At 41.9% G+C, this 111,956-nt stretch overlaps 1 protein-coding gene across 3 annotated transcripts; it reads right to left on the bottom strand.

Moving 5' to 3' along the window:
* Positions 1-8,658: 8,658 nt before the first annotated feature.
* On the bottom strand, positions 8,659-82,143 carry LOC119010536 (netrin-G1-like). Of its 3 annotated transcripts, XM_037082728.1 has the most exons (8): positions 81,261-82,143; positions 75,867-75,923; positions 73,227-73,890; positions 47,359-48,002; positions 25,246-25,418; positions 20,472-20,498; positions 18,901-18,945; positions 8,659-11,229 (listed from the first exon to the last, which is right to left on the bottom strand). In XM_037082728.1, exons 3-8 carry the CDS (start codon positions 73,470-73,472, stop codon positions 10,991-10,993), a joined length of 1,374 nt encoding a protein of 457 aa, XP_036938623.1. In that variant the 5' UTR covers positions 73,473-73,890; positions 75,867-75,923; positions 81,261-82,143; the 3' UTR covers positions 8,659-10,990. The 3 variants fall into 3 exon arrangements, with proteins under 3 accessions (XP_036938623.1, XP_036938624.1, XP_036938622.1); XM_037082729.1 differs by lacking the exon at positions 75,867-75,923; XM_037082727.1 differs by lacking the exons at positions 75,867-75,923; positions 81,261-82,143 and adding an exon at positions 79,795-80,355.
* Positions 82,144-111,956: the final 29,813 nt, after the last annotated feature.

The following is a 111,956-nucleotide window of genomic DNA, read 5'->3' as shown; positions in this document are numbered from 1 at the left end:
TTTGACCCTGACCACAAGCAAATTCTCAATGAGGGAATTTAATGACTTGTTAAAGGCTAAGGGCTTCCATTTGATGCACGGGTGCCCAAACTACTTTACTGGGAAGACCAAAACCATAACTTTAAGTTGGGCCATGGGCCAAAACACATGCTGGTGTTATTAAAATGCAAAATTATTAATTGACTGACTTCCTGTCCAAAGTGTCACTCTGCCTGCTGCTCAGATTATGAAATATAATGAACAGGTAGACGTCCTTTATATTTAAAGAGTATTTTTTTGGTCAAGAAAAAAATAAAACAAAATAAGAAGAGAACTGTTATTTCATAATAATCATAATTCATAATCTGTTGGGCCAAACTGAACCATATGACAGGCCAACGTTGGCCTGCAATCAGGAGGTCAAGATCATCACGTGTCCAGTGAAATCCACATCTGTAGATGGATATGCGCGTACATTTTCCTTTTCCTTCATCAACAGGTCAAAATTTAATTTCCTCAGTAAAGCATTTAGTTTAATTAATAAATAAGTGAATAAATAAAAAATTAGACCACCAGTGATGGGGAGTCTGGCTCTTTGTAGTGAGCCAGATCATTTGGCTCAGCTCAGCATCAACAACCGGCTCAGCAAACATTCAGACATTATTATGTGTACTGCACGTTTTACTATCCTTTGTATGTTGGCAACCAGCACAGTGTACAAAGTCTCATCATGTTGAGTCGTAAGTCATAATGATCTAATTGCATTCTGTTTTATTTATGTATTGTATTGATCTCCCAATGTCTTTTGGAACAAGGGTTCGCAAATGAAGATGATGAACACGGTCAATATCACCTGCTTAATATCAGCAGAGGTGTCATGCTGATTTTAGTGTTTCACTGTGCCAAAGAGCAGACACCCCTCCCACCCCTCCACCAGACAGGTTGAGAACGCTTACTCTTTCTAATTTATTAATAGAAACATCATTACACAAAAAATGTCTAGGAATTGAGATGAATTTATCCGGAGAAAGAAGGAAAGAGGAAAAAAGAAGGTAAAGGCGACGACCACCCTCCTCCCTCCACCCTCCTCGCCTCGGTGGTGTTGCTAAGTCTCTGTGAGGACTCTATCAGTGCTACCCAGCAATTAAGATCTCACAGATCAAAGCAGCCTAAATGAGCTAATCCTCAGAGAGCCGCTGCTCGCTCCTCCTCTGTCTGTCTCTCTCTTCCCCTCTCCATCGCTCCCTCACCCTGGTTACTTCCTCTTGACTCATGGCTCCATGTGCTGACTGCGCTTTGATGCTTGACAGCGGTGGGTCTCTTAAATGTAAAATGGTGAATAAATGTGCATTAATGGGGAACGCTTTCATATCCTTAATGCCAATTTGCACAGGCTGGGGAACGTGTTTTCAAAGGTCTTAAGACGTAATTGGCGATCATGAATCTCTAGCCACTCTATCTGATGCCCACATGCAGAGCGGCGGAGTGCAAGAGCCCGCCGCAAACTCAGCGGAGGGACGTCGCCGCGCGCTCCATAACAAGCGGTATTAATACATCTGAAAACTTGCGGTGCAACGAGCCCCCTCTGAGCGTGGCGGGCCGGAACCGGCACTGGGCGAAGAACCAAGTGACAGCTTCGAGGTCAGTAGTTGTTCAAAGGAGCATGACGCCGCTGGCCGCTTAGCAGGTCGGTCATTATCATAGAAAAAGCAGAGCATCTGCCTGTGACTCCTGCGGACAGGTTTAACGAGGTGGCGCTGCTCGTCATGGGGCCGCCTTGGCAGGGCCTGTCTGTATCTCACCCCTCCTGCTCCTTCTCTCTCTCTCCCTCCCTCCCCGCTTCCTTCTTTTTCTCCAGTCCCGTCCTCCGGGTCCGCCGAGCAGGGGCGTTCGTGTTTACTGCTGCCTCTTCCCATCAGGGAACTATTGTTTCGTGGCGCGCTTTTGTGATGAAGGCTTCTGTCTCCCCTCCTTTATTTCTCCCCACTGTAACTTGAATCTCTTTGTTTTTGGGCGCCCGTCGTCTGCCTCTAGAACTAACCCTTCTTGTGTCCCCGCCAGTCTGTCTCACTTGCTAACTGTCCGTTTCTTCTCAGACTGCTTCTTTGTAGTGGCTCTTTGTTTTGGGATTTTTCCGCCACCGCTGCCATCCGTGCCTCCCCGTCTTCTCCAGTACATGAGACAACAGTCCTCAGATTAACCATCAAGCGCAGGTTTGTTAGACATGGAACAGGTCATTTTGGTGAAAATAAGAGACTTGTTGAAATAATGTCAGACGTGCATTGAGGCTGCAGAATGAAAGCAATGACAGCAGTCGTCTAAAGTATATAGCGGTTCAACTGAAGTTAAAGGTTTGCGCAAATAAAATAAAAAACAACATATTTATTTATTTCATCTGAGTGGTATTCAGCAATGCAAAGAGTTGTGGTTTTCATTTTGAAGCATCCATTTCTGATGTCACCCCAACAAAGTGGAGGTCACTTGTTTATACTGAAAAAAATAATCGCTTGGAAAACTGACAGCGAGGTCTGAATTATCCAGAGATATCATTTCTGTATCTAGAGGGGTTAAAATGAAGCACTATGTATGCAGTATGACCTGTGCCTTTCACTTTGGGTCACATCGACGTTGTTTTCCGTATTCTCGATGCGCTTGTTCTCCACCAATCAGGGCATTTTTCCCTACTGTTCCTTTGCAACTTTGTTCTGTGCTAATGATGCGCTCAGTTTGTTTTAGAGACAGCTGACACGCGCCCAACAGTCATGCAGCCTTGAGCAATCTGAGGGACTATTATCTTTGTTGTTTGTGTCCATCGGATAATTGTACGACAAAGTGTTTGAGCTCATCTGTCTGGAGGTCACATCTTTCACTGGTTTCGTGCACGGTGATGATCACGTCATCAGTCTTCCACTTGCAGTTGTGTTTGTGGTGTCCTGTGTTTATTTGTGTTTAAGTGTCTGCTAATGTCAGAGGAGGTTGTGATTCTTTTGGTTCAAGTAAAACGAAAGTGTAGAATCTGATCCAGCAGCCAGGTGCCGCCATGTCGAATTTCATACCTCACTGCCGCGATCTCCGGAGCTCACAGAATCTCACACTCCTGTCCTGTCTGAGTTCACAGAGAGGCCACACAGGACGACAGTCCACTGTATATAGAAAAGAGGGTGAATGATTAAATCATGTCAGGTAGGAGGGCATATTTTGTTTCCATTGAAAAGGGCAAAACTATAGCTATGGCGACAATGGCGACAAATGATACATGTTGTCTTGGCAATGTTCTCAGGGTGTTGTCTTACCAAGCAAACCCAACTCATCTGTTGTCTATTCGAATGGTACAGCAAAAATACTAAATGTCGAAATGTTCCTACATTTAATCTTTGGGACTCAATCTCTACAGAACTTGATGTCAGTCTTTGTGTGTGATGCGCCTTGAAACAGGCGATAACCTTTCACACAATCCGCAGGTACGTTACGTTTGTTTTCCCAGCCAGAAGTGAAACCCAGGTACCAACATAAACCCAACATCCCTCCCAGCATGTAAAAAGATAAAAAAAACAAAAAAAAAAACAAGGATAAACCGCTTTTCTTCAAAGCTGCAGGATCTCTGGGATAGACTGTAAACGCCATCTTTTATTTATGGACAGATTTGGTGTGAGACATAAATAATTTCTTCAACAGGGTGTCGGGGGCTCTGCTGTGCCAATCCCAGCCGGGGCTGATTTGCAATTTAGGTGTGGCACCGAAGGCCAGAAGTGCCGGCTTTGGCATTGAGAAAAAAACAGATCAGAGCCGTGATGGTGTGTGACACTGAATAGGATTACCATCTGTAGCCGAAGAGCTGATTGCTGCCCTGGATTGTATTGAAATGAGGGGACATCAGATTGGTTTGTGGTCGTGACAAGAAAGCATAAATATATATAATATGTATTTTATGGTTTTTGCTCAGTACTAGAATCTCAGGCCTACTTAAAGCTGCCTCTGCATTTCAATAAATCAATTTAATTCTGTATTTTGTTGCGGTCCTCGGCGATGAAAGCAAAGTTAGGAATGAAACAGATGACCTGTGTGCGGTTCATGAGTGGTATTCTTACACATCTTTCATGAACTAATGGATGGGTGCAGAGTGGAAACGTTACTTCCTGTTTAGTCAGTCCCGAGAACTCTGAAAGGACCAGTAGGAAGAAAGGTATTTCCATTATGGTCCAGCTGAGGCAGCTTAACTTCCTCTTTGTTCCGTCTATTGATTCTAGTGTACTCCGGCTCTGTGCGCCGAGCCAGCGAACCACCCACCAGCTGTCCTTGCGATGTCACGGATGTGAATAGGAGTTTGATAAAGCCACAGATGGCATGCCGCTCCCTCCCCTCCATAAGTGCCATTCCTGATGCGTTGCCACATAAATGGAGTCGATACAATTTCTACCGCTGGAGCTGAAAAATTGATTAAGATGCAGAGGGCGGAGGGGCCTGTGGATGTCGGTGAGACAGTGTGCTGGGCTGCATGTACAGTGTGTGCTGTATAAATAAAAGCACTCTTACATGGGTGTGTGTGTGCTTTGTGCCGTCTCACACCATTTTCAGCCTTTTTTTCTTTTAACCAGTCCGTTGAGCGCTTATCTAATACCCATCTAATAAAAGTTGAATCAAAGCACAAAAGCATCAGCGTCTGTTCGGTTTCTGTCTTTTTATTTAAACATGCTGCACGGTAAATCTCAACTGCTTATGAAACAGGTTCAGTTCAATACGGATGCCTTTATATCGTCTACATGAGACCATCAGTGAGAGTAGGGCTATTTCTATATAGTCATTTTTCATGAGGTCAGATTCCAAAAATGTAACTTTTTTTTTTAGTGGCTGAGTGCAGTGGATGGATTGAGGCGCATCACAGGCTGAGGAAGAGATGCTGCTCTGTAGTCTGGCGTCACGGCAACGGATAATTCTGTATAGCCAGCTTACGATAATGAATATCTGACATTAATAGGGACTGATGATAACTCCAGCGTTCTCACCCAAAATTACTGTTATCAAGCAATCCAATCTGTTAGATGTAGGACTTCATGTAACCTTGGTCTATGACCAGCACTAAAACGATATACGTCATATTACAGTCATTACAGCTGTGTTACAAACACAAAAAAATGTATGGCAGTTGCATTGGGTATTTCTTTTATTTGCTTCCAAATCAAATGCACAGGTGCGCAGTGTATACCGCTACTGTCCATAGGGAAGACCAGAATCACCACAGCTTGAGATAATAAGCTTGATGTATCTCAGAAGGGAAAGCTAATCAGATGGGATGGTTTGAATGTGTGCTGGCCACTGTCTGAGACTGACATTTTTAAGGCTCCCTTCAGCGATCTGTGTTTCATTGATTTCAAAAATCCCCTATCCCGACAGGAAACAACAACAACAACAACAACCTCAGAGCAATCACAAAAAATTGCAAGTTACCCCTAACCCTAACCTGGCAGCTAATGGTACGAATCTTAACAAGCCAGCAGCTGTTAACTTAAACCTGCAGGGATTCAGCCATTTCAGTGCCAGGGCTCGCCTCCCGAAACGTGTTCACCCTGACACTATTTGGCAAGGGCAGCATTGCTACATCCTGGGCTTAGTGCCACCCAAGGTGATTGTGATCAGTTTTAAGAAGTACAAACAAGGCAGAGCCAGAAAGCTAACAGGTGCAGACGGACCTTTTCTCCAGTGCTAACACGGCTGGAGGGTTAGGGTTTGGTGAGACTGGTGAGTTTCTCCCGGTTGGAACAGAAGAAAAATGACAAATAATTCAATCCAGCACTATAATTTGTGCCATAATTCCACAGCTATCTCTGTACAGCAAAGTGGTGTTAATTTGGTGCCCGCAATCATTTTGCAAGACTAGGTGAAACTTACTGGTGGATATCTCCTGCGACGATTCCTTTCTGAACAAACGCACGAACCAACAAGCAAATAAATAGATAGATAAATAAAGCATCTCCCATTGTCAGGCAGCAGGCAGCATTCTCTTCATGAGAACAGTGCTGCAGCTCAAAAGAACACAGTGTTTGTGGAAACTGCAATTCTCCATATGGAGTTGTGCGCTTGCCGTACATTTCTGTGTGTGACGGGTCAAGGACAACTTATTGATCTATATATATATATATATATATATATATATATATATATATATATAGGGCAGCATTGCTACATATCTATCTATCTATCTATCTATCTATCTATCTATCTATATATATATTATATAACATATAAGCTGTAAGCACCACTACATGTACGAGGTTTTGTATCCCGGTTTCAGCATATGCATTAGTTATATTCTGACGGTTGGTGTAAAATGTAAATCTTGGGACTTTATATAGCACCACTCATCATCTATGCACATTATTTACAATGTTGACTGACAGAAAAGTTTAGCTCCCCATGTGTCTGAACAGAACTGATATGTGTTTTAAGTTCTGCTGCTGTGGATTGATCAGCTGAATATGGATATAGGATTGCCTATAAGCTGAGCGCCTCAGTCATGTTGCTGAGCCTCGTCTTTCCTAGATACTGAATACCCCTTGTCTTACGTTATGTAACTCTCCGTTTGTGCCACCAGCGCTGACAGTGGCAGAACACAAGGACTGCTTGTGTCTAAAAATGTCCTCCTAATACCCCCTCCTGAGTCTCAGAAGTGAAAGGAGGAAGGACAAGGCGTTGCTGTGGCACGGAACCGTGGGGAACATCACTAGCGAACAAAATCCTCAGGTCTTTTTCTTTGTGCACTGAATCCTGACCCCTGAAAAGAAAAAAAAAGATAACTCCAGTTCAAAAAAGTCATCTTCATAAAATGTCAGACTATTGCCATATGTAGATTTAATGCATGCATTTGTGTTTATGTCCGGTGATGCTGTTCATGTTGTAGTTCTTACTTTTTCTGTTCTTAAATGTGTTCTTAAAAAAAAAAAACAGAAAAGAATGTTGCTTTAAATATTCCCAGGCCCATCGTCCAACAGTAAGCAGGCCATGAAGAGGAATTATGGCACTCATTTCCCTCCGCAGCTGAGAATGTCGATGTTGGCAGTTTGTTGCACCTGCTCTTGAGGCAGAGCAATGGTCTCCATCCAGTAGTTCATCAACCTTTTGTGCCATAATCTGCATTTAAGTGCGGGAGACTCGGATTTAACCTTAAAACTTTTTTGCGCTAATAGCTAAACACAGCCCAAAGCCAGGAGCAGGTGTCATAAAACACCAATTTTATTGCACTAACATGTCATAAAGGTAATTGTCTTTCTCACACACACACACACACACACACACACACACACACACACACACACACACACACACACACACACGCTGGCCCTTAAACACCGGTGTAAAGTTTCTTTTCCTCAAACTGTCACCACAAATGGTCTCAAGTGTGCCACTTCACATTCTGTGGAGCCATATCAACAAAGACGAACCTTGAAGAAAACTATTAAATCACAGAAGGCGCTACAACTGTAGCGCCGGAGAGATTACTGTATTTGGGGTGAGAATTATTTGACAGTTTTAGTCACAGTCGCAGTCTTGAAACAGCAAGTGACCTTTCGCTTTTCCCATCCCCCTTATGTATGATGGACTGTCTAGGTTTCTGTCCTTGCATGGAATGAATGCAAATGAAAACCAGGACAGATTTATGATTTTCACAACCAGTCCTTGATTTCAGTCAAGTGGACGAAAGCAGACTGACCCACTGGTTGCTGGCATCTTGTGGTGGCTGTAATGAAAGCTGATGCTGAAGATGTCATACTCCATAGACAAATAGCCAAGCTAACATTTGCTCCATAGGTTGGTTCCATCTCCAGCTGACTCCTTATAGTTTTCAACCGAGTCGTTTTAAAAGGTGAACCCTAAAAAATTGTTCTGTGTACTTGATGGTTACAAATGGCCGGCGAATAACAGGCAATAGCCTCGTCATTAAGTCATTAAGCATTTTGCATGTCATTTTATGCATACATTTCATTGAAAAATGTCGTTGACATGGTAAAAGGAGCAAGAAAAGATCACCTTATCAGGAAGTCGGAGGGGTTGGATGGATCAAACACAGGACTTCAACTTAGGACACCGGTGTTTGAGTCCTGTGTGAAACCAAACGTCAGACTTCTTTTAATTTACTAACACACACACGGCGTAGCTTAACATACTTATTTTAACCCAAATCATAATCTTTTCCTAAATGTGAACAATTAGCTTTGTGACCTAAATCTAACCAAGCAGGGTGCCTAAAAAAACCCCAAAAACTGCCAAACTACTATTATTGTTGCCATGACGACAAAGGCCACTAGGCTGTGACGGCTATGTCACCTGACTTCTGTCCAAACTCATACAATGCAGATGGCGTTAAAGTATGCATGTGTAAAGCTTGAAATGCACAGACAAGACAAGTGAAATGCCCTCAAAAGCCTGTCTGGCATTCGTACGTCATCCCACGAGATCGCCTTGGAAAGAAGCAGCAGCTTTTAAAGGAAAGATTAAAGCTGCATGCCAAAGGCAAAAAGTCTTCGCAGGGTTGTGATCTATGTGGTTGACATGAAAATAAAGAAAAATATTCTTGTTTCGGAGTGCGGCGCTAGTAATTCCTTTTATTACTAAGGTACCATAAGCTGTTTGGCTGCTTAGCTCACACACTTTGACAAGCAACACAGAGGTTGGATCGCTTTATTTATGTATTTTCTCTTTAAATGTTACAGAAGAAAAGGCTTTAAGGGTAAGGACTAACCAGTGGGAGCAAACTGTAACATTATCTTTGACAACACGTTTAGCTAGACTCAATGGAAACGTACTCGAATCCTGAAGTGAACGGGACAGATGCGCAGTAGCCTTTGCTCTTATGGGCCCACTGGAAATCAACAGATTGTATTTTCTCGTATCCTATTCAAAGTGACGGTGTAATGCTGGCTTGCTGAACACGCTAACAATCACAGCTTACCTTAAAGCAGAGAAACACAGTGTTTAATCCATGCCCTCTTTTATTTTTGGTTTGGAATGGTTAATGAATACTCTTTTACGTAACTGCTTTTGATAAATCAGAGATCCAGGCTTGACACGCCTGCTGCACCTTTAAGGTTGTTGACAAATGATAGGTCAATCCCGGTGTTTCGCACATGGCCAGCTGTTACTTGTATTACTGATTTATTTTCTAATTGAGATTAATTGACAATCACCATCTCCAGCACACCTCTCCCATTATTTACAGGGTGTTTCAAACCCCTCGTCTTAGTAGTTCCAAAAGTGGCTTTCTCCATCAAAAAACTGCAATCGCCACTCTTTTCAGCGACAGTGTCATTTAATGAGAGGCACTTACAGTAGACTCTAACACAATTAGGTGTTTCACGCGAACCTCGGGAGGAAAATTAATCTCTCAAATGAAATTGGTCTCAGTGCTCAATATGTCACCCAGTGGGATGCAACTTCATTTCTATTCATTGACCCTCCGTGAATTACAGCTCATTTCGCAGAACGTGTCGCTCCCGCAGCAGGATGCAGGCTTTCAACCTACCAGCTCAGAAAACCTTCCCCTCTTTCCATTTGATTCAAGGATTAGACCTGATTAAAGATTTTGAGCTGGACAACCTCTGCGACAGCCATGCAATCTCCCTTTTCCCCAAGTCTTCTTGTTAAAATTTACATAAATCTGATAGGATTTTGGCTCGAGATTCTTCTGATTCTCCCATGTTTCACGAGCGCTGCAAGGATGGGTTACAGCACATGAGAAAAAAAAAATACAAAAACAACCTCGGTCATAGAAGAAGGAAGGGATTTGCAGACTGATATTACGTTACCAGCGACTGTCGCTTCAGTGAATAGGTCAAGGATTGGCATTGATAGCTTTTCATAAATCCTCTAAAATAACATTCAGCTATTGTCGTTGGCTGGCGCCTATCTACAAAACGACACACCTATACACTCTACACACCTCGTCTCAAAATGTCATATTACGAGTTGATACAAAACAAAAAACAACAAAAAAAAAAACTGCTCAACAACAAGACAAAGACATGTTTTTTCCCTTTGGTGGAAGTGTATTGTGTACGTGTGTATGTAAACATAGTTTCGACAGCAGCTCTCAGATGGAGAGAACCATGTGCCACACAAGCAAAGAAATAATACAACCAAACTCCGTACGCACTCAGAGTCCACATCTAGGACAGCTTGGCAGCAATAGAAAACAAGTAATACATCTTTTTTGTTTTTGCGTAGTCATGAAAATATCTGTTTTATACAAAAATTAAATACAGTTACAGTATGTTACAACTTTTCTTTTTTTTTTTTTTAAACTTTTTTTTTGTTCCCATACAGGTGAGCTCAAGCATGACTACAAAGCCTCTGAAAAAAGAATAAACGAAGAAGTACTAGATCGGTACTCGTCGAGGGGCCTGATAATAATACATGTGCAGCATTTGGCAAAAAACAACAGACACCCTTCAGCAAAGTAAAATCACCAGAGTCACCAAAGCACAGGGAGGAGAAAGTGAGGGGGGAGGAAAGGGGGGAGAAGTAGAAGGTAACAAGTAAGGAAGGAGGCAGTGAGGCAAGATGTTTTAAGATGTCCCCCGTCCACATTATTCATTTTTTTTAATAACTTCAGATGATACTTAGAAATCATGTGTCTAGTTTTTGTACAGTTTTGCTCTCAGAATGTGGGTAGCTCTCTCTCCGAGTCTCCGGCCCGCCTTTAATCAAGTATCAGCCAACGACACACAATCACACAGCGAGGGCTTCCGACTGTTTTCCCCTCTGTGAAACAAAGACAGCAGTGACTTCACCAAGCCTTTCATTAATCCATATTCAGTGTAACAGATCAGTGCGCCTGAACTGTTGCACTCGTAACACTCCACCACTGTGTTCTCGGAGATACAAAAAGAGTTGCTTATATTGTATTTCTTAGCACATTGTCCAGACAACCTTTGTCCTTCATGTCCTTAAGGTTGAGAGTTCAGTCCCAACGTGTGTGGTCTTGGGGTTTTGGTTGAGGATGGGAGGCCGTCCGGGTCTCTCAGCAGAGGGAAACAATCAATAGAGGGAGCGCTGCGAGGGCGAGAGTGAGCTGGCGGCCGACGGAGGGATGATTGAAGGAGGCCCGTCCGGACAATTGGTCATCGCACTCCCCGGGGCCCTGGCAGCGAGCTCTCTCGCACAGGACGCCCGTGAATCCGGGGGTACAGTGGCACCTCTGATGGTGGTGGCACGTGCCGCCGTTCTGACAGCGCAGCATAGCGTTGTCACACACCCGAGCTGCGGAAGACAAAAGCAAAAAGGGCAGGGGAGACAGGAAGGGGTGATTAATAGATCACTCCTTGATAGGGCGTCGGAGAACATCAACAGGCAGGTTCACAGGGCACAAGCTGCCTCTTCGTGTCCTGTCTGCATCGCTCTGTGTCCTCCGAGCACAGCTGACACATTAGGAAGGGTGAAGCCAAGGACTTTTGTCTAGTGCGCATACGAAGAGGAGGCAGATAACCAGGGCACATCCTGCATGGATACCAGAATGAATGCAGCCCACAGCCTGTGAAGAACCCCCTTTCTATGAATGATTGTTTTACGACAAAGGCGCACAAGACAGCCATTTCGTGGATTCAGGGATATTTTTAGGGGGAACCAAAGGGACCAAATAATCCTGGCAAAATAAAAGAGCAAACAAACCATAGCGGCGATGAGGTGAAATTAATGATCATTGAGTAAAGCGATGCCAGCGTATTGTGAGACAGCCCCTCTCCACAAGACGGGAGAATTACATTTTGCCCCCCCACGTGGCACTCAAAGAACACAACGCGGAGACGACACGGGATGGACACCCGGCTCCGCCTGCAGCAACCGCCGCCACCTTTGATATGCAAATAAGCGTTTCCAGGTAATTCAGCATCTTGCAGCTATCGTCCTCGGTGGGGTTGACCTTAAAATAACCCTGTTAGAAGAAGAGTACATAACGTCTCCGGCTGCATTGTTCCAGTGGCCACCGCACAGTGCACTGTGTTGATACACATTGGATTGATTTGGACTACATAAACTGATGTTCACATTTCCAGACAAAAAAAATAAATAAAATAAATAAATAAAAAAAAATCACGACTCAATTATCCCAGGAAGCCCCTCTGCTGGCATAGGTGAAATCCTGGAAGAGGTAATATTTGCCAAGAGATTTCAGTGTAATTGGATATCTCTCCCTGCATAAATAGTAATCACAGTTTTGGTTTTTCGGTAATGTGGCTCATGCATCAGAATAAACTTAACAAATAATCGCACCTTCTGCCAAAAATGATTAAACGTATCCCCATCCCCTTTTTCCTCACACGTGCCACCACTGCTGTGTTTTTCTACGGATTCCACCTGTAGATATGGGATTGTATTGTCATTTATTGGATTTTTCAATAAATTTTGGTGATGAAGTGCCGGATGTGTGTGTCGTCGAAAGCTCTGAGGGATCTGATGTGACAGCCTTGTTGTCTTCAACCGCTTTAAGGTATTTTTTTATTTTTTTATTTTTTAGAAAGATTGATAATGATGGCGTCGTAAGAGCAGTTCCCCCAGTCAGTCACGCTCCTTGCTTAAAATGCAGCGAGGTCTCGGGGCTGCGTTGCGTGATAGATTTTCCTCCCTGTATGATTGTTGAACACTGCTGCGAAATAATGAGTCTGGCACAAAGCCACCACTCTTTGATTCAGAGAACTGACACCCGAAACCTGACATTTGCGAGTGATGTTTTCGATGTAGATTAAAAAAAAAAACAAAGAAAAAAAGAAAAAAAAAGAAAAACACTCTGTCGACAAAACTTCTTTAAAATCGATGCTTGGGACACGAAGTCATAATGTTTATATTTAGATGAAACCCCATGCACGAGAACACCAGAGAGCCTGATGTGCGGATCACAACACGAATAAGCTGTTTGTTTGCATTCGTTTTCCTTTAAAGGGGAAGTCAGTGCAGCATGAAAAGAATTGTGGTGCAGATATTGGTTCATTTTCATAATTAGAGGCAGTTGCACAGCTGTGAAAGGGATTGCATTATAATTACTTTACTATTAGCAGGCATGATAGAGCATTGTTACAGCCATCGCAAGTCAGCTCCTCTCATTCCATTTAAAAAGCACTGTCCTCCCTCCGTACCCTGACCGCTGAAAGTTTTGCAATGGTGCAACATTTTGCACATATTTTGCACAGATCACACAAAGTAAGGATGTAATGCTTTTAATATCATCAGTGCTTTTATTAAACCCTCAGCTCTATGCAGCTCATTGTATCGGTATTACAGCCCACTCTCCTTTTTTTTTGGTTCACTCTCGTTGCTCTCTCAGGATCATTTTCAACAGCTGGAGGCAGCTTTTATTAGCCCCCCCCCCCCGCCTAAAAAACAGTGCACCCTGCTTGCCCAGCATGCACGTAGCAACTACCTGTTTTAAAACAGTGGAATGTTTAGCAGCTTAAGAGTCAGATATTTTGCTCAGGAGTTGGTGGAGCCCATGACCACAAACACAGCTCTCTGTCTGCTAGATGTGTACATGAGAAACAATTTACTCACAAATGAGTTTTATCTGTTGGGTTTACAGCTTGTTTCCACCGGTCCCAAAGTGTTAAGAAATATTGGTCGGCGCAAGTTTTATTATACTTTTCAAGTCTAATCCCAACCAAAACCTGTCCCTAGTCAGACAAAATGAACACCTTACAAGCGGGAAAGTGTCTGTGCTTAAACATTTGCATGTATGATAATGGACTCCTGAGTCTCAGAGCGCCACTGCCCCATCCTCTGTGGGTTCAAGCATTAATGGCCTTCCGGCTACGCCGCAATCAGTAATGTCAGCTTTCTAATTTTACAGCTAATGGAAAACACCTGCTCTGCGTGTTTTGGTCAAAATTTCCGATGGGACTGGCCGAGTCTCCACCGTCTAGCCTACACATTAACTTTGTTGCCTGTGGCTGGAGGATAATCTGTGTGTCCTCCAGCAAACCCTCAGGACCATTGTCTTTCTAAAAGCATCTGTAGGCCAATTAGTTTTCCTTTCCACAGGCTTAAGCCTGCGGTGTCTTTGTTGAGCAACGGGGCTCGGCTGTCATGACAAAATGCACTGCGAAATAAGTCAATTACCTTGTGTCACTCAGAAAAAAAAAAGCAGCTCACATAGTGACTGAAAATGTGAAATAATGCATTTTTAGATCCTTTGGCATCTTCAGTTCCAGTCTATCATAATGTAAGATGAAACTTGACAGTGTTAAACCAATTTGGGACATTAGCACAGTAATACATTAAGACATGCAGAGATATAATCAGTGTAACTAATCTAAATCTGAACACTTAATGTAGGTTAAAATATGCAATATAAATGCATGTAATAATCTCATAAGGGACGTTTAAAGGGGCACTTAGTAATTAGTATTGCGCTATCATAAAATTGGGAGACAGGTCTGAAAATGAAGCATCAGAGTTAAAGCAGCAGAGCCTTAAATAACTGCATATTTAGTCTATTAAGCATGGGTCAAGCCCCCAAAGCGCCAGATACTACATCAACCACAGCACAACTGGATAGTGCAGCATTTTTCCGTTGCGTTCCCAGAGGCCTCCTGCCCTGCATGCTGTGGATGCTTCCCGGTCCTGGCTGAACACACCTGGCTCAAATGAACGGGTCGTTATCACGCTGCAGCAGAGCTTGATGACGAGCTCATCGTTTGAATCTGCTGTGATTCACAAAATCAAACGGATGTCCCTAATAGGCGGACCGTGGTCTGAGTCTGCACTAAGATGCTGTCCCACAGATACGGAGCGGTTTCTATTTTAACTGGTTCAGCTTTACGGTACTGGTTTAGCGGCCCCTGGAAACCCACAGACCAACTGAAGGCGGTGTAAATCATCTCCTGTGACCGAAACAATCAAATCAATGTGTTTGGACAAGCTAACTGTTTTTTGTACAGTTGGAAACTCGAGGTATACTGTGTTTTGTATTTTTTAAATTTTTTTTTAATTAAGCAGTTTATTTTAAGAGGCAAATTTTTCTTTAACTGGACCTCTTTGTATTTTTTACTGAATGCCCCTGATTTAAAACACACATGGCGGGGGGCCCCTAGGAAGAGGACTAAAAAAAAACACTACAACAGTGTATTGTGTTCTGCTAAAAAAAAAAAAAAAAAAAAAAAAAAATGTAGTATTATGTAAAAAAATAACCCAGATGAGCCGTTTAGTCTGGTAGTAACTCTACATAGGTTGGGTATTGTAGGGTGGCTGTCTGGCACTGGTTGAGAATGGAAGATGTGTTGTACTGAGGAAGGGCTCAGGAGGCGGAAAACCTTGCAAAAAAAGCAGTAGTTTTAGAAACCTAAAATCACAAGGACACAAATGAAAAAAAAATAATGCAATGAAAGCAAAAATAAAAGATAACTGAACTACCAGAGCCTCGCAGGAAGCTGCTACTGACAACACCTCTCCCCACAGTTTATGTCTGAGTGGCTTCATACAGAATGCCCTGTCTGGCCCCACCCTAATTGGACTGAACCACTAAAGGGGGTTAGGGAAACCAGACAGGGAAAATTCACACTAAATCTTAATCCTGATAGGAAAATAACAGGAAAAATAATTTAAATGTAAAACAATGTGTCAAGGAGAGAAACAGGGCTGCTTCAGTAAACTCTTCCCCTCAGTGTCTGATCACACTGAGTCGGAACAACTACTCAGTCCTCCCTTTCCTCTTCAGCACTAATTGCCAATGACCATAATGACACGAGTGAAAAGGGGGAAACAACAGTGAGCAAACATCCTAGATGATATGACCACGGTCAATACACGTTGCACATAAACCTGGCGAAGGGACTCTGCGTCTCTTAACAGAATGTCGGTGAAATAAGAAATAAACCATCAGCTAATTGAAAATTAGCAACTAACTAACTGATAGCTAGACCCTGTGCCTAACTAGACACAGGTGGCCTGACTGAGCCTCGAGTCGGTGAAAGCTGCAGGCAGGGAAATTGGACATGAGAAAAGGCAGCTTGAACCTTTTAGATTAGTGCTCTCTGTGACACGTACGCTGAACTCATGCGCAAAATCACCCTTTGATCATAGTTAATAAAATACGATCTCATGCTTTTTGAACGATTTTTATTCTTTTTTTCTACCTCTACCTTGACATCACTCTCCCGTGGACTCGTACAGCAGGTGAGAACACAGCAATTCGAATCTTTCCTAAGCACCAGTGCACTCTTCCTCTCTGAGACATATGTGCACCTCACACCTCTGTCAGATGTGTGGCATTTTAGCAGGATAACTGTTATGACAGATATATCTCTTGAGCTCAGCGTTGCATGAAGCAACAAGGAAGAATTCTCCACAGCAACAGCACAACAGTAATAGATAGGTACGACGAAGAGCCGAATGAAACTTCGTGTTGCTGCTTGTGTGACTGGAGGCATGCTACAATTGAAAAGTGCGTTTTGTCGAGTGCTATTGTGCCACGTTCTCTAACCCAGTATCGGTTGGATTATTTGGTCGATTAGGACACACTTCATCCTACCATCAAATCGTTCCTTCCATTATTACTTTTATAGACGACCTTGCAGTCTGTTTATGTCCCAGACATGCTCGGGCGCTTCTCTAATCCTCTCATCTCAGTGAACTCTTCAAGTCCGTAGACACTGTGCGACTGAAGTCTCTGAGATACAGCAAATATAAGCGTGATATCAGGTTAAAAGTCAAAAATGTCCTGGATTACAGTTCCCGTCACTCTTTTTGTGGAATGATCTAGATCTTAAGAGGTAGAAATAAGCTCTCTGGAACAGCCAGCCTTTTTGAATGCTTCACATCATAAAGGATATCTGATATCGCACAAGGCGTTGAGTTTTGTTGCAGTTGTGGAGTTATTGACCCTGTGGACAGCAGTTCTTCCATTTAATTACATTAAGGGGAAAAAAATAAATTCATAATGATTCATTAAATAGTTTTCAAAAGCCTTTAAAGTTATAGATGCACCAATGCAATTAACTATAGCTGGAGACAGTTCTCAGATACAGGAACTGCTAATGATATGCTCTGAGACAGAACAGTGTTGCTTCAATTACATTGAATCAATATCTTTTGGCATGATGTCAGGGTAAGCTGAAACCAGCATTCAGCCTCCTGTTATCATATTAACATGAAAGCTTCATCATTAGTCATGACTGGAGGCTGTGAAATTCAATATAAATTGTCAGCAGCATAGTAACACTTGACAGTGGCAAGGATACAACACCGCGCCTCGAGACAGAAAGTGACTCATTTTCCTTTTACTCAGATCCAGGTGGTCCTGTGTTGGCGGATGCTTGTCAAGTCTGAATTGGAAGATTAGAAAGGATAAAGCATAGTTCAAAATCATAGGACATATTCCACAGTAGATAAGAAGACTGATACCACACTAATGTGTGCTAAATACCAGCAGCCTGCTAGCTTAGCTCAGCTCAAAAGGTGGAAGCACGGGGAAACAGCTAACCTGGCTTTGGTCAAAAGTATGCATATACATGACATGATTCTTGTTAGTTTAACCTATACACATATAAAATGTCATTCCCAATAAAACCGCAACTTGTCCTTTGCGTCACTATTTGTTTGAAGAGCAGCAGTCAGATGCAGTAACTTCCTGAAATCTCTGCTTGTGCTCAGTCAGTGCTTGATGGTAACTGTGGATTTATGAAATTCTTGCTGGTGTTATTCCTTTATATACTGCACTTTGTACAAACTTATTATGTTCTATTTTTTTTAATATAGACATTTTTTGTTGCTTTTCGTCTGTTGTACTAAATTTACACTGAACTGTGACTCCTACCTCTGTAATGGCGTCATACTTGCGTGATGACCAGTGGTCTACACCCCTTATTGTAGACTGTCAGACCAAACAAGCCATGTGTTTAAAAATGTCACTCCAGGCTCTGGAAAATGTGAGGGTTTTTTGTTCTGACATTTGTTATGCTAAACTATTGATCAGTCGACCAGCCAGAACAAAATAACATTGATCATCTCGTTATGAGATGATCAATGTTATTCACGGCACCTATTAGCTTTTCTTAATGTTGTCAGTATACATCTAGGCTGAAAGAAACGCCGCCTCTCTATAAAGGATTTTTCTAATGAAAACATCAACTGACACAGTTGGTTTAGAACTGATTTGTGGCGTGAATGCAAAGTACCTACATGATAAAGCTTTTCATGAAACTGTTACATGTTAGATAGATACTATGTGCTGACACTTAATATGGAAATTAAACAGATTACACAGGGAAGCTGAACTGTTTGTAATCCACTCCAGCGCAGCAACCGACGCCTTTTCACCTCTGACTGGAGCACACTGGATTATTTTCATATGGCGCACCTCGTTCCCATCTGCGTGACTCCAGAAAAGAAAGACAGAAACGCCCTCCCTGGATTGTGGAAATCCTGAAAGTCCTCTTTTAATTTGTTCTCCTCTGGCTGTGAGAGCAGTGGTGCAGATGCAACTTAACACTCACTACACAGGATATCTGGGCCCGAGGATTAGCTGGAGATAGCTGGAGATCAATCTACATAAACCCCCCTGGAGCGTCTTCTCTCCTTCGCTCTCCTTCTCCGTTTTCCTTTTTTTCCCTGTGAACATGGCAGAAAGGGTACATCCCCAGAGAGCATTCTGGGTATTTAAAAAGAGGGCACGATCAAAGGGGTTAGGAGGCTGTGGACTCTGTGATCATGAGGCATGTGGTCCGTTCCCTGCAGTGTTCTCACAACAAAAGGTCTGCCTTGTAAGGACTAGCGTGTGTTTGTGTGTGTGCAGGATGAAAGCATCTGGGCTTTGGGAAAACAACTGACTGCACACTGCAATTTGCATATTCTGAGTAACACCTTTTTTTTTTTTAATTGCCAATCAATAAGCAAACAATTCTATGTATTGTTTATGTCATGCTGAAGTTACAAAGCCTATGAGCCTACCTTGGTTACGATTTGCAACACCAAGAGATGAAGCATTTGCTCGATCTGTGTAAAAATGGGAAAGGTTATATATTACACCGAGTTGTCATATAATTCATGCTGTTATGTAGTTAAAGCACACGGACAGCATGCACTGATTCTCACTTTTACATAATCCGTTTGTTATCTGGGCTGATTCGCCTCGGAAATGGCCTGCGACACGTCTGGAGTAGTGAATGGACTATATATGTTGAATAGTGTGCATGCAGCTTGAATGAGTGAACCTTCCACAACACAAAGGCAGAGACGCACATATAGCTACTTTTTGTTATCCAGCATGAGGAGTCACCTTCAGGCATCAACATGCATAGGGATGCATCGGGGGGGGCACCCACCTCGTTATAAAACACGTCTTTCTTTTTCTATGGCTTTGGGCAAGCGTCTGTCTGTGCGCTTCGAGCATCTATTCTAGCGCTGTGACAAAAGCATTCTTAGTAGTGCCTGCCAATACATGCAGGGCTCCGACAGTATTTCATGTCATTAAATATTAAACACTTATTAATGTTTAGGTTTGTTATTTACATGTACGCAATAATAATGCTTGCCAATTTTGAAAACCATGCTGCAGAGTTTGAGGGTATTTCCTTCCTTAAAACAAAGGGATGCCAATAGAGAACAAAAACCTTGCAGGCAACCATTGTTTTCCATTCATTTCTCTACAAAATGGAAATTTAAATAGCCCGTCCTCACCAGAAAAACAACTGTATCGGTCATCCGTGCAAGCAATCTAGTATAACCCATATTTACACTTACTGTGGCACTAGTGATTACGAGGGGAGCTAAAGTCTGCACAGGGAGGACAATTGAGTTGGTGATTGGGTCAAGCATTGTGCTTAAATCTGACAAAACTGCTACCATTTATCAAGGTCAACCACGCAACAGTTAAAGTCTGTTCAGTCTCCACTGTCATATGTCAAATGTCATAGTTTTCCTGTCCTTGTAGGAATGGTAATGATGTTGTTTTGACACTCGTTGGCAAACGACATAGTCATTTAGGTATGAGGATGTATTGAAATCCAAAGGCTTCTTAAAACCCTCTTGTGGTGTGTTCAACAATATGATTTTCAAAGCTCCCGGGTCATTGTCAGAACTTGGTTTTCATTTATTTCCCAGGCAGGAAAACACAATTTCCAAATATGAAACAGAACAGCATGGTTTGCAAAACTCGTAGCATCATGTGCAGTAAACACAAAATATTTCTAATGACAAGTTAAAACATGAAAAATTAGCAACAGTGTATCCTTTCTAGAAAGAATTGTCGCTGTCAAAACTGCATTGTAGAAGATTAAAGTGTTCTCACACCGTGCATTGGTTCATTCCTTTCAGAAAAGTTGGATAAAATACGATGAAATTCTACAATAATTCTTTGTTAGAATGGATTTTTATAACAGTGGAAAACATGATGATGAATGACAATGGAAATGTACGGCACAGTTTCTCACACCAACATCATCAGTCACACAGGGTTAGTTATCACAAAAGGGCAAAAAACATTTGTCAGCATGCCAATTTACAAAGCTCGATCAACTTACGCACTGGTCCATGATTACTGGGAATACCTGCAAAAAGAGCAAAAAAATAGAAAAAAAAAAAAAGTTCAATTAAAGCATGACTCATATTTTATACTCTTGAAACTTTATTCATGAAACTGCAAGAGAAAACATTTTTCTGTGTGTTGCTGCTTTGAATAATTCAAAGCCCTCCAACACTTGGTCTCCAATTGGTCTCCACTGCGTCCACTGATTAACAGCCGCCATAGCTCAGACCACTGCATGGTCCAACATCCACCCCCTTCTGATGATAATCACAGGTGTGCAAGTGATGAAATGTCAACAGAATCAAAACTGTTAAGTATAAAAAAAGGTCTTTTAATCCGTGCCTCCTTTTGTGTTTGATAAAAACATGTTATGATCTGTTTGTATTCTGACGATAGATTCTCTTCAAAACATAGATATTGTCTGTATTATGTTATCAAGCATCTGCACATCATAATTCTTAGTGTTTACTGTAAACTTCTCTGATTGTCAGGTTAGTGAGAAATTACTTTTAAACATTTACCTATGATGTTGCACTACAAAAACAACATCACTTCAAAGACAAGACAAGGCAGAGTAACACTATAAAATAAGGTGCACAAAACTGTGAGTAGTTACTGAGGAGTGAGTAAGAAATGGATCAGGAACGACGTGGTAATTAATGAATCGTCGATGAGCAATTCCTCAATAACCTTATATGAGGAGGTTATACTAGATAAGATTGATAGTATATAAATAAATCATCAATAAATAATCACGTGATCATTAGTCGAGGGTGGCACAAAAAGAGCAACAAATTATTAAGTAATGAGTAACTACTCAGTATTACGTTTCACTTCATGTAATGTAATTAGTAATTAATGACTCACCACTATATTTTATCAATATTATGTTTCAGTTTATTTGAGATTTCACAAAGAGTATCTAAAGATTAAGTAGTTAGTAATTAATAGGTCTACTATGTAACTACTCTGTATTATGTTTTGCTTTACTTGAAGGTGTATAAAGGAGAAGCTTACGATAAATGAATTAGTAATCAGTGTGTCTTCACTAGTTTGTGCTACTCAGCATCTGGTTCACAGTTAATCAGGAACAAGTCATGAAGAAAGTGGTACGTATGTCGATTCACAAAGCAGGTGACGGCCATCTGCTCTTCACTTATCCTGTTTCCTCATGCAGCAGGTAGCCTGTCTGGGAGGCGGTGCTACAACACAGTCGAAGCACCTGGGCCTGGTGCACTCACTATAAAAACCCCACCTCTTCTGGCTGCATCACTCTTCTGTGCTCCACTCTTCATTTGTTTGTTTTGCAACATCTTTCACTCATGTACACACAGACTCACACTATTGATTTTACTGATAAAACACAGCTCATCTTATCTTTAGCTACCAAATTTATGTTGGTTTTTTTGGTTAAATAAATGATCATCCTCGTATTTGTCTTTCGAGCGGAACTGTGACAACAGATATTTATGAACTAATCATTACCTAATGATTAATTTATGTAGTAACTTCCAGTCTGTTGAGTAACTCATCATTATCTACTATATAGTCCTTGAATCATGATTTAAATGATGAAGTTGTTCCTGATTCATTTCCTCACTCACTCTTTAATAACTACAAACATTTTTGTGTACGTCAATGTAAAGTTTTTCTAAAAGCATAATTACAAGCACTAATTATAGGCCCTGTCTGTAAGCTGGGGCTGGCTGAACAACTCTTATGCAGATTTCTCTGAAACATATATGTTATCAGTGTCTGGCTCTGGTGTCACCGCCTTTGTGTTTTGCTAATGTAATCAGAGGACAAACCTACCCTACAATTAGAGCAAATTTTGAACCTTTTTACAAGCATTACCAATTTGTCCCTCTGTGATTGTGTTTCACTGGGGTATTCATACCATTTGCACCCCATTCATCACTTCATTACATGTTTCGAGCTGTCACAGCGACTGTTGGCAAGTGCACAACACTGCAGCAACACGCATTTTAAGCTCCAATTTGCAAGAAAGCGAGTGAGCCACAATTCCTAACCAATAGTTGTTCTATGTGAGGAATAGAGGGCAAACAATATTGCCCTTTGAAGCCAAAACACATTCTACAGTCTGATCAAACTCTCAGCCCCAACCCCTCTTAACCTGTGAACCTGCTTTGGAACACAAGATGAGTTGACGCTCCCTGCAAAGTGGACTGTCAACATAATTCTCGAAGTGATTCCTCTTCTGCCCGGCTGGCAACTTCCAGATTTTTCTCCTCCTTCTGTTCGGGAAGCCTTGGATTTGAATCACTCTCAGTCACTCTGCGCTGCTGACAGCTATGGCCCATAGCAACACGGGTCTCCATTTTGGGCCCTAATTTATTAGACGAAGGGTCACGTATGTTCATATATCTGCACGGGCAGGGATTTGAATATATAATGGACCCTGCCCTGTTCCTACCTGTGAGATAAATGACTTCGATGATTAAAGAGGAAGACTTGATGACAGATGAAAGCTATTAAACCATAATTACATTTAGCACGTTCAGCATATTTGTCTTGAAACGAGGGTTGTATGTTTAATATCCTCAAAGGAAATATGAGCTTCACATAATGGATAAAGGCATGTTACTGGGCCTGGGCTGCACTTGTGAGAGAAATAAGAATAATTTAAGATAAAAGTGCGTTCATTCAACACCTGGGGGACCAATATTGCTACGTCACTTCCATGTGCGACATTATTGCATTTTATGCCACTGCCAAACAAGTGCTAATATTACTTTTGATATGGCTAGACCTCGGTTTCATCAGTTCAGTGCAGATGCGGCCAAGTGTTGGATTTTTTAATAACGGCCTGTCAATCTGACAGTGAGCAGCACATTGCAGGGAGGCTCATAACACAGAAGAGGTGCCGGGGTAAATCCAGCAATATCTCCGTAGAGATCACAAATGTTCACACAAACAAACTCCCACGCGCAATCAGGTATATTGCATGTGCATGCACACATACGTATTTTTGGGCACATACACGCCTTAACAGCCACAGACACATCATCATTAAAATGACTGTGTAATCCTCCCATTCATTTTTAACAAATAGCTCGAAGAAGCAGCATTACTTATTGCATGATAGTGCGCACAAGAAATCAGCGGATCGATAGCAATATCATATCTGTGTGCAAATCTAATCAGAGCACCATGTCTGAGAAGTCGAGTCAGACGATCAAACTGTGCATCTGAAAAACCTGCTGTCAATCCCAGCAGACTGCTGCCATGAGCATCTCTGACTGTAAGGCTGAATCAGAGTGAATGGAGGACCAGAGGGCTAGATCTTCCACCATCTGGCCTCGCCTCGCCGTCCATTGCCACATCCCTGAGTGGCTGTATTAGATTTATTGAGGCAATGAGCCCCCTGCCTCAGGCATGGGATTTGATAAATGTGACTCAACTCCCGTCCAAGATTATAATGGGGATAATGCAAAAGAGCACCTTCTGCCTCAGAGTTAGCACGTGAACAGGCAGAAAAAAATTTCCAGCGTTAGTTCACACTTTCTGTTGAGCTGGGAATATCAATATCAGAGCAATGGCAGGAGTGCTGTTTATGTTTGCCTGGTGCTGATTGAACGAAACATACCATGATTTATTAACGATGAAGTCAATAATCTAACCCTGACACAAACAGGCAAGAGGTGAAAATACCCAACAAATGGTCATTTCACTGCCTTCAAAAATGACCCATGAGTACCTGACTGTTTTCAGGGTTTTGTGATTCGCAGCGAAAAAACAAGGAAGATTCCTGTCCCGACCCCTAACATATGACCCAGGTATCGCAGGTCTTTCCTTCCTGCTGCTGCCAGACTCTACAATCAGCACTGCTCCCAGTAGTATACACAACTCAATTCTCATTTTTAGTTTGGACTATCTGGACAATTTTTACAAATATTTATTATTATTTGGAAATAACAATTCACTGCCAAACGCTTATAATTCATGTTAATTGTGTACAATATTATGTTCATATGTATATAGGAGTTTATTCTATTCTATTCTATTCTATTCTATTCTATTCTATTCTATTTCTTACCTTTTAATTTTATTGTTTGTTTTTACTATTGTTATTGTTTTTTGAAATACTACTGTCCTTTGGCTGCTGTGGCAAACAAATTTCCCTGTTTGTGGGACAATAAAGGAACACTGATTCTGAATCTGATTTTGACCTTGCTTGATATCTTTCGGGTGTCTGTGAGGCAGTTAACACATACAGAAGTGATTGAGTGCAGAGCTAACACATTTTTGCTTTTTGTCGTCCGGTGGGAAATCAGGGGTAAAATCTGGTTGCGTGAACTGCAAACAGCGTTAAGAGAAGACCGTAGTAAACATGATGACTGCCTACAGGATTGAAAGGAATCAACAGTGATTGTTGGGCGGTACAGGAGGCAAACTGCACCCTCTCATTTCACTGTAATTCCTTTTGACATATCTACCATCCACCGGAATGTGAGGGGAATTTTAGAGAAGGGCCCAGTGCAGGCAAGGTCAACGGAAATATGCGAGTCGATGCAATTATTTGGGATGCTGCAAATTGATGCAAAAACACAAACAAAGACATTCGCTGACAGAGATGATCAGTGTGTCTGTTGCTAGCCTGTTGCCAACTTAAATTTCATTATATTAACCTTTGTCAGGTATCAGTGTCTGTCAGACAGGAAATTGTGTTTTGTTACCACCACCGACAGTATCACATTTAAATTAGCCACACGGCCGGTCTGTATCTACTGAAAATCCAAAATACTTACATATATTTGCTGTTCCTTTGGGAATGGGCAGGTAGGAGCCGACACTCCAGGCTCTTCCGTGGTAGTGCTTCTTACAGCGGCTGCAGTCTGACCCTGTGGTGTTGTGTTCACACTCACAGCCCAGCTTCCCCTTGTCAAACACACAGCTGTTGGCATGCAGGTTGCACTTGCACCTGAGACAGGATGATAACAACAAAAGACGGACGCATGAATAGGCATCATTCTGCACCCACTGAATCAATACCCTCTGGGGGGGAAATACACAAAGTCTGCCCTTGCTGCAGTGTTTATTTTTCGCTTTTCAATTTTTTTGACAGGGCTAAATTGAAATCCTGGTGGGTTATCTGACATGGATCGTGCCTCCACAAAGCTTCATTATCCTCTCCTTCAAAAAAACAAGGCCTCATTTGTTGCCGCCCCTGAGGAGAGAACAGCGATGCGAATGAGGTCACTTTTGCCACTCTGAGAGCGAAATGAAAGGCACTCGGTAAAATGTACTAATTGAGCACAAAACAGGGATCTGATAGAGAGATGATGGCATAAAGAGAAGCAGCATAGCTTGAGAATCCTCTTTTTTTCTTTGTCTTCAAAGTCACTGGGATGTTTGGCGAGGGAGCCTTCAGACAGGAAGCCCTACCAGTCGACGGAGCTGGTTTATTAGACAGAACTGTGGCGGGGCTGACAGATGCTCCTGACAGGAGAGGAGAGGAGGCCCGACGGCTTTCAACACTAGACCAAACCCACCCTTGTTCTGACCACATGGAACGAGGAGCAGAAAAAGAACGAGTTGGCTGCAGTTGGAGTGAACAATGGGAACGAGCGGAGAGTAAATTGGAATCTCTCCGAATATAACCACTTTTATCTCAGTGAAAGTTGCGTTTACTCCCAGTGAACAGCTGAACATGTTCTGTTTTCTCATCACATTCACATATTATGGTTTCATACGCCGCATGTATTCCAAATACACTATATTACCAAAAGTATTCGCTCACCTGCCTTTACTCATTCTATGAACTGAAGTGCCATCCCATTCCTAACTCATAGAATTCAATATGATGTTGGTCCACCTTTTGCAGCTATTACAGCTTCAACTCTTCTGGGAAGACTGTCCACAAGGTTGAGGAGAGTGTTTATAGGAATTTTTGACCATTCTTCCAAAAGCGCATTGGTGAGGTCACACACTGATGTTGGTCGAGAAGGCCTGGCTCTCAGTCTCCGCTCTAATTCATCCCAAAGGTGTTCTATCGGGTTCAGGTCAGGACTCTGTGCAGGCCAGTCAAGTTCATCCACACCAGACTCTGTCATCCACGTCTTTATGGACCTTGCTTTGTGCACTGGTGCACAGTCATGTTGGAAGAGGAAGGGGCCCGCTCCAAACTGTTCCCACAAGGTTGGGAGCATGGAATTGTCCAAAATGTTTTGGTATCCTGAAGCATTCAATGTTCCTTTCACTGGAACTAAGGGGCCAAGCCCAGCTCCTGAAAAACAACCCCATACCATAATTCCTCCTCCACCAAATTTCACAGTTGGCACAATGCAATCTGAAATGTACCGTTCTCCTGGCAACCTCCAAACCCAGACTCGTCCATCAGATTGCCAGATGGAAAAGCGTGATTCATCACTCCAGAGAACGCGTCTCCACTGCTCTAGAGGCCAGTGACGGCGTGCTTTACACCATTGCATCCGACGCCTTGCATTGCACTTGGTGATGTGTGGCTTGGCTGCAGCTGCTCGGCCATGGAAACCCATTCCATGAAGCTCTCTGCGTACTGTACTTGGGCTAATCTGAAGGTCACATGAAGTTTGTAGCTCTCTAGCAATTGACTGTGCAGAAAGTCGGCGACCTCTTTGCACTATGCGCTTCAGCATCCGCTGACCCCTCTCCGTCACTTTACGTGGCCTACCACTTCGTGGCTGAGTTGCTGTTGTTCCCAAACGCTTCCATTTTGTTATAATAGAGCTGACAGTTGACTGTGGAATATTTAGGAGCGAGGAAATTTCACGACTGGATTTGTTGCACAAGTGGCATCCTATGACAGTTCCACGCTGGAATTCACTGAGCTCCTGAGAGCGGCCCATTCTTTCACAAATGTCTTGTTTCACAGTCTGCATGCCTGAGTGCTTGAATTTATACACCTGGGGCCAGGCCAAGTGATTAGAACACCTGATTCTGATCATTTGAATGGGTGAGCGAATACTTTTGGTAATATAGTGTATAAGTCTCCGCATCTGATTTTATTCCTAAGAGGGTAAAATGTTACATCCAGTGACCTCAGCTCCTCGGGAGGTTGGAGGTTGATACCGAAACAATCGGGGAGGGGGAAACATCGAGTGGATCTGACACACTACCCGTCTCCAGGGGTCCGGAAAGGCTCACGGTTTCACATCATGACTACGTTTGTTTTTACAAAGTGCTTCCGAGCGAAGATTCCTCCAATTTGAGACTGAGGAGTCGGGTGTCTGTTGCCTACAATTGCAGCGAACATGAGACTGAGAAATGACAGCGGCAGTCAGAAATACATCCATTCTAATTGACTTCCTGGCCTCAGTGTGACATCTCGTATTAATGATAGATAACTGCGGGAAACAAGGGAAACTGTAGCCTGTTGTGTGTGGGGGACAAGGAGCACCAAAGCCACTGAATAAGTTCTAAAGTCACGTGGATGTCTGGTAACATCTGCATGTGGGTAACACTTATCTAAGCATCATATCTATAAGCACCAGAAAGAAAGTATTCTATGTGATTTTCTGCACAGTGCTTTTTTGAGCTACTTTAAAAATGAAAGGTGCTTGATTAGGGTTTGAGCTGCTTGCAAATATACATATTTAAATGAATTTAAAGCAGCATCATGTAACTTTTTCACCTTACACTAACAGCCTCAGAATCATTTTGATGGCACAGTGTTTTGTAACAGGGTGAATGGTATCTCTTTCTCAGCCACTCTGCCCTCCCCATCACTTGTTTCTGCACTATGTAACTTCAGTGAGAGGGTCGGATCATATGTTCCCTTCAAGATACAAGTTTTCAGCACTTAACATTGCTATAATGTAATGAGTTTTGGTTGTAGTTAGCGCCTACGCCTGACAAACTGAAGAACCTGGGATTTGTAATCACAAAAGTGGTGTTGCACTCAGAAACTGCAGGGGGCGCCAAATTGCACAAAATGGCAATTTCTACATAATGTTGCTTGAAGTGAAAGATGTCCTCAGAACGGTTTACTGCAATTTTATAATGTGACAAGTGAGTATCCACAAATGCATGTGTGTATAAATCCTCTGTATGCTAACATTAGGGTTTCAAATTATAAATATTGATATGTCTTATACTGTATGTTGGCATTTAACAATTTTAAAGTATCTATAACCGGTTTGTGCACATTGAACGGTTTGAAGTTGTAGTCAGAACCACTGATGTCATCATATATGATTCCAAGTACATAATGATGTGTTTTAAATGTATTTACAGTTTATACATCAGTTATGGATGTGTAAAAGTTACATAGATACCGGGTCTGTCAGAATGTCGGATCACTGCATGATCATCACAGTCAAACAAACTCACCATAACTATATGATCGCTATATCTGTAGAAATTTGAGGAGAAAAAAGGTAACAATCACATCCATCTTTAAACCTCTTACCTGTATGCTTTGTGTCTTTTTTGGGGGGGGCAAATTACCCTCAAAATACAAGATTAAGGAGCTGGAGAGAGATTCACTCAAATAAGAATAAATGCATTGAATTACCAGAGAAAAGGCAACTGGATGAACTGATTAACAAAAGATGCACAAAGCCGAACAGCTTCATGATTACTCACCCAATATTGTCATATGTGTATTATTAACAAGATATCAACATTCACTTCTTTATTCTTGTTTTTCTTTACAGAAAATGCCCTTTAATCTGTTTACAACTCTGTAACAGTCTGTTATAAACTGTCTCTTACAGCTTATAAATAGGACAGTTTAGAAAGTCATGCTCCAAATGGCAAAACTGGTTAATCATGTCTGTAAAAAAATCTTTATTTTCGAAGAGGCAATGTGAATAAATGAGAACTATCTGTGAGGGGAGCTCACTTGGTAACAAAAGTGCCGAAAATAGCACCAGCATTGGTAACAATAGAAACAGTGCACAACATTCTCACTGCAGTTTTTGACATTTTATAACTGGATTTTGACTGTTTGCAATGATATAAAGTACAAAAAAAAAAACTCCCAATGGAAAACCTTTAGGTTTCAAGCCAGAGAAGAGTCAACATAATTTACAGTTGGACGATGTCACTGCCTCAGCAGCATTAAAGTAAAAAAACAACTCTTTGAGTCTATCTATACAAGAAAATCACCATCTTTCCTCAGGTGATGTGCTGTCTCACAATATTAGCAGCCATAATGGATGCGAATGAATATTAGCCCACATTCACAGCAACTAAATGCTGGTGCCTCTTACGATGCATTCCCCACAGTCCTTAACTTTTTAATCAATTAAAGTCCCTGCGCCATAAAATTAATGACTGGGTGTAGCTCTTCTGCCATGCAGACAGCAGAGGCTCCCTGAAGTAAAAAGCGATGAGATTTGACCTTCCATTTAATTAAAAACCAGCAAAATTTGGATCATCGAGCCCAACCGGTGCGCGTTGCACGCTGTTAGAGCCGGGGAGGTGGACTCAGGGGGGCTTTGGGATGTGATGCTTTTGCCGCCGGCATTGTCATATTGAAATCAGAGAGCATTACCGTCCCCAGCTTGGGTCACAAGAGGGAAGAGATCCCTTGTATGTCCAGCTTTTTGAACCGGCACCATTACAAAGAGACGTCTCTGAAAGTTTTAATGACCTTTTATCCCTCGCACTGCCCAATAGCAATCAGTATTATCCATTATCCAAACAAGTGACCCTCCCCTAGGAGACACTGGGGATCATTTAGCTTCTCTGTCCTTCCCATCAATTGCATTTCTTCAGCTGGGGGTTAAAAAAATGCTCTGTGAGAGAATGAAATGAACACTGTTACGGATAAACAATGTGTGTGCTGTTGTTCAGGTGCACATGTATACAAAAACACATTTCTGTTTTGTGATTGTGATAAATATTTTCTATATTTTGTTGAACAATTTTCAAAGTCTGATTCAAAATGCAAAACTCTCTCCTGTGTTTATGACTTATGAAAAAGTAAACAATTATTATTATTATTTTTTTAAATGTATCCACCTCCTTTTTTGGTTTGTTGTTGTTTTTGTTTTGTTTTTTTTTTAACACATTTTTGTTCCCATTGCTGCTCATGATAATGCTATTGTGGTTTACTGTAGGGAGAACAGTACGAAAGGTATGTATCTTTTTGTACTTTGAAACACTTTTGCATTCAGTGTATACTTGAGGCTCTGTCTCATTATGAATAGTGTCATGACCTTCTTAGTTTTAAATTACCTTCTTTAATCCTTACACTGAGAAAAAAAAAAGGAAAAAAAAGAAGAAATTTTTGCTGTGCTTGGCAACTAATGTAATACAGGTTCTGGTTTTAATTCTGACTAAATACATTTCCATGCTAAATGTAACTAAGAACAGATCTCTAGAGTGAAAGTAAGACGGGGCGAGGGTCTAGTTTATGTCGATGTTCCGGAGCAGACGGCTGCGGTGCCCTGTGTCTTCTCTGCTGGCTGCTGCCTAACCTTGGTTTCTCCTGGCTCTTTGGCACCGTGGTGACAGGCTCACAATATCTTACACAGCTTTTCTTACTGGTGACAGCTTCTAGCATCTGCGCTTCAAGACAAGAGAGGAGCACAGAACTTATTAAAAAGAGCCTCAAAGTTGAAGAGCCTGAGATGACAGGGAATCTGTTTTATCAGGTTGAACCTTACATAGACTTTTTTTCATTAAAGCTACTGATTTCATTAAGTTTATTACTTTCCCTGAGAAAAACAACTGTAAATGTGTTTCTAGTCTTGGCCACATTTACCAAAATAACATATTTATGCATCTCATAGGTAAATGTTGAACACTAAATGATGTGATGTAACAGCCATGTTGCATTACCTCTCAGACAGATTGCCAACAGATTTCAGTGAACTCAGTGTCAGGCTATTGAGTCATGTAAATGTTTGGTTTTGAAAGCCATAATGAGTCTGTTGAAAGAGAAGATAAAAAATGTCACAGCATTGAAGCTAGTGGTAAGTGATGTCTTGTTCATCAAGGCCATCCAGTAGAAACATCATTACTGGGGGAAAAAAAAGTGTCTAAAAAGCGTGGAGCTTTGAAAACTTTAAAAACTTAGTCTTAGTCTCATGATACTGAGCTCGAGTTATGGGGGTTAACCTCACTGAACTGGTTCAGACAGTGTTCCCTGGTGTTGCTTTTATAAGTAACTTGTTATATTACAAGATTACTGCTATTAAAAAGTAACTCACTGCGTTACAGCATTGCCCACTGAGAACAGGGACTTGTTATCATATTCGCAAAAAGGTTTTGGTTTTTGGTTTGATGGGAATTTTCAGGGTTTGGAAGTAAGTTATTACATTTACTCACATAAATGTAATTGTAACAAAACAGTAATTGTATTTGTATTTGTATTGAAGTATGCATTAAAGCATGTTTCAAGGCATTAAGGGCATTAGGCATTAAGCCTATCCGATCACAAACAAGCCAATGAAATCCCTGACATATGGACAAAAACACAAAACTCTCCAGCAGGCTCTGGTTTGGAGACGCAACCGCGACCACTGAGCAGAACAGAACAGGAGCTGGGAGCAAGTTGGACCGAAGATTTGTAGAATCAGCGACCCCTTTGATTGAATGCCTGCTATCGATAATGCATTAAACATCAACGGTTAAAAAGTAACTAATTACTCTCTGCCGTGTAACTTTAATACCAGTAGTTTATTTGTAACTGAGTAATGTTTCAGCAGTGTAACTGTGCTTGTGCTTGGGTAAAGATTCAGTACTCTTTACACCGATGGGTGTTTTCTTTTATTGTTTTACAAAAGGTAACTCTGTAACTGTTACTCTGTAGCCATGATCTAAATACCTGACGGAACAATAATGAAAAGCGGTGTCTGTTTCCTGTCTTTGTGTTTGACTCTTCAAAACTCTTCATTCCAGCAAAGTATTTGGTGTCACAGCGACAAAATAAGCTACTTTATTGGTTTACACAGCTTGCTGCTGCTCCCTGAGCCATCTTTAGATGTTTCTTCCATCTCTTGGTAGCAGAAATGAAACATAAAGAGGTTACTCCCACATCTAGATTTCCCCCCAAATCTCTGAGAAAAGTAAAGAAACCTGTAGCGTTGGCTGACTCTCATCAATGACAGGAAATAACCGGAAGCGGTGCCTTTAATTCATAAAACAACACACAAGTTATCGCGGGGCCAGGCAAAAACAAGGGTGAAATAATTCAACATACTTCTTCCCTCACATCTTGTTTTTGATGCCCTACAGGTCCACCCACAGCTGCTTTCACTTATCTGTGTAATTAGACCTCTAAAGACAGCGTGGGTGTGTGCGGAGTGTGCGTGATTGACATCTCCCTCAGGCTACTCTCTTGTTGTACCTGTTGAGGCGGGGCAAATTACACCATTTACATTGATACGGGCTCCTCTTCGCAGGAGACATCAGGCCCATTTGAGATGAACTGTGCGCGGAAGGTGGACGAGAGACGGCAGAAAACAGCAGCGGGCAGAGACAAAAAGCTGCAATTAAGCTGGAGGCTTTCAGGAAGTCAGGCGATCTGTGATTTCTGTTCATGGTTCAACCTCAATTTACTTGAATCGTCGCGCAGTCATTAGTTTGCCGCTGTATTTAAATGTCAAATTAAGACTGTCGACGCTTCACATTCTACCCACCAGAAGTTTAATGTGTTGCAACATTTAAAGCAGCCCATTGTCAATACAGAATAGACTACAACTAGGATGTATTGTGGGTCATATCGTAGTTAAAGTGAATGTTAATCTCTCTGATGAAATGTCACCCTCAGTCACACATTTATTTATCTTGTGTTATCTATAGGTATTCCTTTAAAATCAGACAAATTGAATCAAAACCTCTCCAATTCAACAAAAATGGAGGGCTTCTATGAAGCAAAAGATTGTTGACTCTTTGAATAGCTAGGTAGTTTCCCATCATGTACTTGAACTCAGCTCTTGAAACTGCACTCACCTCGACGTCACGTGATCATAATCAACCCTGTGCGCATGATGTCAGAACGCACCCCTGATCAAGTCGGACACAAATCTAATCTGCATGGACTGTGCAGCAACAATCGATTGTGCTCAGGCCTGGCTCATCTCAAATGAGACAGTTCTGACACATCTGAGTCGTGTAAATATTAAACTTAACGACGGCTGAATTGAATTAAGCTGTGTTGGTTGACCGACTCTGGTTTTTCTCCATCAGCCTGTTTGTATGCGTTTTCGTGAATAAAACAAACACCAGAAGCAGGAGTTCTCTTGAAAAAATTTGCGCTACATTCGGGTGGAAGATTGTCTGCTGTCATGTTATCCATTATTGTTGCTAACACCTGTTCTTGTCCTCCTCTGACAAGGTGATGGATTGAACTTGGTAACTTTCATTACTCCTTCCCACCTGAGCTGAGGTACAATATGTCAGAATAGCCATGTTCATGTTTATATTGGCATAAAAAAAAAAGAAGAGCATATGTTTCTGTTCAAAGTGAGCCAATTTAGATGAAGACTTGTTTTGACTTCTTGGATATATATAACCATTGTTCAAACTGCAGTTCAGCCCCCCCAAAAAAGTTTGCTCAAGCAATGATGTGACTGACCTAAATGATTGTTTGGACCTGTGGTAGGTTACAAATCCTGTGACTTAAAGGTCCAGGTCCGACACTGATGAGGAAAATGTGTGTCTCTTTCATTCTCCATTGCTATGAAGATAGGGAAAATAAATTGCATAATATCTACCTTTAAAACAAAACTGTGGCACCTGTGAATATTTATGTTTTGTGAAACAGAGGTACAGTATTTTCGTACTTCTTTCGTTTTCCTTCAGAGATTTAACCCATGAACGCCGCTCTGACCGATAAGACTGAGTGAGCAAACCGCTCTCCCTCGGCTCCGTATCTCACCTCAAGTCGCCCATGGTCAGAACCCTGTAATGCGCCTCCATGCTGTATAAATACATACTGAGGCTTCCTGAAACTTCCCTCGACAAGACACTTGGAGAACCTCACATATCCTGAACCAGTGATAGCGCTGACAGCTACGGAGAGATCAAGGCTGCTGAGTGAAACTTTGGCCTTGCTGAAAGTTTTAGATGAATGTCAATGTGTTACCTGGACAAACCAGAGTAACCCGCCCAGTGCCTTACAGGGAAAGAGAGGCTGTTTGATGTCTTTTACATGAGAGGAAGGAAGGCTGCGATATGTGCAACAAAATGGGAGAATTTCAACTTGCTCCTGTTTCTGACACAGAATGTCAAACATTATTATGTTTTATAAAATAACTGACAATCCTCCATTCTGTTATTCTGTCTTATTGCTATTAATCTTGGTGCTGAAATGGAGGGACATCTTGTGTAATCACTAGCTCAGACATGCACTTTGATACCATAACAGCCTACTATCACCTTAAGAAGTGTAAAAAAAATGTACTGTATGTCTCAGCAGGATTTGGAAAAACTGCCTGTCATTGCCATTTATCTGTAATACTACTATAACGGTGTCTTAAAAGGGCGATCAGATGAAAATGTGTGTAATTTGGACGGGAGAGTTGGGGGTGGGCGTGGTCACGTGGTCTTAGTGTTACTGAAAAGTAAAACCAATGACCATCGGAAGTCTACACTAGGATCATGGATGACCCTGAATCCCTGGATACTGGGCTCCACGTCAGCAATGGCTGCTTTCATTTAATAAAAAATAAAATAACAACAGTTCTAATTTAAGTGGGATTCAAATATGATTCACCACGATTAGTATTTAATGTTTAATTAGGCTACAACTAATCAAAACTCTGGTTTAATCTCATTTTCGGGACAACTGCTTGTAATTCGGGGCTGTGCCAAATTCTTTGGGGAAGTCTAGTTCTCACATCACCCACTCCAGTTCTCTGATATTTACACTGACGAATGTCGAACGTCAAAGAATACATTTTAATGCTGCCACCGGCGTGTTAAACGCTGTCTTGTTTTAGCACCAAAACACACTGATCTGCTGACCTGTCCAGACCTCGCAGATCTGCTGGCAAAAGAAGCTTAAAACGCTCTCTTTGCCGCGGTCTTTAGTTAAATCACTTTTGGGATTATTTGCTTTTTTTATGTTGCACTGGACTGTCACAGTGCTGTAATTGTTTAATTTCTCAGCTTAATCTGTGTATTCAATTGAACTCTTTGTGTTGTTTTCAGTATTTTCCCATCCGACTTCTTTGCTGGGTTCTGACAGTACATTTACATACTTGAATGTCTGTGAAATTCAGTGGAAAAAATCAAGGCCTTGAGAGTTTATGAATATAGACATAAATACCAGAAGTGCTTGAATTTATATATTTGGTGCAAATAACAGTAATAGAAGTTAGCGTGCTATTTACTTTTTGAGCACTGGCGCTTGTGTGAATCCCAGTAGTTCTGATTGTAAAAAAGCTCATATGTCTCAAGCTACGCTATATTGGCTCCTTGAATGTGAGGGAACTGACCTGACAAAGTCCCTTGAAAAGTCCTTGAATTTGAAGTTTGAAGGTGTAAATACTCTGACTGTGGATTAAACTCTGAAATATCTGTGAGTATTTGGAAAAAAAATAATAATAAAAAACATTGACAGAACATTGAATATAACAATTAAATAACTGAAATATGGATGTTTTTGGTTATTTTTTTTTTACCTGTTGTTGAAAGATGACACAAATCAGTTGGAAAGTTTCATGTTGGAAAACATGTTCAAGGTTTATTGGTTTGCTAAACTGTGTTTACTCTTTTGGAATAAATGAAATCTTTCATGTTTACTCAACCTCAGTTGCGCAACCTCATCTGGTCATCCAGGCTGCCTTCAGCAAACTCCACAACGCAACGTTTCAGGGAAAGAAGAGGCGTAAAGTCGCCCTCAACCAAACCAATTTAGCAGGAACAAGGCGACTCAAGGTAACATAATGACTTTGACAGTGTTACTTTACATTGCCTGCTTCTTTTGACGTTTTCCAATGGCACAGAACTTTTTTTTCACGAGGAGAGGAGGGGAGTCACAGAGTCACCTCATTACACCGGGCTGTGTCACCGTGAAATTGAGGAGTCCGATTAGGCTTGTTTTCGTCGCTCTATGCTGTGGCCAATTTTGTCATTCTTCGGGGTGTAATGTAATACATCTCAAGCAAATTGTTTGCGTCCCCCCACTGAAATATAAAGTAGCCCCGCCAGGGCTCCCCAAATTGTTGGAGAAATATTAGGAATGGATCACAAGTTAATTCCCCCTGCTTCAATTTTCTGCCGAGGCGAAATGAAATTTGAATTTGCGTGGCTTGGGCCACTGCCGCTGAAAGACTGTGATTTGTTTCAATGACAAGGCCTATTATTGAAGTTGTGCATTGATGTAGGAATACAGTATGGTAATGGCCAGCCCTCCCCCCGATCCCACCTCAGCCCTCATGGTGGAGGGCCGTCTCATTCATGTGATGTAAGCCGCATAGACAAGGAGGAAGCCGTGAAGAAATCGGCAGTGGGGAAGACATATTAATATGGAAATCAGAGGTCGGCTACATGCTCTGTGTACTCTGTGTGTGTGTGTGTGTGTGTGAGCACAGAAGCATGCAAGTGCTTTCTGCATGCACGCACCTACTGTAGCATGAAGGATGAGAGTACAAATAAAAGATCTGTTTCAGAAAAGTATTAAGTGATGCTTTACTGTGATGAGAAAAATAAAACATGCTTCACTCCTCCATTACTAAGAAAGAACACACACGCATATGAACCTATACTCACACATATACACCAGGTTCTAATGAAGCCAAAACCACCTTATCTGTTCCACTGCAGGTAAAGCTGATCCTACAGTAACTACAGTAAAGCGGATATGTTGACGAGTTTACTGCTCGTGGCTGCCGTCTCCCCAGAGGCAGCTTATGTTGATGCACTTTTTCTCCCAATATATTATTTACAAAGAAAGCTCGGGCCTTAATGAGCACTAATTAAACGCCGGAGACTGTGAGATGACTGGCAGAAAACATCGCAGCATGTGACAGGCATCTGGTGGAAGATAAGTGAGCAGGCGTTGGCAGAGCCAGCGAGAACCTTGCGGTGGAAGCGAAGTATCGCTGGGGGTCGTGTGAACCTGCACTTGAACCTGACTTTCAAACTCTGTCAATCAAGCTGGCTACAGCTGTCATGGTTCACAGGGCACGGGCTTGGAGGATTGGAAGCGTACGCATGTGTGTGTGTGTGTGTGTGTACTGTATGCGAGAGGCTGGATAAGAGCCAGTGGGTTCGTGTGTGCATGTGTGTGTGGTTATGTGAAGGGCAAGACTGAAATGCATCCATTTAAAGGGGCAACAAGGAAGATTTCAGTCCAGCACTGGAGGAATTACAGTGTCTTGTGTACGAAAGGCTCGGCTGAGTGTTTACTTTGGCTCTCAGCCATGTATAAAATGTATTTTCTCCCAACTCAACACATTTTAAGCTCCTAAATAAGGAACATTCCAAGATACCCTCCTCAGAAAACAATTCTATTAGATTTCTGCTCTTAATAGCAGAGTTTCAACCATATTCACAAGTGCTTAGTTCATGAAGAATTTCTCCCACGTAGCCACACAACATAAATATTCGTTGGTACTTTTAAAGGTCAATAAATTTCATGGTAAATAGGTGCAATCTATTTCAATATGGTTTTTGAATTATCCCCAAATTGCAACATTAACTACCTTAAAATCCATTGAAAACTACCCCAATATTATTCAACAATAACATTCTAACATTTTGGCATGAGCATTTGATAAATAGATGGTAATTTCTTTGACAAATTTCCAGGAAACTTCCAACTGGTTTTTGCTTCATTTCTGCCCTGAGTGAGTTGTTGCAGCTTAACTTCCTACTAGTTTCTGTCCAACTTCTGCAGGTCACTAGACATTTAGAAAATGTCTCCAAAGTTCTGATCTGATCTGCTGGAACAAATCGTTAAAACATGTACTTCAACATACTGATGCTGAAGAACAACGATTGAGTTGGTCAGAATCTAGTTGGAAGTTGAGCTGCAACGACTAACCTCAGTTTAGTGGGAACTAATTAGAAGTTTAAAGTTTAAACTCTTTATTAACAGTGCAATTACATGTTCCATTTATCTAATCCCACTTACTGATGGTCTAAAAGCCATTTCCAAGGCCACAATATTTACTATTTTTTCATAATCAAATCAATACATTGAAATGTAGAGAGATTTTGCATTAAAAAAAAATCATCAAAGCAGCACTAAAATTCAAAATATAGTGTTAAACCCTCCATGTACCCATAAACTGCACCACTTCCTTAAATTTTCCTTTAATTGCTCCCCGGGGACAAATAAAGTTTTTTTTTTTACGGAATCGAATTTAATAGCTACCGCCTTGCTCGTTCAGTATTTTCAGATCTCTACAAGGTTGACTGAGCTCCAGTCAGAGGTAACTCAAAGGACAAGGTGCAACATCTTTTTATTGCCTTTAGAGGTTCAGGTTAAGATCTCTGAAAGCCCCTTGCATGATATATAATATAAATGATAAGAAATATAATACATAGAGTGGATCAACAATTTGAACTCGAATAAACGGCCGGTTCAGATTAACAGCAAGTTCTGACACACTCCTCACCAAGACATGAAAAGAAACAGCATCTGTCTGAGGCAGCAAAGAGTCCCCAAAGGGAAAGAAACAGGAACTGCTAAAAAGGCGAGGGTGAATTTGGGTTCAAAAATCTTTCCACGTGAAAATACTGGAGGAGGAAAAACATGATCTGGGTTAAAAACCCAGCTACAAAGCTGTTTACACACTGTGGGGCTCTGGATGCTCTGCAGTCTTTGTAGCGGTCGAGGCATCGTCTAATTACGTCTCACTCTTTTTAGAGAGCAACAACCTGCAGAAACAGACACGCACGCTGTAGTATTTGTATAAAGAAATTACCATGTCGGGGCACAGTTGCATTGGCTGAACAAAAGTGGCCTGCGCTCATGGCTCACAGGGGAAGTTACATCCTGATTCGGGTAATAAATGAAAAATGAGCAAAGCGATCGCAGACTGCAATCAGCGCACAAGAGTGTTACATTAACATTCTGCTAAAGGACACTGCTAGAATAATGACTTCAAATTTTTTCACGTGTGGCCGCATCTGTGTCAATAATCAGAAACAAAAATGTTTTCCACCAACTGAACTCAAAACCTTCTAAATGTCCTTCACTCAAACACTCCAGAGGGATATTGATTTATCTCCTCGCGGTGCAGTTCTGCATCCTGCCTTATGGGCCTATAATCTCAAGTAGGAAAGAGTAGCGTAAAGACAGCTCACGACGGAAGGGTGTTTAAATACCAGCGGTTTAAATGAGGCATATGATAAAGGGGATGATGTGGTGGGATTTAATTACACTGCCTTTTCCTTGAGTTTCTATATAGGATCGTTGAGAAGCGCACACTCCAGATATCCTCGGGGTTCAGATCTTTGAGTGGGGTTGTGATGCCCGTCATGTGAGCGCGCTGTGAAGAAGTTACAAATTTAGACTCTTTTTAAGTACGAGACACATTTGAAGTGTGTGATACGCCACTTTGGTGAGTTCAGGATTCCCACCGGGAGAGGGAGATCCGCAGTTTCTCTATGGCTCCGGGGGTACATAAGGGAGCATATAATAACAGTAAAATGTTTCATATCATATCATAAACTACAATTCTTTTGTACCAAGATTACCTTTGACTAACTCTCATGTATACCTCAGAGGGAAGGTTCAGGATTAAATATGTTTTCTTTGTCTTTGAAATTTGCTTTTGTGTAACATTTGCCAGCGTGGAAAGTCAGTGGGGAACGAAGTGAATGAGACATCTCTTGTTTTAATTTCTGCAAGCCTGCAGTCACGTTAACATGAGATAATCTTACTTCCTTGTGTTTTACAAAGCTGCGCTCTCAGTTTTTGAGACCTGCCACTGTCAAAAATGACATAATGTTTGAAATAAAAATGAATCGGTGTCCTGGTTTTGCGATCAGTAAGGCCCGTCTTTTATTTAAGTGAGCTTTTAAACCCCCTTCTGATTCAGAGTTGTAATATCTCCATCTTCTTATAATCGCACATCTGTTTCTGACTCTGATAACTGGACATAGAAACTGTGGCCTTGTTGTTTGTTGGGATTGGTTCCCTTCCCTTGACCCAATCTTTCCATGTCATCAGCAGGTTAAAAGGAGAAAGAAGAGGGAACAGCAAGGTTAGAAAAAAACAAAGAAGAACAGGAAAAAAGGTTCGGGAAAAATAGGGAATGACATGCAGGGATGCGAGAAATAGCACATTAGCACTTATGGATTAGCTGCCTCTCATTCCCAGGCCCCCGCTGCAGCCCTGTAGATGTGCAGCTCTGACCGCACAGCCAGCCGGTAGCGGTCATGTCTTAATTAACGAGCAGACATCTGATCAATAAGTGAGGAACGATGGAGGGGGAGACGTGAAAGGTGGGACAGCCTGCACGGTTCAAGGTTTTTGTTTTCCGTTGATGTGGAATAACATTAGAAATCAATAGCACGGCTAGCCCCGCCACACACTCTGACTCTCCACTCAGAAGGAGGTAAAAAAAAAAAAAAAAAAAAAAAAAAAAAATCCCCCCTTTCTCTAGCTGTTCCCCGTGTCTCCTTTTACCCATCACTTTCTTATCACACTGGATCACTGTAAGAGAAGATACGTCTCAGCGTTCTCGAAGCAACGCGATCCCGAGCTTTGAAGAGACGGCTTTTCTAAACTTGTCCTTTGTAACAATTCTTCGATTATTAAAGAGAAATCCGCCCGGGTTCTTTTATGCTGTCGTGTGTGGCATCTGAAGCTTCCCAGGATCTGTTTTCTAAAGCAAACGTCATTTACTCTTATTAGTGTGCCTGTTCTGCTTCAACCTGCCTCTGGGATTTCTCCTCACAGTGACTTCCAGCGAGTGAGTTTATATCAAGTGCAGCACGTGCAGCCTCTGCAAAACATCAAACGAAACAAGCTGATGGTGCTGTTTTATTCACTTTTATACATTTGTAGTTTGGTGAGGATTCTTTGCAGTCGACTCAAGTCCAAGACAACCTGAACTGCAGGGTACAAGTGGCGACGCCTCGTGTCTCCTGTGTCCCGGCCAGAGAGTTGTACCTGAACACAGCACGTAGAGTTCAGCCGACGGCCATCTAGCGCGTATGTTTTGCACCTGCTCGAGGAGGATATACCACTCAATATTACCACTCAAGAGGGTAAAACTGAAGATTTGGGACTGTGGATGTACAAACCATCATGATGAAATGGAATTTTTTTGACACCATTCTCAAATGGCACTAGCAAGGAGGCGGAGGTCAAAATAAGGAGCGACCGCACTAAAAATGGGTGAAATCATGTAAAGTAAGGAAGTGAATGCTGCAGTTATGGCCATGAAGCTGTTGTATGTACAGTAAGAGTTAACTTTATTTTAGTGTTGGTGCGAGGGGTTAATGGGAACTCCACTGCAGACACCTACATCTTAAGTCTTAACAGCTCTGAGTTAGATTTCTCCCACTGATAGCACTATTGCAACACCAGACGGATGTAACATGTGAGGTCAGTCGGCGCATTTATCTTGTTTCGTCTATGGGATGGAGAGGCGCAGTCGCAGTGAATAGAAGGTTTGCCTCAGAAATGTTATCCTCACTCTGATCTCTCTGTATTCTATCCACTGAGGAGGTCACTGGGGGAAATAACCACAAGTCTTTGCTGGAGGACCATCGACCTCTGACTTCCACACCCTTACTTTTCCGACAACTCTGCTGTAGCTGGATGTATTCAAAAGTGCCAACCGGCAGCCTTATATTAAAACGGTTCTTCTCACTCTTTTGAAACAAATTGCGTCCCTAATAGTTTGATTTTCGAGGAAGCTAATGTGTTTCATGATCGATTTTCCCCCTTTTCTACATTTCTCCAAATTAAATCGCTTATTCATTTGTGACTAATTCTATATTATCTTTTCATCCGAGCAAAGAATTTTTCTGAAATGCAAAATGAGCGCCGAAGCTGTTCACAGATCATTGCGGTGATATAATTTGGCGCTTCTAAAGCGCGCCGGTATCCATCCATTCAGAGCCCTGACATTCATGAACATATCCGCAGGTTACCTGACGCTGCAAATATTCAGGCGGCTACGAGCGAAGGTTTATAAGCGATCGTGAAGTATTCTGGGAATTCTCCGACAGGATGGCCATTCTGTGATAAGGCTTTCACATTTGGTTGTAGCCAGAAGGCTGCTGAGGCTGGTGGGAACGCTAATCAGTCTCTCCCCACCCGTCTCCATCACCCTCTTTCAAGTGAGTTACTGATCCACCTCTGGACAGAAATCCTATGTTTATTTTCTTTTCTTTCTCACTGCAAACTTTTGGTGGAAAATTGAATTTGATGCCCAGGGGCAGGATGGAAAATTGGGCAAAATAGCTTATTTCCCCCCATTCAACCTTTTGCTACTCTTTGTAATGAATGGCAAAATAAGATATCTGTGGGAGATGCTATTCTGTGCTGGGCAGCAGGCCTCGCAATTTAGAACTCATCAATTCATGTTTACAGTACGAGAGTGAATAATGGTAGAGTGTGTCTGAATGCAGAACATGCATGTCTCTCTCACAGGGCTGAGTTGGGAATATCACCCACCGCGATTGCAAATAAAATTGTTATGGCGTGATCAAGTGTTGTCACATTTGCTCCTCACAACTGCTCATGTTCAGTGACTGATTTGTTCAGATTTGGCAACCTGGCACCGAATATGTAATACAAAATTGCTAGAGATCTCTGGAAATGTGTGTCATTTAAAGCAAAATCTGTAGCCTGCTCGAAGAGGAAACCTCGTAGATTGAACCATAAATCCACTCATTATTAAACAGGGCAAGGCTAAATTTGGAACCACAGCCTGGCAATTCGGAGTGTCTCCACGTTCCGCTGATGTGTCTCCGATGATTACCATTTAATCAGCTGCAAATGCTCTTAATTACAAGATTAGTCTCCTACCAATTAGCCAACGTGCTAATGGTTCTAATCTGCCATTGAAGTCGACTGAATTCTAATTAGGGACTAACTGTTTCAATCCACCCAGGGCCCATCTAATGGGTCATTACCAACCTAGTTATCCTCATATAAACCAACTGCAGCAAGCAACACAGGTCCCATTTGGAGAGCAGCTGTAGAGGCTTTACGACCGCCGCGTGGGCCATTTCCATGCGTCATGAAACGACAATGTTTCCATTCCCTGGCAATCGCAGAGGCATTCTGATGACTCACTGATGAAACTATTGTACACTGGAGCATTGCAAGCTGTGTTAATGGCATATGCAGGGAGATTCCTCTTCACAAAATGTACTGTTTAAAAGTGGTGAACAATGAGCGTCTGACACAAGTGGAACTGGAGTATCTAATGTCAAAAGGGTAAAAATGATTTGTACTATGACAAGTGTTTTTTTTAAAGCTGCACTAATCAATATTTTTCGATTACCAATAGATCAAACAGGTATCTATAACTTGAAGGGAATGTTTTGTTTTTTTTTTCTTTTTGGGTTGTTGGTTTGGTTTTCTAGACACTTGCTGTCATCCTCCCTTTTTTTTTTTTTTTTTTTTTTACAGCAAATAAACAAGCCACTGTACACTAACTGTCCAGCACTGAGTAACAGGCAGAAAAGGTTAGAGATCATCTGATGAACACAGTGGAGCTGCTACAAAGTCCAGCTTTGCCCTGAGGTGGTTGGTGGAGGCCGGACCAGAGGTAAAACAGAGAGTGATAACTGGACCTACACTATCAGATGGCCAGAAACACGACTTTAAGTGAAAGCTAATCTCGCCTCGTGTCTGTTGAAATAAGCAAGCGGTTTGCCAACAAGTCTTCCAAACGACTTTACACACTGAAAAAAAGTGCCACTCCAAAAACAAGTAAAAATAACAATGATTCATATTTTTTGCTGTTTTTCTGGCTGAAAATGTATCAACGAAAACTTGTCTATTGTCTTATGTTAAGTATAATGAGATGTTTTTGATGGAAAATTAGACGAAGGCTGATAATATGTCCATGTTGTGTTAACAGTGGGTTCTGCTGCCCCAAAGTGGACAAAAATCACCAAAAGCAGCTTTAATATAACTTACATTAGCATCGCGTGCTCTCAACTCATTGTTCATTTGTTTATTCATTTACCACATGAACACGTTGCAAATGTTGTCCTCTGTTCGAGACGACACAATTTAAATTAGCCACACAAAGGGTTCTCTTCTGAACATACAACTCAAGCCCGCTCTAATTATTCATCCAGAAGAGCTCAACAAAAATCGAGAACACTTTAGTAAAACGAGCAGCCCCTAAATCATAATATATTGAGCAATAAAACACAGAATTGCCTTCGTCTTTTGTCTTTTCTCTTCAGGGAGAACACTAAAACCTGCCTGTTTCTGTAGCTGATGGTGTAATGTGCTTGGACGGAGCACACAAAGATATCTGGCTTGATTCTGCTTCAGTATGGGTCTGCATTGTTGCTGTTCTTCAAAAGACAACGACAACTTCCATCATACATTTCTAATTTGCCCATGCATTATTATCTTTACTGGCCTTGCTTCTGCTGTCCTCCGTGCCCTCTGCATTGTGTGAAGGTGTGAATGTGGCCTACAATAAAACGGTTGTTAAACATTTTATCGTGTGATTGCATTTTAAGTCATGATAGAAACTGCTATTTTTCTCGCTCGCACCTTCTTGTCATTGGTGCTTAAGGAAGTTCCCAATGGATACAATGGGAAATGTGTTTGACTTGCGGATGCCAATATTATTGCCAAATTTTACAAAGTTGTGACATAATAATAGGAAGTCAGTTGTATTCATCGCAATATGCCACAGTAACCAAAAAGAAAAGATTTATGTTGACACTGAACTGAAATGACTGCAAAACATTTAACCAAAGTAAGTTCAATTTTATGTGCTGCCTGACCCAATAATGGTGATATCGTATTATGGGATTAGACGTCTGGAATCTTGATGTGTGTCTGCGATAAAAAATTAAGAGAGACACGCATTAAAAACTCTTCTCTTTGCCACGGCTCACGGGAGGCAATCTCAGCCCTCTGTCCTTGTCAAGTTAGGGTTATAATAAGTAATTTAGGAGACAAGAGTTCAGTATCTGCTCAGGCTGCAGCTTTTTTTCTTCTTTTTTTTTTCTTTCCTGATTCAGACTTATTTTAGGAACGGAAATTTGGGCTAGGGTGAACTTATTCACAAGACACTTTGGGCTTGTAGACACTGCGCAGCCACAACGTGCATGAATGGGACTATGGATTGAAATGGCTTTTCTTTGCATTTTGGAAGCCTACACATTTGTAATCAGTGATCTCTCATTGCTTCTATTGGGGTCTATTCCATGTCAGTTATTGTAGCTGGTCAGTTGATGGATCTTTCTAATGTCATAATCAGCAATGTTTTTTATGTCCTTTTCAGAGCACTTCTGATATGATTTTGTGCCAAAACTGGATCATCAGAACAACTCAAAAAAAAACAAACTTTGACACAAGATACTTGAAAAAAGAAAAAGGAAGGATGAAAGAAAGGGAAATATTTTCTTGTATTTTTCACAGCCAAACATGGTTTGATTTGTAGCGGAGGTGGTAAACCGTGTAGCACGAAGACGCCACAGTATGGAGGTTTTCATTCCATCTTATCACCTCAGCAGGGGATCTCACTGATGAGTTCTTCCTCTCCACTTGAAGCAGTGCTAATTAGTGTTTGGTGTCTTTATTTGTAATGAAAACCTGCAAATTGTTTGCAAATGGTTGGGTGATCCCAGTTAATAGCGATGGTCTGTGATAATTATTATACTGCACCATTAATATTGCTACGGCTTCGTCCAGTGCTAAGGGCTACAGGAATTTGAGGATTATTGATAGAGTTCCTCATCCCAGAAACCACCTGGGGCCAGATGAATACAAGTCAATCTTGCTGTTGATGTGTTTTAGATTCCCAGCTGAAACTAATACATTTCACACGTGCAATGGTTCTGTTTTAAGAATTTAAATCACTGTGGACGTAGCCACATTTGTACAAGCCTCATTTCTTCCCCCACAATTATTGATAAACGGATGTATAAACAGCCTTAAACATCTGTTTGCAAATCAATACCTGTTCCTTCTCCACCGCTCATTAGATCTGCAACTAAGAAAAACGATACGGAAGAAATAGTACTATTCGATTGTGTTGCTTCGGTGTTGTTCTTCATCCTCAGAGCAGCTCAGGCTATTTATACTCATACTCATATTCTCATTTACACATAAATTTTAGATTTCCTTTTTCTAATGCTCCTCAGAGTGACATTTTTCAGAACACAGCGCAAACTGCTACATGATATCACAATAATTTAAACTGAAACAACCAGAACAAAGTGTTGCACTGTGGTATTTCATCTAATATTTCATATCCACCTCATCATTTCACCTGCAGCGAGGTCTGAAGTACACTCGAGGTGCGTGCAGCCTTCTTTTATAAATGTGGGGGAGATGATGTAAAATAATTTTTTTGTATATAGACAACACATCACTTATACGTCTGGGCCAAGAAGTCAAGAAGCGAGAGACTTTTCTTCTTGATTTCTTGACAACTCCGCCGCTTCACACAAAAGGTTTCCTGCTTCTCCACTGAATGAAAGTCGATGGTGGTAATTTGCAAAGGCAGTTAAGAAGAAACACTATCAAACAAACGAGCACGTAAACCTTTTACAATTTAATGTACTGACAAATTAACTCTGTACATTTACTATGAGGAATGATTTGAACTGATTGATTAGACCTTAAAGATTCTCTGGTGGGAGGCACTAAATGGAAACATAACTTCTGTTTCCCAGAACACTCAAGGTTATAAACTTGAAACCAACGACATGCTACTTTTTCACTTAGCAAATGATCGATCTACCAATGGAAGGGGCTTTGAAAGATAGCTAAATGAAAGTCAAAAACCAGAAATATGAAAGGGTCTTACCTGCCCTGCACCTTGATATCAGAGATGGCGTAGAAGTATCTGGACAGGTTATTTTCATCCACCATGGTGGCTCCAGTGGCTGGCTTCAGCAGCTTAATCCTCAGATCGGTGATGGTGAAGAAGTCCCTCAGGTTCTTGGTGGTATCCAGCTGGCCGTACAGCGAGGCCATGTTGTGTAGTCGAGGCCCGGCAAACAGGGCAAAGCGGTCCTTTATCTCAAAGCGCACCGTCTTGTCGTTCTTCCACACGTAGCCTCGGGAGTAGTCCTCGGTGCAGATGATATCCAGCAGCGTGCGCTGGGTGAGGTCCATGACTGTCTTGGGTTCCATGGTGAAGGCGTCCAGGCAGTCGGTGGCGTAGAACTGGTACGGGGTCCAGGTCCGGCCGTAGTCGAGTGATTTTTCCAGGACCATCTGCTCCGGTCGGCCTGACTCAAAAGTCAGAATGATGTCGTCGGTCAGCTCGATGGTTTTGTTCCATGACAACGTGATGTTCACCTGGAGGGGCTTCGGGTATTTCTTCCATGAGGTGGACTGCCAAAAGGTTGTGGGGTTGCGACCTTCGAAGTCAAACATCAGCTCTGGAGGATGAGCCAGCTCCTCAGTGTTGGCATCACATTCGTTGTTGCACATATAAGGATTCTCCTATAAAAAAAAAATAATAATCAAACAATAGATACACATGTGTAAGTGAACATGGCAATCAGAGTATAACAGTGTGTATTGTGCAGGTATTCTATAGGTACAATCTGCAAAATGTAAGTAAGTTGCCTTATTTCAACGTTAATTTGGGGACGTTTGCCCCAAGGATAAATTTAGCAATGTAGAAAAATATGCACCCAGTAGCACATCGTTCAAAAGGAGTCATGTCTTCACAATGTTGCAATGCATTTGTTGTATGTTCCTCAATAGCCAACAATGTCCTTTTCCTCAGTGTCACAAGACTACATGCAACTTGTAGACTCACTGAGAGTTAAACAAATGTGAAAAACACCTACGGTAACAACACCTGAGAGTAAGATCATAAAAATACGTTTCTCACAATTTACTGACATTTAGGGCAGAATTGAATTGCTTTTTTTTGTGTTAGTCTGCTTCCTGTTTCCTTTTGGCTTCTTTTTTGGATTGTATTGGCTCTCCCTGCTGGCTGAGGAGCCGGTAACTCTACGGCAAAACTACCCGATGAAAATTTGATCAGAATTGATGGTTTAAAACAATTTAACAATGAAAGCCAAGGCTGAAAATATCTCAAAACCTTAACGCGCCTGTTTACCTCTGTGCGGAAAGAGTTTTGTACAACAAAACCAGTGGCGAAAAAAGTAGGTATGAGCTACAGGCTGTAATTTTTAGTAAGGGAAATAGAGCAATTGAAATGTCAAAAAGGCGGTGTTTTAATATTTAGTTCTGAATAAAATATTCAGGGGAGAAGTGGAACCCTAGAACACTTGTTAGTCATAGAGCGGCCTCGCTAAAGCATCTCCCAGGTCCGCTGTTGGTCTACTTTGCCTCGAAAGGTTATTTATTTCTCCTGCGCCATGTTGATTCGCCCGTCCTATCGTGATTCCGCTCCCGTGCACTCAGGAGCATTTCTATCACATTCAGGCCAACGTGTATTTTATAATCTGCGCAAGTAATGTTGGCCCCCCCGAGCTCCAGAGAGACACTGACCCTCTCATTAGGATGACACTCTGGATCCCATATTCCCCTTCAGCCGCATTCCTGCCTACACTGCCACCCAAATTGCCAGCGTAATTGATATTCCTGTGTGGTTTTTCAGCCGAGATGGGGATGGAATCCCGATGAGTGTTTCTTATGAAACACGCAAAGGGGACATGCATTTTTCATGGGCCTGTGTCTGCTCTGTACCATAGACATCCGCCGGAGTCTGGATGTTTGCGCGAGCGTGTTGGCGGGGAGAAAGAGGCGCTTCTTGATGTGTTTGTGTTTGTTTGCAAGAGGGATAGAGAGCTCTGAATGTGTTTGTGCTCGTGTGTGCGCATGCGGTATTGCGTCCGTGTGTGTGTGTGTGTGTGTGTGTGTGAGAGAGAGTAAATAGCAAAGAGAGAGAGAGAGAGAAAGAGAGAGGTGAAACTGAGCCAGAGAGAGAGAGAGAGCGAGCGAGCACAAGAATCACTCCTATTGACATTCCGCTCACCTCTGCTCCAGGAACAATGAGGTTAAGTGCAGATGAGATTCAGATCAACTGTAAAGCGGTTCGATAATCAGCAATCATCCGACACTCTACACGCAAAATTATCTAAAGGTGAGAACGGTGCTATCTGCAACATTACACGCTTATCTCTCCGGCATTGCAGTGCGTTCGACACAGACTGGCACTTTGTGGAGTGAAGATCACTGGCAGGAATACTGATAAGCAGACGCCATTATATTTTATTTGAAAAGACCAATGGCTGCCTTATTTTGTCTTTGAGAGCAAGGGCCCCAGAATTCCCTCTCATGAAAGGAAAAACATCATTTGACACTTTATCTTCTTCACAGGAAAGACAGTATGTGTGACTGGCCTGTTCTTTTTTTTTTTTTTTTAAGATACCGATCTTCTCAGTCCATTTTATTTCCTGTGGGACTGCGATACGCTATCAGCGGCCTGCTCGTCAGCTAGGGGCGATAACTACACGGCGAGGTTGGAACGAGACTGAGGGATTGTGGGTCACTAGGCCTGCTCGGCTGACTGAGAAGAGCGTTGCGTGATCCAATTAGGAGGGTAATAAGGGTTATGCTGCTAAGACAGAGAGGGAAGTGAAGAAGAGAGAGTGGGAGGCAGGGAGATATTGTAAGAGTGGACCTTTTTTGCAGTGTGTGTGTGTGTGTTTTTTTTTTTTGTTTGTTTTCTTTTTAAGGAAGATCTCAGTTGCTAAAAGTATTCTCCTCTCAAGCCCATGCACGCCCACGCACAAACTCGGAGCCAACATCGAAGCTTGAAAGGCCACGCTGTAGCTTGAAAACAGAAGCACAGGGAGGGGGAGACCTGAAAGGGAGAGTTGAGGCGTAATAGGGAGGACGTCTGCTGCCCGAGTTCGGCCATGGCGACAATAAATTGTTCTAGTGTCAACTGCTGGCCAGTGATGTGTGCTGAGGATCATTATAGTCCCTACTTGTGCTTGAGCAGCCTTCGAGGCTCGCTCTGAGCTCAGACCTTGACCGTAGATGGAGATGAGAGGCAGGGAGAGAGACATACACAGTGTAAAGAGAGAGCGATTTTCCCGTTGACATTCAGGAGCATGAATTTTCACTTATATTTGTTTCGCTTGCCGTCACGGGGGGCATCTGCCTCCGCGTCTTCACAAAATGGGAGCCTTTTTTCACCGACGATATGAAGAACTCAGACTGCAGCGTCCGTGGCTAATGAGAAAAACAATTTCCCCGGCTGAACCGTGAGAAACGGAGTAAATAGGAGCTTTAAAGAGAGAGAAATTTGCTTCATCGCGCCAGCAGAAGAAGTGTTTGGAGACCGGTGGAAAGCGGCCATAAATTCAATCCATAATCATTTTCTCGACTTCGGGCCTTCAGGGAAGTGATCATTCTAACCAAGGAGCCAGTTTTCACGTACGGAAGCTAGCTGGGGACAAACCCTTTCATGAAAGCCCCTTCCATCATTAATAACACTCAATAATGCGGAGGCACTTTTCCCATCTAGCATTAAGTGACACGTATAGTATTTACTGTCTCCCAGTAATCCCCCCCACACCGGAATGGTTCCACGCAGCCCGGTGATGGCGGAACGATAAGGACTTAGAAAAAGGTCGGGACCTTTAATCGGATTTCCTGAGGTGGTTATTTAACAACAAAAACAGTGCATTATGAAGATCAATACCTTCTGTGGTCATTTAAGACCCAGGGCTTCAGTACTATGCCGGGGGGCAGCTATTGAAAAACAATAAGCCCTCTCAGCTTGATTCTTTACCTGTGATCATGGCTGTGGGAGAGGGAAACAGTCAGCAGAGAATCAGAGAGAAACAAGAGTTTAGTACCAAAATGAGATATCGACCAGCTGAAAAAAATGTGACCTGTCCCTATAAAAGAAAAGCTGCAATAAATGCATAACTTAAGCCATGGATTATTAATGTAGTTAAAGGTTAGTGTCAATTCGAACCAAAACAAAAACATTATTAAAGGTCATATTGATAACATTTTAAGTAGAAACATCTACAGTATCTCTTTTCCTTATGTTGAATGTCTTACATTATTATGATTGTGAATCAGTGATTTAAAAATGTGTGTCAGGTCCAAAATGATTGTTCAGATTAATGTCTGTGTAAGAATTCTGACAGCTGGTTCCAGCTTATCACAAGATTTGGGAATCACGTGGTATTCTCGTTTCATCTGCACCAAGAGTGTTAGCATGCAAGCTGCCAGTTGATGGAAAGGTAAAAAAAAATTGAATTCTACAGAATGCACTCAGCGTACCGTACTGCTTAGAGTTAGACAGCTAGCGTGAGCGACATTAATGTTAGTTTGCGTTTCACGGCGTTTACGTAAACTCGCGTTGGCGGCGTTCACATTAGCCAGCTAGCGTCGGTGACATCCGGGATTGTAACAAACAGGCAACCACTTGAGAACAACAGCAGTGTTGCAACATGAATGCAGTGGAGGAGCGATCAATGGAATGGCACATTTAGTGGCTTAATGTTAACAATAACACCTTCCATAGACTTACTGAAGAATTGAATTCTACACATATTATATGTAATCACAATATGGGAAATGTGCCATGATACTTCTTTTAGTTGCATTGTTTTATCTCATATACACCTATTAATCATATAGAATACATTATGTATTAAATGGACACTCAACACTTTTATGCATTAGAGCAACATAGTGGAGAGACACCTCATGACTACAGTCCCACCCACCCTGAGACTAAAAATGATGTCTATTTTAGAAACCTCTCTCACAGCATCTTATTCACCACCAATACTAGCTATTGCATTTGAGTACTTCTCTAACAAACCTTTGTTAAACATGTAGTCTACTCGACGGGCACCAACAAAATAAAGACCTAGATTTCATCTTGAACACAAATTATTATCCATCAGTTCAACCAATCAAATCAAACTGTGGTGAATTCAAACAAGAGAACCACTTAAGAACAAAACTTTAGTGCATACTGTCCAATTAATGGAGCTAGTTTATAGGTTATGCAGCCCTTTTAAGCCATCCTAACCTTGATGGTGTTGCAAACAAACCAACATGTTGATGAGCAACTGTAATTTGATTGCATCCAGTTACATGCACTAGTTACTCCCCAGAACTGTCTACAATAAAATATGTTATGAAAAGCTACATTTCGTTCCATTGTATTCTTTGTCTGTAAGTTTAAAGGATCCCCAGTAGCTCATGTCACAGCAGTCGGACTGTCTTCCTGATCCCACACCTATTGCCATTACATGTAACGCTGCGAGGGCTTCTAATGGCCTGTCTCTTATTGCTACTGCTGACATCTCCATTGCCACCGAGGCTGCTGTGTAACTGAGCCCAGCTGGTTTCTATCAATGCTATATGATCCGTCCGGGGGCAGCGGCTTAATGCAGGGGGCCTTAGCAGCAAGTCTGCGGCTGGTCGCAGCTAATGATGTCCCGATCTCTTGCAGCCTATAAGGTCAATCCAATATCAGGGTGTCACACCGTAGGAGAACAAGAGAACAGGGAAGGGGGAGAGACAGCGAGTGGAGCTGGGAATGTGAATCCAAATGTCATTCACTGGATTATAAAGCAATTAGGTCTTCAGATTGTCGTGAAGGGCTCAGTGGATATCGAGAGGAAATTTCATGGTCGTGTTCGATGGTCTGAGGTTTCTATTAAGGGAAGCAGCAGACTGTGGGGAAAAACAACACGGTGCAGTCAATATTTCAATAAAATCTTAGTATTGACAGAAGAAAATTTAAACAACTGATGTCTTCTCATCATGCAAAAAACCATGAAAAGCTTCAACACACACACACACACACACACACACACACACACACACACACACACACACACACACACACACACACACACACACTCTCGGGCTTGTGATGATATGTTGTGAGGCAGATGTTTAAATGAGTGACATATGGCCTGTGAGACTGACAAAGCGCAAACTATTGATGTGCCTTTTGACACGAGATGTAGCTCGGCAGATAAATCCTCTGGCCAATGACAGCTCCTGGTGAAGGATGGGTGCAGGCAATCCAACCAATCAGTTTACTTGACAGATCTCTGGACTTGAAGCTCAGATCAGAGATTGAACTCAACACAGTTTTCTACTTGAGCCGTCTCCCTGCAGGGCGAGCTTGTTATTTTCACCATTGTGACATTTTAGCTTAAAGTGTGATATGTGCTCTCCTCTTTTGTTTCTCTGGGAATCATTCGGAGACAGTTTGACCTCATAGAATCTTAATTAACTTTGGTTGATGCAATTTTTTTAGGATAGAAATAAAATAAATATTTTGCTATCAGTTACCAAACAGTTCTGATGAAACATATAAAAAAAATCATTCAGCACATAAATTGCACGGAGGTACGGTGAAAGGGTTTAATCATGATAATTATTAAACACAGTTTGTTAATGACTTGCAGCAATTACAACTAATCAAAGTCAGGCTTAATCAAATTGTGACTCATTACATTTTGATTAGTGCCACACTTTGAACCGACCTCACCATATTCACACGGACAAGGTATATATAGCTAAGTAGCCACTCATAAATTGTATTTTCTACTCAAGCTGTGCTTTCATAATACATTTAATAGTACTTTACATGACTAATCCCTTCTATGTTAATGGAAAGAAAGAGAAATTCAAATATTCAAAAGCAAAGTCTTCGCTGTAGATGCCAAACTAAAAGTGTAGAGCAAACGGTGTCTTTTTGTTTCATTTCTGGACTTCGGATGTTCACCCGATTTTCCTCCCATATGGGGATGAAAAGATAATGACAAAATTTTCCTTTTTAGGACGAACTTATCCTTTAATGCCGAGACACAATTCTGTAAACTATTTAAGAGGTCGTCATATTGGAGTGCACTCTTGAACTGCTGTCGCTGGCTTGGCAGCCTTCTCACCTGTAACTCCACCGCAATCCCCTTCGCCTCCCAATACTAAAGTGAGGTCAAAAACATGTAACGGGAGCATACAGTGTTATGACGTGTATTGTAGAAATGATGTGGTACAAAAACACGTACAAAAGTGAACCTATAAGGGTTTTGCTGAATCGCTAACTGCCAACCTTTTTGCTGACCACTCCTAGCTTTAAATTTGTTTCCACATGTGGGAATTCTAAATCATGCAAAAGCCAATCTCTCATATGAACTTCCATGATTTACATGTGAAACATGTTTATGTCTTACGTGGACAGTTCTTTTTTCTGCTCATAGGTGAAACACTAATCACTCCAGTTCACATGACTTTTTTTTCCTCATACAGAAATGTTTGGGGTTTTTTTTAGAAAAAAAAGAAAATTGAATGTGTTCAGTTTCCACATGTGAGCAAAAGACAATTACAGATAAATCTGATACGCGTATCACGTCCGTGCATCAAGTATGAAGCAAAAGCTTGGAGGTGATTATCATGTCAGCTTTGCGTAAGCACAAAGCCTGAGAGCAGAGGAAAGCCGCTATAGCGTTGCTCTCTCAACTTTCAAACGCAGGCCCAACCCAGCAGCTCCAAAGCTCACTAATTAAAGTGCCGTAACTCATTTGTTTAATCAGGCACCAACGAAGTAAACAGTGGTTCTTTCTTAACTACTTTTCATGTGTAGATTAAACAGTGGAGATACAATGTGCTAATTAGTGAGTTTTTTTTTTTTTTGGTAACTAAAAGTTTCCCTCTACTTCTCGGTCCTTAAACCAAGCCGAGCTAATTGCCTCCTGACTCTAGCTCCCATCTTGATGCACAGACATGAGATTGATATTGATCTTCCTGTCTAACTCTCGGAACGAAAGCAAATTAGCGTATTACCCAAAGTGTTGAACTATTGCTTTAATGTTGAGGGAGCAGAAGAAAAGACCATTTCCATAAATGTGGGGTGCGTAGGGGGTACTAAACTTCCACACACACAAAGCTGTTAGTGTGATGCAGTGAGAAATGCGCAATTATGTTGGACAAAAATGCTCAAAGTAACTTGAGACAACATCTTGTCCTATGGGTGAGGCCATGTTTATTCACAGTTCCTTTTCTGAATGATGAAAACAAAGATGAGAGACAAACCTCCAGCCCTGGCATTGTTAGTGTCATGCTCGGTCTCCTCGCTATCAAGAGTAAAGCCTGTAAATTCGTCTGATGTGTTTATTTTACACATCTGCCCGCATTACACATTCCGTCTAAAGTATCTCGACAAGAGAGATATCAATTTTTACCACACAGGCAGGCGGCGTTTTCATCCCGTGCCTGCTTTGGAAATACAGAGCGCAGCGGAGAGAGAGGGAGAGGGATCTGGCAAAGAGAATTAAACATCCTCTCATTATAGCAATGTTAAAGCGTTTTATTGAATCCTGACATCAGAGGGAATCTAATCCCACACACAGCCAGCCTCGCACAGGGAGAAGCGAGCAGCCACACGCACACACACTAATTGACAGAGAAAATAAACAGGTACGCTCACATACAGATAAACATACACACAAATACAGACGTACAAATGACTGTCATTCCGATTCCTACAAAACAAACACGATATACACACACATGAAATCCCTCCGCACCATCCCCCATGATAATAAGGCGGTGTCAAATTTACCCCGGTGGGACTCTACTGCCACACGGGACAGATAATGAGGCCAGGTGTTAATTAATGTGGAGTGCGTTTCCCCCCTCATCTGCCGACGCCCTGTGAATCGCAATCACGGCTGTGGCCCTGGATCGCGGCGTGGCTGATTTGCCAGGCAGCGCACTTCAAAAGGCCAGACTGGCTGTGCTGCAGTCCTCAAAGGGACTGCTTTGGCGAGGGCAGCGTTCCAAAGGGCGGAGTTCTTGGCATGTGGCAAATCGAAAACACAAGCGCCGGGAGAAGTTTGTGTTTTTGTTTTGATCAGACGTCTGCGCCGATAGCAGGCTACAGCCGTCACCTCTGCACCCTCCGAAGTGCTGTTCGCTGGGCCACCTGATGCATATGTTTCTTTTTTCTTTTTTCTTTTTTACCTTTTCAAACAAGCCATTCTATTCTGTACAATATGAAAATCGATTGGCAGACTTGGAAATGATTTCATGCCACTTCATCTGAACTGTCATATAGCATTACAGCTTTATACATATACATATTATATTTGCCATCTAAAGTCAAAATACGCATAATTCAAATGTACCACACAGTAAGTCATCAACAAACAGGGGGAGCTGATCTACAAAATGAATCTCTGCAAAGGCACTTTAGTAGACTAGTATGGGTCAAGCAGATCCTCTCGTGGTTAGGACAAATGTCAGGACAGATTGACTTTTGGACCACAACATTTGAACATCTTTTTTTGAATAAGTCTCCAATTGAAATAATAAAGTCCCCAAGTGCCCAGACTTTATGACTATGCAGTATTAAATGGATTAAAAGGCCTCTTGTTTTGAAGAATATGCTCTGAGTTCAGTTATAAAAATGATTTTTGACAAAGTTGTATGCATCCTATTACTGTTACAATAATAAACAGGCGATACACCGGCCCTTCCCATTTAACTTCTGTGGAGGAGTCTCACTAAAAACGTGATATTTAGACTTGGTAACTTCAACAATCTCTGCGAATGTCAGCCTGTGCTCGCTTAAAGCTCACTTTGTTTTTCACTAATCTGTGTATTTGATCTCACATCCATGTGCATGCAGAGTGGTCGTCTGACTTGTGGGAGTGTTCGGGTGGCTGTAAGAGAAGTTGTCTGCTGAAAAACCCTTTGGAAGTGTCAAAGCAAATCGTGCACAATTTGATTTTTTTTTTGTTTTACTCAGTGAATATATTGTTTTCAGTAATTTGTAACAATATTACATATTATATGATAAAATTACAGAAGTTTTCAGGCACAGTTTTGTAATAGGATTGTGCAGTTCATTTTCATACTATACAGAAAGTAATGTGAGGCAGTGCTTGCATTGAATTGATTAAAACATACATTCAAACATATAAAAACAGCAGCAAGTGGTGCAGAATCATTAGCCGTGATGTAAAGAGTATGTGATTTGTTGTAAATAGGTTAAAATGTGTGAAACCTCTTCACACACTCAAATGTCAGGATTTCTTTTGAGGCAGTCCTTCACATGTCCTGACTATTTAGGTCTCTCAAACCACCACTTGAAATGGTGTTTCTTTTAAATGCAAGATATTGAACAGCAATTATCTGATGTCAGGTCTCCCACGTTCACAACCCTCCGACCTCAGATATGATATGATGGAGCACTCACAGGTCAGATGAGCGATCCCACTGTCCTTCATTCCTCTGAAGGTCAGAAGAATGAAAAGCCTGGCTCTGTTGTGAGCCACTGCTGGCCCTGACTGCAGGTCATTAAAGCTCTATTGAGTTTCTGCCAAAGCTCTGACTCTCCCAATATCTCACCATGGCTCATCTCAGCTGTCTCTTCCGTCAGAGCTTATACCGAGCCCCGAAATCAACACCCAGTCTCTGTGTTCACTCGACGCTCAAGCGTTCCCTCTTCTAAAAAGCGAACCTAGATATATCTTGATATCATCCTTCTTGGCTCGTCCTCTGAGTGTCACCAAACCAGAACCAACCAGAATCGATGTACCGTTCTAGTGCACGGCAAGGAGATCTTCCTTTTTTTTTTGCACTAATTGGAAGTTGAGACATAATTTTTTTCGTGGTGTCTGATGGGCATTTCATGATTTAGTCGAGTGGTGCTTCAGCTCAAAACATGACAGTTTTTGTTGTCCTGGATCGACTCCCTGAACTCTGAATCACCGTCGAGTCATATCACCAAGCTGTCATTTGTCAAATTTTCCACCTCCGGTGCGCCCCGTGAATGAGGATGGGCATCCGGAGGTGTGATAGAGGGGGTTTGGGCCAGCGACAGGTCTGCAGGTGTCATGCGGCAGGTTAGGAGGTGTAAGGCCAAGCAGGATAATGGGCTGATTAATCCAGCAACACCTCAGTTCCAGTGGGAGAGACTTCTCTCACAGCCACATTGGCTTGGTAACAAGGAAGTTACTGAGGGCACAGCACAAACTAGTTAACACAAGTTACAGACTTTTTATTGTTAATAATACTGTATGTTTCATACTGTAGCTTGAACTCAAACAATATATGTAAAGGTGGGTGGAGTCTTAGGTTTAAAGAATAATTCACGTCCATTTTTTGCCTTAGTTTGATAGTAGCTCTATAGTAGTCATCATCTTCATTGGTAACCAAGGTAATTGTTGACACTTGCGAATGCACTGATTATGCAACAACACAACTTAAGGAAAGTCAGATGATGTTTTACTGGAGGTTTTGATCAAACCTGCAGTTTAGCCAAATCTATTTGGAGGAGAAAATTGAGGGCGGTTAAATAATCACCCACAAACTGTCCAATTTTAAACACAGACCACAGCTGGACGATCTGATTTCATTTTCGACTGTCATATTTGGTAAGTGGTTCAGATAATCAAGATAAACTGTTGGCTTGTGTACAGTCTCAGATACAATCAGCCGCTGTCTGATGATGATTTAGCCTCTGGGGGGGTAACAGCCAGTGTTTTGGAGGGGAACATATCTGAGCCATTGTTTACAGGTTTTATATGCATTATCTGCAGACTAAGGTCTTTAGTTATTTAAAAAATCACCATTTAACATGAGTGTGAAATCACTGGATATTATTGGGGGGGAAAGTCGGAAAATGTCCAGCTGTACTTGTGGCAGCTGAGCAGAGGGTTTTTTTAACGACACCTCAGGACATCTCCACCTGTGTTTCAGGTGACCAAGACAGGTGTTTTAAGCTACAACACGATCTTTTCCTAACCCTAACCAAACCATTTTTGTACCTAAACCTGACCAAAACATACGCACAGCACTGTCACAATATGGAAAACTGAACCTAACGAAACGTAACATAAAGAAATGTAAAGTTTCAACATTGCCTAGATTTACTCTAGCGATCGGCTTGAAATCATCACCAGGTTTATTTTTTGGATGAAGCATCAAATTAACTTACTGTTGCCTCCACAAGTGACAGTGCAATTGATCTGAACTGATTTCAGCTGGGTTTCTTATGGTATAAATGACTTTTGCAAGGTCTACCAGACTTCTGTGTCTTCAAAATCTCAATTGCCATCCATCACAACAATTTACTTTGCAGCCCAGCCTCAACAAACCCCATTTTCATTCCTATTAGGCCGTGTGGTTTGAAACAAGCGAAAAAACGAAAATGAAAGTGTACTCTATTATTTACCCCAGAATGCCTCCGTCCTAATGACACACCAATAAACTATTCTAAAGTCATTGCATTATTGATTTGGACTCTTGCGAGCTCCATATAAGCAGCTTTAAGACACATGAAAAGTCTGGCACCGAGGGATTCTGAGGGCTCTCTCATTCAGAGGAAACTCAGAGGACACGGACTCAGTTCTCAGCCTCTCACAATGAGATGCAGGGGTCATCACAGAGAAATTGATAGAAACTGGGATGAAATTGAGAGAGCGAGGGGGAGAACGAGAGCGAAAATTGCTGCATTGTTCAGTGTGTTAGCTCATTGTGTGTCAACTCATCCTCCATCTTTTCAATCTGCATGGTTATTAGAGGCTTTTATTAATTTGAAATGCCAAAGTGAGGAATAAAGCATTACTGAAATGTCACCCTTTCACGGAGCACGATAAAAATCACACCAGCCACTTTTGGAAACGAACATTATTCCCCTCTGTACTTTCATCCCTTCCCCTCTCTTTCTCTCTATCTCCCTCTCTCCCCCTCTCTCTCTACGACACAGTCTTTTTCACTCCTTCTCAGAGATCGATATGGCCTGACAACATGATGGCTGGGTTTCCTAAGGGGAGGTGGGTCGCAACAGTTGCCTGTCATCTCGCCATTATTTCTCCTTTTCAAGTATTTCCCCTTCCGCTCAGTTCATGATTCCCCCTCCCCCCGCAAAAAAAGCGATGAATACAAGAAAACCCACAAAATTCTGCCCTGTAATGCTTGACCTTTTCAAAAAAACACAGCCAGCGTTTTGACTTCTAGGGGAATTTTGGAGGTAACACGATGCAATGCTGATGTGCTGCACATATTAACGCCTTTGAGGCACAGTTGAACATTTTGGGGAAGAAGTTTATTTGTTGTTGTTTTTTTTGTTTTTTTTCCCAAGAGCAAGACGAGGAGAGCATGATCGATCTTGCGTCCAGTACAGAGGTGCGGCCAGCATGTCTGTAGCCTAGCCTGGCAAAAGATAAATAAAACTACACCTACCTAAGATGAATTACCATGAGCTACAGCACTTGCTATCAGAAACTGAAACCATTGGGATAAAAGAAAGTTATACGGTGATGAATGTGTTCCCAGTATGTGCACTGACGTCATTTGTTTCGCACACATCAATATTCATCGACACGCCTCTGAGGACATTTTTTTCCAGACACGTCCGCACTAGCTGCTGCCTCCCTGCTCAGACATGAATTCGCTGCATTTGTCGAGTCGCGACGTTTAAACTCTGATGGTTCGGGGCTTTGAAGAACTGGTTTGTAAAAACGATGTCTGGCCACTAAAAAAACAGAAACACTGAATGGATCAACACGTTCTCACTCCAAATTTGACAAAATACGGCAGCCGAAGACACCAAATTGCTTTGTTAGGTTCAGGAAAATATCAAACTTTGGGCCAAAATAACTACGTTCAGTCCTGTAACTTAAGTGACGTAAGTGACAGAAGAACGTGACTTACGTTGCTTATGTAATAAAACTTCTTCACTATTGATCTTGATGCAAACCCCTGCCGCCAGAGGGAAAGTATCGTGAATAATCCATCCAGCCACACCGCTATTCTGCCATTACATACCAAGTGTCAGATAATTACATTAGTGGGTTTATTAGATTAATTTGATTTCTTTTTACAACAAAATTTTGGAATTGGTGCCAAAAACTAACTTTCCTCAGGCAGTATAATTTAGAAGACATGCATTTACTTAATGTATGAATGCATCAGATTCCTCTTAATCCAAAACTAGACGGAACATGGAAAGGAAATAAACAAGCATATTAAATAAAATGCTCAAACTTTTTTTTTTCTGAACGTTTCAGTTGGTGATTAAATGTGGAAACTGATGGCAGTGTGTCTCAAGATAATCAGGGTTGTTGATGTTTTAGAGTTGACACAATAAACTGGGAATCAGTCATATTAATTAAACTTCATATTTGCTTATTACTGCTTTGCATCGGTGCCTTATTCTTTGTTACCCTCCAGTATTATATTCCAGCTCTAGTATTAAACTCAAGAGGAGGTTATTTGCTTTATTTTCGTTGTCCGTGTAACACAGCTGTATTGCCACCAACAGAGACTTTTCAGGTTGAAGCTTTCAAAGTGTTCCTCTCCCACGGGAGCACTGCTTGATTGCGCGACACTCCTCAGTCTGGCCCAAATTATAGACAGTGTCTTGGGGGAGGGGAAGTCCTTCACAAGCACATGCACTTCCCTGTGAAGAAGTAAAAAAAAAAAAAAAAAAAACCTTTGGCAGGAGGGTGAGCCAAGTTGAGGTTTTTTTTGGGCAGCCAGGCTGCCAAATTGCTTTTGAGTAATTCAATTACTGTATCTTTAACAAGAATCCCATTCAGCTTGTCAACCATGAAAGGCTGAAGGCTGGGAGAGAGAAAAAGAAAATCTATTTAATGGTGTAAGGTATTCCTTTTATATCGAAAATTACAGTGTGGACAGTCGATGCCTTACCCTCTTATTTCTTTATTGAAAAGGCAGAAGAGCTGACATGGGCACGGCAAAACAGACGGAACATGAAGCTCTCTGAGGGCAAGCCGGTCTCAGAACATCTGACGCACTTTGGTCACCGCAACGGCCTCATCCCTGGTAAAGTGCTTCGCTCAAAGCTCCGAATTACCATTGCTCTCGAAGAACTACTGTCTGGCTAGTATTGACAGACACACCACGCACTGAAATAACTAATTGTTTCCCTGTGTACTGAGGTGCGAGACAAACAGTGATTCACAGAATGAAACATTCATGCTTGTGCTGCAGTGTGTCTTCGCCAAGGCAAGCGGCAAAAATGCGTTGGCATGTGAGTCTACAGCGAATGAGTTCAGTGTGGCTGGACGACGACGACGACGAGAAAGGAAGCTGAGTCACACCGTGAGGTAAGAGGATTTCCTTTGAATCACTCCGAAATACCATCTTATCTCCTGCAATTTGGGTCCTCGAGCAGCAAATGCTAATGAGATTAGTCTTTGTCACCCTGTTTCAAAATTCAAACCTTGAGGGAACAAAAATAATATTTAACATCTTATGTCAAGTTCTTAAATGTAGAATTTAAAAAGAGATGAGAGGTACGGATGCAGCTGATTCACTTTCAGTTCGAACCCCCGGGGGTAAAAGCACAAACCATCCAGCAATAAAGAGGTTTAAATGAACCCTGGCATGGAATCAATGTACATAGTAATGCATCATTTGTTATAATTCAATAATCTGATATACAGAATGGGCTAATTTCTGAAATACCTACTTTTTAGGTACTAAAAACTAAAAACTAACTAACTTACTGCTCTCGTGGCATATGAAGCTGGATTTGACAATATCACAATATTCACAAGGTGCGTCGTTTATTTTCATATCCGCGACTTTACATCCAAAGGAAGTCTGATGGGAGCCACTGATAATACAAGTCCTGGTCATCATTACGACACCGTACGCATTCAGTGAAACATGACCTGCAGTGCCGCTGTGATTTTTTTTTTCATTCTCAAACATCACCACCAAATCGCTCCTGATTCGGCTGCTTATCTCTGCCTTTCCCAACTTGTCAACTCTCAGGCTATATACTGCTCTAATTAACTGCAGCAAAGTGAATGTGAAATGTGATCAATCAGTCAATCAGTCCATCATCTGAATCAGACGGATCCTGGTTCATCAGCCTCCTATCAAAGTTCACGCACACTCATACAGAAACTATAAATAAGTGGCCTTTAGGCCTCAGTCAGACCAAATCAGGTGTTACAACGATTAGCCGCGGGTTGTGTGGCGGTGTTGGAGTGTCATTCCACGGCCTGTGTGTGAGGTAATGCTGTGAACTTACACCCCCTTCTGATCCAGAAGGTGCTAAAAGGCGTCCGCCAATTGCCACTAACCAACAAAGAAGAAGCTGCTATATTGCTCTGCTGTTAGCATGCCGATCTTAAGAATGTTTGTCCACACTGACGGTTTAAAAAAAAATACAGTTTTATAATGTTTGAAGTGGTGCTTTGTGCTCAATCAAGTGAATACACATAAAACAGAATGTTTCACTCCGTTCAGCGTGTTTCTGGTAATTCATGGTTGCCAGTTTATGTGACAGTGGGGTTGCATTTCTCCAAAAGTCCTTCCTATGTGATGTGTATGCTTGTTTATAACTCAGAAAAATGTAACAGTGTCTTCTGACATTAAGTGCTGTGTATTTCAGTCGAGGTTGGGTGCCAGTGCTCAGAGTATTCTGTTGTACTGTCAGCTTGATATACTTAGCACGACAAGAAAACCTTCCACACAACTTAATATTGCCATAATATGTCTTTTTTTAGGTGCAACATTTTATGTAGGGTGTCTATGAGAAAATGTTTACATCCTTTAATGTTCCAGAAACATTTTTTCCAATACTGTCCACGCTCACAACACTTCTACTCACCCTCTGTCTGAATGCTCATTTTATTGCCCATCTATCTGATCCCTATCTGAGAAAGCACAGTCTGCTCTGATTGGTCGTCTCTCACACTACTGAGCAGGCACCGCCCACCATGTTTCCGCATCATCTCCGCCTGTGTTTTTGCCACAACAGACATCACAACCTAAACGATGTCCTGGTGGCTCTTTAAACAAAAGGTAGAGATTCTTAATACAGGCTGCATGCGTGTCTCCGTGGAGTCTTTTTGATCAATTTACAGTATTTATGTGGCACCTGGACCTGCTTTATAATCGAAAAAGGACTTTCTTCACCCTGGGACATTGAAAACATCATTACGTGTCAGTTCGCAATCTCTTGGCCACGTCATACTGATAAAATGTGCTCTGAAAATTTCAGCTTAATCTACTTCCTGCATGGCGTAAATTAAATGTGCTTCGGCCCAAGCTGTGTTAAGTGGAAACATCTGTCAGATTTCCATTTAAACACAGTGGGCAAACATAGTATCAAAGCACATCAAGGTTTTGACAGTCTGCGAATGACAGGCGGCTTGGATCCAAAGCTTGTCAGTGAAACTGGCAGAAGCAGTGAAGCAGCAGATCAGTCTTACACTGCTTATAAAACTAGGAATGGTTAAAGAATATTGATATGTATATTGAATATTTCTATTAGTCAAAGACAGCCTGATGATGCAGCAACAAAGGGGAAACTGGTGATTATCGTCATTTGTGCCGAGAAAGCAATTATCCATCAAAAATCTGTGAAAAACTGTCCCAATTTGGATCTTCAAGTATTATGTCTGCTTTGGGGAAAAAATTGAAAAAGGAATCAAACACTTGTGCATATGGTTATTGTCGCTCCGTCTCCTAGAGTAAACACGCATTCTAATGTTTAGCTGTCCAGAAAGACTCTGTCTAGTCGAACCACAAAGCCCATCACTTTCTTTTATATCACCATGCATAATTCATCTGTCTTTGTATTTACAACCCTCCAAGAATTAACCTGTCACAGATCCCCGGGGAATAACGGCGACATATCTCTATCTGTCAAGTGCCTCACCTCATATGGAGCATCCAACCTCCACATGTTCAAACACGGCATGGATATTATGCATCATCAGCTGACACAAAACAAGGGACGGGGAAATTAAAAAGCCAGGAGACAAAAGAAGTGGCAGGCGAGTGAAAGAATAAATGATGACTCCCCCCAGTTCTCCTGGAGTCAGGGGACATGTTGCATGTCATCTCGGTGTCTTGGTACGCAGTGGTGCGGCGATGATGTGCTGGGCAGGGCCAGTTCAGAACAGAGTCAAGGGCACAGGGTTGACAAGAAGCTAAACGCTCCAACTGTTCCCTGTCCCCAAACAAATATATGGATGAGTGAACCCCCACCCCCCAAGAAGGAAGGGTACAGGGATCAAAGAGGGGCAATGGCAGTTTCTGGTCTGACCTCTGAACCGCTCGATTATTTCAGCGACTAGAGACACTCTATTCCTGACATCGATGCTCAAACCGGTGTGCCACAGACAGGCTTGTGTCTGAAATCACCATGATATTTCATTTGAATGCCAGAATTCTGTGTGTGAAACATATGCACTTGTATGTACAAAAGAAGTATGTATACTAGTTTCTGCAGACAACCTCAAAATGCAATACCTCCCATTTTATATATAGCAGATTGTGTGGCACTACATCTCACACTGATGGAGATGCATATGTGTGATGAGCAGCACATTGACATATCTTACTGCAATCACTCTTTTTCAACTCAACAGCTGACTGACGTTGCCCTGCTGAAAAACTGCTGTATTCGCGGAACCTCCACGTCGGTCTGAAATGGTGCAAAGGAAATTATGGCCTGTCCACCCAGGCGGCATGTTTCCCACTACTGTGGAGTCATTTGACCTGGGAATTAATGATGATTGTACCCTGTCGTACTGACGACTGACGAAAAGTCTTTGTTGCTGTTGCTGTTACTGTTTTTTTTTTGTTTTTTTTGTCAAGTGTAAAAGATGTGTTATGTATGGAATGGGAAAGATTTAGGGCATGTCTACAGGCTCAAAGAAAGGAGTTCAATCCTCAATTTTAGTAGGGCAATGGTAAAAATATGGCTTATTTTACCACCTAGTGGGAAAAATCTCTAGGTGTATAGAGGGGCTTGGATATCATGGAGCTTAACAAAAAAAAACCCTGCGGTGCTCAGGCAATTTAAAGGTGAACAAAATCCTCTGCACAAATAAGCAAGGTAACTTAATTGAGCAGTGACTTTTTGATGGTTGGAGAATACACACAATTTTGCTCAGTTGGAATGAACAAGGGCAGCAAAGAAGGCTGAATAGGGCCTAAACAGACTACAGTTTCTGGCTGACAATCTGTTCGGATCACGGTCTGCAGTGTGTGAAGGACAGAATCAGAACGACCTGAGAGTGTCATTCCCCACCTCTCTTAAGCCCTCACTAAAGGGTGTCCTCACACCCTGATCGGCTGGGAGGGGAATGCCCCAAGCTGCTCTGACTCAGTAATTAGGAGCCAGCCTCCACACCCTGCACACATGTGATCTGAATCTACTGCAGTCGATCCTGAGGGCCCTTTAAACTCAGCCAAAACAACAAAAAGTACCACACATTGGGACTGCTCCAAGAAATTAATCTGTTAACTTTAAATTATGCTATACTATACTATGCTACACTAAAGTAGCAAGTCATCAATAGAAATTGTCCCTGTGACTACATGGATTTTCTCTTAAGGATAATTGGGAACAGCTAATGAATGGATCAATGGATGGACATCTGCAAGCTGTTTAGTGACAACCTAAATTAATAAATCATGTCTGTACTGTATTTTTATGCTCAGGCAACTTGAAGCACGTTAAATCTGCATTCATTGATTTTTTTTTTTTTGGCCACTTGAGGGCAGATGTATGAAGCACATAGGTTTATGAAAAAGTTGCCTATATAAACACAGAGAAGATATGGCTCAGTGTTAACATATGTTTGCAATTGTGTTTCTCACAATTCAAAAGTCCAATGTTTATTTTCTTTTTTCCTCCACCAACTCCTGGGGGAGATATATGGCTCTGTTACGTGTGGCCAAGTCAGTGCTCTATGTGTGTGTTCTCTGTCTCCGCCCTGCTCCGCCTTCCTGAACTCAGGTGTGGGCAATCACCTGAGCAGGTAAAAGGAGGCCGTATCAGGGCATCTCTCTCTCTCTCTCTCTCTTCTTCTCTGATTACAGGTGTGTCACAGTCTTTTGCTGTTTTCTCCTTTGTTGCTGATTTGAGCTTGGGTTCAGTTCCCTGGCCTGTTAGAGTGCCAGGGCTTTGTTGTTTTAGTTTGGGTTTGAGTTCCTAGTAGTCCTGTTTTTGTATCTTTTTGTTTTCTTTCTCTTAGTAGGTTAGTAGTTTTGATTAGGCAGCTTTAGTTGGGAGGATTCCCCAGATGCAACGGTCTTGGCTGGTCTGGGGTCTCTTCCCTCTTTTTTTCAGTTTGGCCAGGAACTCTTGCCCTCTTTCTTTTGTTAAATAAAAACATTTAAACTTGACTGTGTTGAGTCAGCGTCCTTTATATGTTACTGGCCTCTTTTTGTTCGAAAAGAGGCCAGTAACAAAACAAAAACTGCCTTCTGACAGAAAATGAACTTGATAATACACTGACCAGACCAATTAGCCATTTTGTCCATTGTTTGCATTAATGAAAACATTTTAGAGCAGCTTTTAAGGTCATATTTATAATATTATAAAATTAATATATTTGTATGATTGTGCAGTAATAATTTTACAATATTTGTCAGGTTCAAGACCAATACCAAGGTCAATGTATGCTAGTGTTAGCAGCAGTGCATTTGCAACATTAATGATTGCTTTCTAGTGTCAGCAATGTAAACGTTCGCTAGCTAGCGTTAGCAACATTAGCTAGTGCAAGAAGTGGGGGGTGGAATGACACGTTTAGTGGCTGAATGTTATCGATGACACATTTAAGGCTAAACCACAACCTTTCTCTAACTTCAAACATGTTTATATAGCACTGCATGGATGCAGGACACAAACTCCTCTCTCTGGTTGCAATTATTGAACTATCCAGCACTGGAAAAAAAAAATCTTGTAAGTGAACTTAATCCAGGCTTTGAATTCAAACCGTAACTGGCAAAGAAGGTTAGCAGTCGACAAACATGTTTCAAAGACTGAGCTGACGCACTTGCCATTCTGCAGATTCACCGCTCCTATCGGTGACCTCACAGCCTAGAGTATCTAGTAAAGGTTACTTCCCCTTTCTCTCGTCAATAATCCATCTTTTCTGACGTCCGTTACGTCAGTTCTTGTGGGCATGTAAGACACAGACTGAAAGTTCACAATGACTGCCGTCACTGCCAGCAAAGATAAGTCCGCTGCATTGACTGTCAATAACGCGGTAGTCTCCGAGCAGCTTAGTGGGAGCTCTCGTCTCGTCTTTCCTTCCTAAGCCTCCGAGGGGGCCGTGTGGTGAACTGGCAGCCACAACTCCTTTCATCCATTCTGAGAGAGCTGAATAAAGTTCAGAGGAATTACAAGAATCTACCCAGTTAGACTCAGAGTAGCTGGAATAAGCGCCATTACTCAATCAGTCTCACAAATGTTTATACAGTGCCAGTGTGACGTGGATGAATCAGCGTGACAGCAGAAACTGTGGAGCATGTGGGCCGCTGACAACTAACTCAAAGCACACATTCATTCATTTAGATCAACTGCCAAATCACTGTAGATACTGTGGGAGAGCAGACTGTCTCTCAACTTCTTCCTCCAAGATTTTCCCCCCGTCACGTTTCAAACCACCGAAACCACCGGCCCGAAGATGGCAGTCACAGTTAGAAATGCTTCACGTGGTTGGTCTGTTTAAACAGAACAGAATCTATTTACCCACCAGATTCAGATTGTGAACATCTGCCAAGCGCCTTTTTATGTTTTGTGAAATAAACATGTCCCTGCCCATTGCTTGGCAGCAACAAATGATTTGGTTTAACTCTGAAACTGCATGAAAATTAAACCTCCTCTCTCAGTGAAGTTGGAGTAATCGGCTGCCATGGCCCTGTGAATTGTCATTCAATCCGCCAAAGCCAACATGAAAAGTGCTGTAATTAAAAACACTCTCGTGTCTGTTCACCACATCGAAAATGATTATGAGAGGTTTGAGACGCAGATGCCTTTCAGCCGGTATTATCCCGCATTAAAAACATATTCCTCATTAGGGCCCATGTGGTGCGACAGTGTAATAATAATTGTCTGAATGGTGTAACTGAAGAATTTGTATTAAAATACTTGATATCAAAGATCTATTTTTTCAAGTCATCACAACATAAACCATGACTTGCTACATTTTAACCCAATGGTTCACTTAAAGGTGCTATATATAGTTTATATACAAATATAAATATATATAAATGGACCCTAAACATGTGTTGGCTGATAGTGAGTGACAGTGTGCACCACAGGAGGACAGCCTTAATACCAACACGTTTTGAAGAACCCCTGAAGGTCTGCAGCTAAAAATAAAAACAGGGCTAACTCCCTGATGTACAACACCTGTCCTAGACACTGTTTATCCTGGACTCTCTTCATTGCTTGTCCTAAACACTCAAGAGAAAGAGGGTCTGTTCTTTTTTTTTTTGTTCCACAACCAAAACCAAAAGGAGATGTTTCTTATTATTTCATCCAAAAAGTAACAACCTCAAACCTTAAGTTGCCAAAGATCCACCTCTGAATGATTAATGCCCTTCTCATGAGCGCAGACTCTGTCATGACTATATTCGTCAGAGCTTAGTTTGCCCCCCCCCTCCAAAAAAAACATCCTTGAGCGACAGATGGGAATCATGAGTGCAAGGCAGAGGGAAGGGGAGGGAGGATGAGCCATGTAGGAGTCTTTGACCATCCGCAAAGAAGGCAACTCCTGGGCAAGGAGATTAGACCGGGCTCACAACTGCAGGCAACTTGGTGATTGGTTAAAAGAGCTCATTTGCATGCTCCTCTCATCTCCAACCAACTCTCAGGAAGCGCCGGTGAATAAGGTCACCCGTGTCAGTCTGCCTGTGCGCCAGCCGGGGAATGTAAACAGATCAAATGCGGGTACAGGAGAGTTCTGTGTTGTTGATCATTTGGACAATGATGACCTTAAATTCATGTCACAGGTGACAGACATCTGAGAAAGTCACACAACAAAACCACACAGAGAGATCATGCGTATCCGGCTAGGGCAAGGCAAATATTCTTTGAATTCTCCACCTGCAGTGACTACACTGGTATCGTAAACACACATTGCGCGTATAGATAAAACTCCTTCTGCTTTTAAATGGAATTTGACTTTTTTTTTTTTCCCAATAAGACACATGATCCATGAGTCAAGTGTTGACTTTTGGATCATGAAAATGCTGTATAGCTTTTCAGGGAGCAAGATGGTGGTGGTTCAATTTTTTTTCTATTTATAAAACGAATCTTATTACTCGCTAAGGCTTTCGCAAGTCCGGGATGTCTGGGAAAGTACAATACGATCCGGAGCTTTGAGCTAGATGCTAATGTCAGCATGCTAACGTGTCCATGTTGAACAGGTAAAGTTTACCATCCATCTTACCCCAATCTTATTTAAGCTTGTGACTACGCTCACATTTGGTATTTAGCCCTAAATTGAAAACTCGGATAAACCAAAGTATAGAACAAAGTGAAATTTTGTCTTGAGAATTGGGCCAGATGAAATCCGGGGGATCAAAAGTTAATTACACTGAGAGGGAACAGGAACATCTGAGCCACATTTCATGGCAATCTATCTAATCAAGACGCTTAACTTAAAAGGGCAAAAGCCTGCCTCACGGACAAGCTACAGAAAAAAGAAAAGGAGTTGCCGGAGTCACAAAGATTCATTGTCCCGATCTGTCTTACAGTCCACATGTTTCATTGGATAGAGTGAGTGAACATTTTGGCCACTAGAGGAAAAAAGCCAGCTGAGCACCAAAGTCAGCGGGTGCTGAGATATTTCAGTCTGCACTGACATGTTGTTCTGACCGGCTGATAGCTGGCTGACATTGATGCTCGGATGGCAAGAAATCTCAACATTTTGTCCCTTTTTTTGTGATGGAAACAAACAACCTGACAAACTCTGACTTCATGTATCATCACCATTGTCTACGATTGTATGAAAGTCAAACAAAATTCCGGTTTTAGCATTAAATATGTCACTAATTACGAGGACAATCTGTATGCAGTGTCCTGTTTGTGAAATCATGCGTTCAAACAAATGAAAAGCAATGCAGAGAAGAAACTGTGACAGAGCCTTTTTAACTGTCAGCAGTTACTGTAATGAAATGAAGTCTCAGTCCAGCCACTTCGGCTCTTGTTGTGTCTTTATACCGCCTGTGCTGTGCTGATGTTGTGTATTCAGGATAATCTACTGGGCTGATAAAGGTTTCACTGTTCGCTCTGATATAAAGCTTCACAGACCGTCACACGCGACTGGAGACCGGCTCCTTTTTCATCCTACAGTGGCGTTAAATGTCTCAATACCATCTGGAGCTGCCAGAATAAAAAAAAAAAAGAAAAAAAAAAAAAAAAAACCTCTCCTTTTAAAGATTGCACATTTTAATTGGTAAATATTTACTTGCAGGAGCTCTCGGCGGGCGCACACACGCCTTCTAATGAAGCACTTCTGTAGAGCCTATGGGCTCTCGCTGCTTACTTTGACTGTGATTCTAAACAAATTCAACCTGGGGTTGAACTGTTGATAATGTTTGATAAGGGCCAATGAAACACAATGCTAAACACCGCGGCGAGCATGCGGTGCATAATAAACTGCAGCGGTACAATTACCCCCGTCACTGTTAACACTGATCCTGCCTTTGTGTGAGTGCGTGCAGCTGTGTGTGTTTTTGACTGTGACTGTGCAGCCACATGTTAATGTATTAATGTCGGTGCATGTCGACAGAATCCAATAACTACCAAATACCATATTAGAGATCCATACTGAGACTCAGGACGCAGTGATTAAAATATCAATTTGATTGATTGTCGACGTTTTTTTTGTTGCCATTTATTTTGTTTGTGTTCTTAAATATTTCCAGTTCATTATAAAAGTGAACTGTTTGAAGGTCATTCAGCCCTTCAGCACATTGTCCGTAAACCAGCACAAATTATATAATACAGTTTAATGAAACAACCTTTATTATAACCCTCTTTAACTAGAAAAAATATTCCCTTTTCAAAGTTCCTGCTTTCAAAGCCTTTTTAGCCGGCTATACACACACCGTCTCATTGAGAAGAATATTTCAGCGCTCGCATTGCCTTAAAAACTGATGGCAGGGATGTCCCTCGCCAGGACCACATGAGACATAACAGATAAGCATCAACCAGCAGCAGTCAACAAGGCAAACAGTAACTGATGAATCACTGTGTCCCTTACATACAACTGAATACTTCTCAAAATTGTCGCTACTTTCGATGGAGCCCAAAAGGAGACATGTGGAGGTATTTCAGAAACTAGAAAAAGAAAAGAATTCCAAACTTTGGTTTTATTGCAAGACAATACCAAACTTTTATAAAAAAAAAGGAAAGAAACTCCATATTCTTTACTGTGTAAGAACACAAGATATACTTTCTCCAATTTTTGTCTCATTTGTGGCTCCACAGAATTCACAAGATTTAAACATGAGAAATTTGTGACAATGTTCAAACTGTATCTTAGAGATCTTTTTTGTAACATCGACCTGGTACATGTATGTTTGCACTTCTTCATGTCTCTCTGAATGTAAATGGGCTTGTGTGACTTCACCTATAGATGCCTGTATGTCCTTGTCCAGTACTTGTTTTAGTGTGTCTGTGTGCACTAATGTAAGTTTGTGTATTTCCACACCTACCTCTTCAACCTCTGTGCATGTATCGATGTGTGTCTGTGTGTGTAGCTTGCGAGTGTGCCGCTGGATGTTAGCGCTTGTATCCTAATGCACACCGGCTCTGTGTGTACATCAATCTCTGCTGCAGCGGCAGCAAGTTGCCTTGTATGCACTGCTCTCTATCCCTGACCCAGTATGCTGTGTGATCCTGCCTACAGCCTCATTTGTCTCCATCAGGGGACAGGCGAGGTTACGACTCACCAAAGCGCAGTACGTTTCTGGCGGGTCTCCACATGTGATATTTGGGGGGTCGAGGGCCACTCGCAGGTACTTTGTCATGTCGGTGGCTTCTGGCTGACAGGCCATGTAGTCCCACGCCAGGCCCTCCTCGGTATAGATCTGGGACTTGCACACGTCATAGTGTCCCCAGGCCGCGGGGTAATGTTGCATGGCGTGTGCCACGCCGCTGCACACAGCTTGCAGAGCGAACAAAATGGGCCAAAGCATCGTTGATCTTGTTCTGTATGTTTGCCGTGGAACCTCTTTTTTTTCTGTCTTTACAGCTGCTGCTTCGTCACAGCGATGACGGTTTGGCTGAGGATTTTCTAAATTACCTGCAGCTTTGAATGGCGCAGTGGAGAAACAGTGGGAAACAGTGGCAGCATTATGCTACTTTCGCATGAGCGGCTTCAGGCGACGATTAGCCCCCATTCAGTTATTTCGTCTTCGAACTGCTGCCACCTCTGCCTGGCTGATGAGGTGTGTCAACAAGTGAGCTTCTTCACAAGTGTTGCGCGTTGATGAAAGGGTCAACTGTCGGTCAGATGTGATGTGCACAGAGGAGTGACACTCCTCATAAGTCACTGGCTGTCAGATGTCTTAGCTTGATCTCCTGTCTGTTGCCGTTATTGCCGCAGGCAGCATCCTGAAGGACAGAGGGAAAAGATAGTTTTGGTGAAATGAACTCATCACACATACACAGAAAAAAAAAGAAAAACATTTGGAAGTATGAACTCAGGTTTAAGTGCACTGAGGCGGGTAAGTAGTGCATCTCACTCCCTACTACTGCATATATATATATATATATATATATATATATATATATATATATATATATATATAAATATACATACACACAGTATATACTTCTCAATAACAACCTTGGCAAAATCACTGTATACTATTCAAATTGCCGTGTTCTGCAAAGCCTGATCTCCATTTGATTTTCATACAGAAAGGCTTGTTTCCATTGTGTCAAGTCACCATGTTTAAGGCATTGCTTTTGCCTTCTCTCGCGCCTTAATAGCGGAATGTGGAGTTACGTTTGTCCCAGTGCCCTCAGAGGCATTTGGGAAACATTAAAGCAAAAATTGGGAGACAGAAATAGTCTATTTGAGGGATTGTACGTTTCTCAGAGCTATCACAAGCCATCAGTCAGATGGCCTAACTCGTCAGGTAATGGTGCCTGGCAGCAGTCAGTGGAGACCTGCACGATCTCAATGTCTCGGCTCAGAAGCATGCGCCGGAGAGCGGGGAGGGGGGGAATAAAATGGAGCGCTGGCACTGTAAATAGGCGTTAAGTTAGTGTTGACTGTCATTACTTAGATGGCCCGAGGTTTGGCCTCGGTGAAAAAGAAGTCTACGATCCCTAAAAGCAGCTGTACTTACATTTCAATTTAACCTCTGCCTACTTTTACTGCAGTTCTAACAAGCAATTCTAACAAGCATGCACGGTTATCCCCTTTTTAAAGCCCCCAACAAGTATGCCACACTGTTCATTCTGATGCAGATTCAGGCTCACAAAATGTGTGTTTGAACCGGTAACTTTTCCGGTCAGCGGCTTTCTTTTCTACCTCTCGGGCTACAGCCGCCCCTCCTGTGACTGACAGTCACTGTGGACGTGACATGTTTTGGGTAAACGCAGGTCGTTGGAGCGCGTGGAGAGTCTTTCATGTTCGGAGGAGAGAGCCATTCGATCTGTGTCAAAAGATGATTGTTCTTATCAGGAGAATATCAAGTCGAATCAAATTAATTAAGAGAAGGGTTTTAATAAAAGCTATATCGTTTATGAAGGGACAAAGACTCTGATCTGATCCGGGCAGCAGAAACTCATCTTAATGAGCCACTGTGGCTCGCATGTTCGGCCTGCTGTCTGTGCTCCCTGCCGACATATGGAGCCATTAGAATTCAGTGTTTTAACTCGGCCATCTTGTCTTGGGCTGAACATTTTTTTTTTGCCAATCTGAATGGGTTTTGACCACATCTAAGGCAATTACTGCTTGCCTTCTCCCAAACCTAATGTTCCTTTTTACAAAATGACTACAGGCTTGAATACATTCCAACTGTGGTAAAAGACGTTCATCGGAGCCGGAGAAATTTCACGCACCGCTGTTCAGAGCCTTCAAAGTGAGCCATGTCGGGAGGTATGGATCGGCGGCTTCATTTGACAGACCTCTGCTGGGAGAAGGGAGGATACTGGGGTGGGGTTGGTGGGGGGACGGCATCGAGGGAAGAATTTTGGCTCTTTGAATGTGCTCATGTCAATCAGCGAGGCTCCTTAGAAGCGGCCAATTACAAAATTGATAACACAGCCGGAGCTAGAGTGATGAATAAGCTGTTTCTTTCATGGGAAGTATCAAATTTCATAAATATAAATGTCGGTGCATGATCAGAGATGCGTCACGGGACGGGCCGCACTCATCACGCGCACGCACACACACACAATGATGAACCCCTCCTTTCATAGCACTGACTTTCATTATGAAAACAGTCAATTTAGGTACCAGCAGCGGGGTGATGGAGGTCGCTTATCTTATTTTTATTTAATAGGGAACATTCAGAGCTAATAAGCGGAGCCAAATGGGGCTAACTGCAGGAATACTGGAATTAATTCACACACACCTGGAGTACTAAAATCCATAGAGATGAAAGGAGGAGGTCAGGGCGCTCGGTGAACCTCTGTGGACAGAGATCATTCAGCATCAGAGCACTGCTAAGGTGACAGTGAAGCCATTGAAAGAATACAATGTAAAATGTTTCAAATGTGATTATTTCTGCTTTCAGTAAGTGTTCTGACACCGTTCAGGATGCTAATTCATCTACTACAGAGACTTTAGAGTAGAGGAGCACAGTATTGTTTTTTTTTTCAGAGATCCACCTCCTTTTGGCTGATTACCGACGGCGATACGGATCCACGCACATCATTTCTGCACATGGACATGGAATCTGTCCTGTACTGGATCTAACACATTAGTTTTCTTTACTCCCACTACGACCCACTGATAAATACCAGTGATGGAATACAGCTAAGTACATTTACTCAAGTACTGTGCTTATAGTGGAAATTTGAGGTACCTGTGCTTTACTGAGTATTCCAATTTTCCGCAACTTTGAACTTCCACTCCACTACATCTAGAGGAAAATGTTGTACTTTTTCACTCTACCACATTTAGCGGATGACTTTAGTTACTAGTTGCCACACAAGTAACAAACTGCATCAGAACCAAAGCAGCACTTTTTAAAAACACTGATTCTGATAATCAGAAAACTGTTAAATGTCAGATCTGATATTTGGTCAGCTCGATTACGCCAACACCAAGTATACCGTTTATACCCACATGTAGATGTATGTTTAATGTGCTTTCACTTGTACTTCACATATATAAATACATTTACTGCCAGAAAATACATACAGTAAATTTCATATCAGAATACTTTAAGACATTTACTCAAGCACTTTTGGAATGGACGATATTCCAAAGTATATCTTTGCTTTTAGTATGATTTTAAGGTACTGTATACAACGCTGGCAAATAGAGACGTCCAGTGCTTTTCATCCACAAGATTATTTAGGCAAATTTCCTACTCACTTAAGTCTGCAGTTTTTATTCATTTATTTACTTTTCAAAACATTCATGATCTCATGTCACACAAACGGCTTCAGTGCCGTCTGTCAGATCGCAGGCTGAGAGATCGAGCCTCTTCCAACATGGTCCTAGTAGATCCTGAGAGTTTGAGGCTTAAACATGAGACCTGTGTGCCTTCAGATGGATTTAAGTGCAGAATAATGACTCTCACTGTTTCACCTACAATAACTTTATTGTGATTCCATGTTGCTGTCGTCTTGTCGTGACCTTGACATTGCTATTTTGACCCTGTCTTGGCCGGGATTCATTTGTAAAAGAGATTTTAAATCTCAATATCACTTCCTGATGCTATTCAACTTAAAGTGTTAAATCACTGGCGAACATCTGAAAACTAATTCAGTCAGCGGTTTGTGTTGCACGACCATCATTACATTTCGTATCAACTGAAATGTTCATTTCGTGTCGAAGCTGATGTTTTATTTTCAAGCCTTTATCTGCCGATACCGATGGCGTCTTGATAGTATTGTACTTCCCTACTAGAGGTCTGCAGCAGGTGAACTGGTGCATTAGGCTGACTTTAATTCATAATTGTGTCCACGTTGTCTGGTTTCACTGTCAAAATATTTCATTGAAATTAGACAGAAAGAGACATAAATTGCAAAAATACAGCAAGTGCATCGAACCCCTCGTTCTCGGTGGCACTCAGGATGCAAGGAGGATCTCGGGAATGTCATAATTTCACGGAGAAAAATATGAGGTCAGATTCTATATTAAAAGTCATCAATATTTGAGCAGCTCTCCGTATGCAGGGAGAGAAAGTGGGAGAGAGAGAGAGAGAGAGAGAGAGAGAGAGAGAGAGAGAGAGAGAGCGCAGGGTGACCACCTCACCTCTCTCTCCCTCTGTCTCTCTCTCCCTCTCCCTCTGTCTCTCTCTTCCCTCCACTTGTTTTTGAAGCCTCTGAAACACCCCCTTGTGTCCGCTTGCATTCCATCCCCTGGGCAGCTCAAGCATGGCAGAGTGTTTTAAAAGTCAGCAGGCGGGCCGTGCCCCGTGGCTTATATTGGTTACAAACTCCCAGCCAGACTCTTAAAAAACCATGGCGGATGTATTCCATTCATTTTATAGTAATCCTGCTAAAGTGTGGCTTTGCTCTCAGTCTGCGAGTGTGGCTCTTTCTGATCCCCTCTCGGCTCCCACACAGGGCGACGCGGAGGGGAAGGGGTGGGGAGAGGAGGGGTGGGGGTCTGTCCATGGTGCTGATATACAGGACATCAGATCTGCCCCCTGTGCTCCACACAGGAGGACCAGCAGTACCTTTAAACACTGACACCAGTGATTGCAAGATGACACTTTTATTGATTTTGACATAAAAAAAAACCCAAAACAAAACAAAACAAAACAAAAAAAGAGACTCTAACAGAGACTCTAACAGCCCTGGACTCCCACTGCAGTTTATCCCGCAACAATTGCCTATTTTGTTGCCTCTCTGTATAGAGCACCTGGTCGGGATTTTGTGTTTTTCGCACAACACACAGTGCCCGCCTTGTTGTGTTTATTGATTTTGCTGACTTCCAACCAATAACTTCTGATCCATAGCCAGTTTCGAGCAGACTGATGCTTTGTGGCTGGCTGATGAGTGCAACAATAAACGGGTTAATGCTTCCAGCGTCCTCCGAGCCAAGAACCAACCCTTCCATATGAGTCACAGTGGGATTGACTGGCAGACGAAAGCATGTTTGCACTGGCACAAATTTGTCTTCTTATTGTCTTTCTCTCCTCCGTCCTCTCTCTCTCTCTCTCTCTCTCTCTCTCTCTCTCTTTCTCTCTCTGTTTCTCTCTGCGTCCCTCATTCTAAACTCCCAGCCCTGCTCTTTCTCCCTTCAAGCCTTCTCCATTTCTTTGTCCCTCCATCCCCGCCGCACTACATCCGTAATCACATAAAGCGAGCATAAAACAAGCAATTAACGTCCGATTGGAGTCACTTTTTATCACACAACAAGGGGCCGGCTGTGCTTTCCAGTAAAAAGAGCTTTTTTTTTTTTTTTTTTTTTCCCTGAGAGGATGTGGTCGGTGTGGTGACAATGTGAGGGGGGTCCCTGAGCGTGGAGCCCATCCAGGGAGCCAGCCAGCCAGCCAGCCTGCGCCACTGCCACACATGAAATCTGCTGCCATACATTATTCAGAGTGCTTCCCCCTGAACCACTAAAATGCAGAGCATGTTGCAAACATTCAAAAAATGAATGAATAAAAAAAAGAAATAAATCCAGGACATGTAAGATTCATGCAATCAGGAAAAAAATGGCAGGGCTGGAAACCAAAGCAGGAGTCTAAAGAAAAAATAATAATAATAATAATCTGGTCAGTTTAAATAAAGATGCATCAAAAAGCCACCACAGCTGAGAGAAGGTGTGGAGTACTCTAGACACGGTACAGTAACATTTGCTGTGTTCATTATGTTCTGGGTCAGGGTCTTTTTTTTTTTTTCCTTTTTGCGCAGAGGCGAGGCACACCTAGATCTGACTTTGCTGACCTGCTGCGCAACAGGTTCAAGTCCCATTATTCGCTTTCTTAAACGACTGAGGGTGAACGTGATGCATCTACAACAGTAACAGCTCTGGGGTGAGGGGAGGGGGAAGTCTAAACGATGCGAATCCAGATTTTAAAAATCTCCCAAAGAGAACCTCATCCGTACAGCAAAAAACTTCTGAAAGAGAGAAAATGATAAAAACGCTCTCTGGATGTGAGCTGTGAGCTTTTTTTTTTTTTTTTTAAATTCAATTTGATCCGAGCCGCTCATTCCACATTCATTTCATCCACTTCAAAACTGATCCTCGTTAACGTTCCGCCCATGAACCAGCCCGCTGTAGTCACCCCATTACTGCCCGTTTAGTCATGACTGTCAACATCACACAAGTGACGGGAACAAAAGAAGAAATGCAGTTGGAAAGCTCATAATACTCACATTTAAATGCGCTCCCGGGACGAGCTGCTCGTTCAACAAGTTATTTTACAGCCACGAGTAGTTGCAGAGAGATTCCCAGGCGCCTTTGACTGATTCTTTTTTTTTTTTTTCTTTCTAATTTTATTCTAATTTCGCACCAGCTGGCTCGGTAAAGGAGACGTGTGCGCAGGAAGCGCGCATTCACGCGGGGACCACGACGTCCTCTCTCCCTCTCAACTTTTCCTTAAACTTTGGCGTCTCGCTAAAGCAGCCTGTCCTTCCAGATAAAACGCTCACAGTCCAGACCCTCTTCTTCTTTTTTTTTTTTTCTTTTTTGTCCTGTTCGCGCTCACAAACGCCGCCGAGGACCGACTCGAGCGTCCACACGGGGCTGCTCGGCTTTACGCAGCGCTGCTCTCGGCGCAGCGTTCATCGGAATGGCGCACGACAAATTCTCCCAAGTAGCCGCTGAGGAGAAGGAGAAGGGGGGTGGGGTTGGAGAGGGGGGGTGGGGGGGAGATTCACAGTGGTCGCAAATTCATTAAAGTCCATCAACGCGTATTGGAAACGCAATCCCGTCGGAGAACAACTCTTGGGATGGTTCGGATTGGATAGATCTTTTTTTTTTTTTCTTTAGCTCAGCTCAGTCGAGTTGTGGACGGGAGAGGAGGAGAGAGATAAGCAATCTCCCTCAAATGGAGCCGCGATGTCCAGTTACACACGAGTCGCTCCGCCGGGTCCTAAAGACAAACACTGACTGGTAAATCTCAACTTCAGCTGTTGTTTTATTTTACGCGGTTGTTAAACAAAAAAAACAACAACAACTGGCAAAAAACCATCACTGCTGGAGGCGATTGAGCCATCGGATGTTCTCCCCCCCCGCAATTGTTTCTCAAATGCGAGAATCGAACACAACATCTCGCAGTGAAGCCGATGAAAAATGCATTGCATAAACTCATCGCCTGGCGCGAACTGATCCCGTAAACGGAGACATATTTGCAGGGGCACCAAAGTGGACCGTTTCTATTTAAAGTTGCTCGATAATTCCGCTCAGCGCGGGGCTGCGTCGTCCAACTGTTTACAGCCGAACAGCTGCAAGCCTCGACACGCTGATGTCATTCCACAGCAGTCGAACCACGGCGTGCAGGCGCACCTGTAAACGAGGCAGATCACATTTATTTGTTAAGTGTTAAAACTCATTAAGCTTTGGTTACTGGGGGGGACGCGTGTGGAGAGGCGAGCCAGGTCTCAGGGCAGAACATTCACGACACAAGCACAAGTAAGTTGCAGGAATGTGGTCGTTAAAGAGAAGAAAAAACAAAAACTGTCTTAAAAATATCATTAAAATATTTGTTTCTTTTTAGGTGCAGGTCACACACACACACACACACAGATTACCATCCACCAACGGCATCGCTTTAAGACTCGACTCTTTCGGAAAACCAAACCAGAGAAGAAAAGAGAGAAAAAAAATAAAATCATCTTACCTTCCATCTAAGAAATGTGTTGGATTGATTACCGCGCTTGCAGGAAAGGGAAACAAGAAGGAGAGGAAAGAAAAGAAAAAAAAAAAACTCCCCTGGCCGGAGTTGTTGCCGCTGTAATTATTCGACGAGCGTTGAAAGCGGAGCTGGAAGAATAACTACAGTGAAGGTGCGTCTGCCGGGCTCCCCTGGCGAGGAGTCACAGATGTCACCCTTCTCCACTACAGGGTGCCAAGCAGCACGGAGAACAGCCGCGGTGACAGGTCGCTTTGAACACGCATTTTTAATTGTGGTGTATAATGCCAACTGGTGGAGATCGCACGATAAGAGCAACCGCGCCCATCTGAAGGTCACCACGGTAATTGAGCAGAGCGCATCCCATGTCGCTGCGATGAAGACGCCAAACTACTCCTGAGTTGGAGATTCAGTCACTGGGGCGTGATTTTTATTTATTTATTTGTTTTTTTTATTTTGTATCGTTCTCCATAACTGTGCAGACGTGATTGTCTCTTCAGACACAGAGAGCAGACTGTGTTGACACTGTTTCACCAGTGTTCTTATATGATACTGTTTTCTTTTTACTGTCTGGTTCCCATCTAACGTGCATGCATGTTCAGCACCATGGACAGCTCCGGTGCTCTGCACCAGCCTCGCCACACGCTGGGGTTGATTTTTAATGAAGAAAGTTCAATGACAAGATGCTTTAAAAGCACTTCGTGACAGTTGCTTGGTGAGTAAGTTTGAGATGATTATAGCTGACTATAGTGAGGACCGACTGTGGGTTCAATCGCCTCCTCCCCCTCTCCATATTTTCCTTACATCAAGTCATTCAGATGTCCTTCTTTCCTCCCCTCCACATCCATCATCTCATTCAGCCACCCTATCTCGAGATTTAAGAAATAAAACCACTGGAATCGACCTTATCCTTTTTCAAGCAGTGCATTTTTTTTCTATTTCTTTCATTCCATTCCTCTCTTCCTTTTCAGGAGTCCAAACTTTTTTCCCCCTGCTCTTCACTTCTCTCTGTGCAGAAATATGCGCAAAGCAGCTGAATGTTTAAAAATGAGGCCACAGCCCGTATTGATTCCTCCCAAATTAATATGCAACGAAAGACCCCTAGTCCCGTTTAAAAAAAAAAAAAAATGTGACAATGGCCACTTCTGCTCTGATAAAGGCAGATTCTGGTCGAGACCAGGCACTGAATGACAACAAGTCCCTCATCCCCGCTGAGGTAAAGTGGCTCACATTGTATCAGAAGGGTTCAGCCTTTGCTCGGAGCGACGGCTGCTCTTGACATTTCCATTAAATCATTCCTCCTGGAAATACTACCATACCACCCTGACAGGCACATACATGACTGTGCTGGCTCATTTAGATTCTCAGCCGTGTAGATAGATAGATAGATAGATAGATAGATAGATAGATAGATAGATAGATAGATAGATAGATAGATAGACAGATAGATAGATAGATAGATAGATAGATAGATAGATAGATAGATAGATAGATAGATAGATAGATAGATAGATAGATAGATAGATAGATGAGCATTAAACACAAAGTTGGCTTCCACCTGCTAATGGAAATGCTGTTCGTAAGTAACCCATTACTGCCCATTAACGCATTTTTCGAAACAGTTAACCTTAGATTTGATTGTTAAGTTTGTAAAACATAATCATCTGCTTTTCCTGGTAAAATGCGAGAAAAAAAAATAATATAAAATCTGCATCCTCAATTTGTTACCATCACTATTTCTGAGTCATCACATCGTAATTGGTTGGGGAGACCGAATGAACAATTACAGCTGAGTCCAACATGTTAGAAAAAAAGGGAGATGTCGTCCTCCTGCAAATTAGCTGGCCAACTAGCTAAATCTGTGACAAATGGCAACCCTTTTTTTTAACGAGTGTTGATGGGATCGACAAATGCGTCATACCTCCCTGACCTGACAACGACTGCGTCAATTACTCCCAGTTTACTCCTACATTACCGCAACATCCAGCAAGGTGGATACTTCGTTTACTGATTGTTTAGGGGAAACACAAAGCAACAGGCTTTACCTCAGGTGCTCTACACTAAAATTGCCACCATCATATGGAAATGGCTTTATCTCAAAAAACTACAATGAGGAAACTCAAATACGAAACACCCGTCAACCATAACATTCAGAGCTGATGAATCTTCATAGCTGTTGATTATTTTGGACGGGATCACAGTGGTGGACCGACAGAGTGACCATCACTGAAGTTCTTAGCGCGATGCCGGTAGCTTGGTTAAATTAAGGTAGAAAAATGTAAATTCAGTCATTTTTGCCTGGACGCACGTTAAAAATGACCTTATGGGCGCTCAACTTTTGCCATCTCTACTTTGGTTAGTGCAGCAGGCTCTATTTGACCGTAGTTCATTGAATATCAATGTTTGCAAACTACAATAGGTAGGTGGAAATAAGAGATGCTGCAGAAGACAGTTCCCCCTACTCTACCGCCCCGGCACCCTCTGGTCATACAGGGTCAGCCGAATGAATCCACAAAGCCCGCTTGAAATTACATCAGAGAGTCAGGAATTCCACCTTAGCTGCTCTGCGGTTTTTCCTGCTGGCGTACAATGAGGAAGCTGGATGTGGAGTCTGCCCCCTCACCCTCGGTGTGTCCTCTCCCTCGGTGCCACCGAGATCTCGGGCTGACAGAGATGGAGGGTTTGCTGTTTGATTCGACTCCCGGGGGTCTATTGATAGTTTCAAAGTGGAGTCCACCTGCCACTGCTTTAATCATCCATGACCCCGACTTCATGTTGGAGGACCGCAGAGGGGGACGGGATCAGCAGCCGCTGCTCGTGCGCGTGTTTGTGCGCGAGCAGCCAAGAGAAAGAGGAAGGACGAGGCAGACATAGAGAGAGGATAAAGAAACACTCAGACCTGGAGAGATAAGATGGGGGGAAAGAATGAGTCTGTCGAGCCTCTTTTCAACCCTGTTGTCAGCCAAAAGTATGTGGGTTAAGATTTTTTTCCTCCATGCTTGCTGCGAGATTTGGAATAACACTTTTTAATCCCATCCAGCTCCGGGCTTCTTTGTCTCGTGAAGCATTTCTATCTGGTTTAAATGTATTATTAGTATATTTAATCAGATTTTTTTTTTTACTCCAGAGGTGGAGGAGAGTGAATCAGCATGCGGACACAACTTATGGCTGCCAAATTAATTCAATTTATTCCAAAGCCTTTCTTAAGGCCAAGGTTGTAATTATGGCATGCAATTAAGGGAGCTATAAATATTAGATAACTTCCCAATTCCCGGTGAAAGTTAACCCAAAAGTTGTTTTTTTTCCCAGGTATCGGTGATTTACATAAAGATCTCAGAGTGCTCCTGGCTATGATTAAAGCAAAAATTCACACGCTGCTGACAAACATCACTCAACCGTGGTCGAGTTTTGGGGTGAGAGGGTTGTTAGAACTGTTCACCTTTGCTGATTGCATCACCGGGAGCCTGCTGATAATTAGACTGAAACCTCTGCTTTAAAGTGGCAAGCTGAGCAGCCATGTGGTGGCATATGACAGTGTAGCTTTTCACAGAGTGCGACACACTCATGACTTCGAGTGGGTTGTTACCACACATAAAAGTCTCTGTGTACAAGGAATATGTGACACTTTTCTGGAGAGTATGCCAAAGCCACTGCAGCGCAGCTTAGAACAGGAAGTGATCAGGGTAAGGAAGGAGATGGGAGACTCAGGAAACACGCTTTGGAATTAGTTCAAGCTCTGCAGTCGGTAGGTACGTATGTGCGCGCGTGCGTGTGTGTGGGTATGTGCGTGAACGAGATTTATCCAGTAAGTTTGTAAACATCCTTATTTACCTCCGTGGTTAAAATTTCAAAGAGAAATCTTACAGCAGTTACATCTCCGTCTCAAAGGTCCGGTGTGAAGGATTCAGGGGGATTTGGGGACAGAATTGGATATGATACCAATAATTTCAATAAGTTTTCATTAGTGTGTAATCACCTGAAACTAAGGAATGATATGTTGTCATTACCTTAGATTGAACCCTCTGTGTGGAGTCCATCATAGTGCATCGCCATGCCCCTACAGTAGCCCAGGCTGGACAAACCAAACACTGACTCGAGAGAGCGCCTTTTGCATTGTTTGGTGACCACTGTAAGGGAGGCTGAAACGAGGGGTGTTCAGTTGGTTGCATTCTACATCCACACCACTAGTCTACGTGCCGCTAAATCCTAGACACTCGACTTTTCAAATCATAGTCCCCATTATATAACTGTGAACAATATAATTATCACAAAGAATTAAACAATGGGCATGTTGATTCATAGTCGTGTCCAATTAGTCTACAGCAGAATTATGATTGACGGTAGTTTCCCCAATTTGGAGAAGTAATCCACCAATTAGAGCCTTGTATGTGGCATCAAAGATGGCAAAGTCGTCTTCTTACAAAGGAATCTCTGAAAAAACAGCAACAGAGAAGTATGACAGCAGTATGGCTGGTATTGACCCAAAACATCCTATTTCTCATTTGGACAACTTCTTCTACCAAGCAGTACCACAACCTTCTAAGGGGACTTAAGCGAGGTGGATATTCACTCACTACTGATTGTTTGGGGCCAAACAAAGCAGCAGTCTAATTCTCAGCTGTACAGAACATTACAGTTGCAGCCGTCATAACTCATGTGCTCGAACTCTAACTGGCCAACAGGCAATCACACTCTCCAGTGAAAATTATCATCTTGTATTGTATACCTTGCACTTTTGGTGGAAAGGCTCGGAAACACAAACAAAACATGAGTTTGAGCAAATGAACTGAATGGAAATTGCAGTTCAGTTTGATTGTAGGGCAAACAGCAGTGTTTTTTCTGAGGCAATTGTTTCTTAATACGCAGACCCCAGTACCACCCAGTATGAATCCCACTGTTTCCTATTGAAAAGAACACATTGCTGCTCTTTGTTCCATCACAGGCTTCTCTCTGGACCTATTCAAAGGTGAATGCTCCACAATGTAACGCTATACCTTTGGAAGCCTTAGAATTAAAAATCCATTTGCACTGGACATGTTTTGTGCTACAAATCCAACTGATCAGATCTTATTCACTGAGCTCAATTCAACATGGGGTGCAAGGATACAAATGTCATGATGTTATTATGCTTTTAAGCCTAAAGGGCCTTTTAGACGTGATGCAACAAGAGCACACTGTGCTCTGAAACCCATTATTTTCAATTGCCTGTGCTGTGCAACAATGGGGACCAAAGAGGGGCCGCCCAGGGCCCTGCTCAGCAGGGTTCAACCAGGTTGGACTTTGGGTGCAGTGGTTTGCTGGAGACAGTGACGACCACAATCACGTTATTATTATTTTTATTTATTTTATTTTACATTTTAGTCAAGCTTTCAGTTACAGTTCAGTCTTGACTTTTCTCATCACCAATGTTGCAAATGACCATGGTGCCTTGTCTTGTCACCGTCTCGTCATAGTCGTGGCAAAGAAAGGTAGCTGACGATCAGACATGGGTCGTTCTATACTTCAGTGCCAGAACACTCCTCATACATATTGGTGGGACAAGTGGCCCACGGATCTACCGCTGGGACTGTCGGACAGGCTATAGGGAGCACCAGGATTTCCCTCAGTGCTTCCGATGGCCAGTCCAACTATGTTATGTGTGTGTCCCTGGATACCATCTCTACTTTAAGTGGCACTTAAGGGGAGAACACAAAGGTAAGCATCACATAGTACCCACTAGTATTTAGGGTCATGATGAATCATGCTGAGAAACGTAGGATTCACTGACTGTAACTGGCACTGGCTTTGTTAGCAAGGATCAAGGATGGTAAATAAAAACATTGTTAGAAATCGAAAGGATCCTGAGGCCAAAGTCTGAGTAAGTGTTGATATTTGTACATATCATCATGATTTAGATAGATAGACAGACAGACAGATAGATAGATAGATAGATAGATAGATAGATAGATAGATAGATAGATAGATAGATAGAAAGCCAACACTGTACTAGCTGCACTTTGCACACAGGATTCTGGAGTCAGAAGTCTTGTTGAGTGGGTGGAACACTTCCATTCCCTGCCAGGTACTGTATGTGAGGCACGCGGGTGGCACCTCAGCTGCACCAAAACCAGGGCATGTAAGCAGCTGGAGCCCGGCACCTCTTGCCTTGAGAGAAGCGGGCAACACGCCAACCTCTCTGGGAGCTGTGCTACATTTCAAAACATGATGGATGGCCCGAGTCATATTTAACCGTAACAACAAATCAGTCCATCGACAGCCCTCCTTAATATTTGAGAGGCGATAAAAGCGCTCTTTTAGGATCAAGGCTAAAATTCAAACACTAATGAGGTGATAATGGTGGACTATTCCCATCTGAGCGACAAACCAATTGACACGTTCAGAGTATTTCCTGCCCTCTCACTTCAATCGACGGATGAGATGATGCAGTCGAAGGGTTCGGTTGTGGCTGCATGTATTGTGGAGGGCTCGTGCGTGCCACAGGCTTATTGAAATTTTCATGGCAAGATGACCTTGAATGAAATTTGTACTGGCACAAAACAAGCTTGGAGGTAAGGGGATAATATCACTGCTGGTTTTGGAGGTGAAAAAGAACATCCTATCAGTTATCAGACTGCAGGAGCCTTTTTTTCTTTCTTTTGTACTGAAGCATTGATTCCTGTGCTTGATGTTTTGATTCGCACATCTACAAACCCACGTGAGCTTTGACATTTATTAGGAACGGCATGCCAAAAAGTCCACATATTCCCTGAGGTTCTTTTGCTGCGTCTTGACTAGGTTTAGACTTTTTCATGTTGTGCAGAGGAGAGCTGAGATTTCCGTGCAAGATTTCTGGTGGATTCAAATGCTCATAAACACACCGCAGCCTCCGCCACATACCGTGGGACTCGGACTCCAGATTTGCTTTTGTGTAGCAGCTGACCGTAACGTGTTAATTGCACCATGGTTTGATCTTTGCCAGGCTGACATTTGGTGAGGTATAAAGCCTGATTCCTGGGAAAATGGTGGCATCAGTTGTTGGAGCATTTTGCAAAGATTATTAAATCAGATCTCTTTGTCAGGGGGAATGAAAAAGAAAATCATTAGAATAAATCGAGCCAAGATAGTATTTCTTGGCTCGGCACTCGGCATATCTTGAAGCTTTTTAGCAGTTGTGTGACCACTTGCCTGCTTCCCAGAAGGCAGACGTAGATGGAATATATCCCAGAATCAATTATCTATAAATTGGATTGTATTACAGAGAACAGTAGTGAACACTGAATATGTCTAGTAAGGCACTCTGGAGATAGTCAACGGAGTGTAACCAACCAACACTGGGCACATAGTTTAGCACAGACAAACGCTGCCACGGTCATTAATTAAGATTCCAGGCAGTCATTCATTATTTTTCCTGCACCGCTACATGCATCTCTCTATTTTAGAGGCGGCGCAGAGTGGCTGTTATCCTGCATGCATGAAAACATTAATGTATTGGGCTTTTCTTGTGTTCTGCCATATTAATCACTTGACTACCAATTAAGCCTGCACAGGCTGTGTTAGTCCCATATATCAAGCTATTTGTGTCTGTCATGTTCTGAGCGGTTCATTATTTCCAGCATGGACCACTGGCAGCCGACAAGGTAGTCGTTGACCTCTGCCTAATCTGCTTTTGATTGAGGGTAACACATTTTGATGTGGAAACTGCTCGCTAATGTTTAGGTGTTCAGTGAATATTGATTCAGCAGGTTAGCGTACACTGTAAAAAAAAAAGTCCACTATCTTGATTGGTGCACGTAAATGCTTGACTAAGCAATCACTCATCCATGTTTAATCCACTTTTTATTGAGGTTAACATATTGGGATAAACCTCAGGGAACCGTGCCGCTCATAAACTGAACTCAGATGCTAGAGCTGCTGTAGTATCAGGAGGGAAGCGATCACATCTTCAAGAACTCCTGGCAGCTCGATGAATAACAAACCCCTCGCTCCTACCAGGTCCCCCCAAACTGCAGGTGTTTCACTTTGAAATTACACCAGTGGAGAAATTGGCTGAATGCTGTTTCTGAGATTATTTAACAGCTTGTCCCTCGCCACCACACATGGCACGATATTATCATTTCTACAAACGTGTGAACCAAGAAACACAATACAAATGCATGTTATGCAATAGCCACAAATTGGACGGCATGGCATGTGTAGCCTCGGGGTTCGAATCCAGATGACCTTTGTTGTCAAGTCAGTTCTTAAAGCGAATGTTGTTGACTTGGGGTGAGATCAGGTCCATCCAGAGTCCACTGCACTTCACATCATTTCGAGACACAAGATGAATACTCGCTGCCTAGAAATACATGGAAGTCATTACTAATGCAATTACTGGATAGGTTTTTTGAACTCATGAACCAATGCTTCCATGCCAAATGTAAATAAAAGAGTTAGTGGTGGCTGCAGTTGTTCCTGTGGTCCAAATTGACCATTAAAGATACAATATGTTATATTTCTGCTTTAAAATGTCTAAAAACAAGACAGAACTTTGTACTTGCATTATCCCAAAATATTTGAAAAAAGGTTCAAACTGAGTAAAATCTGTAAATCTGGTCGAGGTAACTGTGTGTTTCATTTGGTCAACTGTAGCTATAACTTCCCGGAAAACATCAGATGATGACCGTGTGTCAGAGAGCGAGGACGGGAGTCGGCAAACGCGACTAAACATAACGTGTATGCAATTTTCAATTACCTTGTCCCTGAATATTCCTGCCTCAGTCAGGTCAGATAGATTTTCATCAGCAGGATGGCCGTTTTAACAATGAAGACAACAACTTCCTAATTTGAAGATTTTTTTTTTGTGGCAGAACATTGAATTCCTGTGCATTTTAAGTGATTCTTTCATAATGAAATTCGACATAAGAAAACCCAAGTCCTCATTCATGGAAAAAATGTGTTCTAAAATGCATCCAGAGCTTACATCAGCAGTCTGTGTAGGCCATATCATGTTGAATACAACCCTTTCAAAAGCTGCATTCTTTATGGTACGAATTTTCTAACCTGTAATGTATCTCCTCTAATAATAAACATGCACCTGCTCTCCATCTGCATTGTATTGTTCCACCTCCGGCTAATCAAAACAGGGAATTACCAATCAATTCAATGACTTTGGATGCCACTTAAATATAAATGTTTCCAGGGGTGAAGTGGAGAAAGATAAAATGAATTAGACATGTTTCAGCCAAGTCAAGATTCCTCTGTGGTCGGGATGTGAGGGGAAACGCTTTTGTCACAAAATGCAGGCAATTGGAGCAGCATTAGAGATAAACAGATCAAGATGTCAAGATGTGTGAGTGGCACAATATTGTATTTGTATTGTGAGATTTTCCCCCATTGTAGGATTCGGCAGCAAGACAATATTCAGTGTACCCTACATGTATGCGTATGCAACTGATCTATACTGTGGCCCACTGAGCTAGTTTTTATTAATGCACTCTTCAACAGGTTTAAGTTACAATAGGGCTTGAATAAGGGTTAACTTATTTACTGATCCTTTATCGATCATTTATAAGCAATCACTAATACCAACCTTTGGCTTGCCAGGCTGTGACCAATCCATTTGGTTAGAGTTCCTCCTCCTTCTGCAGTGTGATGCCTGCATTGTCCTTTTATTACAAGCTCTTCAGTTCATCGGGAAGATCATTTCACCCGTTACTGCATTACCTGGAGCACATTTATTAACAGGCAATCAGCTGGCTGTTGTGAGAAACCTTTCATTAATGACTTTTTAACGTTCAACTTTGCGGACTTATTTGAAAGAAAGAAGCCTGTTACCCTTTAATAAAGACTTACTACCGTTTGTAACCGCAGCTCCATGAATATTTATGAATGGATTACCAACATTTATGACTGCCTCTGTTTACATGCTCAGCTATTCATTGGTATTCTGCAGCCGGAGAACAGTTGGTTTGTCTTTACTCCCCGTATTAACGGGCACTGACATGCCTCCAGCTAAGGTGTTTCATCAGAAACTCAGGTGATTAAAAGTCGAGGGGGGAGGCAAATTTTCAGCTGTTGGAATGCCTCAGCCGCAAGTTTTTCTGGAGCAATGCTCGAGCAGACTTTTCATGTGGAGGATAACTGTCATCACATATTTTTCCCTGCCAATCTTATCTTCCCCCCCAAAAAAACATGATATTTTGGGAGATAGAGCTACTGTATTTTACAAGCTTGCATATTCACCCATAGAGTTCTCTGTTCTTCCCCTATACTACCCCCCTGATATGTATGGTACCTTTATTTATTCCACCCACACAGGCAGGTACATGTGCACACAAGCACACCGACACCAACGCACACACACACACACACACACACAGGCTCGCACATCATTCCAACAAGAATACACATATTTGTAAACACCGCCCTCAAACGGAGGCATCCTCGTCAAATGTTTCCTGTTGTTTTCTCATTCGGGTTCTCCGTGCTCCTTGAAGTAACCTTACTCATTCTGAGAATCTGCAATGCAGGCTGTCTTCATTTAGGTGTTTGTTGGGTGGGCAGGATGCAGGCTGCATTATTTATGATGAGGCAAACCGGCAGCAAGTGATAGGCACCAAACAGACACGAGAACAGCCCCTCATACCAGAGCGAGGCAATCAAACACGGTCCCCGTGCATTTAGTGACGCCTCATGACACCTCTTTTCATTTTAAACATAAAACATAGCATCCTTCCCTGCTGAGAGCCTCGGAGGGGACAGAACTGAGAAGCTTCCAAATTGAGGATCCTGAGGGAGGGTGCCTGCCCATCTCCCCCAAATGTTGGTGCAAAAGCGTTGCAGCCGATTTGTCAGAGAAGAAAGGAGTGCGTAGGAATCATGATAAACATTTCTCCAGATGAACAAGGACACCTCCATCTCCGCCCCTCATCTGGAGGAAAAACGTTTTCCGCGGGAACAAAACGTCACATCAGCGCCGAAATAGGCAGCCGTCTCCTGGATATAGACAGATCCAGTGAATTCATATTACAATGCAAATAGCGGCTATCCATTATTATCCACTACTGAATCCTTTTTGTTTGTCGGGATTCACATTAATCCCAGAATCCGAAGAGTGGCTGACAGACAGAGACTTACTTGTGATGTTCATGTTATGGAAAATGAATAAGGCATGAAGGCGAAGTGTTTGGGTGCAGAGGAGGCTTTGTGGAGCAGGCAGGGTTGGGTTGAGAGATGTGGTGGGTGGGTGGGAAGGGGGTGTTGCGGGATGGAGGGCGGCGTGGAGGCCACAGGGTCCGCAGGCCAGGTCCATTGAGAAATCCTTGTTTTTTTCTTCAGTATGCAAGGCAGGTGCTTGAATCCAGCGAAACCTCTTAAATATTAAACGCCAACCACCTGCAGTTTTTCTCTCTCTTTCTATTCAATAATAGAGGACAGCCGTCGATGCTCTGATATTTCTCCATGTGAGCGAGCGATGCTTGCATAACAGTGAATAAAGCATGTTTACAACAACATGAAAACACAACCAGACAGTTGCATCGTACAGGACCTAAATTGTGATGGATGAATTGTCTCTTCTCCTGAAGCACCGGGTTTCCCTGAGGTCTCGAATGCCTCCTGATGAAATGGCTGGCAGGTTGTTCTTGTTATCTTTTGATGGCTAAAATGTGAACAAAATTTGAATTTCTAAAGAAAAATATGGTCATAGAGATGTGGCTACTGTTGCAGCCGTAGCCCCGTTTGTGTATATTTTTCTTAATTAGATAACCACAGGCTTTGCATTTGACAAATAGATAGTTTGTTGATCTTTTCATTCCCAGAATTGACTTCAATCCCCAAAATGGATTTGGGTATTTCTCTGGAGGCCCAGTGTTGGCCTCATTTCCTGATCAAAAGAGTTCTCTCTTCCTGTCTGGCACAAATCTGGGATTAAATGGCTATCTTTGATGACTCACTTAGCAAAATTACAACCCTGTCTCCAAAGATTACCCTCCCCGCTGCTTCCTTTTTGCCCCCATTTCTGAGGTTCGGCCAGTTAAAAGACTTACTTTTTAGATGTCAACTTAAATCAGAGCCTTTTTGGTCTATTCATGAGATTATCTGACTATTTTTTCCTCCCTTAAATCTTAATCATTATGTTTTTCAATTAGAATGTGACATATAGGGAAAATGGCAGACTTCATGCTGTTCACTTGATGCATATAATCTGTCAGGAAACAATATAATCCATTCAAAGTGAAGATAACAATAGATGTATGTTGGTTATGTCTAGCTAAAAGCAGTTATGGAAATGAATCAAACATGCACAACAAAATGACAGTCTGAAATGAAAGCAAGAGTTAACAGTTTAAATATTAAAGGCTCAGCCAGAGGTCCAAAGGAAGAGCGACTTCTAGTAAATAAGAAAACTAATTTACTGCTGCTGTTTAAGAAACAGGCTTTGTTTTTTTATTTTGTCAAAATAACCTAAAACCCAAATTCAAACAAATTTCAGAATCTCAGAATACTCCCAAAGTATTACATTTCCATTTCTGAACAAATGCAGCAGAGATAGAACATAAATTCAGTGAAGCTTTAGAGGTTTTGGTTACCATAGTTTTTCTTATCTAGGCAGAGCCAGTGTAGGTGTTTTGCCCTGCTTCCAGTCTGCATGCTACGCTAAGCTGCACCTGACGTTACCAAAGGTTAACTATTCCTCTCTGCCAATTTTAAAAACTCTTTGGTCTGCACAGTCTTTCTCATCTTACTCAGCAATCACATCTTTCAAACCTGCAAGTACAGATTCAGCATTCTCAATCAGGTTGAATAATGGCATAGTTACCGTTAAGGACTGCGTTGTGTGAGGACAGAATTTTCTCATCCTTTCCTGAGCTTTCATCAAAGTATCACTTACCGAACAGCTACGTCTTTTGTTCCTTCCAAACCGTGATTGCAGACTGGAGAGTATGACCATGTATCCAAACCAAAGAAAGGACATCTGAATAACTGAGTCCGCGGGGTTCAGTCAATTCAAGTCTCCCTGTCTGAACCAACCACACCTGGCAACAGGATCGGCCAACAGACCTGTCTAAGGGAAACTTTAACCATATTCTATACCTGTTATTTGATGCAAGACCAAGAATCCACTGACCTGATTCTAGACCATCCCAGTCACCAGGATAAATGTCGGCACTATATCGTTTCTGGAAAAGTCACTGCCTTGACATCCTTCCTGCTTAACCCCACTACCATCCCTTCCACCTCCCAAATATGAAAGTCAGGCCATAAACATGTAATATGACCGTGATATGAGGTGCGTTGTAGAAATGTCGGTTTGACAAGTACAAACATGAATGCAACAGTGGCATGATGATCTAATCCTGGTCTTCTGGTCGAGTTAGTCAACATCCGGTCGAGCACATCTGGAATATATTTGAAACTGGCCTCTCTGTTGCTACTTGGCGAGCCCTGGCCCTCACAACGTTACCGACCACACATACGATTCTACTGAAATCGAGGCCAGTTCTCTCTCTCTGCACACGATCGATGAGAGTAGGGAGCTCTATCTAATATTAAACACCAGAACCTCGGATTCTCTCTCATGGAATCTCCCCAGTTGAGTTTTTTTCTGACCTCTTCCTTTGTTGTTGGCGAGTTTTTCTTTTTTTTTTTCTTCTTCTTCCCTTTATGTGTTTCTCAACATGAGCCGGGTGAATGAATGAATGTTCTAGAAGTGTTCCATCTTGTTTAGGTCGTACTGACAAAAAAATCACTATACCGTGAAAATGCAGACAATGCACTGTATGTACGATGATGTAATGCAGTAATTCAGTTTTGATGTGAAATACAATGTGTGATGCCTTGACAAGTGAGGTGATAGCAAATTTCCATCCGTATTTGAAAAAAATAAAAAAAAAAGCAGCACAGACACTTGAACATTCAGGAGACAAGAGGCAGGTTAAATGAGCCAATACGTGCATTTCCCAAAATGTCAAACTTTAATTTTGGCTTCTTCTCCTCAGGGGTGAAAGGATGCAGTTTGTTTTAGCTGTTTTTTTTCTCTTTAAGCTATAGACTTTATACAGTTCACCAGACCAGACTTGCAAATTATGTCCCGCGCATTGGGTCATTCCTTCTTTTTTTCTTCAAATTACTTATTCAGGCAGTTCCTCGTGGATCGTTCGCTTTGTCTTACTTGGGAGCTAATGGGCGCGAAGAAAATAATGGACCTGCGAGGTTTGACGCAACTGAAACAGAGAATGTCATTTATATGAATGTCAAAGATGCAAGGAATTATGTCTGAGCCACTGGTGCAGCTGCACACAATGAATATATAGAGTGAAGTCTTTACTCTCAGCCTGTGCAGGGACAAGGGGGCCAACGTATGGAAATGAGCCTCCTGGAGGCTTTTTTTTTTTCTTCTAATATTGTGGGTAGTCTAGAATTAGTGTCTGGCAACCACTGGGGATATTGTTTATGCAGCAAAGAACAGTGAATGCAGGCATTACATTTTTTTTCTTTTTTAATGTCTTTTGTTGAATTGTCTCCTGACCTTCTAGGTCAAGGCCAGGCGCTCATGTCGAGTTTATCCTCTGGTTCTTCATGTTCCTGCATAACAGCAAGTTGAAGAATGGATTTTTTAACCTTTTGATAGATAAGTTCAAACACTTGAAAAAGGAAGGCAGGGCAGGTCAACAGCACAGTTGCACTGTGGAGGGTCGCGATGACTGTAGCTGAAATGGTCTGAAGCAAAGCAATATTTTTGTACCTGAGGCGGGAGAACGTCGACATGCTGGAGCAATGTGGATAAATACTTCTCAGCTTGCATCTGGTTCAGGGTTTCAGTGAGTGCATTCATTCAAAAGTGACGGCCAGAACAAAATTGATGTCGAACTGATGTCACTTACTGTTTAACATTTCACAGACTTCATGCAAAGTCACAACTACAAGTTACACTTCTATTCTAGGAGCACAGCCTTCACAGATTATTGCTAGTAGCAGTGACTGTAGGGAAGACCATTTCAGCAATTCTCTCCAGTCGGTCGACCACTTCATATTTGACCAAATGGAAATCTACTGTGACCACCAATTTGTTTTTGGGACATCGTTTGGAAGCCTCGAGTCTTGCATTTCAGCCCTCACTGTCATACTTTTTTTGGAGCCAGAAGTGATCATATTTGGACGAGAGGGTGGAGCTGGGGACGATACCCCGATTGGCTCTGATTGAGAATCCGAGGACACACTGTGGTAGTGACTTGTCAGTCACGAGGTAGCCACGCCCCTGAAGGGAATCCCCTACTTGTCTAGTTTTACTCTAAATGTGACCATATTTCACAAAATGATCATCATTCTGTATTGAAGAAGACCTGAAAGTAGAGACTGAGACCAGGAATCCATTAGGAAACTGTTTACTGAGGTGATCAATCTCTTGAGAATTAGGTACATTTTCCCATAAGCTTACATACAATCAGACCCTCTCAACCAGTGCAGCTGACTCTCGCTGGCCATCATACAGAGTGTAGGTTGAGGGCACTTCATTGCTGCCTTCTCTGCCAGTCTCTGAAGCCCCGTCCATATTTCCTTCAGTCAGTTCTCCAGACAAACTATTTGATGGATTGCCAGGAATCTTTTTATACAGATATTTATCACCCTTAACATTTATCTTTGAAGTAGAGAGCTGCGTGATACAAAATCCTCAAAGTTTGTTTCACTCCTGTGAAGCACATTGTTTCAGTACTATGTGTTGGAGCGTGTGTCAAAAGAGGAACGTGATACAGTGTGACTGATGGAATCTGAAGCTTTGAACATCACTCAGCTTCAGAATGTCAGTTTTGAAAGCTTACAGTATGTGATAGGCACGTTAGTGGGACAAGATGAGAGAATAATTAAGAAGTATGGCGATGAAAGCTGAAATGATATAATTACAAGTATGACACCATTCCCCATAGACCCCAGGAAGATTAATGGCTTCCCTGGTGGCTACTTAAAAGGATCCCATTGAACACATTTCCACCTGAAAATAAATGTTAATGTGGTAGAAGTTTTGATATTATTTATTTAGTTTTAATATATTTATTTAATAAAACAATTAATAAAGTGATTTAATAAATGTTCCTGTCACAACGCCAGCTGATTCCTACATTGGGGCATTCCTGCTACCTGCCTCAGCAATCCGCTACTGCCTGCTCATGTTCTGCCTTCTTTTGGACTTCTGCTCCCTTTCTGGATCTGTTTGCCCGGTTTGAACTTTTCCCTGACTACAAGTAGATTTTACTGTACTTCAGAGTTTCTGAGTTGTTCTTGTTGTACTGATCCTTACGATCCTTCTCCAATCACTCCTTTGTGAGTCATTAAAGGTTATAAAAATTCCCACAGTCCACAGTGGGACACTGGGTATGAACTACATCGATAAAGTATGTCAATACTTAGCAAAAATAGTTTATATCTGGGCTTTTTGGACAAAACACCTGGTAATTATTTTACAGCACATAGCACAATAACATCTACATTTAACGGCCCCTTCTGAGGAAAAGAATTACTGATTTAATAACCGACAGGCCTCTTGGATTTTTACTACACACATATGAAGATAAAACTATTAAAATCTTAGCTCTCTCATAACGCCTCAGCCTTTAATTTCAGCCAGCCACAACATGTCAGTGTTGCTTTGAATCTTTTTTTTTTTTTGGGGGGGGGGGGGGGGCACAGATTGAAAGAAAACTGAAAAAAGCTTCAGAAGAATTCATCCTCTATCTCCAGTTTCCACTAGGTTTTAGTGAAATCTCAACAGCAACTCAAAAATTGACTCAAATATGCAGAAAACAATATAACAAGTGAAGACCAGCATGTCAGCGTTGTCATTGTCAGATATGATTTATATCAAAGTGTGGCTGTGCCTGAGTACAGCCTCAAAGAGCCAGCAGGCTGCTGGCTCGTGCCCACAGGATCCGTCGTTTCCACGCTTCCCATTCACTGTCCATGCAAGAAGCAATGCAATGCATTCTGGTGGCTGGGCGTCACATTTCGAGAGACGGGGCTTCATGCTGCCGACTCCTCAACTGCATAACGTTGAATTCTGGCTACGTTATGCGACTCATGGATCTCCGACATGATGCGCCGCCACAGGAAACTCCTGAAAAAACTGTAAAAACTCAACATTGTCAAGGACAAATGAAGACAGATCCGGAGACTGCATAGCTTATATTTCACTGAAAATGTCTTCACGAACACATTTTGCTGAGCTATTTTTGTATCATCAGAGACATTTTCCAAGCGAGCCGCCACGTCAGTCTGGTTTGAAATTCGAGAGCACATGGCCCATGAGTGGCATTCGTCCAAGGTCAAGTGGTACTTTACTTCGCTTCAGACAACACCCCTGTGGACAATTACCATTAGTCTTTTTCAACTTAAACTGGGCAAAGAACCACAATTTATTCAAATAGTTTAGCTAAGTTGTGGCCCAGGAGGTGGAGCGGGCCGCCCATTAATCAGAAGGCCTGTGGATGAATTCAACGATATTCCGGCTGAATATCGAAGTATCCTCGGGCAAACTTAACCCCAAATTTAACCTTAACCCCTCCTGATGAGCTGGTCGGCACCTTGTGTGGCGGCCTCTGTCAACAGTGTATGAATGTGTGCATGAATGTGAAGTGTTGTAAGGTACTTTAAGCGGTCACTGACTGGAAAAGTCCATTTAACATTTACCATACTGAACCACACTGTGGAATTTGCTCTGCTTATCATGACCAATAACTACCCCCAAACATATAAATATGACTTCATATCAGAAAACAATATAAGATTACTACAGATTTATTATACATTAAATAATTAATATGTTTTTTTTAATGAAACTGGATTCTTAGACATTATAGTTTAACAATAAAGATCCTAAGAATAAACCCAGTCATGAAGCATACTGTCATGAAGCACATCCAAGAGCCACGTAGTAAGCATAGAAACGACATATTATGAATTCTTATCCACAGGGACGGCGGTTGCAAGCATCCTGTAAAAATGTGAAATGTTTCCACTCCATGTGATTTTTTTTTTGCTCTCTGTACATTGACTTCTTTTCCTGGAAGGCAAATAGAGCACATCTTTGCGTTTGCTGCGTTTAATAAGTATGACAGTTCTATTTTAATACAGTATCTTATGGTGTGCGTACAGTGCAAGAGCGTGGGCGTGCAGTCGTGGAGTAGAACAAAAACAAGAGGGTATTTTCAGTCACATTTTCACTGGTATATTGATTAACTGTCTACAGCAATTCCGTATGGAGAGCCAAAGAGCAAATGCCTGCCTGATTCAGATTACTGTGAGATCAAAACAGTGAAATGAAAATAACCTTTGTTTTTTCTTATTTACCATCATTTAAATGTTTCTATATTTTATCATAATTCTACATTTCTGTTTGCCTTGCATACTATTATGAATATCAGAGTAACTGTTATCCACATTTTGGACATCTGTGGTTCTTGTTTTGTGTATTACTCATGTTTTTATATACACAGTCACTGATATATCAAGCATAACTCACTCTGAATGCTGTATGGTGTGTTTTCCTGGAAGTGTTCTTAGACGTGGGACAATGAAGAAACATTTCTTACATGCTGTCAGCAGTCTCGATTCAGGCCCACTGACGCTTGAACCACCCTCTCCCATCAGTGCATTATATCTCAATAAAAGAAAAGTCCACAACATCCCCTATAATAGAGCACTCCGTCAGTTTCCCCTTAAACTATGTCATCCCAGATGTGTACTTAAAAGTTAATCCCATTTTGAGGGGCAATTGTGAATGTGGCCCTCCTCTAAAGCCTATTTTCTTGGGTAGGGGTGATCGTGGTAACGAGGCCCAGCAGGGCACTATCAGGGTGCATTTTATTCCATGTCACCGTCCTGCCATTGTGTTGCCTGACAGCTGTGAATGGCAAAGACAGAGAGGTCATAACGGGGAATTTCATCGGCTCTGTGGCGAGGGGCGAGCCAAGACATGTGCACTTCTGTCAAGGCAATCCGGAGCTCGCATGACAGATAACTGATACCTGGGCTTTAAAAGAAATGAGAATGAGAGCGAGTCTAGGGCATCATAATCCCTTTGGAAAGGTTTTCCATCTGTCACAAACGGTGGTGACCGGTCTTGGGTAATTTCCCCACAGGATTTACAGAGAACATTAAAAAAGAAGAGCCATGCAATACCCCCCCACCCCCATTCCATCTACCTCAGAGAGGCAGGCAGCACAGTAGTGCCAGGTATGGAGGGATATGAGGATCCTCCCTTGTCATTTCACATGTAAAGCCAGGGTGGATGTTTGAATGGCACAGTAGGCCTCTATCTGTGGATATCTTGCTACAAATTACTTTTTACATCCATATGTATCACACAATATGTGTGGTATGGCCAATGTGGTGATGATTCCATAATTCTAAGTTTAAGCAGTACAGTGTTTAATGGCATAAATATGTGCTTCATAATGACTAATATGGAGCCAGTTTGCTAGCAATAGCCATCCTATACAGCAACAAATCAATGATGAAAATGGGAAGGCAACCCTCATATAAAGTGTTCAGTTTTTCAGTCAAAACTCTCATTGGTGCAAGTTCATGATATTTCAAACACAGCTCTGCTCACTTCAGAACAGAGGGAAGGGCAGGGGGGGAAGGAAGAAATACAGAGATCTGTCATGCGAAATAAACAAACTCTGATAGTAGCTCAGGCAAAAAAAAAAAAAAAAAAAAAGAGAAATGGGGTGTTCATGTTGGACTTCATTGCTCACTGTGAGATGCTGGTTGAGATAACACTCATGTGAGCTGGTCTTGAAAAAGGGATGTTTTCCCTACACCCCTCCTTTTTCAATCCTTTCTCCTAGAGATGTGCGTATATCTACACACAGCATATACAATTTGCAACTCCATATATGTTGTATAAAGGAACGTGATGCTGACCGTGTTACATTTTTTTCTTGACATGAACAAAACTTGAATTTGAACACCTTGAAGCATGTGCTGAATACCTTTCAATAGCTTCTTGTTGGCCTGAAGGAAACATGTTGGTTTGTTTACATAATCCTTGACTCATGCTGCAATATGTCATGGTCAGTGCTCTTCTGTGCAGTATACATCCAAGCACATATAATATAATAGTTTGTATGTGACTTTTCATCTCTGAATGGGAACTTCCAGGCTAGGTAAAGAATGAATAGAAATAAATAAAAAAAAAAAACAACAACAACATTTGAATAGGGAAATGATGTGACATATTGAGAAGCTACTGCTTCTGAACGTATCAATCACTTATTCACTTGCAAATTCATTTGTATGTTCTCTGATAAAATATCTGCCTGTTTTGACAACAGCATTATTAGACGTTTCTTTTAAACCAATGGCAGCATTTGGTTAAGGTTGAGGTAACTACACACACAGGAGTCTGGCAACAAAGCCAGTACACAATCCTGACCTTTCTACACCGACCTCCCACCATGAACTCCTCTGTGCGAGTCCGGCACTCAGCACATCTCAGCTGGCCCGGAGTAACGACCAGTGTTACGGTGTTTTGGCAGCAATCTGAGTGTTTTGGCTGCTTTGCCCTCAGTGATTTGCATGATGATGACAGCAGTGACCAGGAGAACAGCGGTAACTCCATGAGATTTGACCACTGTAATCTTTTCCTCCATGGATGGAGGACACATGTGGTCCATGGGGAAAGTCTCTAACATTGTCACGTCACCGTGCCAGCAAGAAAATTCTCAGCTTCTGGGGTCCAAATATTGTTTCATGTGTATTGGTAAGGCCCACTCAACAAGAGACCATCACGTGGAGTACATACAGAGTTTGTAAAGATGATCCGAGGTAAGATGGACATTATTCTATGGAGGTGATATTTTGACAGTCCATATAAGTAATGAGCAAACATTCTTTAGCTCTTTTTTTTGCTCTCATCTTTAAAAAGTCTCCTTATTTCACTGCAGATGTCATTATCTCTCTACACCATAGAGCCTGAGATAGCAGCCATTTGATCAGGCTCATATATGCCCACCCTACAGCCCACAACAGCCAATGAGTGATCCTGAAGACGCGACCTTGACTTTTCTTTCTCCTCTCTTCTGAGCTTCTTACATGCCAGCCTCCAGATGAGTAATGTCAAAAATCATGTAGCCAGTAAGATTGATGCATGTTTTGTGTAGTTTTTTGTTTCTTGCTCATTGTGTAGACTGCAATTTGCCACCTAAGAACTTGTTTTGACTAGTTTGTTATCCATAAAGATATAGCAAATAATGAAAATGAAAACTTACTGTCCCTGTTACTCTCAGGCAGGGATATTTTGAGGTCAGAAAATTGCATTTTTTACCAGGTATTACCGGGCACCTGAATACAGAAAAATAGATCATAAATCAGCGTGTTAAAACTCCTATAGATTAATACCAGAGGCACTTACAGAGCTTCACACAGCTTGTAAAAAAGACTGACTAGACTGGGATAGACATTTTTGGATAATTTTACACACATTGCCAGTAATAAGAACAGGTTAAAGAAAATGTTTAGTTACTAAGCAAGGGATAGGGACAGGCAGACTGGGCAACAACCTGTCCAAGTCTCATATCCACACCTGAAAAATCTTAATTTTAAAATGTAATATTGCCAAAAAGGACATTGACAAGGAAACCAAATTAGTTAAAAAGCTAAAATTGCACAAAATATCTCCTCAGTATTTTCAGGAAAGACCTTTAAGACAAAAGATGCTGTTGTTGAATTTGCTGCCTGACTAAAGTCATTTCTCTAATAACACACTGTCATCGCTGACAGTGTGTGGGAAAGCAACCTTTTCTTTTGCATGACCGGTGAGAGAAAATTGGTTGATGTCAGAATGTCACATCAGTATTGACCTGCAGCAACATTCTGGATATTAAGATGTAGGCACATGCAAATCGGTTGTGGGGTCGGGGGTCACCAGGGCTCATTGCCCTTGACAAGCTTCTGCCTTCCATAATTGGATCCTGCATCATAAATGGTGTTGTTCCACAGATGGATGGAGGCACAGATCTGGCAAAGGATTTGCCTGTGGGTGATATTAATAGGTAATTTCTTTCTTGTGTCAAAAGAGAGCTCAACACAGTTCATAGACAGTTTCCCTTTTTTAATAGACTCAAAAAATAGATAAAAAACAAAAAGAGTTCTCTTTGATGTGCTGTGTTTATTAAAGGGTTGTGTAATTTGCTCTTCTTTGCAATCAGAAATGTCATTTTTCTTTGAAGAACTTTGTATTGGCCAGAGAATGCACAGGGGTATCCACTTTCTGTTCACTAAACTTGTTGTTTGATATTAAATTTGCATGGACATATTGTAAGGAATGTTTACAAATGACAATCAAGGTCTCCTCCTGTGTCCTTACTGAGCACCAGGAGCAGACCTACGTGTCTGTGGGACTGTGCTTTGTGTTTTGAGGTGTTGTTTTACTTCATACACCTGCCTATTTTGCAACCCACCACCTACTGTTTGGCAGCTGGGGTAGCTGGTGGGTGGCATTTTCTGCTTGAGTACATCTGATGTGGAAGAGACCTGTGGACCAGGAAGAGACCTGTGGGCGTGAGAGACAGATGCCGGGGCCTACAGTGCTGTGCACTAAGTCAGAAACTTTGTGTTATATACTTTATGTGAACACCACCTTTAACCAAGAGGCAAAACTACTTAGAAAGTGGCTTATCTCCCTCATGTCAGGTACAGTGCACTCTGCTCTTGGGAGATACCCATGGGTATGTTAGTCCAGACCTCTCTCATTCCCAGGACGTCAAATACTGATGGTTTTGTCACGCTCCTCAGCTTCTCATACAGACTCTTCGCTCCTCATACATATGCTTCACATGCCCTTTAGTGTCTGTATCGCCAGCCTGGACCCTCACATGCATGCTCTCACAACCAAATGATCCCCAGAGGATGCCATACACACTGGCCTCCGCTCAGTCTTCACACCCATATAAAACCAAAACTCGACATTGACCTTTTAAAGTTTTTGTATGTTAGGTAATTTACTAACAAACTCAACTGGATGCCACGTACATATGGCAACATCATATATGTAACAGACATGTGCACTAGATTTATGTCATGTAAGTTATGTAACGCACTTCATTTTTACACCAAACGGCAGCCATTTCACGATACACCAGTGGGGCATGACAAAACGTCAGTATGTGGGGATAGGAACAGGTTGGAAAGACGATGTGGTGCAATTACGCCTCGGTTGTCCACCAGTTCACATACATTTATATATTAATATTTCCTCTGTAGTCCATAGATCTGAGGGGTCGCTGGATCATTAAAACTTTTTTAAATAAGACAAAAAAAATGTTTCATCAAATACTTCACAACAAATATACGCCGAAAGGTGAGAAACCAATGGTCTGGAGAGGAAGCCTTATGTGACCACCTCTAAACTTGGTCTCCATCAGCACTTCAACACATGGTATGGTTGCAGTATTCAGTATATACAGTATATATTGTACTGTAATTCAAATTCTAGATGCAGAGCTCCCTGCCATCTCACCACTCCAGTAGCTCAGAACAAATGAGGAGTTACACTGAGTTAGATAACATATGTTTGAGCTCATCAACATCAGCCCAACAGGTACAGGCAGATTTTCAGATATGTGTGAGACATGTGTGTGGCCGTCAATCTTTTCCTGTGTTTTCTTTGTAATTGCGTGTGTTTTCACGGTGTTGACATGTTTCTATTGATTTATCAAAGATATCCTATACATGCCCAGTACTCAAGTGAAGACTAACATGTGAGAACATGTGTGTGTGTGTTTGTGTGTGTGTGTTAGCCCAGGTGATAAACCAGTGTGTGCTGTTATATGCTCAGGCCTCGCGACTCTAAAAACATCATAGACTGGGTCCAAAGAAGATGTTCTCCATAAATTATTTATTTTACCGTTAACATTACAGATAATGACATCAAGGATCTGATTAAAAATATAAAACACATCCCCATTGTTTAAATTGATCAAGCACTTATTACAGTCGTACCAGTTCATTCTTCCTTCCTTCAGCTAAACAGGTAAATATGGCTCCGAATAGTAATGAGAGCAACGGTGCATGGCCTTGAAATTATGCCTGTCTGATGCTCACCCTTGAGACACAGTTGAACAGTTCAGTGCTGAACCAGAACGGAGCAGCGTGAATGAATATGCACTTTGACTGGGTGAGTGGGAACCATAACCTCCGCAGCCATGCAGTCTGACAGCCTCCTGCTGTTCAGCACTTGACTTGTGGCAGCTTACAAAGTTTTTTGTTTTTATTATGGATGGTAAGTTTGGTGGATCACGAGCTAAGCGACTCTGAAATGAAATGAGCCAAAGTTTTTTTTTTCTTTTTTTTTTTTTGTAGATAAAGTTGTTGAAGCGACTTAGTCTACAGTACTGCTTTAGTATTTGGACAACTATCAGGGACGCTGAGTGTACATGCACTACAAGCGCTGGTTATGTAGTTTTGGGAGTCTTTTAAAGCACCCTGAAGTGACAGGTGAATGCAGTTGCTCGAATAGTAGGAGAGAAAAAGCAGCACACGAGGCACCCGTGGACTAACAATATGTGTGAAACTGCCCAAGTGCCTGATTTGTTGACACAGAAAAATCAAGTCTCAAAATTGTTAAAAGAGAAAATAAAAGTTGCTGTATTTACATATATCTCTGGTCAGTGTCAGAGTTTCAGCTTGATGAGACGGCTGCCATGGCAAGATTTTTACCAAGAATTTTTCCAGCTGTGTTTGTGGCAACAAAACCATATTTGACTTTTTAGACAACACTTTGGGCCATTTTCAGGCCTTACTGGAAAATGGGCGTCAGGATGATGGCCAGTGGTGTTTATCGGGATAGAACCATCATCTTTTTCCTTAGGTCAGCCAGCTTGTTTGGGTACCTAAACTTAACCAGACCATAAGCACAGCATCTTCTACACAATGCATTTTCTTATAGCTTTCATCAAGTTTCAAGACATATCATATCAATATCCCTCTTTTTCTCCATATACAGTTTATTACAATTCTTGAATGAAAGCTCAATCCCAAACACCATACATCAAAACTGGTTGCACATGAGAGATTAAATCAGATTTAATTGTGTAAAGGATAAGAAATGAAATGAACTTCACAACTGGAAGCAAATATGATATTCCCAATTCATCATCAACTATGGTTATATAAAACTTTGCATTCCTTTATGGTACAGTTCTGGTTCTGGTTGTGTGCTGTGGATAGGTTTAGGCACAAAAAACACTCACTAAAAAAACACAACACTAAGAGAAGAGCATGTTTCAGCTTACAATACCTGTTTTGGTCACCACAAACACGGCTGGAGATGCCTGAAAATTGCCCATCAAAGATTTCTAAGTTTGTCGCAATACAGCATGCCTGGAAACTGTTGCAAGTTCTCCTTAAAAATATCCTGTGCTGTCACACTTTTAAATGCTTAAACACAGTTTCGAAATGAGCTTCAGATAGGTTTAGATATGAAAGGTCGTAAACACTTACAAACATGACTGTACCTTTAATTTGCAGAAAGTCTAACTGCCAACATTTCATACTGAGTTTAGAAATGCACAGGAAGTGAAATCTAATGTACCTTCACCTTGAGATGCCAAAATACTTTTAATTTTAATGGTGTAACCCAGGATAAAAGGAACCGTTTTTGGTCTATGAATACTTAAAATATGTAGTTTTGACATATACTTGCTATACCTGGAGAGATACCGGAATAATAAATGAGTAGAGCTTGAAAAACTTTATTCTATATTTCAATGTATCAATAATAAAGCCCACATAAATTGTGTTCACATTTGTTCACAGTCTGTATATCCTATTAAACATATAGTTATTGTGAAGTGGTGCTTTGGCTGTATTCATTCGCTCACAGCTGCGCTTATATTACTTTTTCAGAAGTAAAGCCCTTACAGTAAGGAGGACGTTGACTCACTGTAATGCACTGCACTGTACAGCCTGTCACAATGAAGAGGCGCTCAGCGGAGCGAGAGGAGAGAGAACCAGAGGGGATGTGGAAGAGAGGACTGGGGCTAAGTGTTATGTGGAGACAGGCAGTGACCTCGTGGGAAAGGTACACACCATCTCAGTTCATGAATTGGCTCCAGATGGGAACTGGCAAGTGGCAAAACGGAAGAGAATTGTATCGACAAGCCATGCCTGGGCAGGCCCCGAGCAAGGCCATTAGCCATGTTGCCGATTCACCAGGGAAAGCTCCGTCAGTCTGAGATTTCACTTCACCTGAGTGTTGATGGGAGCTGTCTCCGGCTATCCTGCCCAGCAGCCAAACACCGAGGCAGAATCCCAATCAAGGCACTGATGAGAAAAACACCCCAAAACTAAAGCAATGAATACCTCTAATGTCGGGAAAGGTGCAGGATAATGGTCTCATCCCTGAGCTCATCTCCCTCTTTTTTTAATGAGATTATTACAAGGTCCTATTACCCAAATGACTTGTCCTGTCCTTCCCTAACTTTTACTAATTCACACCATCTATTGTTAGTACCTGAACGTTGGGAGGCTATTATCACCAGAGGGCTCAGCAGGAATGCCACATGTACTTTGTGAGTTACCTTCTGGCTGTCTTTAGAGAAAAGACACTTAAATGGCTCCAGAGAAGGTTACGGCAAGGTGAATTTTTGAATTTTAGTTTCAACGAATCAATCAAAAGAGAACTATTTAGACAACAAAAATGAAAATAATAAGAGGAAAAAGATGCATGTAAATAGAAAAGAGAAGCCTGAACCTGTGTTTTGATCATGACAATAAATCCATAAAAATGCACAAATACAAACTCATAATGATGTCGATATATATCCATCTTATGGTGGAATATAATCAAACACACAAGCTTAGTCATCCAATATGCTTTGATACGCTCATTGCACTTGACAGATGCTAATAGGCTTGTCAGTTCCTTGTTGTCCTAGTTGGCAATTCCAGTCATAGCTGTTCAAAACAGAGCTTGCACACTGAAAGCTATTAGTTTCTGACAAGTCACATATTCAAAGGCATTGGAATCGACGTTATCAGCCGAGCCTATTTCCATCATATTTTGCATCTTAGTATATATGTTTTGTTTACAAGTTTTGCCATGCAGAAAGACTTTCTTATCTTTATTTCATCTGTACCTGGCATCACCTTAATCGATGGTTCAGCCTAGGAGGTTTGGAGCCTGAGCATGAAGAGCAATAGAAGTAGAGTAATAAAAGCAAAATCTTAAAATCAATTCTAAAACAATCAGGCGACCAGAATAGAGATGCTACAAGCCAAGTAATATGAGCTGAATATGAATTAGCTGCAACAGCAAGTCCTAGCGGGAGTCTGTGGAGCGTCTTGTTTATATCTGTCAAAGAACCAGTGGTTTAGTCTCCATCTCAGCGCGTTTGGCAATCAAAAGTGATCGTATCTCGTAGTTATATTCTTGATGATAAAATCAGGTTGGCTTCTTGATTGATTTGGGACATCTTTCCTCCATCATGTTGTGCATGGGGATCAATGAATTTCCGTTTTCAATATTTAGACACCCAATCTTTGTGTCTTTCACACAGTGATGTAGATGTGTGCTCCAAGTGCACTATTGTATCACTGCTGGGTGTTGTTAGGGTGTGACATGACTTCCCGCAACTGGATTTTAAACTTTCAACAGTCAATATTTTCCTTTTTGTGGACAAATCTATCATGGCTTCAAGGTATGCACAAAAAAACCCCTAAAATAAAATGATGGCAGTGGAATGCAAGCGTTGAAAATTGTCTGACCAACTCCAGTTTATTAAGTTGAGAGATCATAAAACAGAAAACTTTTTTATTATTATTATTGAACTTCTAAGTGCTATATCGTCAGCAACTGGGCTTGTTTCAGTTTCTTGAGGACCTTTCACCTCTCATCCAACAGGCTTCTTCAGTTCTCAGTTTTATTGAACAAAATTTGCTGAGAGCCTTTAAATGAGTGCTTTTTTGTGTTCAGGGGAATTCTTAGTAACTTTACCTCAGTACCTGCAGGCATAGTGATCATAACTTTTTACTTCACAATAACGCGAAAAGTCATTTACAGATACTTCTGACTGCATGAGCCAGTAAATAATAAAGCAACACAGAGCTCCGCCACCATCAGCAACTTTACAGACAATGATCTATTTGTCTTCAATACTTCATTGTATGGAAAAAGTTTGTTTTCTTGTATTTCTGTTAAAAAGCACAGCAGGACTAAGCTTGGTTTTGTTTTGGCACCCTGGTGTTGTAAAATGACAGAGAATTAAAACTTTACCTTTTACCATTTTGATCTGTCTGTTCATCCAGGGAAAGGGATTATTCTGCAATAGCTCTTTCAGAGGTTTCTTCCACTTTCCCCCTGTAAAACGAAGGGTCCTATGGAAAGTCGGGTTACAGTGAAATTATGGACTTTTTTGAAATAACCTAATCCATTCACTTAAGTAACATGTAATGTAATCTGAATACATATTATTCCTGTAAAATCAAACACTGAAAGTATTAAACCGTATAGCAACAAATTCTGAATTCCACCAATATTCTTTCTTATCTTGAAACATCTCAGTGTCTTTTATATATAATACATTTAGCATATTCAAAATTGACATTTGATCAAATAAAATTAGCCTTATAAAACAATATTGGCACAAATTACTGGTATACTGCGTGTACTGTGGTACATGTAGGATGATGTGTTAAAAAAATACACATTTTAAAGATTGTGATCAAAATGACATTAAGTAATCTTTTACTGTGTGTGTGTGTGTGTGTGTATATATATATGTATATATATATGTGTATATATATATATATATATATATATATATATATATATATATATATATATATATATATATATATATATATATTATATTATCATTATAATTTAATTACACAATTCTTCACACTATTCCATGCATTCTTCCCCTTTTAGTTTCTGTTTTTTGGTTACATAATCCTGATTACATGTACATCCTTTATGAGCCAACCCTGAATACACTGTACAGATTGTGAAGCCCCTTGAGATATTTATGTGAAATATTACACATATAATATGCACATATAATTTATTTCAGGATTTTGTACATAAAATGTGGATACAGAGATGAATGGGTCAGTTTACACAGTATACAATTAACTGTATTTGGCGATGTACATTTGACCCCTTCCTCTCCATTTAATATGTGTGTAACAAGTCAAGACCCATACCTAAGACGTGGCTTGAGAAGAGAATAACTGACATATTGGAGGGTTTAACAAGATGTTACAGGCCATCGCCATGCTGTAAAGTGAGCATCCATACTGCAGTCCCCACTTTTTGACAGTGGTGACAGACTGTGATGCGGAGCTCTCCTAGCAGTGCGGAGAGAGGCGTCTATTCTGATCAGCTCCGCTCGGAGCAGGATATTTGGAGTGAACACTGTCAAAACCCTCTGCAGTCCTCATGTCAGCCGAAGACAACTCGTGCCACAGCACATCAGTCGGAGACAGGCCTCGGTGCCTCTGTCGCCACAAGAGAAAATTTGGTGCGAGTGTGTGAATGCATAAGAAAAAAAGTTTGCGAATGCACCTGGGTAGACAAGCCTCAATCAATTTTTAATAAACTCCGCCACGCTAGAAGTTGTGGACTCAGTGAGAGCAGGTCGGGTATAAGACTAAGACACATTCATAGAGAATATCGGAGATGTTTGCAGCATTTCAAATAATACAGTCTTGTCATATTGACAGAGAGGTATTTTTTTGCAGGTAATAGGATTGTGTGATTAATAACAAACAGCAAAATATGAATTGCATTTACACCACATTTGTCTGTGTCTTGCTTATCCCCTATCCATCCCCCTGCCAGCATCCCTGAGTGTGTGTGTTTATGTGTGCGCGTGCGTGCATGCATGTGTGTGTGTGCATGCATCTCTTCTCCTTTACAGTATGTGTGTGAATGTGTTCCCTCCTCTTAGTTGTCTATCAACACCTACAGTATGTGCTGGCGTGTGCCTGTGTGTGTATGCATGTGTTCTCTGTCTGACTCCATAAGCCAGGGGAGTCGAGGGAGTTGTCAGAAGGTGGTTGCCCTGGTTTCCTTAGCAAGAAAGATGAGGGCTGCGCAGGAGATGCAACCTGCTTGACTGTAGCAGAGAAAAAAATAACCATCAAGAAAAAAAAAGCGCCCAAGACCAGTGAACTTCAGCAACAAGAGCCAAAATAACAACAAAATAGATTGAATTTGACTGTACTCATACTAATCCACCTCATTCCCCCATTTGTTTTGGGTCCCTGCATAATAAATCAGACTATGTGTCTTTTTTCAGCCTCCATCTGATTAGAAGCAGCCATTGTGACAGAGGATTAAAAAACTCACTCATCTCAGCTTCTTGGTGGTAGTTTGTTTTGCTGTGTTCCCTCCTGAACTCCCTCCGCCAGCTGATGGATTTTGCATATCCCACGTGCCGCCTCCTTGGGCTCCGCTAAATGAATTAGGGAGGCCTGAGTAGCTACATTTTTAGCTTCATGCACTAGATGCACATTATCCTGAGCCGTTGAAAGCCTAAATACCTGCTGGGCCTCGCCATGACCGTTCGACTGCCATCAAGAGCCCGCAGAGAGGTCGGAGAGGATGAGAGACTGCACAGGATAGAGAGAGAGAGCGCGCCGGAGAGAGCGGCTGATGACAGTAAAATCGATTAATTGAATGAGTGGACAACTCTTGCACGGATTGAGTTGCACTGCTGTGATAAA

The sequence above is a fragment of the Acanthopagrus latus genome, chromosome 21 (assembly GCF_904848185.1).
Source record: "Acanthopagrus latus isolate v.2019 chromosome 21, fAcaLat1.1, whole genome shotgun sequence".
Taxonomy (NCBI): domain Eukaryota; kingdom Metazoa; phylum Chordata; class Actinopteri; order Spariformes; family Sparidae; genus Acanthopagrus; species Acanthopagrus latus.
Note: the sequence above shows the minus strand (reverse complement) of the source record. Positions and strands in the feature narration are given on the sequence as shown.

Bases quoted from the DNA above. Each gene is read 5' to 3' on its own strand.
- LOC119010536 (XM_037082728.1), bottom strand. From the start codon at position 73,472: ATGCTTTGGCCCATTTTGTTCGCTCTGCAAGCTGTGTGCAGCGGCGTG. The intron at 48,003-73,226 runs GTGAGTCGTAAC...TTTTTTTTATAG, and splicing joins CAGAAACGTACTGCGCTTTG to GAGAATCCTTATATGTGCAA. The intron at 25,419-47,358 runs GTAAGACCCTTT...ATCCTGTCTCAG, and splicing joins GATATCAAGGTGCAGGGCAG to GTGCAAGTGCAACCTGCATG.